This window comes from Podarcis tiliguerta (genome assembly GCF_965153285.1).
Source record: "Podarcis tiliguerta genome assembly, chromosome: 16".
In the NCBI taxonomy this organism is placed as follows: Eukaryota; Metazoa; Chordata; class Lepidosauria; order Squamata; family Lacertidae; genus Podarcis; species Podarcis tiliguerta.
In genome coordinates, this window is record NC_139549.1 from 7,637,750 (window position 1) to 7,771,784 (window position 134,035).

General features: G+C 45.7%; 6 protein-coding genes and 1 long non-coding RNA gene across 11 annotated transcripts; all 7 read right to left on the reverse strand.

The window, feature by feature from the left end:
* Window positions 1–9,647: 9,647 nt before the first annotated feature.
* LOC310665933 lies at window positions 9,648–12,401 on the reverse strand. Its single transcript, XR_014505724.1, has 2 exons — window positions 11,912–12,401; window positions 9,648–10,538 (listed from the first exon to the last, which is right to left on the reverse strand). It is a non-coding gene; the product is annotated as an uncharacterized lncRNA (long non-coding RNA).
* A 35,424-nt stretch (window positions 12,402–47,825) lies between these two features.
* On the reverse strand, window positions 47,826–72,154 carry LOC310666180 (peptidoglycan recognition protein 3-like). The gene is made up of 5 exons (XM_083416853.1): window positions 72,077–72,154; window positions 56,409–56,475; window positions 55,210–55,420; window positions 52,984–53,102; window positions 47,826–48,528 (listed from the first exon to the last, which is right to left on the reverse strand). Exons 2-5 carry the CDS (start codon window positions 56,458–56,460, stop codon window positions 48,347–48,349), a joined length of 564 nt encoding a protein of 187 aa, XP_083272979.1. The 5' UTR covers window positions 56,461–56,475; window positions 72,077–72,154; the 3' UTR covers window positions 47,826–48,346.
* A 4,303-nt stretch (window positions 72,155–76,457) lies between these two features.
* On the reverse strand, window positions 76,458–80,665 carry LOC310665914 (protein S100-A12-like). 2 transcript variants are annotated; one of them, XM_083416310.1, is made up of 3 exons: window positions 80,425–80,665; window positions 78,253–78,416; window positions 76,458–76,796 (listed from the first exon to the last, which is right to left on the reverse strand). In XM_083416310.1, exons 2-3 carry the CDS (start codon window positions 78,391–78,393, stop codon window positions 76,614–76,616), a joined length of 324 nt encoding a protein of 107 aa, XP_083272436.1. In that variant the 5' UTR covers window positions 78,394–78,416; window positions 80,425–80,665; the 3' UTR covers window positions 76,458–76,613. The 2 variants fall into 2 exon arrangements, with proteins under 2 accessions (XP_083272436.1, XP_083272435.1); XM_083416309.1 differs by lacking the exon at window positions 80,425–80,665 and adding an exon at window positions 80,263–80,405.
* An 8,005-nt stretch (window positions 80,666–88,670) lies between these two features.
* On the reverse strand, window positions 88,671–114,938 carry LOC310666221 (protein S100-A8-like). 3 transcript variants are annotated; one of them, XM_083416919.1, is made up of 3 exons: window positions 114,786–114,904; window positions 89,478–89,641; window positions 88,671–88,980 (listed from the first exon to the last, which is right to left on the reverse strand). In XM_083416919.1, the coding sequence occupies exons 2-3, from the start codon at window positions 89,616–89,618 to the stop codon at window positions 88,843–88,845; spliced, it is 279 nt and encodes a 92-aa protein (XP_083273045.1). In that variant the 5' UTR covers window positions 89,619–89,641; window positions 114,786–114,904; the 3' UTR covers window positions 88,671–88,842. The 3 variants fall into 3 exon arrangements, with proteins under 3 accessions (XP_083273045.1, XP_083273046.1, XP_083273044.1); XM_083416920.1 differs by lacking the exons at window positions 88,671–88,980; window positions 89,478–89,641 and adding exons at window positions 105,668–105,977; window positions 106,484–106,647 and having other exon boundaries at window positions 114,786–114,912; XM_083416918.1 differs by lacking the exons at window positions 88,671–88,980; window positions 89,478–89,641 and adding exons at window positions 111,283–111,597; window positions 112,363–112,526 and having other exon boundaries at window positions 114,786–114,938.
* LOC310666222 (protein MRP-126-like) lies at window positions 92,639–93,625 on the reverse strand. The gene is made up of 2 exons (XM_083416921.1): window positions 93,463–93,625; window positions 92,639–92,948 (listed from the first exon to the last, which is right to left on the reverse strand). Exons 1-2 carry the CDS (start codon window positions 93,601–93,603, stop codon window positions 92,811–92,813), a joined length of 279 nt encoding a protein of 92 aa, XP_083273047.1. The 5' UTR covers window positions 93,604–93,625; the 3' UTR covers window positions 92,639–92,810.
* On the reverse strand, window positions 98,948–100,003 carry LOC310666208 (protein S100-A7-like). Its single transcript, XM_083416895.1, has 2 exons — window positions 99,783–100,003; window positions 98,948–99,257 (listed from the first exon to the last, which is right to left on the reverse strand). Exons 1-2 carry the CDS (start codon window positions 99,966–99,968, stop codon window positions 99,120–99,122), a joined length of 324 nt encoding a protein of 107 aa, XP_083273021.1. The 5' UTR covers window positions 99,969–100,003; the 3' UTR covers window positions 98,948–99,119.
* A 1,481-nt stretch (window positions 114,939–116,419) lies between the features above and the next one.
* LOC310666213 (protein S100-A12-like) lies at window positions 116,420–120,848 on the reverse strand. Of its 2 annotated transcripts, none has more exons than XM_083416903.1 (3): window positions 120,716–120,848; window positions 117,894–118,057; window positions 116,420–116,724 (listed from the first exon to the last, which is right to left on the reverse strand). In XM_083416903.1, exons 2-3 carry the CDS (start codon window positions 118,032–118,034, stop codon window positions 116,563–116,565), a joined length of 303 nt encoding a protein of 100 aa, XP_083273029.1. In that variant the 5' UTR covers window positions 118,035–118,057; window positions 120,716–120,848; the 3' UTR covers window positions 116,420–116,562. The 2 variants fall into 2 exon arrangements, with proteins under 2 accessions (XP_083273029.1, XP_083273028.1); XM_083416902.1 differs by lacking the exon at window positions 120,716–120,848 and adding an exon at window positions 119,238–119,388.
* Window positions 120,849–134,035: the final 13,187 nt, after the last annotated feature.

A 134,035-nucleotide genomic window follows, 5' to 3' on the forward strand; every position in this document is an offset into this window, starting at 1 on the left:
ATGCCATACCATATTAATTATGCTATATTAATTATAATTGATATGATTATATTATCTATTTATCTATCTATATAAAATAATAATTTAACAATTTAATATTAATATATTATACTATATATGAAGTATATTTAAATATATGGAATATTTGTTAAATTTTACATACACACACACAGATAGATATAGATATACAGTGGTACCTCGGATTACAGATGCTTCAGGTTACAGACTCCGATAACCCAGAAATAGTACCTCAGGTTAAGAACTTTGCTTCAGGATGAGAACAGAAATCGCGTGGCAGCAGCGGGAGGCCCCATTAACTAAAGTGGTACCTCAGGTTAAGAACAGTTTCAGGTTAAGAACGGACCTCCAGAACGAATTACCTTGGTTGTCGAAGTTAATCCATTCCAGGAGTCCAATTGGAATGGTTCCGGGAGTCCGGAACGGTTCGAAAACCAAGGCGTTGCTTCAGATTGGCTGCCGGAACTTCCTGCATTAATCGGAAGCCACGGAAGCCATGTCGGACGTTCGGCTTCCAAAAAACATTAGCAAACTCGAACATTCGCTTCCAGATTTACAGTGTTTGGGAGCCAAAACGTCTGAGTACCAAGGCTTTCGACAACCAAGGTACGACTGTATAGCCTACCACCTCAAACATGCGGTCACCAGGGCTGATACGTGGTCTTTGTCAGGCTGATGGTAAGGGCAAACTCCCTGCAGAGTTGGGCAAACAGTTGCTGAGACTTTGCAGAGCTTCCTCTGAGTGTAGACCCGTGGAATCAACAGACATGGCTTAGACCTGTTCATTCCAATAGGTCTAGGATCTAGTTAGATACAACCCTTAGGATGCACAGAGTTGAACACACACTGAGTCAGAACATTTGGGTCCATCTAACTCCATCTTGACCTACTGCCGTAGGGATATGGGGGGCAGAGGGGTGCCCCACCCCGGGTGTCATGCCAAAGGAGGGTGACAAGTTCGCCCACCGGGCGGATCGCCGAAGCACCAATTGGCATGGCAGATCTGCTTGGGGGGGCAATCTTGTCACCCCCCTGAGGATCGCAGATCCGTTCGGGGGGCACGCGAGGCTAACGTTGGCATTGACGGCTGCCCCCACAAAAGGATCACAGTGGTGGCCCCCTGGGCAAGGCACTCCACCCCCGCCACACTGGGTACCAGAGGAGCTAGCTACGCCTGTCTTGACCACACAGACTGGCAGGAGCTGTCCAGGGTTTCAGGCAGGAGCTTTATCCAGTGCTACCTGGAGTTGCCGGGGATCGAACCTCTGCGACTTCTGCATGTTACAGGTACCGCTATAATACCACAGTAGTAGTAGTAGTAGTAGTAGTAGTAGTAATAATAATAATAATAATAATAATTTATTATATATACCCCACCCATATGGCTGGGATTTCCCAGTCACTCTGGGCAGCTTCCAACAGAACACTAAAATACAATAACCTATTAAACATTAAAAGCTTCCCTAAACAGGGCTGCCTTCAGATGTCTTCTAAAAGTCTGGTAGTTGTTTTTCTCTTTGACATCTGGTGGGAGGGCATTCCACAGGGCAGGTGCCACTACCGAGAAGGCCCTTTGCCTGTTTCCCTGTAACTTCCCTTCTCCCAAAGAATCATGGGAACCGTATATTGCTAAGGGTGCCAAGAGCTGTTAGGAGACCCCTTCTCCTAAGGGAGAATTGTAGCCGATCTACAATTCTCAGAGGTTTTTATCAATGAATTCCTTTTCTCGGGGAACTCTGGGAATTGTAGCTCGGGGGAGGGGTGGGCTGCCAGCAACTCTCATCACAAGGAATTCCTGGATGCCACGACTGTTAAAGTGGCATGATAGTGTTTTGATTTTATAACGCAGATGGAGCCTTTGTTATTCTTTCTACACCTGGCACCTGACAAGCTAGGGAAGGGTGCATTTGAATCTGCTCAGGCTGAGTTCATTTAGTTCTGCATTTGGAAGCAGTTCTTCGGTGTGGAGGATATGCATCAGTTTCTCAAGCAGTTTAGCTGGAGGGAAAACATTAATTTGTAATTACCTTGAAATTGGCACACACACACACACTTCCAGCAGTCTGCTCAAGCCTTTCATGTCTGGGGTAGACAACCAGAGGTTACTTCATCCAGTGAAACGTTACACCATATCCCCTTGCCTAGACTGAAGCAATCTCATTCTTTCCTGAAACCTTCTCACTCACTGGTGAGCAATTCCTGGGGACATTTTCTTTTTCCAAGACAGCAGGTGGCTTTGTGGTCATCAGCAAAGCATTCCTCCTTAGCCATGGTTTAGTGCGGTCCTGTCAATTTCCAGGCCTAATTACAGAGCCTAGGACTTGCCGATCAGAAGGTCGGCGGTTCGAATCCCCGCGACGGGGTGAGCTCCCATTGCTCGGTCCCTGCTCCTGCCAACCTAGCAGTTCGAAAGCACGTCAAAGTGCAAGTAGATAAATAGGTATCGCTCCAGCAGGAAGGTAAACGGCGTTTCTGTGCGCTGCTCTGGTTCACCAGAAGCGGCTTAGTCATGCTGGCCACATGACCCGGAAGCTGTATGCCGGCTCCCTCGGCCATTAAAGCGAGATGAACGCTGCAACCCCAGAGTCGGCCACGACTGGACCTAATGGTCAGGGGTCCCTTTACCTTTGCCTTTTTATTCCATCAGCAGCAGTAGAGGCTGGTCTATTAGGGGGAACAAAGCGCTGCCCCACCAATCTCAGTCTCCCCCTATTTAAAAGCTTATATACAAGCTTATTCTTATTTACAAGCTTTCCAGCAGGTGGCCCTGACTCTCAACTTTTATCTATCCAAAGCCAAATCCACACCAAACATTTTTAAAGAAATAATTTTCGGTAAATATTTTCTTGGATTTCCCCTTACTTTTTAGGAGGGAAAAAGTGAGTCTTATAGAGCAAAAAATATGGTAACTGTCAGGGGTCCCTTTACCTTTATCAACTCTCAGCACCCGTAACAAACTACAGCTCCCAGAGTGCTTATCCAGACAGATGGTGGGGTGATTTTGGATGAATAACTTCTGAAAAGATGTGGAGATGGATATAGTTAAAATTTCTATTGGGAATTGTGCATCTTAAGGAAGTACATCTTAAGGAAGTTTCTACAAACCTTTGTTGGGACCTAACCCCCCCGAACGATCAAGTCACTCCCCAAAAAATTATGGAGCACATGAAAAATGCTGGAGAAGTGGAGACATAGGAGCAGATCCACTGCATACATTTGAAGGGGATATAGACTTATTAAGATGTTTGTTTTATTGTTAAATTTACACCCCAGCTTTCCTCCACGGAGCTCAAGGTGGTGTAGATCTCTCCCTCTCAATTTCATCCTCAAAACAACCCTGTGAGGTAGATTAGGCTGAGAGATGGATCATGCCCAGGTCATGCCCAGGGAGATTCATGGCTGAGTGGAGATTTCAACAACATTTGTCATTGGAGTTGCAAAATTGCTTCCATGTTCTCATCCTGGGCACTGGTTCTGGGCCAGAGGAGCTAGGGCAGCAGTTGCCAGCCTCAGAATACACCAAGGTTGTTGCGAAAGGTACAGTGCACAGAATGATTCCTGCCAACCCAGGAGAAAAAGACAGGAGGAGATGGATTTGGAGGAGTCTTTTTTCCATTTGCTTGAGGATTGGCAAGAAGCTGGTTCGTGTATTTAGAGTGCCTAAAGCAGTCTATGAGCCTTGATTTCTTCCTCTAATACCCAGTGCCAATTAGCTCACCAGGAAACAAGAGCAATACTGGCAGGCTTCCCTTGGAAGGCTCAGACATATATGAGGCGTTGTTTTTTAAAAATATAATAGTAATAGCTGCCTACCTGCCAAGTGTCAGGTGCAATAACATCCTACGGGCAACTTTGTCATCAGGCAACTAACGAGGACCCCATTTCCTTATACATGACGCGAGGGAATTTATTTCCCAATTGCTCTAACCATGAAACTCGACAGAAATATTATAGCACCGTGTAGAGAGTGGATCTTATTTTTTGACCTGAGATTTCGGCTTCTGATTTGATCATCGTACAAAAGGGAGCAACCGGGCGCATCCCGCTTTAGAACTCTATAAGACCAGGGTGTCGCCAAAGCTACTATATGGAGTACCACTGTGGGCTATGGCCAATTTAGATTCATTGGAATGAACACAAAATACTTTTGCGCATTCTTTTCTCAGTCTCTATTTCCACAAAAAAATAGCAATACTGAGTGCAGAATTGGGGGTAATGCCCATTAAAATGGAAGCTCTTAGACTAGCCCTGCTTTTCCGGTTAAAAACTTTTTTTAAGCAGGCATCAGATTTTCTCCAGACCATGAGTTTGGGATTCTCTACCTCTTTTGACGCAAGGTTTCGAGAGAGCTAAAGAATTAATACTTCAAAGGCTTAGGGACGTGGAGTCAGAATGGCTTCAGGATTGCTCTCCAATACTATTTCAGACACGTAGTTTATATACCGTATTTTTTGCTCTATAAGACTCACTTTTTCCCTCCTAAAGAGTAAGGGGAAATGTGTGTGCGTCTTATGGAGCGAATGCAGGTTGCACAGCTATCCCAGAAGCCAGAACAGCGAGAGGGATTGCTGCTTTCGCTGCGCAGCGATCCCTCTTGCTGTTCTGGCTTCTGAGATTCAGAATATTTTTTTTCTTGTTTTCCTCCTCCAAAAACTAGGTGCGTCTTGTGGTCTGGTGCGTCTTATAGAGTGAAAAATACGGTACTTATGTATGTGTTTGCCTTGTAAATTTATGAACATATGATTTATATATATGAGACGTTAGAATTCCTATAACAAAGAATAGAATAAAATTGGGGTTAAGGGTTTTCTCAGGATGGTCTCATTGGTGTCGTGGTGTTGGAAATGCTCTGGGGGGGGGTGGAGAAGAAAACTCGGGGGGCAGAGAAGGGTCAGTTGGGTGGGAGTGAGAAATGTCTCTATTTTCATCTGAGGAATGTTGGGTGGTATGCCAAGATCACTCAGGAGGTTAATAGCTGAGTGGGGATTTGAACCCTAGTCTTTCCCAGGTCCACCTAGTCCAGGCATAGGCAAACTCAGCCCTCCAGAAGTTTTGGGACTACAGCTCCCATCGTCCCTAGCTAACAGGACCAGGGTTGATGGGAGTTGTAGTCCCAAAACATCTGGATGGCTGACCTAGTCCAATACTCTGGCCCCCTTCTTTAATGTTGCAGTTTGCTTAGCTGTACTAACTGCTACGGGACGTGGGTGGCGCTGTGGGTAAAAGCCTCAGCGCCTAGGGCTTGCCGATCGAAAGGTCGGCGGTTCGAATCCCTGCGGCGGAGTGCGCTCCCGTTGCTCGGTCCCAGCGCCTGCCAACCTAGCAGTTCGAAAGCACCCCCGGGTGCAAGTAGATAAATAGGGACCGCTTACTCGCGGGAAGGTAAACGGCGTTTCCGTGTGCGGCTCTGGCTCGCCAGAGCAGCGATGTCACGCTGGCCACGTGACCCGGAAGTGTCTCCGGACAGCGCTGGCCCCCGGCCTCTTGAGTGAGATGGGCGCACAACCCTAGAGTCTGTCAAGACTGGCCCGTACGGGCAGGGGTACCTTTACCTTTACTAACTGCTACATAAAGGCAAGGAGCATGTTTGCCTTATCTTCCATTTTGCAGACTCAGAAGGTTTTATCTGTATGAGCCGCAAAGCCGCAGGTTGCTGGCTGGAAGCCCACAACTGCACAATGTATTTTGGGTCTTTGTTATGAAACCAAAGAATGGGTGAGACTCCTAAAAGACATTAGATGAGCTCATAAAGGATGCCACTAAACTGGGAGGCAGAGCTGGCAACTGAGTGTGAATGAAAACATTGGGGCAAATTTATGTGTGGAGGAGAAGACATTCAATGTCACAATGTCCCAGTTGGATGGGTTATGATTAAGCTGCCGGTAAACTCTGAGCGTTCCTGCACCTGATATTTAGCACGCAGGTAATAATTTCCCACATGCCAAAGAATTCCTCCTACGTGTCTGAGCGTTTCCAGGGAAGGTGGACAACACCGCGGGTGTTTTCCTGGTGAGCTCATCACTGGAAGCAGGCGGGAGAGAATGATAAGTATTTATTTCACTTTCATCCTGAAGCGCTCGAGGTGATGTAGGCGGAGACGACTTGCCCAAGAGCTTCGCAGCCCTGCGGAAGATTTTAACCCAGGCCTCCCAGGTTCTGCTCTCTCACTTAAAATAAGGTTACCAGATTATTATTTTCCAAAGAATCTGGGGGCACTTTTTTTTTTAAGAGAAAAAAAGTTATTAAAAAAAGTTATTTAAAAAAGAAGTAGTATCTGGTCTTCTGTGGTCTCCTCTGTCATGTGGCCTTCCTCTGGGCCCCAGCCTGCTCTCTTGGAGTGCTAGCCGCTGTGGAGTAGGCTGGGATCGGGACTGGGCTCGGCCATGTGTCCTTGCCCTCCCGGTGTTCTCCTACCTCTCCTCCTTAGCAGCAGCGGCGGCAACAGTCGGGGTTCCCCTCTTTTTTCTCCTTCCTCTTTCTCTCTCCTCCTTCTCTCTGCTCCAGGGTTTTCCAGGGTTGATGCGCCGGGCGTCCCGATTCCCCCTTGGCAGCGGCAGCGGCAGTCTCAGCAGCCCGGAGCCAGCCTGGTAGCATAGTTGATGTCCCCGGAAAATCGGGAGACTTGGAAGGCATGCATCAAACAGAAAATCCCCCAAACTGGAGAGTCCCCAAAAAAGCCCATGTTCAGGGGAGGAAACCAGAAAATTTAGAGCAGGGTGGGAAGTCCAGTGTGGTGTGACAGTTAGAGCAGAGCTTTCCCAGCTTTTCATGATGGTGACATGCTTTTTAGACATGCATCGTTTTGCAACACAGCAATTCAGTTTTACTAGCAAACCAGAGGTTGAATTCGCTCCTTTCCAAACCCGGGAGGAGCATTCACACGACACACCTACACACTGCAGCCGACACACTAACATGTCGTGACACACAGTTTGGAAAGCTCTGAGTCTGAGTGTCAGACTAGGACCTGGGGGTAAAGGCAAAGGGTAAAGGGACCCCTGACCATTAGGTCCAGTCGTGGCCAACTCTGGGGTTGCAGCACTGATCTCGCTTTATTGGCCGAGGGAACCAGTGTACAGCTTCCGGGTCATGTGGCCAGCATGCCTAAGCCGCTTCTGGCGAACCAGAACAGTACATGGAAACACCATTTACCTTCCCGCCGGAGCGGTACCTATTTATCTACTTGCACTTTGACGTGCTTTCGAACTGCTAGGTTGGCAGGAGCTGGGACCGGGGGCTCACCCCGTCGCAGCAATTCAAACCACCGATCTTCTGATCGGCAAGCCCTAGGCTCTGTGGTTTAACCCACCGGCATCCCTACTAGGACCTGGGGGGCTGGGGTTCAAATCCCCACATAGCCATGAAACTCATTGGCTGAACTTGGGCCAGTAGCTCACTCTCAACCTCAGTTACCTCACGGGATTGTTGTGAGGAGTAAATGAAGAGTGGGGGGGTTAGAATCATGCACACCACTCCTTGCAGAAAAAGGTGGGATATAAATGCCGTAAATAAAATACATACGTCTTAACAACTGCACTCTATGCTGCAACATTTTGTTGCCGGGGGGGGGGTCCCAGCTGTGCGTTCTGCTTCCAGTTTAATTCTCTGAGTGGTGTTTATTATTCGGTTAATTTTCCCTTTACCCTTTAAGCGTTTCTCTCCCCCACCCCACCCACCCACACACCAGTCCTTACTAAACAATGAAAAAACCAAACGAAGGAAGAAGTGGTATTTATTATTCGGTTAATTACGCATCCCTCTGCTTAAGGTCCAAGGGCGGCTTCTGACAACTTAAACTGCTTTATTAAAAACGGTTTAAAACAAATTACAGCTGCAGGGATAGGGCGGGTCTTAAAAACATGCATCTCGGGCATTCAAGGGTCAAGGTGGAGAAGTTCACCTTTGGCACAGGGTGAAAACTGCCAGGATAAATTGCCAGATGCATAGCTGGAGGGGGGGGGCAAAGTTCAACAGTTCAAAGGCTGCCACAAATGATGCCTTTCCCTGAATCATTGCTGCCAGCACCTGAATTTCTGAGGGCAACAGAACTACCAAGATCTTGCTGTTCTTAATGCCTGAAAGCATGGGTAGGCAAACTAAGGCCCCGGGGGCCAGATCCGGCCCAATCGCCTTTTAAATCCGGCCCACGGACAGTCCAGGAATCCGCGTGTTTTTACATGAGTAAAATGTGTCCTTTTATTTAAAATGCATCTCTGGGTTATTTGTGGGGCATGGGAATTCATTCATTTTTATTTTTATTTTAAAAATATAGGCCGGCCCCCACAAGGTCTGAGGGACAGTGGACTGGCCCCCTGCTGCAAAAGTTTCCTGACCCCTGCCTGAGAGGGTAATAATAATAATAATAATATTGCTTCATCTAGACAGGAGCAACACCTAAGTCTCCGTGTGTTCTCTGTTCTGCTTCCTTAATAAAGAAACTAACTGTAAGTTAGCCGGCGTTTCACTGTCTTTCTCTGATCTGCAAACAACCTTTTCTTCTTGTCAGCTCCCTGACATTATCTTTCCACCAGTAGGCTAAGACTTTCCTTTTCAGACAGGCTTTGGGGAACCATGGTTCAGATGATCACTGGGCTATCGTCAGGGCCAATTGCTGGTTCTGAATGTGTTTTGGCTATTGTTTTTAACTAGTTTGCTTTTATTCTTTTGCATTTTGTAATAATGCTTAGGGTAAAGGTGGGATATAAAATACAGTGGTACCTCAGGTTAAGAACTTAATTCATTCTGGAGGTCCATTCTTAACCTGAAACTGTTCTTAACCTGAGGTACCACTTTAGCTAATGGGGCCTGCTGCTGCCGCTGCGCCACTGCTGCACGATTTCTCTTCTCATCCTGAAGCAAAGTTCTTAACCCGAGGTACTGGGTTAGCGGAGTCTGTAACCTGAAGCGTATGTAACCTGAAGTGCATGTAACCCGAGGTACCACTGTATATATATATATATATATTAGGTGAACCACCATAACTCAAGAGAGAGAGCACCAGTCTTGCATGAAGAAGGACCCAAGTTCAGTCCTTGGAATGTCCAGGTTGGAATGGGAATGGACCCCACGGAAATCCTTGAGAGCCATACCAGTGATTATAGACAATACAGTGGTACCTCGTGTTAAGTACTTAATTCGTTCCGGAGGTCCGTACTTAACCTGAAACTGTTCTTAACCTGAAGCACCACTTTAGCTAATGGGGCCTCCTGCTGCCACCGGAGCACAATTTCTGTTCTCATCCTGAAGCAAAGTTCTTAACCTGAAGACCTATTTCTGGGTTAGCAGAGTCTGTAACCTGAAGCATATGTAACCTGAAGCGTATGTAACCCGAGGTACCACTGTACTGAGCTTGATGAACCGATGAGGCAATGTACTCTGCCCCTATTTGAATGAACCCTTTGTTCAGAACCATGAGGACTACAGTAGATTCTTATTCTATGTTTAAGGGAAGGGCCACAGGTCACTGGCAGAACATCTGCTTTGCATGCAAAAGGTCCCAGGTTCTGGGAAGCTGCTGCCATTTATCATGGAAAATATTGAGCTGGATGGAGCAATGGTTAAAGGCAGCTTCCTGTGTTCCTGCTATGCAAACAAATGACCAAGTGATAAATAAAGCACTGAAAGGCTGATTCATTACAACGTGCACCTTTTAATAATACATTCAGGTACAGAACTGGGAGCCAGAGCAGTACACCAGGGGAGCAAGAAGGCTATTGGAGGAACAGCGATTGCAAATAGCATGGAATACAGGACACATCCTATATTTCAGCTGTGTGGCTGTCTACCAGCCAGACTATCAAAGACAATGTGCATACAGATGTTCAACAACTATACTGCTGAAGAGTTAAGCCATCCAGTGATGGATTGAGAAGGATGGGCGAACCATCGGATGATGTCCACAGAACTGGATTGGCTGATAACAAAGTAGATCCTGTCCACCATTTCCCCTCCAGGTTGTGTATATCTGTTTTAAGAGCAGATATGAAGGGTCATATGCAGCTAAGTCACACTCAGAGCAAACCCACTGGATTGTAGCCAACTACTCAGAGGAGACCCATTGCAAGTAATGGACTCTAAGTTAGCCGTGTCCAGCAGGCCTTTTCGGAGTGGGGTAAACATTGGCCACTGAAATTAATGGGCTTAGGTTAGGGTAGAAATAACATGATGTTACAACGGAGTTCACAGCAAGATGGAAGTCAATGAAGCTGACACCTGGGTGTTACTTCCTGCATCCATCTCCAGCCCTCCTTCTCTCGTGGGTTTTTGCTTTGGCTGTTTATTTCAGGGGTTTCTTAGCAGCACTTTGGATCCTGGGTCTGTTGAGGAGGACACTTTTGCTGTGGAGGTACGCAATCCTGCTGAGGAGGACACTTTTGCTGTGGAGGGAGACAGTCCTTCTGAGGAGGACACTTTTGTTGTGGAGGGAGACAGTCCTGCTGAGGAGGACAACACTGAGGAGGAACCTGGCAAGGCTGCTTGCACTGTTGCTGCTGCTGTGACATCTTGGATTGCTGGAGAAACTTGGAGGAGGAAGAAAAAGAACACGATTTGCCATTACTGATCGCACTGATGCTTCAGAAGATTAGCAAAATAGAAGGGAGAAATAAACAATTAATGGAATAAGTGGGCATGTCTTGATAGGTGTCAACTTTAAATCAGGGGTGGAGAACCTGCTGGAGAGTCATGTCTTCTCCCAAAGAATCCTGGGAACTGTAGCTTGTGAAGGGTGCTGAGAGTTGTAAGGAGAACACTATTCCCCTTTCAGAGCTACAAATCCCAGAGCAATTTAACCAACAATCCCAGGGAACTCTGGGGACTGTAGCTCTGTGCTGGGGTCCCCTAACAATTTCAGATGCCTAGAACAGATGGGGGCAGTATTTTTAAAAAAGAAAATACAGATTGAAAACAAGAATTCAGTAATGGCAGCATCCAATCCTTTGGTGCAGAGCAAAAAGAGATGGCCTTATAAGCATCTGAAGCAACTGTTGGGTGAAGCTTCATCAGAGACAAGGGCATTCCACAATGATTGTGGATTGGGTTGCTCAACCAACTTTCCATCCACCTTACAGTAGCATCACCCAGCCCATGCATTCCCTACTTGTCAACAAGCATATCATTGACAAATCCTTCAGTGAAGTCAAGATACACTATGTGAATGGTTTTCCCATGATCTGCCTCCTCGGTGGAGAACATTAGTAAATAATAATTATAATTATGAACAATGGCATTAGGCATGTCTGAGGCTGCTAACCTAGGTACATTAGCTAGGTAATATCCCACTGAGTTTGGTGGGGCTTAATTCTGAGTAAACTTTCCAGTCACCTCTGCTTTCTCCTGAAGATACATCCTAGACCACCCCAACTTGCTGCCACCTAGACAAACCCCATCATCCCTGGCCATTGCCCATGCTGGTTGTGGCTGATGGGAGCTGTAGCCCAACAACACCTCCTTTACACCTCCACAAGTGTATTTTACATGGGATCCCTGATTGGCTGGGCCAAGTGTCTAAGACAGGGCTGGGGAACCTGTCCCTCAAGATGTTGCTGGGCCCCATCTCTCATCAACCCTGGCCATTGGCCATTGGGAATGATGGGAATTGGGGTGCAGCCACATCAGGAGGATCACAGCTTCCCTCTCCCTGAAATAAACTGATGCTTTTCCTCCACCTAAGTTACCTCCATCGCAACACTTTATTCTTCTAATGCAACGGCAGGACTCCAACTCCCATTTCCCTTCACCATGCTGGCTGCTGGGGATGCTGGGAGCTGGAGTCAAACAACATCTTGAAGTCACCAAACTGGAGAAGACTGCTATGTTCTGAAATCTAGCTTCGTCGGGAACATGCAACTTCCCAACCCCCCCCCCCAAAAAAAAGCTAACTAATTCTACTTACCTGATGTGACGTTCAGTCAAGGCTCAATCAAGCAGGAGAAGCAAAGTTTAGTGGAGAGTCCTAGGAAGTGAGGGACTTTTTATACACTCACTTCATACGTTGGTTTGATTGAGTAAGGAAAAGTGGGGGGGGGGGAGAAGTTTCACCTGGCTGAGTAAAGGATGCTTTTGCAATCTCGACATGTCTATGCAGCAGCAGCATCAGAACAGTCATGTTCCAAGGTATCATTATCTTTTGGGGAAGAAGAGTTCATTTCTGGGTCCATGCATTGTGTCAACGAGAACCCCACCTAGATATTCATTGGAAAGGAAGAAGCATTGTCACCATCTGTCTTCTGCCTCATGTTGCTTGCTCAACGCAGGAAATCACCTAACCAGTTGACAAAACGCCCCCCCCCCAAAAAAAAAAAAATAGCTGCATAACTGGCAATGGAGAAGAAATGCAGTTTGCATTTTAATCAAATGTTTATTTCGACTTCATTAATAAGGCAACCAAAAGCAGGCTGCAGCCAAGCAGAATAGTAAGAACGTAAAATTTACTTAAGAATTATACATAAAAATATATAAGAACTTGGCTACAGTAAATAGAACATGCATAAAAAACAGAATCTCAAATATCAAGGGAGGCTTCATGATCTGGTCAAAGCTGAGCAGCCTCCACATCAAATTTATCTGCATGATGCTCTACAGACCTGTCCGAACCAAACAACAGATATTTAATCTTTCCCATATTGCCATGGGTAGCAACCACTGCTAAAACTTTCCCTGAATATTTTTGCCTCAGGCAACTGTCATGCTATACATTTAAAGCACTATGATACCACTTTAAGCAGATAAAGAATTCTGAGAGCTGTAGTTTGTTAAGGGTGGTGAGAATTGTTATGAAGTTCATAGTCCCCTTACAAGAGCTACAATTCCCAGAGGCCATCGAGTCCAAGCAGGAAACACCATCAGAGCACTCCTGACATATGGTTGTCAAGCCTCTGCTTAAAGACCTCCAAAGAAGGAGACTCCACCACACTCCTTGGCAGCAAATTCCACTGTCGAACAGCTCTTACTGTCAGGAAGTTCTTCCTAATGTTTAGGTGGAATCTTCTTTCTTGTAGTTTGGATCCATTGCTCCGTGTCCGCTTCTCTGGAGCAGCAGAAAACAACTATCTTCACTCTTGAGAAACTATAGTTCCCAGGATTCTTTGTGGGGAAGCCATGGTTATCTAAAGTGGTGTCATAATGAACATGAAGTGAATGTGGCTTAACTTAGGTTCATTCATTTCAGTGGGTTTACTCTGAGTAGAAATTAGTTGGCTACGACCCATAGGGGTTGGGAATATCCTGATCACGATTCCTAGATGATGCAGTGCACTTAGTACTATTATTATTGGGTTGGATCCAATGGTACCCCTAACTCAGAGTAGACCCACTGAAGGTAACTAAACATGACTGATTCGGATCCATTAATGTAAATGGGTTTACTTTGTGTCTGACTTAGATACCAGCCATTGTACATAAAAGAGCATATTTTAGTGAAAACAACAAGCAAAAATGCAGTAAATTAGGGTAAATGGCTTTTAGAAATTGTGCAGGATTAATTTTCATGAGGATTTAGAGCAGGCTTCCTCAACCTCGGCCCTCCAGATGTTTTGAGACTACAATTCCCAGCATCCCTGACCACTGGTCCTGCTAGCTAGGGATCATGGGAGTTGTAGGCCAAAAAACACCTGGAGGGCCGAGGTTGAGAATGCCTGATTTAGAGGGGGGAAATCATCACAAGATAATGTGAAAAATGGGGAGAACTAAACTTAATACAGTGGTACTTCGGGTTACATACGCTTCAGGTTACAGACTCCGCTAACCCAGAAATAGTGCTTCAGGTTAAGAACTTTGCTTCAGGATGAGAACAGAAATCGTGCTCCGGCAGTGCAGCGGCAGCAGGAGGCGCCATTAGCTAAAGCGGTACTTCAAGTTAAGAACAGTTTCAGGTTAAGTACGGACCTCTGGAACGAATTAAGTACTCAACCAGAGGTACCACTGTATTGGTAAAACAAGAAACTGAGAGAAAAAGAAATTGAGAGATTTTTCTATGGCAGCAAAACAACCTGAGTCATCACAATCCCTATGAGATATAATTGCCTATAAAAATACACATTCCTACAAAAATAAGCATTCCCTAAACTAACGATGAGTTTTTGTGAGGACTTTATAAACAAACACCACATATAGCGAAGTGTATTTCCTGTGAGTGAATATTTCGCCTGTCAGGCCACACTGCATCATGGGCTTTGGAGTGGTCATGAAGGAAGATGCATTCAAGAACTGTCTGGGACTTGGTTTACAAACGGTGACATCACCGTGCCAAGTGGGGTGGTGATTACTATGAACCAGCAACACTTGTCACAAGTGTTGCAGTATTGTTGCAGTATTTCGTCTTCCTCTTCAGGATGCCAGCCAGCCATGCCCACAGACATCCCACTCCATTCCATCTCTCCCCCTCCAGCAGATGCCATGTCTGGGTTGCCATATTTCAAAAACTGAAAATCCGGACACAAAAATTGAGCTTTTTTCTTCTTCTTTTTCAAAATCAACACTTCCAATGTGGGCTGCCATATTCCTGTGTTTTCCCAGACATTTTATCCACTTCTTGAAAACTTCACCCGGAAGCCATTTTTTGAAGGACGGATCAAGGCTGGTGAGGACGTGAAAGAAACTGTGAGAATCACGAGGAAGGGAGCGTTGCCAAAGGTGATGAAACTTTCATGTGCTTCACCCCATTTCCTGCAATCTCCCACAGTCAGAGCTTTATGTCCTTAATTAAGTAATTAATATCCTGTCGGAGCCAAATGTCCTTAATTAATTCCTATTATATATTTCTGTAAAAAAAAGTAATAAATTACTGACTGTTCCCAATGTGATCCCGTAATGCAGAAAGGAACTTCGCCAACATACCAGGAAGACAACTCAAAACAACAGCCACATGGCTAAACAGGTTATATCTATTAAAATAGAACAAATTGAAGAGTTTCAAAAGCAGCGTCAGTAAGCCAAGTTTAACAAGGTAACCAAGCCAAATATGTTTGGAAAGGTGGCCGGAAATCGATGGTTGGGCGGAAGTCTCATACCCTCCAACAATTCTCCGGTGAAAATAGGGACGGATGTCCTATTCCATTATTAGTATTATCATTGTTTTGCCCCAGCCATTCCAACATATATAAAAACATGATAAAACGTTAAACATTTTTTTAAAAAAAACTTCCCTATACAGAGCTGCATTTGGATTGCTCAAGGGCTGGATAACTCCATAAAGGTAAAGGTACCCCTGCCCGTACGGGCCAGTCGTGTCCGACTCTGGGGTTGCGCGCCCATCTCGCTTAAGAGGCCGGGGGCCAGCGCTGTCCGAAGACACTTCCGGGTCACGTGGCCAGCGTGACAAGCTGCATCTGGCGAGCCAGCACAGCACACGGAAATGCCGTTTACCTTCCCGCTAGTAAGCGGTCCCTATTTATCTACTTGCACCCGGGGGTGCTTTCGAACTGCTAGGTTGGCAGGCGCTGGGACCGAACAACGGGAGCGCACCCCGCCGTGGGGATTCGAACCGCCAACCTGACGATCGGCAAGTCCTAGGCGCTGAGGTTTTACCCACAGCGCCACCCTTTTAATGAGGGTGAAAGAGGAGAGCACAAAATATGGTCTGAAGCTCAACATAAAAAAACTGAAGATCATGGCCACTGATCCCATCACCTCCTGGCAAATAGAAGGGGAAGAAATGGAGGCAGTGAGAGATTTTACTTTCTTGGGCTCCATGATCACTGCAGATGGTGACAGCAGCCACGAAATTAAAAGACGCCTGCTTCTTGGGAGAAAAGCAATGACAAACCTAGACAGCATCTTAAAAAGCAGAGACATCACCTTGCCAACAAAGGTCCGTACTTGGTTTTCCTACTTGGTTTTCCAAGTAGTGATGTATGGAAGTGAGAGCTGGACCATAAAGAAGGCTGATCGCCAAAGAATTGATGCTTTTGTATTATGGTGCTGGAGGAGACTCTTGAGAGTCCCATGGACTGCCAGAAGATCAAACCGATCCATTCTGAAGGAAATCAGCCCTGAGTGCTCACTGGAAGGACAGATCCTGAAGCTGAGGCTCCAAGACTTTGGCCACCTCATGAGAAGAGAAGACTCATTGGAAAAGACCCTGATGTTGGGAAAGATGGAGGGCACAAGGAGAAGGGAACGACAGAGGATGAGATGGTGGGACAGTGTTCTTGAAGCTACTGACATGAGTTTGACCAAACTGCGGGAGGCAGTGGAAGACAGGAGTGCCTGGCATGCTCTGGTCCAGGGGGTCACGAAGAGTCAGACACGACTAAATGACTAAACAACAACAACAAATACCGCTTTAAATGCACAGTGCAGATGAGGGCTGAGGACAGGAAAGGTTTAGTACAATCCGCGCTTTTTTTTTTTTTTAATCTACAGCCCCCCCCCCCCAATTAAATAAAGTTATGGGATCTCTGGGCGTTGGGGCTGGAGGAAGAGGACTAAAGTTCAGCGGAAATTACGCAGCGAGTTCCCGTAAACAGCGAGACAATTGATGTTTCTAACATGAAAGCTCACCCATCATTTATGATGCATAATGGATTGAGGAAATGCTTTCCTCTTTCTCAGAAAGCAGTGCTCAGAGGATGATGCAGCCAATAGTGGCCAAAGGTATTATCATCATCCAATTAACAATTAGGTGGAGTTTCTGCTGGGGAAGAAAATAAATAAATAAACTGACTCTCCTTCCCAAATGATCATGCAATCTTCCTCCGTGACTACCCTGCTGATGCACACAAACAAATTAAGATCACAAATTAAGATCTACCCAACAACTGGAGAGGGTGTTCCCCTTTTGATTTTTGATTTATTTATTTATTTTGGACAGGTGAGTGAAATTCTTCCGAGGCAAACAGGAACTTAATGTTGGCATATATATAAGACATCTCCTCTGCAGGCTCCTCATTCTACTTTGCTACCTGACCACTTGAGTGTTGACCGTTTCTGAGCTTGGGTAAGCAGCACTGGTTGTTATGTTTTGGGGGTGTGTTTTTTTTTTTTCCAAAGGCTGCTTTTGTTGTCAAGACTGGTTTTAAGATGGTGGTTTTGGGAGGGAAAACTTTGGGTGGTGTAGGTGGCAACTCCCTGGGGCCCTGGGTGCCCAAGCACCCACAAAATTCCCGGTGACGGGGATGGGTAACCACAAATTTCAGTGCCAGGGCCATGAAAGCTTCATGGCTCAACACTGGATCTGGCCTGGTGGAACGCTCTGTCTCATGAGACCAGGGCCCTGCAGGATCTGATTTCATTCCGCAGAGCCTGTATGACAGAGTGGTTCCGCCTGGCCTTTGGCTTGGAGCCAATTTGATTCCCTCCCCATCTTTCCTTTTCCTTCTGTGATGGAACCCCTATTTGGGAACTTCCCTGGCTTTTTTCTGGCTCACTTAGGACCAGTCTGGATAGTTGGCCTTGGTGAAAATTTGATGTTTTTGATCCGGGTTTCCACTGAAATGAGGCTGCATTTTAAGTTGTATCTTAATCCTGTTTCTAAGTTGTATTTTAATCCATTGTTTTTATACTTGATGTTAGCCACCCTGAGTCCGGTCTTGGTACTCCTGTTGGATGGAACATGGGAAGTTGCCTTATATACTGGCTTGGCCCATTGGTCTATCTAGCCTGGTATTGTTAACACTGATTCACAGTGACTCTCTAGGGTTTCCGATGGGGAGATTTTCCATGCCCTACTTGGAAATGCTGGGGACTGAGTCCAGTACTTTCTTCTGCAAGTCAGGTGATCTACCACTGTGGTTTCATATTTCCCAAAGATGATCCAAATGGGACATTGATTGTCGACATGAAGAGAGCCGAGAGGCCAGCTGGCTAGCCCCAGCTAGGCCGTCTCCTTCCAGCCATCCCGCTGCGTAGACCATCACCTCTGCTCTAACGTAAATCAGCGACCCGGCTTCAAAGCCAGGGCACACTATCAGCAGATCGAACTGCACACACAGAATAGGTGTGAGGCTTGTGGAAGCATACTACAACTACAGATTTATTAACCATAAATCAGGACAAAGAAACATGTCGTCTCTCTCTCTCGTCGTCTCAGAGAGAACAGCTAAAAGCAAAAGCTATACATACAACGGAAGTTCTCAGCTTACTGTGCTAGAATGTAAACAGACATGTGACACATAACAATCCCTTGTCTGTTCCTTAAGGTGGAATGGAAATGTCAACATTGATATCTGACAAGGCGAAGTTAAATGATGACTTGCAAAGCTGTGGTTTTCCCTGAAGCAGGGATGGGGGACATGTGGAAATTCAGATGTTGCTGGAGTTCATCTCCCATCATCCCTGAGTCAAGGACATTGGACTACAACTTCCATCATCCCTAACCATTGACCAATGCTGGCCAATGGGTTGTTGAGAGTTGGGTCCCAACTGGCGGGTTGTTGAGAGTTGGGTCCCAACAACGTATGGGGGGTCCTGGGCTCCTCATTCCTGCTTTACTCCTTTGTAGGTGCATTTAATATGTGATCCCTGATTGTTTGGGACATGATTGGTCAAAGGTAGGTCTACGCCATGACTGTTCAAAGTGGTAGCAATAGTGGTTTTCATTCACAGTGAATGTGACCTAGGGCAGGAGTGGAAAGTAATGGATTCCCTCCCAAAGAATGCTGGGAAACGTAGTTGTTATGATGCTGAGAGGAGACTCCCTATTCCCCTCAGAGAGCTACAATTCCCAGAGTGGTTTATCAACCCCTCCCTCTTTCCAGAGACCTCTGGAAATTGTGAGAGCACTTGACAAACTATAGTTCCTACCATTCTTTGGTGGAAGCCATGACTTTCCTCAAATGATGTGATACTTCTTCAAATGTACAGTGCAAATGAGGCCTAAATAAATGAGGTGGTTCTGGTCCCTGGTTCTTTGAATTTCACACCGCTGAAAATTCATGCATGGGGTACTATTTTTGTTATATATATATGGGTAACTGTGCCCCTGAAGGCACCAGGTGCACAGCCTGGGAGTCATTTTGGACTCACAGCTGTCCATGGCGGCACAGGTCAATTCTGTGTCCAGGGCAGCTGTCTACAAGCTCCATGTGGTACCCTTCCTGCCCATGGACTGTCTCGCCAGAGTGGTGCATGCTCTGGTTATCTCTCTCTTGGACTACTGCAATGCACTCTACGTGGGGCTACCTTTGAAGGTGACCCGGAAACTGCAACTAATCCAGAATGCGGCAGCTAGACTGGTGACTGGGAGCGGCCGCCGAGACCACACAACACCAGTCTTCAAAGACACCGGTCTTGGCTCCCAGCACAATTCAAAGTGTTGGTGCTGACCTTTCCAGCCCTAAACGGCCTCGGTCCAGTATACCTGAAGGAGCGTCTCCACCCCCATCGTTCTGCCCGGACACCTAGATGCAGCACCAAGGGCCTTCTGGCAGTTCCCTCACTGCAAGAAGTCAAGTTACAGGGAACCAGGCAGAGGGTCTTCTTGGTGGTGGCACCCACGCTGTGGAACGCCCTCCCATCAGATGTTCAAAGAGAAGAACAACTTCCAGACTTTAGAAGACATCTGAAGGCGGCCCTCTTTAGGGAAGCTTTTAATGTTTAATGCATTACGGTATTTTGATGTTTTGTTGGAGGCCGCCCAGTGTCTGGGAAGGCGCAGCCAGATGGGCAGGGTATAAATATTAAATTGTTGCTGTTGTTATATATTAAAGATCTCTCTCTTTGTCTTCTAGGCTTCTCTAAATCAGCAGAAGATGTCTTACCAAAGTCAGCAATGCAAGCAAACCTGCCCACCCCCTCCTCAATGCAAGAAGGCACCTCAGAAATGCTGCCCCCCACCTCAGCAGTGCTGCCCTCCTCCCCAGAAGTGCTGCCCTCCACCTCAGCAGTGCTCCCCACCACCTCAGCAGTGCTGCCCCCCTCCTCAGCAGTACTGCCCCCCTCCTCAGCAATGCTGCCCCCCTAAGCAGTGCTGCCCTCCCAAACAGGACCCCTCATGCTGTTAAGGGATGTCTGCCACAGCCTACCCAGAGAAGTCCCCGCAAGGAGAAGGGTAGGAAGGAAGGAATGGAAGCATGGTCTGATATTTATGATCCCATTCGTTTTCCACCCACCTTTGCTGTCGGCTCCATTCTAGCAAACACTTTCCTACCTCTTTCAAAAAGGCAAGCTGAGAAGAACAGAAAATCTGGGAATCGATGTTTCCAGGGCACACAGGACCCCAGCCCATCTAGTCCCATCAACATCAATGGACACTCATCTAGTCATCAGCTCAGAACATCAATAGCCAATGGATATCTGTGTGTCTCACCCTGACAGACCTTGTGAGCGCTCACCTGAAGAGTCCTGTCTGGAAAAAAACCTTCTTTGCAACCTAATTTCCCCCATATTTATTTTATGATGTATCCAAAATAGCACATTGAATCATCTGGTTCACCCTTTCCCCCTTACAATATATCTTTTCTTCCAATGTATTGCTCTGGGCTCTGACGGCAAGATATTATTAAAATTTATGCACAAGCATCAGTCTGCCTTCTCAAAGTCGTTCTTCCGTGTGTGTCTTGCTGCAGGATTTGTGCTGCAATGGTTGCTCTGGTCTGACCAATGGGAGCTGCTCCCTGGCAGGGAAACCTGAGAAGTGTGGGTCCAGTGTAGTGTAGTGGTTAGAGCATCAGGCTGGGAACTGGAAGACCAGGGTTCTAGTCCCCACTCATCCATGAAGCTCTCTGGGTGTCTTTGGGCCAGCTGCTACCTCTCAGACTAACCTACCTCACAGGGTTCATGTGGGGATTAAATGAGGATGGGGAGAACCATGTATATAGGAGACTATGGTCCTTCAGATCACCTGGGCTTAACTGTACAGGGATGATGAAGAAGAAGAAGAAGAAGAGGAGGAGGAGGAGGAGGAGGAGGAGGAGGAGGAGGAGGAGGAGGAGTTTGGATTTGATATCCCACTTTATCACTACCCAAACTAGTCTCAAAGCGGCTAACATTCTCCTTTCCCTTCCTCCCCCACAACAAACACTTTGTGAGGTGAGTGGAGCTGAGAGACTTCAAAGAAGTGTGACTAGCCCAAGGTCACCCAGCAGCTGCATCTGGAGGAGCAGAGATGCGAACCCGGTTCACCAGATTACGAGACTACCGCTCTTAACCACTACACCACACTGGCAGAGCTTTCCAAACTGTGTGACTTGACAAGTTAGTGGGTCAGCTGCAGTGTGTAGGTGTGTCAGACGAATGGTCCCCACGCTCCACCCGGGACTGGAAAGGGGTTAGTTTAACCTCCAGTTTGTTAGTAAAACTGAATTACCATGTCACAAAATGATGTACGTCTAAAAAGTGTGTCACTAACATGAAAATTTGGGAAAGCTCTGGTATAAAGGTAAAAGGTGAAGGACCCCTGGATGGTTAAGTCCAGTCAAAGGCGATTATGGGGTTGCAGTGCTCATCTCGCTTTCAGGCTGAGGGAGCCGGCGTTTGTCCACAGACAGCTTTCCAAGTCATGTGGCCAGCATGACTAAACCACTTCTGGCACAACGGAACACCAAGACAGAAAGCAGAGCGCACAGAAATACCATTTACCTTTCCGCCACAGCAGTATCTATTTATCTACTTGCACAGGCGTGCTTTCAAACTGCTAGGTTGGCAGGAGCTGGGACAGAGCAATGGGAACTCATCCCCTTGTGGGGATTCAAACTGCCAACCTTCTGAATAGCAAGCCCAAGAGGCTCAGTGGTTTAGCCAGCCATGGCCAAACTTGGCCCTCCAGCTGTTTTGGGACTAAACTCCCATCATCCCTAGCTAACAGGACCAGTGGTCAGGGATGATGGGAATTGTAGCTGCTTAAGAACCCTCCCAGTACAGTTTTACCTTGGGTTAAGTACTTAATTCGTTCCGGAGGTCCGTACTTAACCTGAAACTGTTCTTAACCTGAAGCACCACTTTAGCTAATGGGGCCTCCTGCTGCTGCCGCGCCGCTGGAGCACAATTTCTGTTCTCATCCTGAAGCTAAGTTCTTAACCTGAAGCACTATTTCTGGGTTAGCGGAGTCTGTAACCTGAAGCGCATGTAACCCGAGGTACCACTGTAGAATCACATTACTATACCATATTGCAGACATCAATATATTTAGAGAAGAGCTGAAGAATCTGGTGCCGGCTGGAGGATAGGTGAAGATGGCACTGCCCCTCCAAATTCAGCCTGTGGTGTATGCCTTCTTATCTCACAAACAGTCCAGAGTGTTAACACCGCCTGTCAACTTCTGCTCCTTAGTCTCAGGGTTGTTCATTGTAAAACTCAGCTGGGAGGAAGACGGCGACAAAACTAGAACCAGTTGTCTCTGCTTCTCGTTGGCTCTGTCTCCACAAAATGTTGGGCTCTTTGCCTTCCATGCCGGAGGGCATCAGCCACCAATGATTTCTCATGGGCAACCCAGGAGCTAAAATCAAGATCGGGTGGGAAAGACTGCTTAGCCAGAATAGCAAAACTCACAGTGTTTCCCAGGCTCAATGTGCTTATTGCCAGATCCGTTTCACAATCATAAGGACTAGTAACTCATGCGTTTCCAGACAAATCCCTGCATGTGGAGAAATGCAGACATGAGACTCAGCTCTCCTCTCTCACTCCTTGGTCAACATCCAACAGGAAAAAAAAGGAGTCTGCCAATTTCAGCGGCTTGTGAAATAACAGTTCATAACGACCGCTCCCCACATTAAATAAGGGGGCGCCCTTTGCATGGTTGCACGCAGCTCCCTGGACCCCATGCGGCACCATTAGCACAGGCTTGGCTTCGCCTTCCCCAGGTGGGATACCTGGAGGTCTCCACCTACCTCAGCCAGTTGCCCAATCCTGCCTGGGGAGGCGTTGCCAAGGTGACCAGGCCAGGTAGGGGGAGGGACTACCTGCCCACACAATAAGGGGAGGATCTTACCTGGGAATCGTCAGTTGACTCCAGAGCTTCTCCCACCCTACCCACCCTCAGTTAAGGCTTCTTTTGCAGGTTAACCTTTTCTCCACAGGTACGTGGGCGCTGCTACATCAAGGTAGCTGTTGAAGGGCCAGAAAGGAATTCTCCTGCATTGGCAGGTGTGCCTTTCCCATAGCAAAACGTCACAACTTTGGTGGTATCGGGCCTTGGGTGGAATCCTTTAGTCTATCTTCCCTGAATTGGGGGGGGGGCATGCAGCGGTGACCCACGCCCCCCTCCTCTTTGTGGCGGCGATACCAGGGTTCCCCGTTAAAGGGGTTGTTTGAGGAGAGGCTTTGGCCGTACGCCTAGAGGTCGTCATTGCTCCCCCCTGCGATGGCGGGGTAACGGGGGCAGGCTCTCTCTGCTTGAACACATGTTCTCCAGAGCCAGCCCCCACACACTGGATAACCCTTATGTTCCCCAGATCCCTGACTGGGGACTGGGAGGGATAAACGCCCAATGCCTGAGCCAAGGTCTACCCACATCTGAAACATAATAAAGTTGTGGCCAATTTTAATCCCATAGCACGTTGTCTTGAGTCGTTATTCCACATGGGGGCCGCCCAGGGTTTTGGGGGACTCTGCCTGTCCACACAATCACTTGTTCCAAGTACAGTGGTACCTCGGGTTAAGTACTTAATTTGTTCTGGAGGTCCATTCTTAACCTGAAACTGTTCTTAACCTGAAGCACCACTTTAGCTAATGGAGCCTCCTGCTGTTGTCGTGCCACTGGAGCACAATTTCTGTTCTCATCCTGAAGCAAAGTTCTTAACCTGAGGTAATATTTCTGGGTTAGCGGAGTCTGTAACCTGAAGCGTATGTAACCTGAAGCGTATGTAACCCGAGGTACCACTGTATTGCTGTTCTGCCCTGCAGATCACCCAGAAGACAGCATGTCATGCGTGTGGAGGGTGGTCAGGTGGCCTCTTCACAGGGTACAGTCCTCTATTTTGATGGTGTCAGCTGTTTGAAACTTTCCCCCTTAGCCTCATTCTCCATGAATTTATTTTTAAATGCCGCCCAAGTTGCTTGTTATCACTGCCACCTGTGGGAGTGAGTTCCACAGTTTAACACTGCACTGTGTGAATAAGTCCTTCTGTTATCTGTCATGAATCTTCCAACATTCAGCTCCGTTAGATGTCTATGAGTTCTAGTGTCATGGGGGAGAAAGAGAGAAACATTTCTCCATCCCCTTTCTCCATGCCATGTATAATGTTATAAACGTCTGTCTTGTCACCTCTTACTTTTTCTCTAAAACTAGAAAACCCCAGATGATCCAGCCAAGTAATGTGTACATTAAAAAATGCCTCTACTGGCATAAAAATGCATTTAAGAATGTTCAAAAACTGCTTTATTTGGGGGGAAACAGCTGCATAAAAATGTGTGCATTTGGCAAAAATGTTTTTAACAAGTGCAATTTGCACCACCACGCAAATTTCCACGGAACCAAAATTGACCGATTCTCCCATCCATACCTCTTCAGACAGCTGGGCACCCATGACTTCAGGAAAATGCCGGAAAATGCCTTAGAAAACACCTGCCGGACACCTAAATATGGGAGCAGCTGGATATGGTATTAAGAAAGGGTTAGGGTGCCCCCTAGTGTCCAACCATAGGGCTTCCGTACATCCAGAATTTCCCAGACAAAGCCGGAATAAAGTGGTACCTTGGTTTACAAACTTAATCCTCTCCAGAAGTCTGTTCCTAAACCAAAACCATTCTTAAACCGAGGCGTGCTTTCCTTGTTGAGACCTCCCGCTGCCGCTGCCCTTGCACCATTCAGATTCCATTCTTAGACCAAGGTAAAGTTCTCAAACCAAGACACTATTTCCAGTTTTACAGAGTTTGTAAACCAAATCGTTCTTAAACCAGACTGTTCTTAAACCGAGGTACCACTGTATTGATCTTGGAAGATTTTCTTTAAATTAGCTTAAACTTTGCCAAAAAAAAGCTCAATAACTTCTGTGTCTGGATTTTCACTTTTCGAAATACTGTATTTTCCCATATATAAAACACCCCCATGTATAAGACGACCCGTATTTTGGGGGACTAAAATTTAAGAAAACAGGGGGGGGGTGTATCCGTGTATTAGATGCCCCCTAATTTTTGACACTATTTTTTAGGGGGAAAACCTAGTCTTATACACGGGAAAATACGGTTTCTCATCCCCAAACACTGACAAAGGAATATAGGGAGTGACCTCATACTAATTTGAACTGCTGGTCCACCTGGCAGCCTCTCAGTGGTGCTTGATGCCCTAGCTAGGGTTGCCATATGTCCTCTTTTTCCAGAACATGCCCTCTTTTTTGCTCTTCAAAATATGGCAGCCGTACAGCCCAGAGTTTTCCAAACTATGTGTCATGACATGGTAGTGTGTCGTCTGCAGTGCGTAGGTGTGTTGGCACAAGCGCTCCTCCCGGGGCTGGAAAGGGGTTTGTTTAACCTCCGGTTCACAAGTAAAACTGAATTACTGTGTCACGAAATGATGCATGTCTAAAAGGTTTGCCACCAACATGAAAAGTTTAGAAAGCTCCGCCGGCCTAGCCGATGGTAGATGGAGTGTCTCACTTTGCAGTACCAGCTCATCCCCAATTCCAGTGAGTGATCTTAGAGCTCCTGAATGGGGTAACTGTGCCCCTGAAGGACCATGTGCGCAGCCTGGGAGTTATTCTGGACTCACAGCTGCCCATGGAGGCACAGGTCAATTCTGTGTCCAGGGCAGCTGTTTACCAGCTCCATCTGGTACGCAGGCTGAGACCCTCCCTGCCTGCGGACTGTCTTGCCAGAGTGGTGCATGCTCTGTTTACCGTATTTTTCGCTCCATAAGACTCACCTTTTTCCTCCTAAAAAATAAGGGGAAATGTGAGTGTGTCTTATGGAGCGAATGGCGCTGCGCAGAGAGGGAGAGCTGCACAGCGCCCCTTCAGCGAAGTGCCTCTCCGGCGAAGGTCGGGTGTGTCTTATAGAGCGAAAAATACAGCATCTCCTGCTTGGATTACTGCAATGCGCTCTATGTGGGGCTACCTTTGAAGGTGACTTGGAAACTGCAATTAATCCAGAATGCAGCAGCTAGACTGTTGACTGGGGGCAGCCGCTGAGACCACATAACATTGGTCTTGAAAGACCTACATTGGCTCCCAGTACATTTCCGAGCACAATTCAAAGTGTTGGTGCAGACCTTTAAAGCGGTAAATGGCCTAGGTCCTGTATACCTGAAGAAGCGTCTCCACCTCCATCGTTCTGCCCAGACGCTGAGGTCCAACGCCGAGGGCCTTCTAGCAGTTCCCTCACTGCAAGAAGCCAAGGTACAGGGAACCAGGCAGGGGGCCTTCTCAGTAGTGGCACCTGCCCTGTGGAACGTGCTCTCACCAGATGTCAAAGAGAAGAACAACTACCAGACTTTTAGAAGACATCGGAAGGCAGCCCTGTTCAGGGAAGCTTTTAATGTTTGATGCATTACTGTATTTTAATATTTTGTTGGAAACCGCCCAGAGTGGCTGGGGAAGCCCAGCCAGATGGGTGGGGTATAAATAAAAGATTATTATTATTATTATTATTATTATTTGCACACACAATATGTTTAACCTCGTTATGCACGTTGGAGTACTACCGTAGTGCAGTGCCAGCTTGGAATACAACTTTTTAGTTGAGATCTGGCTGTGAAACTGACAGCATAGGTCCATGACGCTGGGCAGGAATGTTTCCAAGATAATGCACGAACAGACAAGATGGAAGAGTGACAGGAACAGGCATGAAACTTCGGGCATGATTCCAGCTTAACAACAGACCCTCATTAAGAATTTCATGGTTCAGTTAACTGACAGTACAATGGTATATATGTCTACTCAGAAGTAAGCGCTCTTACTTTTTCTCTAAAACTAGAAAGTCCCAGATGCTGCAGGCTTCCAGCCAAGTAATGTGTACATTAAAAATGCTTCTACTGGGGCTGAAATGTGCATAAAAATGTGAAAAGAACATTCAAAAACTGCTTTATTTGGGGGAAAACAGCTGCATAAAAATGTGCATGTTAGACAAAAATGTGCAATTTGTATGACCACACAAATTTGTAAGAAATTGACTGATTCTCCCATCCTTATCTCTTCAAACAGCTGGGCACTCATGAGTCCAGGCAAATGCCTTAGAAAACATCTGCAGGACATCTAAATATGGTAGCAGCTATGGTACAGTGGTAAAAGGTAAAAGGTACCCCTGCCCGTACGGGCCAGTCGTGTCCGACTCTAGGGTTGTGCACCCATCTCCCTTAAGAGGCTGGGGGCCAGCGCTGTCCGGAGACACTTCCGGGTCACGTGGCCAGTGTGACGAAGCTGCTCTGGCGAGCCAGCACCAGAGCAGCACACGGAAATGCAGTTTACCTTCCCGCTATAAAGCGGTACCTATTTATCTACTTGCACCCGGGGGTGCTTTCGAACTGCTAGGTGGGCAGGAGCTGGGACCGAACGACGGGAGCTCACCCCGCCACGGGGATTCGAACCGCCGACCATACGATCGGCAAGTCCTAGGCACTGAGGTTTTACCCACAGCGCCACCCGCGTCCCGCCGGTGGTACCTCAGGTTAAGTACTTAATTCATTCCAGAGGTCCGCACTTAACCTGAAACTGTTCTTAACCTGAAGCACCACTTTAGCTAATGGGGCCTCCTGCTGCTGCTGCGCCGCCGGAGCACAATTTCTGTTCTCATCCTGAAGCAAAGTTATTAACCTGAAGCACTATTTCTGGGTTAGTGGAGTCTGTAACCTGAAGCGTATGTAACCTGAGGTACCACTGTATTAGGAAAGGGTTAGGGTGCCCCCTGGTGTCCTACCAAAGCACTGACAATGGAATATAGGAAATGACCTCATATTAATTCAAACTGTTGGTCCACCTGGCAGCCTCCCAGTGGCGTTTGATGCCCTAGCTAGGGTTGCCATATGTCCTCTTTTTCCAGGACACATCCTCTTTTTCATGGGTGTGCAAAATGAGAGTCGTCAGCGATCCATAGTTAAAAGTAGAAGTCATGTCCTCTTTTTTGCTCTTCAAAATAGGGCAACCCTACAGCCCAGAGCTTTCCAAACTGCATTTAAAAGGGTAGGTTGGGCCAATGGGTGGAAGATGAGATCGGCAGTGGCTATTAGCTACCATGGCTGTTTCCTGCTTCTAGGTTCGGAGGCAGGATGTCCCTGATAGACCAGTTGCTGGAAAGGGGGGAGTGCAGGGGAGGGTTGTCCTCTTCACACTAATTTCTCAGTGGCATCTAGATGGTCACTGTAGGACACATGGCATTGGCAGTAGAGGGACCACATGGCTCTTCTTATGTTCTTTAGTATATATTAGTCCTCATAAGGGCAGAAGCAAGGTGACTTGTTATACCTTGTCCTGTTTTTCTGCTAGAAGCAGTTCCTTCAGAATCAGCAATGTGCCCAGCCTTGGTTTATCCATCAAAGGTGCAAGTCCCTACAAGCCTATGGTTTCAGAGAGAGAGCGAGAGAGATGGTGGGATATCTTGGAGGTCCAAACTGTGGTTGAGGAACCCATGGCCTCCAATGTTGGACTCTAAATCTCATCAGCCCCAACAGTCAATCAACATTGCACAGTTATCACCTGGGTGTTCGGGAGGGGGTGGAATACAGTGGATTCCTCTATTTCCTCTGTGTGTTTGGGGATCCAGATAATGGTTTTATTCCACCGTGTGTGTGTGTGTGTGTGTGTGTGTGTGTGTGTGTTTCTATTCCTCCCTCCAATTTAGTTGCCATTCCCCCTTTTCAGCAACTCAGCACACCACGCCATTGCGTTTGTATGGGGCTGTTATGTGAACTCATCGATTTCGATGTGTCGATCTCACTTCTGTCCCCGGGAAGCATCCAGATGTTAACCAGTAAATTACAGATCCAGTAAATAGATTTCAGACATTATTAATTTTTTTAAGGAAAGATAACATATAAAATAAATAAACGACAAGAGAAAAGCTGTGGTAGAAAGTAAATACTTTGGTTGGCTTTTTAAAGAATTCCAAAAAAATGTAAATAAATTACTTTTTGCAAATGAAACAAATGGAATGGAAATGGCCAAATTTACAAACCAGAAAGTTTACACCCTATCTATTGTACTCATTTCTTGGTGGTAATTTAAGCTTTCCATTCCCCTCCTCCGCTATTTCTCTGATTCATCAACCTTCCAGTCTGGCAGATAGAAAATTCCAAAAGGACCAGTGGAAGGGACAAACGTAGAAACAATTTCAATCTCCCTCTCCTCAATATGGACTAGCATCTTGCGCAAAGGTGTGTTTCCATCATGCATGGTGTGGCTTGGTAATGTAAGAGTCTTGACTGGTCAGGTGCGGAGGGAGGGATGATGGCCAGGTATTGGGGAAGAAGGGCGGCAAAGGAGTGGGAATTTGGTGGGGTTGGCAAACACACACACACAAACACAAGCACATATTTATAAATGTGTGCACATGCGTTTTTGCACACACACACACTGGCTTTTCCTGTGTGTACCCTACTGTTACATTGTGATGCCAAAGGTATTTGTGTGGCTCCCAAGCACACACACCTCAGCTCAAAAACTTTATTTTATTTAAAAAATCACTTTTGCCGGCCGCTCCTTTGGGTCCCCTTGGAAAAGAAGCTTGAGAAGTACAGTTCTCACCAAAGCCACTTTGTCACGTTGGCTACACTTTGGCAGTTCCCCACCCCTTGAAGGGTTGGCTCATGTGGCCTTTGGCTCAAAAAGGTTAGCTGCTTTTTGAGGTTTCGTTTCTCCTCCTTCAAGTCTGCTGCCTCCTCACCCTCTGAGTCTCACCCCTGGACTTGTGCCCCAAAGGTATTCCATGAACCCACCACTGAAGGGAATGCCGCTGGCTGTTGGTTGCCCCCCCCCCCATTGTAAATGGATTATTGCTTCTCACCCTCCCGCTGCTCAATTATTAATTTTTGTGCATCGTAAGCATTGGCACCCAAAGCAAACAGGATCGCTGATTGTTTGGTACAAGACGTGTCTACACAGGACTGCTGTCTCTCTCACTCACACACACACACACACACACACGAAGGAGGAGGCACAACTGTTCTTTCCTATACAAATGCCCCCCACTTCCACAAAAGAAACAGATTCTTGACCCCATCACATCTCGTTGATTGTTCGGGTGACTTCATCCAGAACTTCTTCCAAGGAGCTCTGGGTCCTGCAAGAGAGAAAGGTGAGGAATCATTCCAAATGAGCGTGGACAGCGTGGCTCAAAATCGGCGCTGCATCAACAGCTCTGTACAAAACTGGCATTTTCAATCAGTGAAAAAACAACAGCAACAACAACCTTCCATGAGAAAACCACCCACTTCTCAACATATTGGAATCACTTATTTATTTGCTGTTGCATCCCACTTCAAGGGGGGTTGAAGAGGGCATACATAGTTCAATCCTCTCCCTGTTTTTCTCCTCAAAACAACCCTGTGAGGTAGGCTAGGCTGAGACACAGTGAATGGCCTGAGGCCACATCCAGTTGACTCCATGACCCAGCACGAATTTCAACCCTGATCTCCTGGGTCCTAGCGCAGCACTCTAACCACGACCCAACTGTACCTAATGCTAGTCCTACTCAGAGTAAGGTAAAGGTAAAGGGACCCCTGAGCATTAGGTCCAGTCGTAGCCGACTCTGGGGTTGCGGCGCTCATCCTGCTTTATTGGCTGAGGGAGCTGGCATACAGCTTCCGGGTCATGTGGCCAGCATGACTAAGCCGCTTCTGGCGAACCAGAGCAGCGCACGGAAACGTCGTTTACCTTCCTGCCAAAGCGGTACCTATTTATCTACTTGCACTTTGATGTGCTTTCGAACTGCTAAGTTGACAGGAGCGGGAACCGAGCAACGGGAGCTCACCCCGTCGTGGGGATTCGAACCGCCGACCTTCTGATCGGCAAGTCCTAGGCTCTGTGGTTTAACCCACAGCGCCACCCGTGTCCCTCCTACTCAGAGTAGACCCACTTAAATTACTGGTCAATTTAGGCCCATTAATTTCAGTGGATCTACGCTGGGTAACACTAACAACGGACTCAACCCAATGGAAATAACTGATTTGACACCTTGCCTAGCTGGATCTGCTGTTGTCAACATAGCCTTTTGTTCTCAGGGCAGCTTATACCAAGAGAACAAATGAAACACAATGAAAGAAGTAGGTCAGCAATTTAGCACTTAAAAGTGTATTTTGTCAAAAGAGTTCAGTAACAAATCTTACAAAACCACACCCTGTGGAGGTTTGAACCTGGGAGAGAAACATTTTTGAAGCTGACAGTAAGGAAAATGGGAATCTCCGAGTTGTTGGGCTGGTTTGTTTTGGTTTTTTTCTAGCTGATTGGTCTGAAGGTGATGAGGAAGAACTGTAGTTCAGTGGTGAGCATCAGATTTCCATGCAGAACATCCCAGGTCCAATCACTGGAATCTCCAGGTAGGCCTGGGAAATGCTCCCTGTCTGCAACCCTGAAGAACGGCTGCCAGTCTGAATAGGCAACACTGAGATAGACAGACAGTCTGACTCAAAATAAGGTAGATTCCGAAGTTCCTATGTTCAACAGTAATTAGTTGGGTAGGAAAGATGGGGGGGGGGTCACACCTGGCAACCAATGAGCCCCTTTCTGCAAGATCTCTCCTATGGATTTAAAACTGTACGAAGATAGAGAGTTGCTTTTCCCAAGAGCAATATTGTCTGGTTCCAGAATTAACACTAAATACATTATTTCTGTTAAATGAGCCACTATAGCCTCTAGAGGGCCATGAAAATTTATGTCCCAGGCTTTTTAGACTCATCTACCCACGTACTAAAAGGGTCGTGGGTGGTGCTGTGGTCTAAACCACAGAGCCTAGGGCTTGCGGATCAGAAGGTCGGCAGTTCGAATCCCCGCGACGGGGTGAGCTCCCGCTGTTCGGTCCCAGCTCCTGCCAACCTAGCAGTTCGAAAGCACATCAAAGTGCAAGTAGATAAATAGGTAGCGCTGGGGCGGGAAAGTAAATGGCATTTCCATGTGCTGCTTTGGTTTCACCAGAAGCAGCTTAGTCATGCTGGCCACATGACCCGGAAAAACTGTCTGTGGACAAACGCCGGCTCCCTTGGCCAGTAAAGCAAGATGAGTGCTGCAACCCCAGAGTCGTCCGTGACGGGACTTAAAAGTCAGGGGTCCCTTTACCTTTACCCATGTACTATCTGAAACCAAAGGGTTTCCCAATATGAATACTAGCACTATTTTCCACTTTCCTACCCCACTATAATTGGAAACACCCTCAGAAAACAGCCTCAGCCTTAGTGTCTCTCCCTTGCAGTAACTTCCTTCGTAATAATAATAATAAAAATAAAATTTTATTTATATCCCGCCCTCCCCAGCCGAAGCCGGGCTCAGAGTAGCTAACAACAATAAAAGTAACACAGCATTCTAAAATCAATTCATTCGAAAATCAATTCAAAATCAAATTAATGGCAACCATTGGGCTTGAGTTCTGTGAGGATTACCAAAGGATAATCAGGCTGTGCCTTGGCCAAAGACCTGGCGGAACAGCTCTGTCTTGCAGGCCCTGCAGAAAGATGTCAAGTCCCGCAGGGCCCTAGTCTCTTGTGCCAGAGCGTTCCACCAGATCGGGGCCACAGCCGAAAAAGCCCTGGCTCCGATTGAGGCCAGCCTAACCTCCCTGTGGCCCGTAACCATTTGGGAGGGGAATATCCACCATCTAAATATATCCTTTGAGGTGACTCTTTGGGGAAGGACCACAGTTCAGTGGTATAGCATCTGCTTTTCATTTAAAAGTATCCGGGTTCAATTCCTGGCATCTTCAACTAAAACAGGAGCAAGGTTGCACTCCCCCTGTTCCTCTCTCTGCATAGGTCATCCATCAGGGCAACCAAACCCATATTGTCATTGACTCAAGTTCTACCCATCGTCGGCTCTGGCTCCCCCTACTGTTGGGCTCCCAGCCTTTCACCCTACCAATCCCAACAGGTGCCGGCCACCACTGTTGCTCATTTGGAAATATTAGAGCCATACCAATGAGCTCCAGTACTCTCTCCTTTACGGAGGGTGGCTTTGCAATGGCTTCCAAGGGGAAAGGGATGCCAAAGGTTCATGAATGACTTTCCTACCCCCAATAGATAATGCAGCTGCAATAGAATACCTCATATGGAACAGTACCTTCTTTGAAGTCCACGCCAGGGACACAATCACCTGGGGCACACTTCAGTAAACACAGGGCACAACCTCCTTGTCATTCATCAGTTCAATGTCAGAGTCGGGGAGATTCTTCATATGCTTGTACTTATTACTGGATGTCCTCTGGAGCCACAAAGAAGGGAAGAGGATGGAGAAGGAGATAAAAGATGTGAGGGATCACAGCTTCGGAGAATGAATCATATCTTACCCCCACCTGTACCCTTTACTTCTCCAGGTTTCAATGGAATTCCTTTTCATATAGCAGAAGTCCCAACAGATTAGCCATGGGAGCTGCCCATCCCCTCTGTAGACCCACCTGAATTATTGGTCATTGGTTTCAAGGCCAGATAAGGATGGCAGCCTTTTCCCCCTTAGTGTGAGAGGTGTTGGTTAAGATAGATAAGATAAAACTTTATTGGCATTAGCCAATAGCCATAGCAACAGTAAAACATTACAGTATACGCAGAAAAGGGAATTTGATATAAGAGCACAATTTAAAGTCCTGAATCAGCCGTCAGTTAGTGGCCCTTATTCTGATTGCCCCTGCTATGAACCTAGCAACCTCTGCTGTTATCTGCTCATTTTGATCTGATAGAAGAAAGGACATTGTGGCAGTGGTTGAGCGCCCTGGGATGGTTAGTACGAGTAGGGTGATTATCTCGTTCCTCAGGTCTTTGTAGAGAGTACAAGACAGGAGGACGTGGGCCGCTGTTTCGGTGCTACCATCTCCACAGGGGCAAAGACGTTTCTCAGGCGGGATCTTTTAGAATCGACCCTCAAGTACCGCAGATGGCAAAACATCCAGTCTTGCAAGTGTAAAAGCACGTCTGTATTTTGGGATAACAAGAGGTGTTGGTTGCTTGAAATGCAAATTGGCCTGAGAGGAATATGGTGATTGGAGAAAGGTCAGAAAGCCACCAACGATGCCTCCATAGATACAGGCCATGTTTGTATCCTACATTTAAAGCAGTATTATACCACTCTAAGAGTCATAGCTTCTCCCCACGAATTCTGGAAAGTGTAGCTTGTTAAGAATGCTCAGCACTTTTAGAATAACCCCTTATCCCCTCACCCAAAGCTACAATTCCCTGGGAAGAGGGATTGATTGATAAGCTACTTGTCTGGATGCTATTTCTCCATCTGCCAGCTATTCTGGATCCATCTGTGTTGCTAGACCCCTGTCCCCTCAAACAAGGATTACCTTGACCGGTGAGAGTTCCTGGTGAATTAGCTTCTTAAACTCACTCTTCTGGAACTTCTCCGTCTCGGCCACCTTCTTGTGGTTTGCCTTGGAGTTGCGCTCAATCATGTTTGTGAAGGCTTTGTACAGGCTTGACATCTTGCGATGCTCAGATTTTTTTCCTGCAAGTAGGAATGAAGGCTGATCACAACAACATAATAAAAGCCTGCTGGATCAGGCCAAAGGCCCACCTGCTTCAGCATCCTGGCTCAACTGGTATTCAACAAAAAGGGTTTATTGTATGAGCCAAAAGCCGTAACAATTTAACTGGTAGTCAAAGACATATCGTGGAAGGGCTAGGAGTCCCTTCTTAGTGCAGCAGACTGAATAGGTCACTGTAGGTCTTCTTTTTATGGACCACCTTAAAATACCTGATGACCCTGGAGGACCCATTCATGATTTTCATTCCATTTTGGAAGCAACTGCAATGTGCTTCGCTAGATGCTGAATTATTTGTAGCTGTGCTCTTGTTGCTTCTTTTATTTCTTATGTTGCATCTTACTGTATTGGAATCTGCACTCACAGAATTCAGATTGTAATAAAATGCAATAAAAGATGCAATCGAAATGCAATGAAAATTCAACATGAAATTTTAATGCAGACGTGCCCTGGACCACCTGAATGAAGCTCATGGATCCACAGATTGCAGTTTGGGTACCACTGTTGCAGGGGTGCCACTGTGGGTACCCACTGCGGCAACGTGGGTATGCAACATCACATGCACTACATGCAGGCGTGTGTGTGTGTGTGACGTCACACATCTGCGTTGCAGCGGCAGTGGGGACTCCTCTTCTTCCTCCTATCCACAGACAGCAAAACACCCTTTTCCATGGGGAGGGGCTTGGACTCGGAAACAGAGAGACCCACCCGCCAGAAAAGGGTGCCTCGCTGGCTGGCAGAGAAGGGCAGAGCTGAACTGCTTCTCTCTCGGAGGCAGTGTTGCTGCCGCCTGCCAGCGTTTTTCATTGACTTTGTGGGCACCCAGCCCCAAAAATTATATTATTATTTTCCTATTTTATTGAATTTTACAAGAAAAGAAAGAGAAAGAGAAAGACAAACAAAGAACAATACATAACATTGTAAACACATTTATATACTGTATTTTTCGCCCTATAGGATGCCCTTTTTCCCCTCCAAAAATGAAAGGGAAATGTGTGTGTGTCCTATGGGGGCAAATGCAGGCTTTCGCTGAAGCCTGGAGAGCGAGAGGGGTGCCCACCGACCCCTCTCGGTCTCCAGGCTTCGCGCAGCTCTCCGCAAGCCGTGGGAGCCCAGCGCTGGAGAGTTGCCTGCATGCCGAAGGCTGGGCGCGCTGAGCTCAGCACGACCAGGCTTCAAACTTCGTGCAGCTCTCTGCAAGCCGTGGGAGCCCGGCGCTGGGCTCCCACGGCTTGCGGAGAGCTGCCTGTTCTGGGGGCTGGGGTCGAGGGAAGCTCGGGCTTCCCCCACCCCAGCCCTGCACCTGGGGGGAAAATATTTTTTTTCCCTTTATCCCCCCCCCCCCAAAAAAAACTAGGTGAGCCTTATGGGCCGGTGCGTCCTATGGGGCGAAAAATACGGTACATGTTTTCCAAAATGCAAACTAAAAAAAAAGACAAAAGAAAAGGAAAATAATACTTTTCATAACCAATAATATTACCAAATTCATGCTTCAAACATTACAATATACAAATCCTAGTCAAAATACTATAAAAGACTTCCACCGCATTCTCCGCACGTCTTAATTATCTTGCTTGCCTTTACATCTGTTCTTCAATCATTTCCCTTCCTTAGGTTCTTTCATAATCAGTCCAATCTTTATGTTCTCTGTATTCTTCACAAGGTTAGTCTAAGCACAACCAAACTTTCATATTTGAGCCCTGCTTGTATAAATATTCATTTAAGCATTCTCATTGTTTCGGAATTATAGTTTTGGATTTATGCCTTATTAAATCCGTCAGGTACTTACATAGTTTACTTAACCATTCCCCTTTTGTTGGGATAGAATTTCCTTCCCAGTGTTATATTATTATATAATTCCAATGTTAGATATTATATAATTTCCTTTCCAAAATTATATTATTGTGGGCGCCCAAGCACCCATGGCCTGCTGTTGTAGCCATTTGATTTTCATGACCCATTTTTCTCCTGGCAAGCAAGCAAGTATCACCCAGGGAGCTACACCCCACAATTGAACAAAATAGGAGGCAGAGGAGTGAGAGGACGATTTGGCCATGACTCACACCCAAAACCGCCCATATGTTCTCCCACACAAATCATGGGTGTCTGCTGGAACACTTGGGATTAACCTGGAGAAATGACACCTGTTGACACAACAGGTGCAATCCTAAGAATGTCTACTCTGATGTAAGACCCATCAAGTCTAATGGGTCTTGCTACCAATTAAGTGAAGACAGGAGTGCCTGGCGTGCTCTGGTCCATGGGGTCACAAAGAGTCGGACACGACTGAATGACTAAACAACAAACCAATTAAGCAGGTGTCAATTTGCAGCCTCTCAGCTGTCAACCCGGAAGATACTTTTTTGTTTTTCCAATCAATCTTTATTACGGTCCAGAGACCCAACAAAGCAATGCACAATTCAGACAGCCTACCTCCAGGTTAAACAAGCATTTTGTTCAGACTTAAAGATAGGGATCATTGGTTCTTGCAACCACAGATAAAAACTTCGCCACTGCTAATGTTCTAGCGTTTGTCTGGTCTTCCAGTAGGAACCTGACATAGTGAGCCTCTGATTTTCCCGGGAAAGGTACCAGCAAGGGTTTTTTAAATTAATTATTTGGTTTTTGAGGTTAAAATTTTACAGTCACATATACAATATAAAAACAAGATTCCAAGGAATCTCTTGGACTTCCCTCCTCCCCCTTGTGGGTCCTATTGTCAATCATTTCCTCCTGCACAGGCTTTTTCAAACTTGGCCCTCCAGATGTTTTTGGCCTACAACTCCCATGATCCCTAGCTAGCAGGACCAGTGGTCAGGGATGATGGGAATTGTAGTCTCAAAACAGCTGGAGGGCCAAGTTTGAGGAAGGCTGCATCCTGCATCTTTTATGATAACCCAAATATTTTACCTCTCTATTGTGTCCAAAATTCACCAATGAACCACAAGTGGTCCAATCTTACTAACGATTATAACTGTTTACAATGGTCTTTAAGATACGTTATAAAATATTTCCCCATTCCTTATTAAAAGTTTGGCCTTCCTTATTTCTGATTCTGCTGGTCATTTTAGCCATTTCTGCATAGTTCACTAACTTCATCTGCTATTCTTCTCTGGTTGGGACGTTATCTTCTTTCCATCTCTGGGCCAATAAAATCCGTGCAGCTGTGGTCGCATACATAAATAGTCTTTTCTGCTTCCTAGGAATTTCGGCATCAACCGGGAAGATTAAGGACAGTCCAAAGGAAGGACTTTCTCACCCAATGCGTAGCTGAATTATGGAATTTGCTCTTCACAGGAGGCAGCGATGGGCACCAGCTTGGATAATAATAACATAATACAGTGGTACCTCGGGTTACATACGCTTCAGGTTACAGACTCCGCTAACCCAGAAATAGTGCTTCAGGTTAAGAACTTTGCTTCAGGATGAGAACAGAAATTGTGCGGCGAGGCAGCAGCAGGAGGCCCCATTAGCTAAAGTGGTCTTCAGGTTAAGAACAGTTTCAGGTTAAGAAAGGACCTCCGGAACGAATTAAGTACTTAACCCAAGGTACCACTGTAATAATTTATTATTTATACCCCTCCCATCTGGCTGAGTTTCCCCAGCCACTCTGGGTGGCTCCCAATCAAGTGTTAAAAACAATACAGCATAAATATTAAAAACCTCCCTAAACAGGGCTGCCTTCAGATGTCTTTTAAAGATAAGATAGCTGCTTATTTCCTTGGCATCTGATGGGAGGGCATTCCACAGGGTTGGCGCCACTACCGAGAAAGCCCTCTGTTTGGTTCCCTGTAACCTCACTTCTCGCCAGAAGGCCCTCTGAGGCTGGACCTCAGTGTCTGGGCTGAACGATGCGGGTGGAGATGCTCCTTCTGGTATACAGGACCAATGCCGTTTAGGGCTTTAAAGGTCAGCACCAACACTTTGATTTTGAAAGGGGATTAGACAACGTCATGGAGCAGAAGGTTGTCATGAGAGTTTTGTTCCATCTCCACAGTCCAAGGCAGGATGCCTCTGAATACCAATCACTGGGCCTCAGGTTCTGCTTTCAGGCTTCCCAGATTCAAAGCAGACAAAAGGAAGGGCTATAGGTTATAGGTGCCTAGCACATGCACCGTGATGTCATGATGTCACATTGCGACGTGATGTCATGACATCACGCACCCTGCAGCCTCAGAACCTGGCTTCTGGTGCCACCAGAAGTCAGGTTCCAAGATCCTGCAAGGCCTCAGAGAGCACAAGAAGTTGCATGGGGGGGGGCTACAGTATGGGTGCTGAGCTCAGGCCCCCGGGGCCCCCTATAGTGAAATCACTTCAAGATGCTTCATAAAAACTGATTCATATGTGAAAAAACAATGGGTTGCATTTAATGTTGAGGTAGACCATTGAAATTGATAGGCATGACAAACTTAGATCAATTAATTTCAAAGGGGGGGACTTGAAGTTGTCTGCAAAAGAATAATCATATACTGGTAATAATTCTGGTGCTGGAGGAGACTCTTGAGAGTCCCATGGACTGCAAGAAGATCAAACCTCTCCTTTCTTAGGGAAATCAGCCCTGAGTGCTCACTGGAAGGACAGATCGTGAAGCTCAGGCTCCAATACTTTGGCCACCTCGTGAGAAGAGAAGACTCCCTGGAAAAGACCCTGATGTTGGGAAAGATGGAGGGCACAAGGAGAAGGGGATGACAGAGGATGAGATGGTTGGACAGTGTTCTCAAAGCTACCAGCATGAGTTTGACCAAACTGCAGGAGGCAGTGGAAGACAGGATTGCCTGGTGTGCTCTGGTCCATGGGGTCATGAAGAGTCGGACACGACTAAATGACCGAACAACAATAAATCAATACACATTTGCAGAGCGAAATCATCGTACTCATCATCTAACACAACAAAATAATATGCCTCTGAACAGTAAGTTACTAGAATGCAATAGTGGGGCAAGGCTATTTGCTTCCCGCCCTGATTTTAGCTTCCCAGAGCATTTGGCTGTCTGCTATGGGATAGGGCTATAGTTCAGCAGTAGACATAGGTGCCAACTCCCTGGGAGCCTGGGTACCCGAGCACCCACAAAATTCCACATGAAGGAGCTGAGCACCCACAAATTTCAGTGCCAGGGCTATGCACGCTGTATGGCACCCATGGCCCTGAGCACCCACAGTCATGGAGCCATTCCTGGATTTCGCAATACAGTAAAAACCATGTACAGAACAATTGCATATATAAGAGTAGTCAAACACACACACAAACATATTCAGATACCAACTGGACTCACCATCAGCCTCTCATCATCAATGCATTTCGTAACATACCATTTTTCTATAAAGCACCAGTACTTCCACTGACAATGTGCTACAGTCTGAATTTTCCCCAAGTTGGTTTCAGGGGCTGGGGGCGCTGCTAAACCAACGGAGCTTCTTGGGCTTGCCGATTAGAAGATCGGCGGTTCGAATCCCCGCAACAAGGTGAGCTCCTGTTGCTCTGTCCCAGCTCCTGCCAACCTAGCAGTTCGAAAGCACACCAGTGCAAGTAGATAAATAGGTACCATTGTGGCGGGAAGGTAAGTGGCGTTTCTGTGTGCTCTGGCACTTGTCACGGTCCTCTGTGCTCCAGAAGTGGTTTGGTCATGCTGACCACATGACCCGGAAAGCTGTCTGTGGACAAACGCCGGCTCCCTCGGCCTGAAGCGAAATGAGCTCCGCAACAGTCACCTTTGACTAGACTTAACCGTCCAGGGATCCCTTACCTTTACCTTACCTTTCATGCATGGTGAATCCTTACATCACAGAAGTGAATTGGGCTAAATGGGTTTTTGATACATGCCTCATTCCCAACTCTGTGGTCCCAGGACTGCACCCACACAATGTAACTAAACCATTTTAATTTTTTTTTTAAGCACATTATTTTCTCCGAAGAATGCTGGGCACTGCAGCTAACTCCTCACAGAGCTACAAATTCCCAGCACTCTGAAGAAAGTGTGCCCCCCCCCCCCGGATTCTTCAGGTGAGTTTGCTTTAAATATGTATGCAGGTTAAACCTAAGACAGAATAAAACCCCAAGACTTACCCAGGTCAGCGCTGAGAAATTGGCCCGGGCAAATGCAGCATTTGCAAAAGCAAGGCACCCCACGCCAGCTTCCCTTATGCTGAGCGGTGAGAGAAAGTGGGAGGCGGATGGTGAGATTCCTTCTGGCCAAACCTGCTCTGCTGTTGTTGTTGCTCCATTTCCCCAGCGTTCCTGTTGGAACCCTCCCAGATGATCATATGTCAGGAAGGTGTTTATCCACGTGCGTGAGAGACAGGTTGAGAGAGATGGGGTGCAGGTTAGCTCTCTGCAGGAGATTGGGGTCAAGGGAATAAGAAGAATGAAAAAGAACGTTTCCTTTTAAAAAAATATATCTTTATTAATTTAAGATAAATACATCTATGAGAAAACAGACCTGCATACAAGTAAACAAACTTACAATCAAACAAGCAAATAACAGAAAAGTCAAATAAACCACCACACTATAAGATAATTAATTAATATAATTATAATATAATTAATATAATTATCATTATATATACTCCTGATACTAAACACAATTATAAAACTTAGAGAAGAAATTTAAAACTGACTTCCAATTAATCTCACTGTACTTTATCTATCCATTGCTTTATACTGCACAGTTACATATTTCTTATATAATTTTTTTTTGCCTCCCAACGAACGTATATTTATACAAGTCAGGGATCAGTCTAATTCTGCCAAGATGTTTCCTTTTATTCCATAGTTTTCTAAATATTCTTTAAAGATTCCCCAATCCTTAGAGACTTTTTGTTTGGGTTGGCCTCTTCCTCTTCCTGTTGCTTTCGCTAGCTGCAGATATTCTACCATTTTATTTTTTATGTTTTATTTAGAATATCTGCGAAAAAGAACGTTTCCTATGCTCTGGAAGAAATTATAGCTGTTCTCTGCCTCCACAGCCAGAGGCAGCAATGATTCTGAATACAGTGGTACCTCGGGTTACATACGCTTCAGGTTACATATGCTTCAGGTTACAGACTAACCCAGAAATCATGCTTCAGGTTAAGAACTTTGCTTCAGAATGAGAACAGAAATCATGCAGCCTTGGCGCAGCAGCAGCAGCAGGAGGCCCCATTAGCTAAAGTGGTGCTTCAGGTTAAGAACAGTTTCAGGTTAAGTACGGACCTCCGGAACGAATTAAGTACTTAACCCAAGCTGCCGCTGTCCCACTGCCGCACAATTTCTGTTCTTATCCTGAAATAAAGTTCTTAACCCGAGGTACTACCTGCGGGTTAGCGGAGTCTGTAACCTGAAGCTTTTGTAACCTGAGGTACCACTGTACCTGCTAAAACAGCCTAATGTGGGTCACCTGTGCTCTTGGAATGTTGATTGACTGTTGGGATGAGAAGGGGAAATTGGAATGGCATTTGTGTAGGATGGTTTGGCTGGCTGCAACTATGAGAGAACTGACATTCATCCGAAAGAATAATATAATCACAGTGTTGGAGGAGATCCTGTGTGCCGTGTAATTCAACCTTCCCCAACCAGATGTTCTACAAATGAAGTTGAACCATGACTCCCAACCATGACCTTAACGTTGGTCATACTGGCAGGAGCTGAAGGGTGTTGGTGTCCAAGAATATCTGGAGGATGCCACATTGGAGAAGACCAATCTAGCAGGGCACTGCTTCATTTCTTGAAGGAGCAAATCCAGCATATGAGTGTTGGAAGATTCTGTTCCACCTTAAGGAACAGGCATGATTCTTGAGTGTCACATGCCTGTCTACACAGCTTGCTGGGAACTTCCGTTTGTGTATAGCCTCAGAGAGCTGCAAGCAAAGATCCGAATACTTGCAGATAAAGTTACATCGTGCAAGAAAGTGTATCCAGAAAGGACTCATTCAGGTGTCCTACATGCCAGGAAACAAAATTCCTGCAGATCTGTTGTCTAAGGTTGTTCACAGAGAACAACTTAAGGTTTATGTACAGTGGTTGCGGTTAGGCTGAAATACTGCTACACAGGTTACACAAGTTACACGGAAAGGGGGAGGATGTTGGGATATTCCGTTCCACCTTAAGGAACAGGCGTGATTGTTATGTGTCACATGCCTGTTTACACTCCAGCACAGCTTGCTGGGAACTTCTGTTTGTGTATAGCTTTTGCTTTTGCTGTCTTGCTTTGGACACGAAAGGGATCAGACATGTTTCCTTTTGTCCTTCTGTATGCTGAATAAACTGCTTGTAAATATGCTCACAAGCAGCATATATGCTCACGGGACGCGGGTGGCGCTGTGGGTTAAACCACAGAGCCTAGGACTTGCCAATCAGAAGGTCGGCGGTTCGAATCCCCGTGATGGGGTGAGCTCCCGTTGCTCGATCTCTGCTCCTGCCAACCTAGCAGTTCGAAAGCACGTCAAAGTGCAAGTAGATAAATAGGTACTGCTCCGGCGGGAAGATAAACGGCGTTTCCGTGTGCTGCTCTGGTTCGCCAGAAGCGGCTTAGTCATGCTGGCCACATGACCCGGAAGCTCTACGCCGGCTCCCTCGGCCAATAAAGTGAGATGAGCGCCGCAACCCCAGAGTCGGCCACGACTGGACCTAATGGTCAGGGGTCCCTTTACCTTTTTAAATATGCTCACACAACTTCTCCTGCCACTTCTGTTGCGTAGTGTTTAGTCTGCTGAGTAGCGTGTCACAGCTTCTGAAGCTTCTGAAGCTTCTGAAGCTCAGGTCGCTGATGCTGCACCAAGGACTGGAGATCGCCCGGCCAATTTGTTGTTAGCCACCCTGAGCCCGGTTTTCTGAACCAGGAAGGGCAGGGTATAAATAAAAAAATATTATTATTATTATTATTATTATTATTATTATTATTATTATTATACTGTCTTCCTCTTCTCTGGGAGGTTCAGGTTGGGGAGGCGATCTCCACCATTCTTCCCCTGTCCAGTGCCTGAGAGTCGGCCACTGTGAGAACAGGATTCTGGACTAGATGACAGCTTTGGCTTAATCCAGCAGGGTTCTATCTAGACCAGCCTTTCTCAACCTGTGGGTCCCCAGATGTTGTTGAACTACAACTCCCATCACCCCTAGCTAGCAAGGCCAGAGCTCAGGGATGATGGGAGTTGTAGTCCAACAACATCTGGGGACCCACAGGTTGAGAAACACTGATCTAGACCAATTCATGGAGGATGAAGCTACCAGTGGCTACTACTGGTATGAAGGCTATGTCAGAGTCAGCCTCTGAATAGCACCACTTGCTGGGGGTTGCATCCAGGGCAGATCCTGTGTACTCGGATGCCACTGAGTTCAGTGGGGAGCTTACTCCCTGTTAATTGCATATCAGATTGCAATCTCTGAGCTGTCAACCGGGAAAATGCAGGAGAGGCAAAAGGAAGAACTTCTTCACGCAACACATACTTAAAGTGTGCAATTCACTCCCACAAGATTGAGTGATAATGGCCATCAACTTGGACAGATTTGAAAGAAGGATTGGGCAGATTCACAGCTGTCAGTGACTTCATGTTACCTCCAGTCAGGGCCTTGCAGAGCCAGGCAGAGGCCCGGGCCAGGTAGATAATGTGCCCCCCCTTTTTTCCCAGCCATGTTAGACCCATTGCCGTATGCTTGACCCACACAGCCTTGAAAGTTCAAATTGAGCCTCTCTAAGATGTCTAATATTTCAGTGGCCATTTCTTCTCCAGTCTTTATGGAACATTCATGAAAACCAAGAAAGCGCTCTTCAATTACAAAACTTTTACCTTCCCTCCTCACATATCTGATGATGAATGATAACTGCTCTTGGTGAGAGGAATATTTAATAGTTCAATAATGTATTTAAAAATCTATTTTTTAAGTAGACAAATTTGACTATTAATTATAATTAAAACCTCTCCGTCTTCCTTTTCTACTCTTAAAAAAGATGTATGCTTGTGAGAAAGCCACTATTGCTCATAAGCCACTATTTCTTTAAAAAACATGGTTCCCACCAAATTTTATCCTCATTGAGCTATATGTACTCCTCGGGTGTAAGTAATATTCCTGGCCTAGTCAACAAAATTTTAAACAAATGGCCACATCTTCATGAATTTTTCATCATTAAAAAAAAAAAAATAGCGATAAGAAAGCCAACACACTTATTTTTAAGGTATGTGTGGTTTTAATTTTTGGCAAACAAGATTTCAGACAAAAACTCACCAACTTTTAGCAGCATGAAAAACATGGTCCACCATCACGTTTGCGGCGCGCTGGCTGCTGGAGCCTTGGCCGCCTCCACCCAGCTGGCGCCCATTCCGTGCTCCTCTGCGGAGATGATCGCAGGCCCCGCCCCAGACGCCAGGGAAGCTTTTCTCTCTCGCTGCCAGCCATGGCCCCAGGGAATCCGCCCACCGCCACTGCCGCCTTTGTGCCTCCGCGTTCGCCCCAGTGGATCCCCTGCGATTGTGAACATGCTGACGAAGGCCCCCTTTGGAATCAGAGGCCTGGGCCAAGTGGTCCATATGGGCCCCCCCCCCCCGCTCTGTCTGCGCCTGCCTCCAGTCAGATGGTGCATGCTTCTGAATACCAGTTGCTCAGACCTGCAAATGGAGATAATTGCTGTTGGACCCAGGTCCTGCTTGCCAGTTTTCCCTGGGCATCTGGTTGACACTTTGAGAACATGATGCCGGAATAGATGGGCCTTTGGCCTGATTCAGGATGGCTACCAACCCTTTAGGTAAGGCATGTTCAAAGTCTGTTTCAGGTGCCTAATCCAGCCCCCGTGGCAGTATATGTCCTGGAGTAAAATCCTAAAAAAAAGCTCAACTTTGGTCGGTCCTCACGCACGTCCACTTCATCAAACCTGGCCCTCTTTGAAAAAAGTTTGGGCACCCCTGCTTTAGGTAATTGCTTCCATTATCCAGCTGCTCTCACCATCTCCTGGCATCCATGTGGAATTAACTCTTCTCCAACATAAGCTCATTAAGTCTCTGTACTGGAGGCACCAGCTTGCAAAGGTGATTAGGGGGCCAATGTTGCTCGTGTGATGTCCCGACGTCACACGTGTGACGTTAGTACATTGGGAAGAGCCACGAGTGGGGACAGATGTGGTGGCCCTGCAGCTTCAGTGGTGTGATGGCCTGGGACTTGGGCTCGGAGCTGGAGGAGTCTCAATCTGCACCAGATCCTCTGCTTCAGGCAGCATCTGAACTGAGTCTGGGGCCTGATTCTGAAGAGCCCCAGTCTGCACAGGTTTCCCTGCAACAAGCACCTCCTGGGCCGAAGCAGGGGCCTGAGCCTGCACTGCCTCCAGATGTGTGGAGTGCCTTGTTGCCTTCAGCTGGGCAATCACTTACAGCTGCTCCGCTACCAGTTGGGTCAGGAGAGACTGAGGTGGCCTCTGGGTCTAGTAACCCACCGACATCTCCTGAGCTGGAGAGACTAAGGTCTGAGAGAAGGAGAGACCTGAGTACTCGCAGGAGGAGTGCTCACCTTCGGGCGAGACAGGGAGGTGAGTCACCAAGGGATCAGGACCGGCCGTTACTCCCATCAGAGATAAAAGGCTGCTGGACCCTGCCCCAGGTTGCGGGAGCAACATTGCTGCTTGCTGGAACCTGCCTGAGGCCTTGTGCTTGACCTTGCCTGGTTTCCTGCCTTGGCCCTGTCGGACTGACTCCTTGTGAAATCCTTGGATTTGGGACTGGACCTGGACCATGTGGCTCTGGTTAACCCCTGGGCCCAGCACAAGTGGCCAGTGGCTCCTCCTTTGCCTCCTTCTGGTACTGCCACTGGCAGGAGGCTGCTTTGACACTCCTTTCCCTCCGTGGCAGGAAGAGGAGGAGTCAGCCGTTGGAGCCCACACTGCAGTCGGCTCTACACTTCACCTCTGCACTTTTGGAACATGGGGGGGGGGGTTTCCTGGCTTCAACCCCCAAAATATGTGGGGTGCCAAATGGACCCAGCCCCCTGGAGCTGGCCCACTGCTTTGCATTCTTCTATGTGATAACCCTTCACGGCTCCTGAATACCAGCAGGACACGACTGGGAGAGGGCTATTGTTGACGACAGCATGAAATCATGAATCATACTGGGCTAGATTGTCCTGACTTCACAGGGCTGTTATGATGATAAAGCAGAGGGAATGGCTTTGTTTACTACCCTTAACCCCTAGAGAAAGGGTCATCTTAGGAACATAGGAAAATGCTTTCTGCTGTGTCAAGCCATTGGGTCATCTCTTCCAGGTTTCAGGCAATTCCTGCCCCACCTGGCAGTTGTTGGGGATTGAACCTAAGACTTTATGCATGCAGAGCAGGCACTGTTCCACTGAGCTGCAGCTTTTCCTGAGTGTCAGGAATGAGCCAGCTCTAAGCGAAGGGTTACAGCCAACTGCAGAAAGCAGCCAGGAACAGGGAGGCTTTGATGTTAGGCAGGCAAAGGAGAGCTGGCAGCTGCAGAAATCAGCTCTTCCTGACCTTGACTGGCAAGCTGATAACAGAGTAGCTGAGAGCAGGCTAGAACACTGCCAAAGCATGCTAGAAGCTCAAATAGGCACGGAAAAGACAAGGGGACAGTTTGTTGGAAAAGGAAGAGTTGGGCACTAATCTAATCTCTCCAAGGAGTCAACGAATGGGAGGGCTTCTAGATAGGAAGCAAAACAAACGGTGCAAGGGGTGTCGTTTCAATATATTCTGCAAATCCCGGAAGGAATCTTCAGAAGGTTCATCATGAGTAATGATGCAGGAGGCTTTGTTAGAGCTGTCCAGAGCTTTCTGTTTGTTTTTGCAATAAATCCTCCTTTTTAATTATCTACGCTCACTGTATTATCAAGCTGCGAACCTGGACTCCTGATGCTTAGCTGCAAGATGTCAATTACCAAGTGCTATTTTCTGGGGGGCGAGGGGAGAGAGGAGGCCAGAACTCACCATGAATGCCTCTCATGTTCTCTTATAATGGCAATGATGCCTGCCTGAGAGGTTCAGGAACTGAGTTCCAGTGCGTTTTGGCTGAAATAAAGCCCTGCATGTCCCACCACCACTCCAGGCTGTTTCCTCTCTCAGAATTAAGCAGAGCCACAGATTCCAAAACACAAAGGACTGTAGATCTCTTTATTTACACCACAACAATGTTGATTCTAAGCTCCCCCTTGTGGAATTCGTGTGTAAATATATTAACATGTTAAGCAACCGCCATGATGCAACCCAACCATCTAGAGCAGGCACGTCCAACTCCCAAGAGACTTGTGATCTACTCACAGTATTAAAAAACTGGCAGTGATCTACCAATTGTCATTGGAGAATGAACCAGATTTGCTGAGCTTTTTTTAGGAGCCAAAGTTTTTTTTTTTGGGGGGGGGGGGTTACAAATCACCAGGGGACAAAAGATAAACCAAGAACACCCCACGATCAACCAGTAAGTCGCGATCAACCTGTTGGACATGTCTGATATCTGGAACGCCCAAATCATATATGCTCAAAGCAAACTCAGTCTTGTTACGTTGCCAAAACCGCACTGCACACATGCAAGAGGGAGAGATCAGCAGGTTAAGGGGGATGCCAAAATTAGCAGAAGTGCAAGAGATCATTAATGAGAGAACCGCTAAGGAGAGTTTTATTTAAAAACCTAAAAACAGCACAGTACGTACCTGCTGAGCATGCTTAGCAGCCACTGAACAATGAGTGCCTTTTGGAGAGAGGAAATGGAAAACAGCGGAATGGTGAAATGAAATATCCTGGGGAAAGGCATGTCTGAACGGATGGAAACCTCAACAGTTGCAGTCCAGGCTGTGGCATTTTGTTGTAAGGTCTCACTTGGAGCCACCCTCATTCCTCTCTAACACTTCCAGCTCTGCAGCGGATGAGTGAAGAAGTCTTCAGTTGTGCCTGTAATTGGGCCACTTGGAAATTTCCGAACGAATCGGCTCTCCGGGAGAAACAAGATTACTGACGTCGCTGTGGGCTACTACGAGGTAATCTGGAGAGAGGTACCCGACCTTGACAGAGAAGTCAAGCAGGCACTTCAAAGCTTTCCATGCTGCTTCATTGGGAGACCTCTCTAGAAGAGAAAAGGATGGTGGCATGAGACTCCAGAGTTTTTACAAACACACCCGTTAGCTATGCAATTTTTTTTAAGAGCATAAGAAGAGCCCGCAGGATTAGGCCACATGCCCATCTGGACCAGCATTCTGTTCTCACAGTGGCCAACCAGATTTCCCTGAGAAACCACTGGTCTGATCCAGCCAGGTTCTAAGTCCATTTTCCAGCATCCTATTTCACAGTAGCTAGCCAGACGTCTCTGGTTAGCCCACAAGCTGAAAATGAGTGCTCTCCAACTCTTGTTTCCCATTGACCGGAGGTAGACCAAAGACATAGCTGTTGATAGCTTTATTCTCCATGAATCTGCTTAATCTCCTTTTCAACAAAGGGACTCAATAGATCTATGTGAATGGACTCATCACTCTAGAACATTCTAGAATGTCTTCGGCCATGCGCCATGTTTTCAGAGCACACACCTGGAGGGCAGGTGGGGGAAAGCAGGGGTGTTGCATCAAAGCATACAGTGGTACCTCGGGTTACATACGCTTCAGGTTACATACACTTCAGGTTACATATGCTTCAGGTTACAGACTCCGCTAACCCAGAAATATTACCTTGGGTTAAGAACTTTGCTTCAGGATAAGAACAGAAATCGTGCTCCGGCAGCGGGAGGCCCCATTAGCTAAAGTGGTGCTTCAGGTTAAGAACAGTTTCAGGTTAATAACTGACCTCCGGAACAAATTAAGTTCTTAATCCGAGGTACCGCTGTACTTCAGTTTCTTCCGTGAAACAAAAACTGGAGAACATTCACTTCTGAAAGATTGCTCTGTAGCAAGCTGACTCTTTCACACACATCCAGGCCTAATTTAGGAATGTATCACAGAGCAACCTTTGACTTCAGAGGACCAACACCCTCCCCTTCAGGACAATGCAAACTGTGTTCCCTTGAGAACCTCCCAAGAGTGGAATTCATCCAGAGATTCCTCTGCACCATCCCATACAAAGCATGCAGTCCAAAGGTTGAGATCATTAGCGAACATAAGCCTGGCTAGTGGATCAACCCAATGGCCCCATCTAGTCCAGCATCCTGTTCCCACAGTGGCCAACCAGATGCTTCCATGGGAAGCCTGCAAGCAGGACAACAACAACTCATAGAATCATAGAGTTGGAAGAGACCACAAGGGCCATCGAGTCCAAGCAGGAAACACCATCAGAGCACTCCTGACATATGGTTGTCAAGACTCTGCTTAAAGACCTCCAAAGAAGGAGACTCCACCACACTCCTTGGCAGCAAATTCCACTGTCAAACAGCTCTTACTGTCAGGAAGTTCTTCCTAATGTTTAGGTGGAATCTTCTTTCTTGTAGTTTGGATCCATTGCTCCGTGTCCGCTTCTCTGGAGCAGCAGAAAACAACCTTTCTCCCTCCTCTATGTGACATCCTTTTATATATTTGAACATGGCTAACATATCACCCCTTAACCTCCTCTTCTCCAGGCTAAACATGCCCAGCTCCCTTAGCCGTTCCTCATAAGGCATCGTTTCCAGACCTTTGACCATTTTGGTTGCCCTCCTCTGGACTCGTTCCAGTTTGTCAGTGTCCTTCTTGAACTGTGGTGCCCAGAACTGGACACAGTACTCCAGGTGAGGTCTGACCAGAGCAGAATACAGTGGCACTATTACTTCCCTTGATCTAGATGCTATACTCCTGTTGATGCAGCCCAGAATTGCATTGGCTTTTTTAGCTGCCACGTCACACTCCCCCGATTCCCAGCATCTGGTTTTGAGAAGCTTACAGCCTCCAACAGGGGTAAAACATAGAATAGAATAGAATTTTATTATTACAGTCACAGACCAGTTCCAGGTCACTTACAATATCAGGAAACTCATAAAACACAACAGGAATACATTAAATTACAATTGGGTATAACAGAGACAATTCAGATATAGTGGCAGTTTAAAAAATATGTTAAATCTTGATCACTAAAATATAACCTAAACTTATTATTCAAAACCTTAATCATTTTGGTAGTACAGCTTGTTCCCTAAGTTTTATGGCAGCCGCACCGAAGTTGGTCACCCTTAGCGTGATCTCTAGATCCTTGTCCTCTACCAGCAGTTTTAGACATTGAAATTCGGACCCATTTGGAGATTTTTGTGTAACAGGAGTGATAAATACCGAGCGTATATCCCCGTGGAAATGGCAGCGTAACAAGACCCGAGAGACAGTTTCTACCTCCATCAAGCCACAGGGGCAGACTCGTTCTGCATATGGTTTACCCTCGAATCTGCCCTGCATTAAGGCAGATGGCAGCACGTTGAATCTAGCGAGGGTAAATGACCGTCTGTATTTGGGTATTTGTAATTTTGACAAGTACAGGACGCAGGTGGCACTGTGGGTAAAAGCCTCAGCGCCTAGGGCTTGCCGATCGAAAGGTCGGCGGTTCGAATCCCCGCGGCGGGGTGCGCTCCCGTTGCTCGGTCCCAGCGCCTGCCAACCTAGCAGTTCGAAAGCACCCCCGGGTGCAAGTAGATAAATAGGGACCGCTTACTAGCGGGAAGGTAAACAGCGTTTCTGTGTGCTGCGCTGGCTCACCAGGTGCGGCTTTGTCACGCTGGCCACGTGACCCAGAAGTGTCTCCGGACAGCGCTGGCCCCTGGCCTCTTGAGTGAGATGGGCGCACAACCCTAGAGTCTGTCAAGACTGGCCCGTACAGGCATGGGTACCTTTACCTTTACTTTAATTTTGACAAGTAATTTGCTGGGGTAAATCCTCTCCCATTATCTTTTATTCATCTCGCTCACGTGGCATTGGAGTTCCACATCCCAAATTCGTTGGCGGATTATTGCTCTAGCTTTCTCATAACCTACAGCCTGTGGGGGAAACCTCTTAGCCTCTTAGCTTTTCATGCAGTGTAGCTTTCCATTTAGGTTGGTAGGAATCCAGTAGGGTTAAGGGTGCCAACCCAACAGGGGTAAAAACAGGGGTAAAACACAGTCCCTGTGGCTTGTAGCCATGGAGAGCCTTCTCCTCCATGATCCTGCTGGAGAGGTTTGTCATTCTGAGGCTCAACAGTGGTGACTCTTGGGTCATTTGTGGGAGCATCAGCTTGAGGAGGAGACCAGGAAACCTCCAGAGTTTGCTGATCTACAACTCCCTGGCCACTGGGCAGGGCTATGTGTGGCTGATGAGAACAATCTTATTGGGAGACTCACTGGGAATCTATAGGCCCTTTTTATGATGGTAGATAGCCAGTGCCATTAGGAAGGATGAAGGCAGACCAGCAACCCCGTGGCTCATATTGAAATACTGCCCCTCACTGAGGCCAGACTTAGATTCACAAAAAGTTTAGAGGTATGCGTACTCCTGAGTCCCCCCAGAAAAAAATCACTGGTTTAATAATAATAATAATAATAATAATAATAATAATAATAATTTATTTATTTATACCCCGCCCATATGGCTCGGTTTCTCCAGCCACTCTGGGAGGCTTTCAACAGAATATTAAAATACAATAATCTATTAAACATTAAAAGCTTCCCTAAACAGGGCTGCCTTCAGATGTCTTCTAAAAGTCTGGTAGTTGTTTTTCTCTTTGACATCTGATGGGAGGGCGTTCCACAGGGTGGGAGCCACTACCAATAAGGCCCTCTGCCTGGTTCCCTGTAACCTCACTTCTTGCAGCGAGGGAACCGCCAGAAGGCCCTCGGCACTGGACCCCAGTGTCCGGGCAAAACGATGGAAGTGGAGATAGATAGATAGATGAGATGAGATGATAGATAGATAGATAGATAGATAGATAGATAGATAGATGATAGATAGATAGATATAGATAGATAGATAGATGATAGATAGATGATAGATAGATAGATAGATAGATAGATAGATAGATAGATGATAGATAGATAGATAGATAGATGATAGATAGATGGATAGATAGATAGATAGATAGATGATATAGATAGATAGATAGATATATATAGATAGATAGATAGATGATAGATTAGATAGATAGATAGATAGATAGATGATAGATGATAGATAAATAGATGATAGATAGATGATATAGATAGATAGATAGATAGATAGATAGATAGATAGATAGATAGAGATATAGATAGATAGATAGATAGATAGATAGATAGATAGATAGATAGATGATAGATAGATGATAGATAGATAGATAGATGATAGATAGATAGATAGATAGATGATATAGATTCCTCTGTTCCTCTTAAAGTTACCCCTTGATCCATCACCATGGGGACTGGAATCTTCGTTTCTAGGCATGAGGCCATAGCTCAGTGGTAGAGCACCTGCTTTGCTTGCAGAAGGTTCCAGGTTCAATCCCCAGCATCTCCAGGTAGGGCTGGGGAAAGACCGTTCTCTGAAACCAGTCGGTGCGGGAAATACTGAGTTAGATGAGCCAATGATATGACTCGGTTAAAGGTCTCCTAAGGCCTGGATCTACTCACCTACAAAGGTGCCAATGAAAGCGATGCCGAGGGACAAATCGTTGTAGCCGTAGGTGTGAGATCCAACATTGCGCCAGCCGCGCCCTTCATACACAAGCCCATCCTCACCAATCAGGAAGCTGGAAGGAAGGAAGGAAGGAAGGAAGGAAGGAAGGAGAGAGAGAGAGAGAGAGAGAGAGAGAGAGAGAGAGAGAGAGAAAGAAAGAAAGAAAGAAAGAAAGAAAGAAAGAAAGAAAGAAAGAGAGAGAAAATATATTCTTGTGAGCTGCTGTGACTTCTGTACTCCAAAACTCCAAAGACTAAGGATGGGGAGAAATCTGCATCTCCTCAAAGAATTCACCGTAATCGAATCCTACAAAATCTACTTTCTCCCCTGAATTTTACAATCCAGATCTCCAACAATCCAGTTCTCCAATACATATATATATATATATATATGGAAAATGAAAACAACATACAAGAATGCATTATATTAAACTGTCTGCAAAGAAACGAAGACAATAGGCAAAATATTGAAATTTAATGTCAATATTTTAATTAAATTTACATTTAATTAAAATAATGTTTTAATTAAAATACAAATTGTAACAAATGTTCATGGTGGCTTTTTAAAAATAGCAGCAAAGCAAATTGAAGAAGTAGCAAACTGAACTTACGTTATGGAAGAGACACAGAGAGAAATTGAACAGATATGGCTTCTTACATTGAAGGGTGTGAAAGGAAGTGAGTGAGAGATCGAGTGTGCCCTTCTTTTCTCACTTTTCCCCTTTACACCTCTTGTTTTGTTTGCTAGATAGATGCAAATACCTCATCCAAATGAGGCCTCAAAGTGACTAATCTTTTAAAGCCATACAAGACGGTGACCTTCACGCCCCTTGTGGGAGTTAGTGCGATCATTTAACGATTTGTTGTTGTTAAAATTTATTAGTTGCTCTTTTTTTTTTTTCCAAAAGCAACTGAAATAGACTTACAGCAGAAAAAGTAAACAACACATGCATATATCATTGCTACACATGTGTTATAAAACAAGCAAAATGGACCGTGCTTAAAGTCGTCTAGGTCCTTCAATACATGCAAAATTCTAGTCTAAAAGCAAAAATACAGCAGCAATTTCCTATATGGAAAAACAAACAACACGGATTCACAGCAATATGAATTCAGTGTGATTGTAGTAAGACTTGAAGCTCTTTTTAACAGTTATTGACTTGGTGCATTATTCTGGAATCCAACACCTTTCTCAGTCACTTTTTAAATAAAAAACAGAGTTAGTTGTTTACAATGATGCGCTGTGTGAAGATGTCCTTTCTTTTGTTTGTCGTGTATCTTGCAACATTTAATTCCACTGGAATATCCCCAAGTTCCAGTGTAATGAGGGCTCATCGCAAACTCGGTTGAATTACTAATTGGCAGGTTGGGGCTCACAATACCTGAATCTATTTTATTGCCTCAGTTCCTCTGTTGTTTGCAAAAGGGGTTCAGATTATTCTGAGCCTATCCGACCCAGCTCTGAAGCAGTAAGCGCTATGGGACAAAGAGCTGCCTCTTTGCTTTATGTTTGAGCTTCAGTGCTACCTCGGGTTACATACGCTTCAGGTTGCATACGCTTCAGGTTACAGACTCCACTAACCCAGAAATAGTACTTCGGGTTCAGAACTTTGCTTCAGGATGAGAACAGAAATCGTGCTCCGGCGGCGTGGCAGCAGCAGGAGGCCCCATTAGCTAAAGTGGTGCTTCAGGTGAAGAACAGTTTCAGGTTAAGAACGGACCTCCGGAACGAATTAAGTACTTAACCTGAGGTACCACTGTATAGGGAAACCCATTCAGGCAGTATATATATATGTATATATACAGTCGTACCTTGGTTCCTGAACAGTTTAGTTGCACAACAATATGGCTCCCAAACACCCCAAACCCAGAAGTAAGTGTTCCAGTTTGCAAACGTTTTTCGGAAGCCGGACATCCGACGCGGCTTTTGTTTGAGTGCAGGAAGCTCCTGCAGCCAATCGGAAGCCACGCTTTGGTTTTTGAATGGTTTCGGAAGTTGAACAGACTCCCAAAATGGATTAAGTTCAAGAACCAAGGTACCACTGTAGGCTACTTTATTGTTAAGCTGATATTTGAAGCGGCTTACGCAAAGTCAAACAGCGATCTCGGCTAACAGAAATGCAGCAAGGAAAAGAGACAATTAAGATATTTTAGTACAAGAATAAAGAACAACGCTCTTACTTATAGGCCACATCGCACCACCCTTTGAGGCCCAGGTGATAATCCTGAGCATTCCTGACTTCTCTGGAGCATTCGGCTCGCGTTTTGCACGGATTCTGAGCCGTGTGGATGATGATGACGTACTCAGGCGGGAGGGCCTTCAACGGTTCAGAGCAGTTGGCCGGCTTTGCACCCCACTTGGAGGGGGTGATGAGTTTGAAGCACCCCGAAGCTGGGAACACACAAAAGGAAAACTGCGAAGTGATACGGGTGTGTGAAACCAGGGCTCACAGCGTTCCTTCCAAGCTCCACCACTCCTCTTGATTCCAATGCAAGCCAACCGATGGCTAAAATCCTAACTGAGGTCTGCTCAATGAATTATGGCAGTGCCGGATTTATGTATAAGCTAAACAAACTATAGCTTAGGGCCCCACTCCCTGGGGGGGGGGGGGGCCAAAAAATTAAAGGAATAAAACTGGATGTCCATTTCCAAAATATAAGATAAAAAACAAATAAAATCAAACCTACATACAGCAGGTTGGCTCCTATTTGTGATGTGCAAATGGCTTTAGATACCTGTTAGGTCCATAAATTTCTATATATGGGACGTGGGTGGCGCTGTGGGTTACACCACAGAGCCTAGGGCTTGCCGATCAGAAGGTTGGCGGTTCGAATCCCTGCGATGGGGTGAGCTCCCGTTGCTCAGTCCCAGCTCCTGCCAACCTAGCAGTTCAAAATCACGTCAAAGTGCAAGTAGATAAATAGGTACCGCTCCGGCGGGCAGGTAAACGGTGTTTCCGTGCGCTGCTCTGGTTTGCCAGAAGTGGCTTAGTCATGCTGGCCACATGACCCAGAAGCTGTACGCCTGCTCCCTCAGCCAATAAAGCGAGATGAGCGCCGCAACCCCAGAGTCAGTCACGACTGGACCTAATGGTCAGGGGTCCCTTTACCTTTATTATGTGCAAATGGCTTTAGATACCTATTACGTCCATAAATTACCGTATAGCATATATTCAACACAAAAAACAGTGACAATTTGTCGTTGACAAAGGACAGGTAGACAGTAAAGGACCTCATTACCTTCAGTAGCTTAGGGCCTCATCAAACCTAAATCCGACCCTGAATTATGGTAACTCTATCCCCATGCATTATCAGGTGGTACAGTCATGCTGATGATCATACCACATCCTCCTGTTGTTTCAATTGGCTTTCAAGTTTACCTTGTGACAGAGCACACAGAATAAGCAGAATAATCTCTTGGCTGGCCATCATCTTGCTATTAAAGACCTGTGGTAAATAAAATATTGATGGGTTAAAGCTGGTCTAGACAACATTATATATAATCCAAGTTTGTGAGGAGAGATATTGCAGTAGACAACATTCTATGAAACAAAGAGATGGAAGGCTTACATTTAATCACAAGACTATTCATAATATATTTGCAGAATATTATTCTGATTTATATCAAATAACTGAACCTTTGGAGAATAAGACTGAGTTATATTTGGGAAATGTAAGACTGCAATTTGAAAGCTGAAACATTATTTTTTTCATTATTATAATTGTATCCCACCCTTTATCCATAGATCTCTGGGCAGTTCACAGCATACCTGATGTGACTAATTTTGTATAATGAGGTATGGCAGGGAAGAGGCACCCAAAAGACATTGAATGCTTCTCAGATTATTGTCTCACTCAAACCTAGACAAGATAGGCAGGAAGTGGGATCATACAGACCTTTCACCCTGCTTAATCAGGATTAAAGAAAATGATTATATCAGTTTTGGCATCTCATGTGTGCAGGTTGATTGCAACAATTATGAATTTAGATCAGACAGGGTTCATACCCAATACACATATGGCAGATCCAGTATGCTATTTATTAAATGTAACATTTGATTATAGAAGGAGGAAAACTCCATTGGGTACAGATACCTATAAAGCATTTGATTCCCTGGAATGGTGTTGCTTGTTGGGTGTTTTGAACAAATACCAGTTGGAGGATAAATCTACAGCAGCAACTGCTTAGTTGTTATAAAGTGAATTATGCCACAGTGTGTACCCATGAGGAGGAATTAAAGAACCTTTTAATGAGGGTGAAAGAAGAGAGTGCAAAATATGGTCTGAAGCTCAACATCATAGCCACTGGTCCCATTACCTCCTGGCAAATAGAAGGGGAAGAAATGGAGGCAGTGAGAGATTTTACTGTCTTGGGCTCCATGATCAGTGCAGATGGCGACAGCAGCCACAAAGTTAAAAGACACCTGCTTCTTGGGAGAAAAGCAATGACAAACCTAGACAGCATCTTAAAAAGCAGAGACATCACCTTGCCAACAAAGGTCCATATAGTTAAAGCTATGGTTTTCCCAGTAGTGATGTATGGAAGTGAGAGCTGGACCATAAAGAAGGCTGATCACCAAAGAATTGATGCTTTTGAATTACAGTGCTGGAGGAGACTCTTGAGAGTCCCATGGACTGCAAGAAGATCAAACCTATCCTTTCTTAAGGAAATCAGCCCTGAGTGCTCACTGGAAGGACAGATCGTGAAGCTGAGGCTCCAAGACTTTGGCCACCTCATGAGAAGAGAAGACTCCCTGGAAAAGACCCTGATGTTGGGAAAGATGGAGGGCACAAGGAGAAGGGGACGACAGAGGACAAGATGGTTGGACAGTGTTCTCGAAGCTACCAGCATGAGTTTGACCAAACTGCGGGAGGCAGTGGAAGGCAGGAGTGCCTGGTGTGCTCTGGTCCATGGGTTCACAAAGAGCTGGACACGACTAAACAACAACAACAGTACCCAGGATCAGGATTCCTCACCGACTTTTATTTGAAGGGGTCCTAAACAGAGATGTCCCTGGTCCCCATTGCTCTTCACTCTTTTTGCATCTGGCTGAATTTACGAGGGGACAGTGCAGAGAACACTTGTTGAGTCTTTATGCTGATGATACGGCGTGTATGTTGAGAGATCCTAACAGGGCTTTACTGGCAGCATCACCAGAATAAATTACATTTTGATGAAGCAGTAGTTCTGCATACAGATTTGGATGAATCTATTATTTCCTCACAGATTGTCCTTTGCCTCAGGCAGAGAGGGCAGGGGAGACAAGCACAGTAGGGCTGGATTTCCACATTTGGAAGGAAGTGAAGCCAGACACATGTACCATCCAAAGAGAGCCTCCCCATAAGACCATTTGCAACAATATACGGTGCCACAGAAAAGGGGAGGGGTCATACTTTCAGTCCTGGGGTCCTCCAGGTGTGATTGGCTTCCAACTCCCATCAGCGCCAGCCAGCACGGCCAATGCTCAGCAATGATGGGAGATGGAGTCCAGCAACTTCTGAAGGGCTACATGTTCCCCATTCCAGCATTATAAAGAGTCAGACTTTGGTCCATCTGGTTCAGCACTGTCTGCATTGAGAAGCAGCAGCTCTCCAGGATTCAAACAGGGGTCTTCCCCAGTCCTACCCAGAGAGACCTCCTGCGTGTCCACTTTGCCATGGAGGTATAATCATCCTCACCTTCAAAAAAAGAAGATGGGCAGATGCTGTTGGGTTCTACCTGCCAACTGCTCCAGCCAGCATGGTCAACAGCCAGGGTTGATGGAAGATGTAATGGTCCCACAAATGTTGCTGGACCTATCATCCCCTGTGAGCACAGCCAATGGCCAGAGTTGGCAGGTCTTGTAGTCCAAAAGAGGGCCACAGATTTCCCCAGCCCAGCTGTAGCATCATTAGACCTAGGATAGCTCAGTCAATAGAACTTGACCCTCGCGATCCCTTCCAATTCTGGAGTTCTATGAGTCTATGAAGGGACGCGGGTGGTGCTGTGGGTTAAACCACAGAGCCTAGGACTTGCCAATCAAAAGGTCGGCGGTTCGAATCCCCACGACAGGGTGAGCTCCCATTGCTCAGTCCCAGCTCCTGCCAACCTAGCAGTTCGAAAGCACATCAAAGTGCAAGTAGATAAATAGGTACCACCCCGGCGGGAAGGTAAACGGCGTTTCCGTGCACTGTTCTGGTTCGCCAGAAGCGGCTTAGTCATGCTGGCCACATGACCCGGAAGCTGTACACCAGCTCCCTTGGCCAATAAAGCGAGATGAGCGCTGCAACCCCAGAGTCGGCCACGACTGGACCTAATGCTCAGGGGTCCCTTTACCTATGAGTCTATGAATCTAAAGCCCAGCAATAAGAACGGATAATCCCAAGAACAAAATTATCTATCCACACTGCTGCCTCCCATCAGCCAACAGTCAGAGATAATGGGAGCTGGAGTCCAACAACATCAGAGTGGGGAAGTAATGAGCTCCCCGTCCCTGGCCTAGCCCATTTCTTGAAAGCACAGAAACAATTGAGGACCTACCTGTGCCCGGTTTAAGCTTAGCCTTCCTTCTAAAAGCTGCCGGTTTTACCTCTCTCCCTTTTTAAAGGGAGGCGGAGGATTGTGGGGAAAGTCAGAATGTCGAAACCAGCCAGGAGCCCTGGGCGAGGTGTCGCCAGGCTGTGGATCCTGGCAGCAGCGAGGGTGTGAACAGAGGAATAATAAGCAAGGGTTATGAAACCCCCTAGTATTGGTGCCGATCCATCAAGTCACAGAGACAAAACCAGAGGAAGCAAAGGCTTTATCTCTTGGAGGATTATGTAAGCGAAACGCTTTTGCAGAAGGCATCTATGCTGGGACAAGGGAAACCCAGCTGTTATGTTGTGTTAATTATAATATGAGTTATGATGTGTCACGCCACCTGCCTTAGAGATGCTTAATATCCCAGGGAAGGCTTCAGTGACTCAAGGAGATTTCTGTTGAGACAAACTGTAAAAAAACAACAACACCAAGGTGAAATTAAGCAGGAAAGCACAAGCATTGCTTGCAAGCCAGTCATAGCTTTCATCCTGGCATCTCCATGTATTATTATTATTATTAATTATTATTATTATTATTAAATAAACAAATACATTTGTATATCACTTTACAGTGGTACCTCGGGTTACAGACGCTTCAGGATACAGATGCTTCAGGTTACAGACTCCGCTAACCCAGAAATAATACCTCGGGTTAAGAACTTTGCTTCAGGATGAGAACAGAAATCGCACCACCGCAGCGGGAGGCCCCATTACCTAAAGTGGTACCTCAGGTTAAGTACAGTTTCAGGTTAAGAACGGACCTCCAGAACAAATTAATTTCTTAACCCGAGTACCACTGTATACCTGCAAGTCTCAGGGGTGGTTCACAAGATAAAATCACAATACAGTGGAACCTGGGTTGTCAAACATACAGTATTTTTCTGTGTATAAGACGATCCCTATTTTGGGTGACTCAAATTCAAGAAAATGGGGGGAGATGGCCCAAAGTTGTTTAACTTGGGGGGGCGGGCATTGCCCAAGGTTGTTGAGCTTTTTTTTAGGGGGGGTGTGCAGAAAATCACTAACCCGACTTACAAACGCTGACAATCATTCGCATCACTGATGCCAAAATCGTCTACCTGCTCACTAACAGCAGCCGGCAATCGCACACTCAATTGCCGCAGCAGCAACCAATCCACAGCAGCCCTTGCCACAGCCACCAACCACCCCCGAAGCTTGCGACTGCAACCAATCACCCATCACCCCAATGCACTATCCGTGTATAAGACGACCCCCTTTTTTTAACATTATTTTAGAGTTAAAAAAACCTTGTCTTATACACAGAAAAGTATGGTAAATAATCGTTTTTAATACAATCTCATTGTCACGTGGGTTCCTTTAACCTTGGACTCAGCTACTCAGCTGCAAATAAAATGTTTTAAGTGTGTTTTAAGTGCCATATACAATGGAACACTAGATGGCGATGGTGAGCCATATGGAAAATTCAATGTATTTTTTAAAACGCTTTTTAAAAAAGCATTTTCAGAACAGGGGGGGTGTATGTGTGTAATTTTTATTCAATTTTCTGTTTTACAATTACAAATATTCATTTTAAACAATCTTAACATATCAGTGACTTCCCTTCTTCTCTTTCCATGGTTTATTTTCCATACCATAAATCCCTGCTTATTTTACAGTATTTCCATTCAGTATTTCCATTATTACATCCATCAAAACTCGTTTACCCTGTTAATGCTGCCAACATTTTCAAGTGTACACAATCCCCCCCCCCCCAATATATTCAACAAACGTTTTCCAATCTTTTCTAAACATATGTTCTTCTTGTTCTCTTATTCTATATGATAGGTCCACAAGCTGCGCATATTCCACCAGTTTAAGTTGCCATTCTTCTTTAGTCAGGACCTCATTCGCTTTCCACTTTGGGGGCTAACAAAACACCAGCTGTAGAACGTTCTTTTTTTTATGTGTGTAGACTCCAACCTTGTCTTGCCTCTTCATTTGCAAGGCAGCCTGCCGAGTCCTATTGTGCCACAAGGTGGCAGCATGCGGCATCAAGAACTTTGCCAAAAGGCAATGCCACCCTCAGTTTTGGTTCCTGCATATCTGTTCTATATAGCTTTATTTGGGTCCAAGTTAACTTCTATCAATGGTATTGTCACGGTCCGGTTCATGGGCGATCGAAGTCCTGGCAGGGGACATCAGGACCGGGGGCAAGATGGTGGGGTGGGATCAGGGACGGGGGTCCAGAAGCCAGGAGTCAGGAAGCCAAGAGTCCAAGGGTCAGGAAGCCAGGAGTCACGAAGGCGAGGTTCAAGGATCAGGAAACAAGAAGCCAAACACAGCAAGGCAGGGAGCGTGTTGCTGTGGCAAAGAGCCGAAGGGAAATGCTGACCTTATATCCCTTCCCAGCTCTTGCCACCAGGTGCTGTGAGTTACCAATTGGCCTCACCTGTGCGGACGCGCCTTACCTCTTCAGAACAAACTTAGGAAAGCCCCAGTCCTGCAAAGTCCTACTGCTCACAGGGCCTGGCTCCTGCATGCACACCTGACAGGTATGGTCTATATACAGTGGTACCTCAGGTTACATACGCTTCAGGTTACAGACTCCGCTAACCCAGAAATAGTACCTTGGGTTAAGAACTTTGCTTCAGGATGAGAACAGAAATCGTGCTCTGGTGGCACAGCAGCAGCAGGAGGCCCCATTAGCTAAAGTGGTGCTTCAGGTTAAGAACAGTTTAAGGTTAAGAACAGACCTCTAGAACAAATTAAGTAGTTAACCCGCGGTACCACTGTACACATAAAGGAATCTGATCTGATGGGGAGAAAGCAAAGCCACTTCCACCTTAAGGAGGAGGTGGGGTTGTGGGCTTCGTGGCCCCTCCACGTGCGTAGGGGGTGGGAGGCCAGCCCCGTGCAATTGGTGGATTCCCGGCTGCATCACCTCCTAGCCAGCCAATCAGGTTGCTCCCGGGGCATGGCCTGCCCTATTTAAGGCAGGACGCAGCCGTGGATCTCCCTCTTTGTCCACCCTCCAGCTATTCCTGCTTTTCCCACCCTCCCGCCCTATAAGGTTTTCGTTCCTTGACCTTGCTTGGTCGCCATCGAGGGGCCTGGTAGGAATTGTTCCACTTGGCAAAATTGGCACCAGCCACTTGGTTTTCGCCTGCCTCGTAGCAAATTGTCACAACTTTCTGGGTATTGGTGGTTAGGCACTGATAGTATTCTGTAGATGGAAGAGGGGAGGTAGTGCCATCACCTGCCCCGCATATTGAAGGGTAGTCCGATAAAGGATTCTGGGGGGTGTAGCCCTGTCCGAAGCCTAGGGAGGTGAGGGCCCAAGGCACGCCCCCTATCGGTGATCCTGGGGGAGTTTCTAGTTGATGTGCATCAGCAGGACTCCCCCTACTGGGGGTTAATCCTTCCTAGACTTCCAGCAGACAGGCTAGAGACAGATATAGTCATTTAGGTCCAATGCCTAAGCCAATACTGCTCATCACCTGTAACCAATAAAGTTGTGGCCTGTTTTAGCCCATTAACCTTAATAATTGTGTCATGAGCTCATAGAGACCGCAAGTAGCTAAGCAGAACTTTGGAACCTTCTATGATTTATTTCTACATTTGTATTATATTGATTTAAGATTTGTTTATTTTAATAAAGCTGATATTGTGGGCAGGGCCGGATTTAGGTTTGATGAGGCCCTCGGCTACTGAAGGTAATGGGGCCCTTTATATGTCCAGCTGTCCTTTGTCAACAACAAATTGTCGCTGTTTTTTGTGTTGAATATATCTATATGGTAATTTATGGACCTAATAGGTATCTAAAGCTATTTGCGCATGTTACCATGCAACCAGTCCATGCAGAATGTAGGCACTGTATATACAGAAATGAGCAAACCAGTGATATTTGAGGAAGCAGGTTAGCAGGCAGGGCCCATGACTTACATCATGGGAGCCTACTCAACACAAAACACTTCTTCTGTATGTAGGTTTTATTTTATTTGTTTTTTATCTTATATTTTGGAAATGTACATCCAGGTTTTTTTCCCCTTTATATTTTTTAGGATCCCCCGAGAGAGTGGGGCCCTAAGCTATAGCTTGTTTAGCTTATACGTAAATCCGGCACTGATTGTGGGCAAAGCCTGGGTGCTCCCTGATCTGCAAAAAAAAGGGTATCTCCACTTGCAGAAAAACCTTGCATTCTTCTATTGTGCCACCAGGTGGCAACAAATATTTCCCCAAATGCACAGCAAATTCCCTTTTCCTACAGGAAATAAAAAGAAAGAGCCTACAGTTTCTCCTCACCTCCAGCCACAATATCAGCCCCTCCAAATGTCCGTATTTTCCAGGGACAGTCCCAGATTTTCAGAAGCCATCCTAGTTTCTGATTTGATCCCAGAACATCCCAGTTTTCCTTAGGACGTCCCTATTTTCATCAGAGAAATGTTGGAGGGTATGTAGTTATGTGACCCTGAGCCAAGGAGATAAATAACTATGCAACCTGTAAAAGACATCTGAAGGTAGCCCTGTATAGGAAGGTTTTAAATGCTTAATGTTTTATCATGTTTTTATATACATTGAGTGCCACCCAGAGTGGCTGGGGCAACCCAGTGTTATAAGAATTTTAAGGTCTCAGATAGAGAATAAATATTCATAAATGCACACATATCAAAATACATGAACCCTGTGTCTGAAATAGGACAGGAGAGCAATCCTGAAGCCATTTTTACTCTCCAAATTACCTCAAATATTCCACTGCAATAAGGGAGGCAAATGGGGAAAGCCTTCCCACTGTATTTTTGCTTGCAAATCCTGTCTTAAAGGCGTATTTCTGTACAAACAGGGTGAGCCTGTGACCTGAATTCAGGAACTAAAGAATTAACCATCACAAAAGAATGGCCAGGCTGCCCAGGTAATGCAATCAGTGACCATTATGAGGTATCCTGGCAGACAGGATTTCTGCTGTAGACCGCCTCCTTCTGTGATGGATGTTTGATGTTTTTCGGGGGGGGGGTCTTGGGCTACAGGGTGGGCAATTTCAAAAGTCTATATAAGAGCTTGCGCACCACTGTTTGGGGTTCTCCCACATGTGGTGAGTGGGGACCCTGTTGCAACTGTTCTTTGAATAAAGATCAGGCTTACTAGCCGCTTTGCTTCTCAGTATACTCTGGTGTATACTACACAGCATCTTAAAAAGTGGAGACCTCACCTTGCCGACAAAGGTCCATATAGTTAAAGCTATTGTTTTCCCAGCAGTGATGTATGGAAGTGAGAGCTGGACCATAAAGAAGGCTGGTCGCCGAAGAATGGATGCTTTTGAATTACGGTGCTGGAGGAGACTCTTGAGAATCCCATGGACTGCAAGAAGATCAAACCTCTCCATTCTGAAGGAAATCAGCCCTGAGTGCTCACTGGAAGGACAGATCTGAAGCTGAGGCTCCAGTACTTTGGCCACCTCATGAGAAGGGAAGACTCCCTGGAAAAGACCCTGATGTTGGAAAGATGGAGGCCAGAAGGAGAAGGGGACGACAGAGGATGAGATGGTGGGACAGTATTCTCGAAGCTACCAGCATGAGTTTGACCAAACTGTGGGAGGCAGTAGAAGACAGGAGTGGCTGGCGTGCTCTGGTCCATGGGGTCACGAAGAGCTGGACACGACTAAACAACAACAGTACCCATGATCAGGATTCAGTACCCATGATCAGCACGAAGAGTCGGACACGAGTAAATGACTAAACAACAACAACAACACTCTGGCTGGCCTCTGTTATTTTCTCCTACTGATATAGAGCCCACTTAAAGACTCAATATGGGCTCCAGAACACCCCATAAGGGAAAGGGATCAGTTTTTCTTATAATACCAGTTTATTTATATTATTGTGTATTTTTTATGCTATTCAACGCCCTGCTTCTCAGACTGTGTGAGAGGAGTTAGCACCTAAGCCTACATGTCAAACATACATTTACCAATACATTGGATAGGGGTGTCTTGTGCTGAGCTGATTCACCTTCCAAAGCCTGCTCTGTCCCTTTGCTCTCAAATCTGCCTCACTCAGGAATGTTGCCCTAACCAACTGATTCTTTTTATTATGAGAAAAACCTGTTAAAACTGGTGGCTTTTTGTTTTAAAACCAGCTTGCACTCTCAAGGGAAAACCCAGCTTGAGGAAATTGTGCAAGAATGCAACACTATCCTGAGCAATTTGCAGTCTGTTTCCTCTTAAACCAGATTGCTGTGAGTGCACATCAGAGGAGGCTAAGAGGCCAAATTCTGGCCCCTTTTCATTACCCCAGCAAAACTCCCAGAGTAACCTTGTTACCATTGAATTGATGGGGAACTACCAGCCCACAGGCCTCGTTCAGCCCAGATTTGGCCCATGAGGGCGACCCATTCACACAAACGACACCCATCTACCACCAATACTTTTGATATCAGGTGTGAGATAAGTATGGACAAGGCTACAAATGAAAAACAGGAGCTTAAAGTTGGGTGACCAGTAGTTTAGACCCTCCAAGTGTCCCTGTTTTCCAGGGACAGTCCCGGATTTGCAGAAGCTGTCCTGGTTTCAGATTTGATCCCAGAATGTCCCATTTTTCCTCAGGACGTCCCTATTTTCATCGGAAAAATGTTGGAGGGGATGGAGTTATGCGACCCCTGAACCAAGGAGAAGGGAAGGCATTTAATGTTTAATGTTTCATTATGTTTTTATATATGTTGGAAGTTTGCCCAGAGTGGCTGGAGCAACCTAGTCAAATGGGCAGGGTATTATAATTGTTGTTGTTGTTATTTATTAATGTCCCTAATTTCATCTGAGAAATATTGGAGGGTATGGTAGTTCATTACCAAGCAGGGTTTGCTTTCAGTGTTGGTGCTGACCTTTAAAGCCCTAAACGGCCTCGGCCCAGTATACCTGAAGGAGAGTCTCCACCCCCATCGTTCTGCCTGAACCCTGAGGTCCAGCGCTGAGGGCCTTCTGGCGGTTCCCTCACTGCGAGAAGCCAAGTTACAGGGAACCAGGCAGAGGGCCTTCTCGGTAGTGGCGCCCTTCCATCATATGTCAAGGAAATAAACAACTACAGTGGTATCTCTGGTTACGTACTTAATTAGTTCCAGAGGTCCATTCTTAACCTGAAACTGTTCTTAACCTGAAGCATCACTTTAGCTAATGGGGCCTCCTGTTGCTGCCGCACCGCCGGAGCACAATTTCTGTTCTCATCCTGAAGCAAAGTTCTTAACCCGAGGTACTATTTCTGGGTTAGCGGAGTCTGTAACCTGAAGCGTATGTAACCTGAAGCGTATGTAACCCGAGGTACCACTGTATCTGACTTTTAGAAGACATCTGAAGGCAGCCCTGTTTAGGGAAGTCTTTAACGTTTGAAAATAAGATGCTGGACTAGATGGGCCTGATCCCGCAGCCTATTCTTATGTCCTCGCCTTCTTCATGCACACCTGGGCTTCAGGTTAAGACGGCGACAGGCCAGGTAGCCAGCTCCAGAGCTCTGCGTGCAACCCTGTTCTGCGAAGTTTTTTGTGTATGATGCTGTATTGTGTTTTTTACTATTTTTTTATCATGAGCCGCCATGAGTGGCTGGGGCAACCCAGTCAGATGGACAGCATATAAATATTATTATTGAAGAAGTAGTGATATGCAGTTGAAAATAGGATTAATAGGGCGCATGGAAGGGATGGGGAGGAAGTCAGGAGATTCAAAGTGATCTCGACATTTGGATTCGGAATTGTTTTTGTGGTATGTTTATATTTTCGAAAACCAAATAAAAAATTATTTCAAAAAAATAATTAAAAAATAAATATTGGTATTGGTATTCTTACTATTATCACCACCACCACCATCATTTTGTTCTGCTGTGGCACGATGTCCCCTTTCACTTGCTTTGCAGGTTCAATGGAAATATTCCTACAGCGGCCCTACAATTTCAGAGGGGTTCCAGAATGAACATCAACTCCCCACACAATTCCACTGAGTGCATATTGAAGAAGAAAAATCAGGCTACAACTGTCAAGTTTTCAGAAAGAGAGAGGTGCATCTGGTTCTCCAAACTCACTAGGGCGTACAGACATTTTACCACTCCAGGATGAATCAGGGCTCAGCTGAACTGGAGCCATGGGGTGGTGGCTGCACCAGGTACACCGACATTTCAAAGATCAAAGAAAGGCATTGTTGTAACCTCCCCCAGTTTTCGCTCTGAGGTGGAATGAGCCACACCCATCGCCCATAATAGGGATCGGCAGCAAAAATGCTGCCATTGGACATGTTGCTGTTTAGCATGCCAGCCGGCAAACATGCCCTCTTTCAGAGTACAGTCATACCTCGGGTTACAGACGCTTCAGGCTGCGCGTTTTCGGGTTATGCACCGCACCGAACCTGGAAGTACCGGAACGGGTACCGTTGCTCGGTCCCTGCTCCTGCCAACCCAGCAGTTCGAAAGCACATCAAAGTGCAAGTAGATAAATAGGTACCACTCTGGTGGGAAGGTAAACGGTGTTTCCGTGCGCTGCTCTGGTTCGCCAGAAGCAGCTCAGTCCTGCTGGCCACATGACCCGGAAGCTGTACGCCGGCTCCCTCAGCCAATAAAGCAAGATGAGCGCCGCAACCCCAGAGTAGTCCACGACTGGACCTAATGGTCAGGGGTCCCTTTACCTTTACCCCTCTTCCTGGAGGACTCTGGGAACTGTAGTTTTCTGAGGGAGACAAGGGGTCTCCTGACGACTCTCAGCACCCTTAACAAAATGCAGTTCCTAGAATTCTTTAGAGGAAGCCATGCCTCTTTAAAACGGCATACGACTGCTTAAAATGTATGGTGCGAATTGGGCTTCATTCACTCAGTAGGGATGGATCTGCTAGTTTCATGTCTCTCATCTTTCCCCCACTTTAAAATCAGTTCTTTACGTTTCTGCAGAAATGTGCTTTTGGGTTTTGCAATCCTCGTAAAAATTCACCAGCGTTTTAGTGTGAATTTTTCCTAATAAATACATTTTTCTGTGTGGTTCTTAATACGGTGCATCTTTTTGCAAGCAATTCTCCCAGATAGAATGCATTTTGCATGTTGTTTTTGCTCATATATTCATCCCTATGGACACTTTCCCTTAATAGATTCTGTTTGTTTAAGCACGGTTTGGATGGAGAACAGCATTGCAAAATCCGAAGAACTGCAAAAGGGTGTCTGTGTTTTGGTGGTTATTCTGTTTTGGAAAGGGCCATAATGTCGCTGGTCTCCAAATCCCATCATCCTCAACCATAGAATCATATACCAATTGCAGAGTTGTAAGGGACCACCTTGTTTTGTGTTTAAGATCATTGAGCTCCTATTCAAAAATGAATTCAAATAAATGAATACAGACAGACAGCAAGAATGGTATAAAGATGAGGACTTATTTCTTTATGGCTACACTATGGACAAATATGGAAAATGAATAACAAGATATCAAATGGAAGAAAATAATGTGATAAAATTATATGTGATATAAACAACCAGAAGAAGGAAGGAAGGAGGAAAGTCAGCTCTGAAGAACAAGTATAAATGTAAAATGTAATACAATATGTGTATGTGGAGTATCTAATTGAAAAACTCATAAAGATTATTTGGAGAGAGAGAAATGTCTTCCTTAACCAATTTTGGCCTTTCAAACTATGTCAGAAATACTTGCTATGCTCTAATGTTTATCAAGAAGAGCCAAGGGTGAGAGCTCACACAGGGCACCTGCAATGTCATAAAATTTGCAATATCCACCAAACAGAGATCCCAAGAGAATCAGCCCCCTGGCTGTAGGAAAGAAAAATACTCACCTAGAAGGTAGCTTGCTCCAAAAGGTAGTCAGTCGGTCAGGTGGCTGAATCTAAATCAGAATCAAATCAAGCAAGGGATTCAAGGATGATTATGGGTGTGCAATGCACTAGTCCTGTTGAAGGTCACCGAATAGAATCGTGCGGTGCTAATGAGCAAGGATCAAAAATGGTGGCATTCATAAATTCTCCATGTTTGCTTGTATCTAAGTGTGTCTGATTTCCCCCCTACATAACTGGCTGTTGTAAGTCACCTGCACTGATTTTTCCCCAAGTTTGGATTGGTTTGTTCTGGTGAGGGTGGGGGTGGGATTCAACTGGTTATGTAGCATGTTGATGATGCAATGTTTTGCTGCCGGGGGTCCACATGTAATTGTAAGCTTCTGTAAAGGTCACACAGTAACATGATGAGGGCTCTAGCAAGCTCTTCTGCAGCTAATTTAGATGTTCAAGTCTGGAGAACTTCCATACATTATCAGCTAGCGCTGAGGACAATCGTGGCAGTGGACATAAGAAGATATCTGCTGGATCACAAGAAGAAGAGGAAGAGGAAGAGGAAGAGGAAGAAGAAGAAGAAGAAGAAGAAGAAGAAGAAGAAGAAGAATTTTATACCCTGCCCATCTGGCTGGGCTTCCCCAGCCACTCTGGGCAGCTTCCAACAAAATATTAAAATACAGTAATGCATCAAACATTAAAAGCTTCCCTAAACAGGGCTGCCTTCAGATGTCTTCTAAAAGTCTGGTAGTTGGTCTTCTCTTTGACAGCTGATGGGAGGGCGTTCCATAGGGTGGGTGCCACTACCGAGAAGGCCCTCCACCTGGTTCCCTGTAACTTGGCTTCCTGCAGTGAGGGAACCGCCAGAAGGCCCTCAGAGGTGGACCTCAGTGTCCGGGCAGAACGATGGGGGTGGAGATGCTCCTTCAGGTATACAGGACCGAGGCCGTTTAGGGCTTTAAAGGTCAGCACCAACACTTTGAATTGTGCTCGGAAACGTACTGGGAGCCAATGCAGATCTCTCAGAACCGGTGTTATGTGGTCCCGGCGGCCACTCCCAGTCACCAGTCTAGCTGCCGCATTCTGGATTAATTGCAGTTTCCGGGTCATCTTCAAAGGTAGCCCCACGTAGAGTGCATTGCAGTAGTCCAAGCGGGAGATAACTAGAGCATGCACCACTCTGGCAAGACAGTCTGCGGGCAGGTAGGGTCTTAGCCTGCGTACCAGGTGGAGCTGGTAGACAGCTGCCCTGGACACAGAATTAACCTGTGCCTCCATGGACAGCTGTGAGTCCAAAATGACTCCCAGGCTGTGCACCTGGTCCTTCAGGGGCACAGTTACCCCATTCAGGTCCTCCACACCCGCCCGTCTCCTGTCCCCCAAGTCAGGATTCAACCTCAAACACACACACAACTCTACAAAGGCTGGGGATCCAGTCATGGTTGACCAGATTCCTCCAAGGAACTCGCATGCAGGGCCTGAAGGCAGCAGCTCCCTTGCCCATATTGTCTTCCTCCCAGAATTGAGTGTTCAGCGATATAATAATTGAACATGGGCGTTCTATTGTGTTCACTTATATTCGTACCACCACCACCAGACAGAACCCACAGAAAGCCCTTTGTTGAAGACCTGGACCATGGCTTCCAAAGAACAACACCAACAGCTGTAGTATTACAAAGCCCATCATGCAGCGTGACTGTGAATCAAGACCAGATGCACAATGACAGACCCTGATTTGTATTAAATACAGATGGGATTGTGCTGTGAAGGAAGAATCTGGAAAACCAGCAAAAGGGAGGGGAGAACCAAGAAGTCACCCCCTCACACTGCGGCCACTTAAGGCAGGAGCAGAAGATTAGTGTCAGGGGTGCGTGCAGGAGCCAGGCCCTGTGACCAATAGGACTTTGCAGGACTGGGGCCTTCCTAAGTTTGTTCTGAAGAGGCAAGGCGTGGCCACACAGGTGAGGCCGATTGGTAACTCACAGCACCTGGTGGCAAGAGCCTGGAAGGGATATAAGGTCAGCATTTCCCTTCAGCTCTTTACCACAGCAACACGTTCCCTGCCTTGCTGCGTTTGGCTCCTGGACTCCTTACTTCTTGATCCTCGGACCCCTGACTCCTTGCTTCCTGACCCTCGGACCCTTGGCTTCCTGACTCCTGGCTTCTGGACTCCCGTTCCTGCTCCCACCCCACCATCTTGCCCCTGGTCCCGACGTCCCCAGCTGGACGTCACCCATGACAGTTAGTGGTCTGGGGTCACGGCAGGATGAAGACCTGTTGCAGAAATAGCCCCTTTCTCCTGCATCCAGTCAGCATGAAAGGGGAACTTTGGGGCCACAGGAGGCAAAACAAAAAAGTGCCAACCCCTGATTTAAGGTATGGCAGCAGATGCCTATGTAAATCAGTTCTTCATTCAGAATTACGAAGGCTGGGATCTGTATTTTGTGGCTCACCGGTAGAGCACCTGCCAAAAGCCCAGCTTCAATTCCTGGGCTCTCCAGGCAGGGCTGGAAAACACAAACACCCCACCTGAATCCCTAGAGAGCGGCCGCCAGTCCATGCTGAAACAATACCAAGCTGGAAGGACCAAGGGCATGACTCAACGTGAGTCAGCTTCCCAGTCTCTTTCCCCTATTCCTGGAGCCAACCCCTAACAGTCTTGGGACAATAAGCACAAAGTGGTGCTTTTCTAAAAACTCTGCACAGTCCCGTTCGGACAAAGTTTCATGGCCTCACCTCTTTCTTCCCAGGGAGACGGGCTGTTCTCTGCCAGCCCTTGTGTGTCCAAACCCAAAGGCAAGATATCTTGAGGAACCCGTTTTGCAAGAGGCAAGGAGGCAATCGATGGGGGGGGCAGGAGGGATGTTACTGCTGGAAGTGTCTCAAGTTTCGACCAGTTTCTTAACAGGAAAGTTTAGAAAGAGCAGCCCAGCACAGAGTCGAGAGAAAAAGGCCAGGCTAGAACCAAGTGTCATTTTTCCCACTATTTGACTATTGATCCAAAACCCTGAACTGTATTTTATATAATTGACTTTTTATTTGTATATTGTATTGTTGCTTTCTTGCTAAGGCCAGTGGCTGATGCAAATAAAGATTCATTCATTCAAAACCAAGTGTTGTTGTTGTTATTATTATTATTATTATTATTATTATTATTATTATTATTAGCAGGCCAATGCTGTCTGCAAACATGACATGAAGGCTTGCATCCGGCTGGTTGGGAATCCCTTGCATATAACCGCAGTGCCTGGAGACAGGCAGTCAAGTCATGTATCGATAGCAGTGACCAGAGGAGAAATGACTGCTGGGAGAAGCTCAGAGTGACAATGCCATCATTCATCTGCGATAGCACAACCAGATGCCTTCATCTGCCCCAGCTTCAGCGAAACATGTCTCTCCCGCATCGGTCTCTACAGCCACAGCAGGAACTGCAACCTTCCAACAGCTTGACCTCACCCCCAAAGGCAGCCTCCTCCGTTGTCTCCTGAGATGACGGATGCCAGCCATCATTCTTAACATTTGTTGGCCTCTCTATGCAAAAGACAAGAAATGGTTCAGTAAGACAAAATAAGGATGAGATTAATTAAAAGCGAAAGACACTTAGACAAATGCTAAATGGGTCTCCATTTGCACTGTGCATTAAAAGCAGTATCATACCCCTTTATGGACTCACGGCCTCCCCCCCAAAAAGAATCCTGGGAACTGTAGTTTGTCAAGGGTGCTGAGAGTTGTTAGGACGACCCCACCCAGAGTGCAATTCCCAGAGTTCCATGGGAAGATGCGTTGACTGTTAACCAGTCTGGGAATTGTAGCTCTGTAAGGGGATACAGGTTCTCCCAACAACCTTCTGCCTGCTTGGCAAACTACGGTTCCCTAGGTTCTTTGAGGAAAGCCCTGACTGCTTAACATGGTGTTTCCAGGCAAGCAGTCATCCATTCCCCCAAACTGATTTTGTCCCTCTTGTTTTTGCCCAGGTTGTTTTTCTTTGTCCTCTTGGGTTCGGCAAGAGAAGCTGGGCGGGTTTGTTTGTCGAACTGATTTTCATTATTGCACAAGGTGGCAGTTTTTAGACTAAGCGGTCGGCAGCTGGAAGCCCGTTCCTTGGCCCAAATATCAGCCCAAACTGGAAGCAAATGCAAAGGGAGAGACAGCAGTAAAACAGGCTTTTCCCTCAAGTGAAAACACACATCCCAGGAAAGGGAGATGAGAGACTTCAGTGACTGTCAGCTCAACTAAGAGACCAGCAATTTCTGACCCCTCCTGTCCTCTAACTATTTCCGCTCAAGCTGGACACTAAAAGGTAAAGGTAAAGAGTCCTAGGCTCTGTGGTTTAACGTGCCACCCACGTCCCTTGTCACTAAAAGGAGTATATAACAAAAGAACAAGTACCCGAGCGTGCCTTTCCACTTGCCTTTCCACCTTCGAACGCTGCGTTTACACAGCTATAAAATACGCTCTGAAAAAAACTGCAGCTCTGAAAAAAGCTCTTTAAAAGCTCTGCAGCGCCATCTGGTGTTATAATCTGGTGTTATAATGCAGTTGTCGCATTGGGTTTCGTTACCGATACCGATACCGATACCGATACCGATACCGATACCGATACCGTTATCGTTATCGTTATCATTGATATTGATATCGATATTGTTACCGTTGTTATCGATATCGTTATGATATTGATATCGTTACCGTTACTGTTATGATATCAATATCGTTACCGTTATCGTTATCATTACGGTTATCGTTATCGTTATCATTGATATCGATATTGATAACGATATCATTATCGTTGTTATCGATATCGTTGTGATATCGATATTGATATTGTTATCGTTATCGTTATGGTTATCGATATCGATATCATTATCGTTGATACCGATATTTATATCGATATCGTTATCGTTACCGTTATGATATCGCTATCGCTATCGTTACCGTTATTGTTACTGTTACCGTTATCGTTATTTGGCGATCACTCGCAGCCAAGTAAGATTGTCTTCCATAAACACAGTTTTAACAATGAGTCCATAAGTGATTGTGGAGGCCAATTCTGGATCCACGTGTCCTTCCTCAGTGGGGACATTAGTTTCCGGGCGGGAGCTGATCAGGGTGTGGATTTGACCAGCGTGGCTTCCTCTTAGCACGTTTCTCCCTTGCACCCTGAGTTCGAGTGTCTTCAAAGCCGACCCCACTTGTCAGTGTTTATACTACATTTTTAAAGATTTGCCTTGAGACAGTCTTTAAACCTCTTTTGTTGACCACCAGCATTACGCTTTCCATTTTTAAGTTTGGAATAGAGTATAATAATAATAATAATTATCAGATCCTGCCTCACGGACCAAATTTGACAGGTGGGTGGCCGCACACACCTGCCAATCAGCAGATGTTGCAAATGACCTTAGGTGATTTGGTGCTTGGAAGCCCCAAAGCGGGGACTTCATAGCATAGCCAACCGAGCAGGCTCCAAAGCAGACCCTCCTTTATTCAGAGCTCAGGGGAAAAGGAGAAGTGCTTGGGAAGAGTGCCACAGCTACCGCCATCTCCACTACCCCATAATGCCTCTGGGCCCTGACCCAGAGGCATTCTGGGAAAATAACAACCACAGACCCCCAGTCATGTTCCTGCCCTGTAAGATTACCCTTCTAAGATCCCAAGATCCCAACTGCGCGCTGAAGAAAAAATGAGAAGTTAATCCAAAACTCCTATATCCAGGGATAGATTCTGGGAGTCTTCACGGCTTTCAAAAAACAATCTCCTCTGTGGCATCTGCCGCCTTCCTCTCCATCTTCATCCCACTACTCGGCCATTTCCCAGCCTGACCCGAAACAGGATGCACAAAGAAACCCCTCCAATCTGTGGCCTCCTGTCCTCATCATCTGCCACTTCATCCAGCTGAATCAGTGCATGTTTCCTGCTGATGTTTGCAAACCCAGACGCTGCTCTCTTGCGTTCTCCTGCCCCCAGAGTCGGTCATGACTGGACCTAATGATCTGAAACACATTGGTTGTCAGGTGTGATTCCCCTCCCCCAAACTTTCCTACCCCACTAGTGTTGCCTCTTGAATAACTCAGTAGGGAAGAGGAGGGTGGAGACAAAACTAGACAAGGCTCATCCAAACTTATCTTCTACCACTCTCTTTCTGGGCCTGCACTTTAAATCTCTGTGTTTGGGTGCTTCTCACACCCACCCTGAAGCTTTCGCCAGGAAAACCCGCTCTTTAACGCTCAATTGGAACAAACAGCCATTCGGGTTTTCCTTGTATTGTCGTTTGCTCGGATTCACTGGAGCAAAAAGCAAACAAAGAAACAGAAATGTTCGGGCACCGAGTCTAGATGTTTGGATGAGCCCTTCGTTGGTCTCCCTATTAATACATGTGTGTCCCGTTTTCCCTTCCAAGCAGCTCAAAGCGGCCACACGTGGTTCTCCCCCTCCCTGTTATATCCTGAGAAACACACACACACACTGCAGGTTAGGCTGAGAGAATGTGAGTTCACATCCAGAAGGCATCAGGAAGACTGGGGAGTTTAAACTTTGGGGATTTAAGCTAGAATTATTTGGTTTAGCCTGCACTTGCTGCTAGCCCCATTGGCTGCAATGGGCACCAGCCCTACGGAACTCAGCAGAGAGGAGAAGTATGGGGAAGTCTTAGAATTAGTTGGTCCCACCTGCCTTTGGCTCTTAAGCTCAGGATGACCATGCATGGTTCTTCCCCTCCTAGTTATATCCTGACAATAAGCTGGTCTCCAACCGTAATAAAATTATCTACCATCCTGACAACCACCCATGCATTCTGGGTTCGGCTGAGAGACAGTGAAATAGTCCAATGTCACACCCAGAAAGATATATGGCTAGGTGGACATCTGAACTCTGGTCTCCCAGGTCCTAAGATGCAACCACCGCAGCAGGGAATGCTTCTGGGTATAGGGACCCTTCCCCAGGAAACTCTGTGATTCTATGAGTCATAGAGTCCCTTCCACAGCAAACTATATGATTCTATGAATGAACTTATAAGGTAGGTGAAAATGCAACTCTCTCATCCTCTCCTACAGAAGAGCTTGAATACCGTACAGAAAAGCCCATTTGACAACAGCTTGCCGAAGTTGGGAAGAAATGACACGTCTGAGGATTTTGAAGTGAAATATTTATTTCTTATTTTATTGTCAAAAGTTTCCGTTCCTAGCTAGAGAATGTAGGAAGGAGGGGGTGGGTGTTAAGAAGGTTGTCATCCCACAGGCCCCTGAGCACCATCTCCCGAAGGTTTTGCTGGGTTTCCTTCTCACTGTTGTTGTGGCTGCTGCTGCTGCTGCTGCTGTCCGCCATGCTGCTGGTGGAACTTTTCGTGGGAGCAATGGAGGAATCTTCCAACCAGGCGGGTCCATTCCTCAAAATTCACTACGTTGTCCTTGTTTGTATCCAGCTCATTAAAGAGTTGCTCCTTCGCTTGTTTCTTACGTGGACACTGTAGGGATTGAGAGTAGAAGTTTATTGCTATCAGACCATCAGAAAACAAAACTGTGGCCCTCCTGACACTATTAGACTAGAATTGTAGAGTTGGAAGGGATGCCAGAGGTCATCTAGTCCACCCCCTTCTGCAATGCAGGAATCTCAGCTAAAGCATCCAGGTGGGCCTCCGACATCTGCTTCAAAACCTTCAAGGAAGGAAGTCTACAACCTCCTAAGGCAACCGTTCCACTGTCAAACAGCTCTCACTGTCAAAAAGTTCTTCCTTCTGTTTAGTTGGAATCTCCTTTCTTATAACTCGAAGCCATTGGTTCACGTCCTACTCTCTAGGGCAGGAGAAAACAAACTACACCCCATCCTCCCTGGCCTTTAACCAACCTTACTGAGATGGATGGAAGTTGTAGTTCAGATTAGCAGAATGAAATTAACACAGAGTAACATCGGTGGGCGTTTAACTCAGAACCAGACTCACGTCCTGCTTTTAGGCTTCCTTCCCATAGGCGTATTTGAGAAAAGGATTCTAGACTAGACAGGCCTTTGGCATGATCCGGAAACCAGACTCTTCTCAGAAGCATTGTTTTGAGGTGGTTGAGAGGTCCTGAACCCCGCTACCTCCTGCAACTTCCCCATATGTATCTTCCTATATAAAGCAAAACGTAGAATGTTGACATGCTCCGCATTTGGAGCAGCCACTGATAGGGGGCCACACGAACTGCAGGGTGAGGAATGGCAGGCCAGCCCAGGTGAGCTGCTTAATGGAGTGGGGAGGGGCTTACCTTGTAGGTTTAGTAAGCCTGAACTCCCCTATCTTTTGCACCTTCCCTGTTGGGGGTGGAAGGACCTGTGAGGGTTTGGCAAGATGAGTGAGCAGAGATGGAGCCGTGTGTGTACAAGTGTGTGCGCACACACACACACACACACACACACTTAGAGGAGGGGGAGAAATTTGATCCAATTCACATTTTAAGGCAAATCTACCAAACCAGCACTTTCCCAAGCCCAACTCAGAACCCAGGCATCACTTGAAATCCTCAGTTCTCCGGATTTTGCAATGCGTTTCTCCAGCCAAGTAATAGGTACAAGTATATAAACGTATATGCATTAAACTACAGTAATGTGGGGGGGAAATGCATTCTAACAGGGAAGGTTGCTTTGCAAAAAAAAAAATGTGTGTATTCCGCAAAAATGCATTTTAAAATGTGTTTAGATAGCAGGAGAATACTTTTTTAAAGCTGCATTTCAGATTGGGAAAGGAGGACATGAGAGGGACTGAAATGGACATATCCACTCATCCCTAAGTAAACTTTGCTTTCATCTGAACATGCTTCAAAACACTGTCTTGGGGAGACACTGGTCCCTCGCCATCTTAACATACCCTGCACCTTAATGCCAATGTGCCAACTTGGGCTTTAAGTGCCCGGCAGTTGCCCATGCCCTTCTTCTCTCCACCTCACCTCAACGCAGTCGGGAAACTGTTCAAGGATCATCTTCTTGAACTCCTGCTTGTCGAGGGTGTCAGATTGCCCTGCATACTTGTGGAAGACGTCGATCAGCTGATCAGCCAGGACTTGCATCTGAGTCTTGGACTTGGACATTTTGAAGGTTTTCGGTTGGCAACCTAGATAGAGAAGATGAACATAAGAAGAGCCCTATCAGATTCCACCAGGAAGCCCACAGTCAGGCCATGAAGATGAGAGACCTCCTTCACTCTTAAAAACGCAAGAGGCGCCCTACTGGGTCAGGAATAGAGCCCTACATAATTTGAATCTTATTACCTATTCATTTAAGTTACTTAAAAGCTGCTTAATTCTGTAATGCAGACATGCAGTTTATATTTTGGGCTTGTCTTAAAATAATGAAATTTTGGGGTGTCGTAGTAAGTGAAATGGAAATAAAAACACGGGTGTTGAGCTGTCTCTCCCAACATTTGGAGAACACCCCAGTTTTGCCACCCCTGGTGGACGCACCCTTATTTCTGAATTCACACCAAAGCTAAGTCCAGCCATTTTGTTGCCAACACACCAACACACACACACACCCTCTCAAATTGAAAGTGTCAAGTTTCCAATATCAGCAAATCAGGTGTAGGGAATCCTTCTCCCTCCAGATGTTTTTGGAGTCATGCATGGCTGATGGGCAGGGATAATGGGAGTTCTAGTTCAGCAACCTTTGGAGAGCAGCAGGTGGCCCACACCCGAGCTAAGGTATTTGGGGTCATGAGGCAAAGCATCTCACACTCCTCTCTTCCCCCTCTGCTGCCACCAGCATTAGCTTCTACTATATCCTACACTTGCAAAGAATCTGCTCAAGGCAAGAGAATACAGAGAATGCTAGCTTAGTAATGAAACATAATCAGGAGAACATAATCTCTTCACACCGGCTGCTAGGTGTCCATCTGAATCCTTTAGGACAGCCTTTCTGCCCTCCTTTGAGAGCCAGTGTGGTGTAGTGGTTAAGAGTGGTAGTCTCGTAATCTGGGGAACTGGGTTCGCATTCCTCCACATGCAGCTGCTGGGTGACTTTGGGCCAGTCACACTTCTTTGAAGTCTCTCAGCCCCACTCACCTCACAGAGTGTTTGTTGTGGGGGAGGAAGGGAAAGGAGAATGTTAGCCGCTTTGAGACTCCTGAAGGGGAGTGAAAGGCGGGATATCAAATCCAAACTCGTCTTCTTCTTCTTCCTCCAGATGTTTTGGAATCCAGCTCCCTTCCATCAGCTCTGGCCCAAGGGTCATGATGTCAGGGCAGATGGGAGTTGTAGTCCAAAACAGTTAGATGGCGCCAGGTTAGAGAAAGGCTGCCACAGAGCAAGCAGAGTCAATTTGGTGAACCTCCAGATGCTGTTAAGACTCCCATTTCCAATGGTCAATGGTCAATGTTGATGAGTGTTGGAGTTCAGCAACATCTGGAGAGCACCAAAATGACTGCTGCCTCTGCTCTAAGACAGCCTAACCCAACCAGGTGTCCTCCTGTTGCTTTGGACTTCAGCTCCCATCATCCCTGGCCATTGGCCACAGTGTTAGGTCTGATGGGAGTTGCAATGCCAAACAGCTGGCGAGAAATAGTTTGGGGAAACCAGCCTTAGAGCCAGGGTAGGTAGTATGAGGCCCTCCAGATGGGCTCACCTCCCATCAGTGCCAGCCAGCATAGCCAATGGCCAGGAATGATGGAAGATAGAGCCCATCAACGTCACCACGTCCGCCTAGGAGAAATACTCCTCTCTAACATGCTCTCTTCTCTGCAGGGAGGACTATCTAGAGATGGGAAGGCCTGGGAGTTGGTGTCCAACAGCATCTGGTATCCCCACACAGAGACAGACAGACAGACAGACAGACAGACAGACAGACACATGTTTTGCATCCCTGCCCAACCTGCTACCCTCAAAAAGATTTAGCACCCCACGTCCAATGCAAAAGCTAAAACCTGAAAGCAGCACAAGAAGGCCTCCTGTTCTTCTCCAGCTTACCTCAGTCGGTGATCAACAAGAGAGCTAGGATGAGCCAAGGTGTGGTAGTGAGCCCTGTGACAGCCCCTCTTCTTATAGTCCCTGTCCAGATCCCTGCTCCCACCCACCCTAGTTGCAAAACCTTTGATCCTTCTCAAGCCATCTCCCTCTTGCACCACTCACCTCTTGCTTAAGATATCTGTGTTCTTCCTTCAGCTGCACACCGCTGTAGGGTTTTTCCCCCCTGCTACGGCCAGTCAGGCTCTGTCATTTTCCAGTACCTTGTTTGCACAGCCTGTGAGGCAATCCTTTTGAAAGCTTTGTAAAACTCCGACAAATCCGGCTGGTTTTTTCCGCACAAAAAGTAGCCAGTAGACAACTCTTCCTTTCTGGAAAAAGAAATAACAATATCTGATAATGAAGTAGAGGAGGGTGGAATCTTGTGAAGGTCCTTTGTAGGTTCTTAAGATTCTTTTAAAAATATCAAAGGGGAACAAGAAATGGAGTCAGATCAATGGAGCAAACGCTGGGTTTGAATTCTGTTTCAGTGAGGAACCAGGAATGGGTTTTGAAATTAATAAATCTGTGGAGTTTGGCCCTCTAGAAAGTTCGCCGTGATTCACCCAGGATCCTCACCAAACTGTTAGCGAGGACGCCACTCCTGTTACTTATTTCCATGCATGGTGGGATTGCCTAAAGGTGAAAGCATTTGGGTTATCTGTTTTCACCGATATGAATAAAACAACAAAGCGACAGATTGAACCACAGTTGTTTTCATTGCGTTTTTCTACAGAAGGCAATGTAGACTTACGCAGCAAGGAGAATGCTGGACATCTGTTACAAGCTGCAAGAAGCGTTATAGGACTTAATGTATTTTTAATCTTTGTTGGAAGCCACCCAGAGTGGCTGGGGAAACCCAGCCAGATGGGCGGGGTACAAATAATAAATTTTTATTATTAATACCCACACTTAGTTTGCCTCCGCTCTTCCAGGACATGGTCCACACTTAAAAGCTCCATGTCCAAGCCCCCTTTATTTTTTGCTCCCAGGGCTTTCCCCACGAAAACACACTCTTCAAAGCTCAATCGGAGCAAACGGAAAACCCAAATTGAAGTTTGCTCCGATGGAACGCTAAAGAGCAGCTTTTCGGCAGAAGCTGAGGGGCAAAAACAAAATGCTCTGATGTGGAGCTTCTAAGCACAGATCTGGGCAAACAGGCAGTGTGGAATAAGCCCATAGTTAGGCATTGAAAATATCTCTCAGGTGCTATACTGTCAAATTGGTACCGAGCGGTATGGGACTGCGCAATGTGCTTTTAGGAAAATTAACAAACAAGCTGAGGGTTTGAATAAAAATACTGAACAAAATAAAATATTGGGGTGGGCCCCAGGTAAACCCCGTCCCACATAATCAATTGCATGATGTGGTGCGTGCACACCATTTGAATGGCAATGCCCATCAACCTAGGAGTTGGCTCCAACGCAGGGCCATCTTTACCCGGGGGTGCAAGGGGTGCACGGCCCTCGGGCGCCGAATTCTGGTGGGTGCCAAATGTATACCTACTGTATACCTCTTGATCGGTGGCAGTGAAAGCAATGGAGCAAAAGTTCCCACCCACCCCCATCACTCCGTTACTACGTAGCGTCAAATATTTCCCAATGAGTCAGGAAACAAAAGTAAGTAGTTTCTTCCACTGCTTCCCCCTCCCAAAAAAAGCTCAATAATAGTCAATTTGGGGGCACTGGGCGGATCTTTGCGCCATGGTGGCACACATGCTAAAGATGGCCCTGCTCCTATGGTACAGGGTCAGATTGAGAAAGATATGTTTAATGTGGTGTGGTCTGAGTTTATAGCATTTACTAATATTGAAGAGCAATATCAGCATAGCTCAGCTGGTTAGAGCGTAGTGATGGTAACACCAAGGTTCCAGGTTCAATCCCCGTATGGGACAGCTGCAATGTATTCCTGCATTGCAGGGGGGTTGGGCTAGAATGGGTTCCCAGATGTTGTTGGACTGAAACTCCCATCATGCCTAGCCAGCATGACCAGTAGTCAGGGATGATGGGAGTTGTAGTCCAACAACACCTGGGGACCCACAGGTTGAGAACCGCTGGGCTAGATGATTCTCAGGGTTCCTTCCAATTCTACGATTCTATGAACCCCTGTTACCGCTATACAATAAGTTTTGTTTGATGTACACCTTTCCTTTTCACGTGATATATATCTAAAACAGTAAAATACATTTGAATTTTTATGTATAAATTTTGTAATTTGTTTTTATCTCATCCATCCTGGGAGAATGAATAACATGCTTACCTGCCTGGTGGATATGTTTTGGATATACGATACACTACACAGGTAGGTGTGTGTGTGTGTGTGTGTGTGTTTGATATATATATAAAGGTAAAGGGATCCCTGACTATTAGGTCCAGCCGTGGCCAACTCTGGGGTTGCGGCGCTCATCTCGCTTTACTGGCCAAGGGAGCCGGCGTACAGCTTCCAGGTCATGTGGCCAGCAGGACTAAGCCGCTTCTGGCAAACCAGAGCAGCGCACAGAAATGCCGTTTACCTTCCCACCGGAGCGGTACCTATTTATCTACTTGCACTTTGACGTGCTTTCAAACTGCTAGGTTGGCAGGAGCAGGGACCGAGTAACGGGAGCTCACCCCGTCACGGGGATTCGAACCGCCGACCTTCTGATCGGCAAGTCCTAGCTCTGTGGTTTAACCCACAGCACCACCCGCGTCCTTTTGATATATATATATATATATATCCTACTTTGTATGGTGATTTTCTTCAGTTTTTTATCAGCTGCCCATCTTACATTGTGTCAGTCCATTTCTTTCAAGTGTATAACATACTTTCGACAGCCGCAATATTTTTTCTTTCTATGCTTCCTAGAATGTAATGAAGGTAAATTAATTAAAACAGTTTGCAGCTGAGAGCATGGGTGGGCCTGCTGCTTCTTGGAAGCAACACCAACCGTTGTGCAACCTTTCATGCTGGGTAAAAAAATTTGCAGCTGTGATGAAATGAGCTCAGTGGGTTATGTGCAACCAACTTACACTCTGTGGAAACCTACTGAAGTGAATAGACCTGAGTCATTCATGTCTATTCATGCCAATAGGCTTTCTCTGAGGCAAGAACAACTATTGGCTGCAATGAGGGATGGGCTTATCTACCAATTCCAGTTCCTCATTTCTCCAGTCTTGCGTTCTGTATACCGTATTTCCACATCAGCGGGTGATTTATTTGTTTGCTGAAGCCCCCATGAAAGCCCATCTCCATTTCTCCTAATACACCCATTGCTGAGTGCAGTTTGACCTAACGCACATATTATGGCCGAGCATCTTTCCCAATAGGAATTGTAGAGCTGGAAGGGATGTCAAGGGTCACAGAGGTCAATCCCATGCAATGCAGGAATCACAACTGAAGTATCCCTGCCAGGTGACCATCCAACCTCTGCTTGCTCCATCTTCCATGAGATAGGACTTCAAATATGTGAAGATGGCTATCATTATCCCCTATCAGTCTTCTCTTCTCCAGGCTAAAACATACCAAACTCCCTCAACCGCTCCTCATAAAACTTGGTTTCCAAGCTCTTTGTAATCTTCATCACCCTCCTCTGCGCACAGCTTAGCTCGTCAACGATGCATTTTGGGGTGTTGTTTTCACTTGAGAGACTCATGCGCCAGCACGACTCAGGGTTGGGTAGACATTCCTGCCTGCAAGTCCTGGCCAGACATGGCCTGCCATTTACCAGCACCACATCTACGTGCCCTGTGAGGAATGCGAGCAGTGCCAGGTTTACGTATAAACTAAACAAGCTATAGCTTAAGGCCCCACTCTCTTGGGGGCCCCCAAAAAATTAAAGGGGGGAAAACTGGATGTACATTTCCAAAATATAAGATAAAAACAAAAATAATAAAACCTACATACAGCAACCGTGTTTTGTGTTGTGTAGGCTCCTATTATCAGGTGTGCGTACAGGAGCCAGGCCCTGTGACCAATAGGACTTTGCAGGGCTAGGGCCTTCCTAAGTTTGTACTGAAGAGGCAAGGCACGGCCTCACAGGCGAGGCCGATTGGTAACTCACAGCACCTGGTGGCAAGAGCCAGGAAGGGATATAAGGTCAGCCCTGCTGCGTTTGGCTCCTTGACCCTTGGCTTCTTGACTCCTGGCTTCCCGACCCTCAGACCATTGGCTTCTTGACTCCTGACTCTCTGACCCTCGGACTCCTGACTCCTGGCTTCTGGACTCCCATTCTTGCTCCCACCTTGCCATCTTGCCCCCGGTCCTGACATCCCCAGCCCAGGACTTTGCTCACCCGTGAACCAGACCGTGACACCTATAATGTAAGTGATGAGCCCCGCCTGCTAGCCTGCTCCCTCAAATATCACTGGTTTGCTCATTTCTATATATAGGGTGCCTACATTCTGCATGGACAACATGTGCAAATGGCTTTAGATATCTATTGGGTCCATAAGTTAGCATATAGCATACATTCAACACAAAAAACTGTGACAATTTGTTGTTGGCAAAGGACAGCTGGACATATAAAGGGCCCCATTACCTTCAGTAGCCTAGGGCTTCATCAAACCTAAATCCGGCCCTGGGAAGAAGGAACCAACTCCTAGGGGCTGAGGCCCCTTTGCCTCCCCAATAAAATATGTGAGGGGGCCAGCATGCCCCCCAAGTCGATGGGCATTTCCATTCAAATGGTCAGCATGTGCTGTGTCATGTGATCAATTGTTCAGGGTGGGGCTTACCTGGGCCCAACATTTTTAAAATTCATAGAATCATAGAGTTGGAAGAGACCACAAGGGCCATCGAGTCCAACCCCCTGCCAAGCAGGAAACACCATCAGAGCACTCCTGACATATGGTTGTCAAGCCTCTGCTTAAAGACCTCCAAAGGAGGAGACTCCACCACACTCCTTGGCAGCAAATTCCACTGTCGAGCAGCTCTTACTGTCAGGAAGTTCTTCCTAATGTTTAGGTGGAATCTTCTTTCTTGTAGTTTGGATCCATTGCTCCGTGTCCGTTTCTCTGGAGCAGCAGAAAACAACCTTTCTCCCTCCTCTATGTGACATCCTTTTATATATATGAACATGGCTATCATATCACCCCTTAACCTCCTCTTCTCCAGGCTAAACATGCCCAGCTCCCTTAGCCGTTCCTCATAAGGCATCGTTTCCAGGCCTTTGACCATTTTGGTTGCCCTCCAATTCAAATTGGCACTGTGAGGCACTCCTTATAGGTCTGCTTTCTGTGAGGTCTAGAACCAGTGCTTTTTTCCTTAAAAAAATATTTAGGGATACTCTCATTTTCCTACCCATATTGAAATACTGCCCCTCAATGAGGCCAAACTTAGATTCACAAAATGTTTAGAGATATGCGTCCCCCCAGGAAAAAGCACTATCTAGAACTGTGGCGAATATCCTCAGTTCTGCACCCATTTCGGCTGGTTCCTTACCCCTAGGCACCATTACATTTATTAAAATGGGAATAAAAGATACATTTCTATTTTTGTCCTGGCCTTCAGAGGGAAGCCACACTGGAACATCGCTACTCCCTGTTCCCTATCTTGAACTGATACCCTTACAGTGGTACCCCGCAAGACGAATGCCTCGGAAGACGAAAAACTCGCTAGACGAAAGGATTTTTTGTTTTCTGAGGTGCTTCGTAAGAGAGATTTTCCTAAGGGCTTGCTTCGCTAGACGAAACAGCCCTGCCTCTCCTGTCATGGCGACGGTCACTGCACACACGCACACTCGCTTCCCCGCTCCTCCGGCTCCCTCCCACCTTCTGGCTGACCTTCCGACCTTCCGGATGCCTCGCGCCGCTGCCCACCGCCCTCGCGCGCTCCTCTGAGAGAGCCGTTGCAGCCAGAGTCGCGCTCCTGAGCCCCGCCGCCCTCCAGCAGCAGCGTCACGCGGTGGCCACAAGGTGCGGGTGAGTCCGAGGTACTGGCTGCGGCAGCTGCCCTGCTTCTCCCCACCCCTCCCCGCCATTGTTAGTGTTTAACTGCAGTGGTGCTTCGCAAGACGAAAAAACTCGCTCAACGAAAAAACTCACGGAACGAATTAATTTCGTCTTGCGAGGCACCACTGTATATCTCTTGTTATAAAAAGAAAATCTTGACTTGGCCCGACTTACTCTATCTCCTGCTCATAGCTGAAACGAATGTTATTTTTCACCTGAATACTTTTAGCATACTCAAATGTGAGCCAAACACAGTCTTGTACAACTTGGGTTACGATAATATGTCTGCACAACTGATACGCTTTATTAAAAGTAGCAAATGTTTGCATCTCATGCAGTTTTCTAAAGATGTTTCTAACATTATTTTACTTTGGTGATAGTAGGCTTTGTTTAATCAAAGTTGTTGCAGAAGTTGCAAGGTACGTATTTGGGGCATATGTTTTATCAAATCCTCACATTAAGCTGGATCTTTTGTGGCATGTGGTCTTGTTTTCTTTGATAACTGAGAAAGGTTAGAAAAAATTATATCCTTCAAAGGAAAAAAAATGAGTGTTAATATTGCTTCCTTTGAGCATAGCACCTTTTGCTTGCTGTTCAGTTCTAGTCTTGATGATTCAGGTAATTATGATTTAATTAGGCTTTCTTGGTTAATCTAATATTTTGCCATTGTAATGCCAATATTTTATGAAGATGGATCTTATTTCATGGTTCTTACTTTTTCTTTTTTGTAATAATTTTTATTAGGTTTCAAATCCAATATAAGCCTTATTATATCAATACCAAATTATAATATGAATTCAAATACCAATCAATTTCGTAATTTCGCCAAACAGCCAATTTCGTAATTTCGGTGGCTCCCCATCTGCTAAATTTCAAGGTTTAATCATTCCCTTTAATTCTGCTTCCAAACTATTATTCAATCCAATTACAGTCCAATCTTAATAGTAATCCCTTATGCAACAGCTACAATATTTTTAACTTCAATTCATGTTGACGCATTTATTCATTTGTGATCTGCAAGTTCTCCTTTCTTCCTGTGTGCGGCATTGATTTTAACCATAATGTTATGTCTAACTCGGTTATTATGAGCAAAGGAAATGTATTTCCTGTGTGCCTGAAGAGTCATTGAACAACGTGTTTTCTGTGCGCTGATAGGAAGGGGGACTCAAGATATTGAAGGTCACACGCAGAGAGCTTCACAGCAGACCGGGAGCTTGAAACCTGGTCTGCCAGGTCCCAGTCTGCTCTCAGCAGGCATCTACTTGTATTCTTACTATCAACCAGCCCTGGGCTTTGTCCTGCCTGTCAACTGCCTCTTCTCTAGGTGTCAGTGTTGCCCTTGGGGATGTCAGTAAGGAGAACCAGGATGGAGACAAAACTAGAATTCGTTGGTTCTGCTAGTTCTTGGAACTGGTTCCAGCTGCTCAGAAATGGAGGGAGGGAGCAGTTACCAACAAAGGAAGAACGGGCCATGCAGAGTGGGAGAGTGGGAGGGAGGGAGGGAGGGAGGGAGACAGCTGCCTAACAGCGTCCGCATCAACCAAGAGACTGAAGCCGTAGAGATAAGGAAAGAAGAATCATTCCATTGTCTGGAAAGGGACCTTCTTGATTTCCATGGAGAAGCTGTTTTCAGTGGAGCCCAGGAATGGAAGCTCACAGCTGTATTGCGGCAACACTGGGTGTTGAAATTTTGTGCCCCCTAACAATTTTGCTCCTGGGGCGACTGCCCCATGCTGGACCTCTGCTCTTGGTTCCAACAATCACACCAAGGGTTGCTTATAGGTATGTTAGGATTTCCATGTTTCAAAAAGGGGGTAGGGGGGAGTTTTTAAGCTTTATTTGGTTGTTCAAGACCTAAAAAAAAAAAACACCCTGAAGTTTTTGGGCTATTTTAAATTAAATTCACCCAAATCGACATGGGTTGCCATACAATCTGCCATACAAAACCACCTTGGGGTCTTATTTTCAAGTAGGTCTTTATATCTAGTCCATACATTAAACAATGCTTTCCTGACAATGTGAATCTTAAACATTCTGTGCACTTTAACTTTATCATACCATAAGTATGCATGCCAACCAAACACATTGTTAAATCCTTCTATATCCAATATATCTGTATTTTCAAGAAGTAGCCATTCCTTCAGCCAGCAGAAAGCTGCTGCTTCATAATAAAGTTTTAGGTCTGGCAGGGCAAAGCCTCCTCTTTCCTTTACATCCGTTAGTATTTTAAATTTTATCCTTGGCTTTTTGCCCTGCCAGACAAATCTAGATATATCTTTCTGCCACTTCTTGAAGCAATCAATTTTATCAATGATCTGCAATGTCTGGAATAAAAACAGCATTCTTGGCAATACATTCATCTTTATCACAGCAATACGACCCAATAGTGAGAGTTTCAAATTAGACCATATTTCTAGATCTAGGTTGAAATAAGACACCAAATGATTTCCAAGTAAAATGTTTATTTCTTATTCTTTTGCCAAAGCATTGCATTCCAAGCTGGTGTATGCAGATAGGAGTTTGTGAATATTTGGAAGGTTATTATCCAACACTCCCCTGAAGTCTCCTGAGGGATTTGCTGGACCTATTTTTTCCAGTGGCCAAGGGGACTCCCTGCTTACTTGTGGAGCTTGTCATGAGTTTCAGCGATGAATTTTGAAATCAGGTGTCCCACTTCAGCAAAACTCAGTTTGCCGTCCTTGTTTATGTCCGCCTCCTGGAAGAGCTGGTCTCTCTTTTGTTGCTTCAAGGGAGACTGCAGTGTTGGGGGTGGGAAAATGGAGGAGAGAAGAGGAGAGAAGACTTCAGATATGTTTGTTGCATTTCCCCAGCCAAGTAATACGTATAAAAAATCATATGTTGCAGCAAAGTGTGCATATATATACATATATGCAATAATAACATACAAAAATGCAGCATATTAGGAAAAGGTACTTTGTGAATATTAGGCAAAAATACAAACAAAAATGTTTGATAGGAAAGAATTACAATAAACATTTTTTTTTAAATGCAGTGCAAATGGAGAGAACGGAATCTAAGACTGAAAAGAGACTGAAACAGACATATCTGCCCATTCCTAGATATGCTTTGTTTTCAGAGTAGCTGAGCATCCTTCAAAGCAGAGACCTGGTGAGATTTCAGCCCCTTCCCCTTTTAAGCTGGCCAAAGAAAACTTGCACATTGGTCCCAATGGGTGTCCCAGGCCCTTGAGTGGCCAGAATTTACCCCTGCCTCCTCTTATCTCCCCCTCACCTCGTCAATGTCAGGAAACTGCTCGTCCAGCATCTTCTTAAATGCCTGCTTGTCAAGGCTGTCAGAATTCCCAGAGTACGTGTGGTAGAGTTCTATGTATTGTTCAGCAAGTTGTTGCAACTGAGTCTTGGGCTTGGACATTCTGAAGGGCTTCTGGTGGCAACCTGGGAATTCATAGGAACACATGAGCAGCTCTGCCTGAGTAGTTCTGTTGGTTAGAGCGTGTTGCTGATAACACCAAGGTTGCAGGTTTGATCCCCATCTTGGGACCAGATGATCCTCAGGGTCCCTTCCAACTCTGATTCTTCAGGATCAAGAATAAGGTGTCCATGTGGCCTGCCTAACACAGGACAGCTCTCCATTTGAATTTTATTTTTTATTTAGCTCGTTTAAGTGTTTTTCAGATGGCTTACATGTACAACTACTTACGTATTGATCAATTGCATTATCTACTTACCAAAGTTTCTACTGCAAACATGCAACATGTATTGCAAACCACCTTAAAAGAATGTATTTTTGCCGTGATGCAATAAGGGAAATGGAAATAACCAGTGCTTTTTTCTTTAAAAAAATGTTTACTGGTATTCTCAGTTTCCTACTCATATTTAAATACTGCTCCTCAATGAGGCCAAACCTGGATTCAAAAATGTTTAGGGGTATGTGTACCCCTGTGTACCCCCAGAAAAAAAGCACTGGAAATAATCCCAGGATGGGCACTCCCAACAGACCTGTGTGTTATTTTTGTTGGTTAAAGATCTGGCCATAAATTGCAATACACGGGGGGTTTGGGGGGTTGAGCCGGAACTCACCAAAAGTCAGGTGGGCACCATTGTCATTATAAGAGAACAAGTGAGGCATTCATGGTGAGTTCCGGCACTTCCTTCCCTTCAAAAATAGCAAGGGTGGTACATGCTTTCTGCCTAGCTATCTGTCAAAACTCGAGAAACTTACCTTTCTTGTTTTCCTAGGCTCTCCACCCCCCCAAAAAAATCTGCTCCAGAGGGTTGGGGAAAACTTTCAGAACAGGGGGTCTGTATGGAAAGAGACAGCCCTCGAGATAGATAGGAAGTGAGACATCCAGGGCTTTAAACACCAATGTGAGCACCTTGAGTTCGGCTAGAGCAGCTGCAAAGATGGGGAACTTACAATCTTCCAAAGGTTCCTGGACTTTGTCATCCTTGTCCATTGACCATGCTGGCTGGGCCTGGTGGGAGTTGGAATCCCAAGCATCTGGAAAAACTACAAGTTTTTCATCCCTGCCCTAGCTGATAATCTCAAGAAGATTTAGCACCCTATGTCCAATGTACAAGAACCCAAGAACCTATGTCCAACAAGAACCCAAGAAAGCTTCCCATAGTCTTCAGCTTACCTCGGTGGTGGTGAACAAGAGAGTTTGAATGCGCCAAAGTCGGATGAAGAGCCCTAAATTGCTCCCACCTCTTATACCCCATCTAGATTTCTGCTCCGACCCCCCACTTATGAAATCTTTGCTCCTTCTCAACTGTCACTCCCCAGTTGCACCCATTCACCCTGACCCACCCTGTGTTCAAGATATCTGATTAAGATCTTCCTCTGGGGGCTGGGGTTCCCTCCCTGAAACTTGTGTCGAATCACCGTCCATCATTTAGTAGCATCAAGTTCACACCAACTGTACAACATTGCTTTCTTAGAATGCATGGATCATATTGTGGTTGAACTGTTTTGTGGATATAGGTGGGGCCTGAAGTTTCTCAAATCAGCATGGCTTCTTGTGCAATATGCTTGCTGGGTGCATTTTCTGCTGCAATGGTTAGAAAGATTTTGATGGGTCCTATGAAGCCAACTTATACCCAGAGCAGCCCCTGCTAAAACACAATGACCTAGAGTTAGCCACCTCTATTACAATGGGTTTACTCTGAGTAGGATTCCCATTGGCAACAAGTAGTGATTGATGGATCTATCAATTTAAGTTCCTCATTCCTTCTTCACACACCTCTTCAGACACACCCTATAAGTGACCCGATTTTGATGGGACAGTCACAAGAAAATGTTAAGACACCATGGCTTTGAGACCTTGTCCTGAATGTCTCGAATCCCAAAGTGGTTAGAAAAAGAGGTGCCGGAACTCACCACAGACACTTGCCTTGTTCTCTTATATTGGCAATGGCAAGCACCAGACGGGTGCCAGAACTGAGAGCCAGTGTGGTGAGAACTGAGAGCCAGTGTGGTGTAGTGGTTAAGAGCGGTAGACTCGTAATCTGGTGAACCGGGTTCGTGTCTCCGCTCCTCCGCATGCAGCTGCTGGGTGACCTTGGGCTAGTCATACTTCTCTGAAGTCTCTCAGCCCCACTCACCTCACAGAGTGTTTGTTGTGGGGGAGGAAGGGAAAGGACAATGTTAGCCACTTTGAGACTCCTTCGGGTAGTGATAAAGCGGGATATCAAATCCAAACTCCTCTTCTTCTGCTGCTGCTGTGGCAATAAAGCACCCCAGATGGAATACGCATACGCATTCAGCGGCCTAACAGTGTCCACGTCAACCAAGAGACTGCAGCCATAGAGATAAGGAAAGAAGAGTCGTTCCATTGTCTGGAAAGCTCTTTTCCTGGTTTCCATGGAGAAGCCGTTTTCAATGGAGCCCAGGAATGGAAGTGCACAGCTGTATTGAGGCAGCAATGGGTGTTGAAATTTTATGCCCCCTAACAATTTTGCTCCTGGGGCGACTGGCCCTGTGCTCCCCACCCCCAAATACTGCACCACTGCTCTTGGCTCCAACACTCCAACAATCACACCGAGCATTGCTTCTAGGGTTGCCATATTCCAATAAAAGTTTGTGGGGTTTTTGGAGGGAGGGGGATTTGTTAAGCTTTATTTAGTTTTGCAAGATCTCAGAAATAAAAGGAAGTTTCTGAGCTATTTTAAATTAAATTCGCCCAAATCGACATGGGTTGCCATACAATCTGACATGTCAGTGGTTTCCTCCCAGACACTGTTTCTGACATCCGAATCCCGGCTATGTCTGGGAAATTCAAATACTTGACCTAGATGGGAATGAACTTCTAAGATGGATGGAGGTGTGTGAAGAAGCTAATCTTCCATAGTCTCCCAGGAAAGAGATTGAATATAGAAAAGCCAGTAAGACTGCAGTTTGTCAGACTGAGGTTGAAATAAAACACCAAATGATTTCCAAGTAAAATGTTTATTTCTTATTCTGTTGCCAAAGCATTGCATTCCAAGATAGTGAATGCGGATAGGGGTTTGTGAGTATTTGGGAGGTTATTATCCAACACTCCCCTGACATCTCCTGAAGGATTTGCTGGACCTATTTTTTCCAGTGGCCAAGGGGACGCCCTTCTTACTTGCGGAGTTTCTCATGAGTTTCACCAACGAATATTGCAAGCAGGCGTCCCACTTCAGCAAAACTCAGTTTGCCGTCCTTGTTTATGTCTGCCTCCTGGAAGAGCTGGTCTCTCTTTTGTTGCTTCAAGGGAGACTGCAGTGTTGGGGGTGGGAAAATGGGGGAGAGAAGACTTCAGATGTGTTTGTTGCATTTCCCCAGCCAAGTAATACGTATAAAAATTCATATGCTACAGTAAAGTGTGCTACACACGCACACACACACACAACCTATATATCTACACAATAATAACATACAAAAATGCAGCATATCAGGGAAAGATGCTTTTCAAAAATGTGTATATTGGTCAAAAATGCATACAGAAATGTTTAATAGGAAAGAATTACAATAAACATTTTTTAAAAAAATGCAGCGCAATTGGGGAGAACGGAATTTAAGACTGAAGAGACTGAAACAGACATAGCTGCCCATCCCTAGATATGCTTTGTTTTCAGAGTAGCTGAGCATCCTTCAAAGCAGGGACCTGGTGAGATTTCAGCCCCTCCCCAACTTAACTTGGCCGAAGGAACCCTGAACATTGGTGCCAATGGGTGTCCCAGGCCCTTGAGTGGCCAGAATTTGCCCCTGCCTCTTCTTATCTCCCCCTCACCTCATCAATGTCAGGAAACTGCTCGTCCAGCAGCTTCTTAAATGCCTGCTTGTCAAGGCTGTCAGAATTCCCAGAGTACCGGTGGTAGAGGTCTATGTATTGTTCAGCAAGTTCTTGCAACTGAGTCTTGGGCTTGCACATTCTGAAGGGCTTCTGGTGGCAACCTGGGAATTCATAGGAACACATGAGCGGCTCTGCCTAAGTAGTTCTGTTGGTTAGAGTGTGTTGCTGATGACACCAAGGTTGCAGGTTTGATCCCCATCTTTGGGACCAGATGATCCTCAGGGTCCCTTCCAACTCTGATTCTTCGGGATCAAGAATAAGGTGTCCATGTGACCTACCTAACACAGGACAGCTCTCCATTTGAATTCTGTTTTTCATTTAGCTCGTTTAAGTGTTGTTCATATGGCTTACATGTACAACGACTTACATATTGATTAGTTACATTACTTAAATGCTGAAGTTTCTAACGCAAAGAGGCAACATGTATGGGGGACTATCTTAAAAGAATGTAATTTTGCCATGATGCAATAAGAGAAATAATCCCAGGATGTGCACTCCCAACAGACCTGTTTGTTATTTTTGTTTTTTAGTTGGTTAAAGATCCGGCCTTAAATTGCAATACACAGGAGGGGGGGTTGAGCCAGAACTCACCAAAATTCAGGTGGGCACCATTACTATTATAAGAGAACAAGTGAGGCATTCATGGTGAGTTCCAGCACTTCTTTTCCTAGAAAAATACCATGGGTGATACATGCTTTCTGCCTAACTACCGTATTTTTCACTCTAAGATGCACCAGACCATAAGACGCGCCTAGTTTTTGGAGGAGGAAAACAAGGAAAAAAATATTCTGAATCTCAGAAGCCAGAACAACAAGAAGGATCTCTGTGCAGCGAAAGCAGCGATCCCTCTTGCTGTTCTGGCTTCTGGGATAGCTGCGCAGCCTGCATTCGCTCCCTAAGACGTGCACACATTTCCTCTTACTTTTTAGGAGGGAAAAAGTGAGTCTTATGGAGCAAAAAATGGGGTATCTGTCAAAACTCGAAAAACTCAAAAATATAAATATCTCAAGTGGATATGCAAAATCTGGAGACCTAGTAAACATGGTGAACTTGACTAATACAGCCGGGGGCAGAGAGAGTGGACAGCCTTGGAACTGTTTTCTTCAGAAATGGAGAGTTTTCATAATGTGTTGGTGCAACAGAGTGCAAGGAAATGGTTGCCATTAAATGTAAATCCATAGGTGCTGCCATGGATACTCTTAAATATCTTGGTCTGGACACCTCCAAGTTATTCTGTTAGGACAAGAATCTCCACTTGCATAACAGAACTTCACCTAGGCTCTCTTTCCACCCCCCTGCCCCCACCCTCCAAAAAAAATCTGCTCCAGAGGGTTGGGGAAACTCTTAAAACATATTTGGTGGGGTGACAGGGAGGGGAGAGGGAAGGCCATCAACCAAGCTCCAGAGAGCGATGGAGCTGCAAAGAGGGTCCCCTTGGCCAACCATGTCACTTGAGAGGGTCTGTAGGAAAGGAGGCAGCCCTTGAGATAAATAGGGAGTGAGACATTCAGGGCTTCAAACACCAACGTGAGCACCTTGAATTGGGCTGGAGCAGCTGCAACGATGGGGAACTTACAATCCGCCAAAGGTTCCTGGACTTTGTCATTCTTGTCCATTGACCATGCTGGCTGGGGCTGGTTGGAGTTGAAATCCTGAACATCTGGATCCTTGCCTACAGATTTTTCATCCCTGCCCTAGCTGATAATCTCAAGAAGATTTATCACCCTATGTCCTATGTATTACCCAACAAGAACCCAAGAAAGCTTCCCATAGCCTTCAGCTTACCTTGGTGGTGGTGAACAAGAGAGTTCGAATGAGCCAAAGTCGGATGAAGAGCCCTACATCGCTCCCACCTCTTATACCCCATGTATACCCCACCCCCCTCCTCTTGCGAAATGTTTGCTCCTTCTCAAATGACACTCCCCGGTTGCACACATTAACCACAAGCACCCTGTGCTCAAGGTATCTGAGGAAGATCTTCTTTCAGCTAGACACCTTTGGGGGCTGGGGTTCCCTCCTTGCAGCTTGTGGCCAATCACTGTCCGTCATTTAGGAGCCCCAAGTTTGCACCCTCTGGTCAACATTGCTTTCTTAGAATTCATAAAACATATTGCAGTTCAACTGCTTTGTGGATATAGGGGGAGCCCAAAGTTTCTGAAAACAACATGCATTCTCTGTGGGGTATGCCCCACAGAGAAACCTACGGTCTGCAAATAAAAACATCCTGAAGGTCCCAGGCCTCAGAGAGGTTAGGCTGGCCTCAACTAGAGCCAGGGCTTTCTCGGCTGTGGCTCCAATCTGGTGGAACGCTCTGTCACAAGAGACTAGGGCCCTGCGGGACCTGACATCTTTCCGCAGTGCCTGCAAAACAGAGTTGTTCCACCAGGCCTTTGGTCAGGGCCCAGCCTGACTCCCTCCTCTGGCAACCTGCACAGAATTTTGCTTAACGGTTGCCATTAATTTGATTTTAATTAATTTTATAATGGAATGTTTTTAGAATGTTTGATTATTTGATTGTTTGATTATTTAATTGTTGTTAGCCGCCCTGAGCCCGGCTTCGGCTGGGGAGGGCGGGATATAAATAAAATTTTTTATTATTATTATTATTATTATTATTATTATTATTATTATTATTTATTTTATTATGTTTTATCCTCATATGGGTGATCCTCAGGGTCCCTTCCAACTCGGCAATTCTATGATTTTTCAGGATCAACAGTAGTGTCCGTGTGTCCTACCTAACACAGGACAGCTCTGTATTTGAATTCTGTTTTTTATTTAGCTCATTTAAGTGTTGCTCATATGGCTTACATAAAATGACTTACATATTAATTATAGTATTTTTCTGTGTATAACAGGCACCCGTGTAAAAGAAGCTCCTTATTTTTTGAGAATCAAAATTAAGAATATGCACTATGCACTATCAGTGTATAAGATGACCCCATATTTTAAACATATATATATATATATGTATATATATATATATATATATATATATATATATATATATATATAGTCTTCTACACGGAAAAATACGGTTATTTCATTACTTAGATGCTGAAGTTTCTAATAGTCAATGGACAAGGATGACAAAGTCTGGCAACCTTTGGAGGATTGTAAGTTCCCCATCGTTGCAGCTGCTCCAGCCCAATTCAAGGTGCTCGCATTGGTGTTTAAAGCCCTGAATGTCTCACTCCCTATTTATCTCAAGGGCTGCCTCCTTCCCTACGGACCCTCTCAAGTGACATGGTTGGCCAAGGGGACCCTCTTTGCAGCTCCATTGCTCTCTGGAGATTGGTTGGTGACAGTGGCCTGGGGGAGGGCCTTCTCTCTCCCCTCCCTGACACCTCCACCAAATCTGTTCTGGGAGTTTCCCCAACCCTCTGGAGCAGATGTAGGGTGGGGAACCTAGGGAGATAAGAAAGGTAAGGTTCTGTTATGTAAGTTGAGATTCTTGTCCTAACAGAATAACTCGGAGGTGTCCAGACCAAGATATTTAAGATTATCCCTGGCAGCACCTATGGATTTACATTTAACAGCAACCATCTCCTTGCACTCTGTTGCACCAACGCATTATGAAAACTCTCCATTTCTGAAGAAAACAGTTCCAAGGCTGTCCACTCTCTCTGCCCCCGGCTGTATTAGTCAAGTTTACCATGTTTACTAGGTCTCCAGAACTGCATATCCACTTGAGATGTTTATCGTTCTGTTTTTGAGTTTTTCGAGTTTTGACAGATAGTTAGGCAGAAAACATGTATTACCCTTTTCTAGGAACACACCATGAATGCCTCACTTGTTCTCTTATAATGACAATGGCGCCCACCTGACTTTTGCTGAGTTTCGGCTCAAAAAAACCGCCCGTGTATCACAATTTAAGCCCAGATCTTTAACTAACTAAAAAATAAAAATAACAGACAGGTTTGTCAGATGTGCACATCCTGACGTCATTTCCATTTCTCTTACTGCATCATGGCAAAATTACATTCTTTTAAGATAGTCCCCAATACATGTTGCATGTTTGCAGTAGAAACTTGGGTAAGTAGATAATGCAAATAATCAATATGTATGTGCAGTGGTGCCTTGCAAGACGAAATTAATTCGTTCTGCGAGTTTTTTCGTCTTGCGAAGCACCACTGTGTATTGACGGTTTCCCATAGGAATGCATTGGTGGTTTTAAAAAAAAGGCGCAAGACGTTTCGTCTTGCGAAGCAAGCCCATAGGGAAATCTGTCTTGCGAAGCAACTCAGAAAACGAAAAACTCTTTCGTCTTGCGAGTTTTTCGACTTGCGAGGCATTCGTCTTGCGAGGTACCACTGTAGTTATATATGTAAGTCATGGGTAGACAAACTAAGGCCAGGGGGCTAGATGCGGCCCAATCACCTTCTAAATCCTGCCCACGGATGGTCCAGGAATCAGCATGTTTTTTCATCAATAGAATATGTCCTTTTATTTACAATGCATCTCTGGGCTATTTGTGGGGCCTGCTTGGTGTTTTTACATGAGTAGAATGTGCACTTTTATTTAAAATGCATCTCTGGGTTATTTGTGGGGCATAGGAATTTGTTCATTTCCCCCCCCAAAAAATAGTCCAACCCCCCCCCCACAAGGTCTGAGGGACAGTGGACCAGCCCCCTGCTGAAAGTTTTCTGAACCCTGATGTAAGTCATACGACTTACTTTGATATCACTTTGACGTGCTTTCGAACTGCTTGGTTGGCAGGAGGAGGGACCGAGCAACGGGAGCTCACCCCGTCGCGGGGATTCAAACCGCCGACCTTCTGATCGGCAAGTCCTAGGCTCTGTGGTTTAACCCACAGTGCCACCCGTGTCCCTCAAGTCATATGAACAACACTTAAATGAGCTAAATAAAAAATAGAGTTCAAATGGGGAGCTGCTCTGTGCTGAATAGGACACATGGACACCTTTAATCTTGATCCAGAAGAATCACGAAATTGTAGAGTTGAACTGAGACAGTGTGGTGTAGTGATTAGAGGGTTAGACTAGGCTCTGGAAGACCAGGGTCCAAGTCCCCACTCAGCCATGAACTTCACTGGGTGAGCTGAGGCCAGTCTCTCACTCCCAGCCTAACCTAATGCGTAAGGGTTGCTGTGGAGATAAAATGAGGAGGAGAATTATGTACAGAACCTTGAGCTCCTTGGAGGAAAGAGGAGAGTTAAAGTCAAGAAATAAATCAAACAAAGCCTCATCTCCTAGCCACCACAGCAGAGGAGGTTTCTGTTGACGGATCCCTGAACAAGGAGCCCAGGACTAGATGCCCACATGTATCGTGAATCAACCTGCAAGGTAGGCAGAGGTGTGTGAAGAAGCAAATCTTCCATAGTCTCCCACGAAAGAGATTGAATATAGAAAAGCCAGTAAGACTGCAGTTTGTGAGACTGAGGTTGAAATAAGACACCAAATGATTTCCAAGTTAAATGTTTATTTCTTATTCTGTTGCCAAAGCATTGCATTCCAAGATAGTGAATGCGGATAGGGGTTTGTGACTTTTTGGGAGGTTATTATCCAACACTCCCCTGACATCTCCTGAAGGATTTGCTGGACCTATTTTTTCCAGTGGCCAAGGGGACGCCCTTCTTACTTGCGGAGTTTCTCATGAGTTTCACCAACGAATTTTGCAAGCAGGCGTCCCACTTCAGCAAAACTCAGCTTGCCGTCCTTGTTTATGTCTGCCTCCTGGAAGAGCTGGTCTCTCTTTTGTTGCTTCAAGGGAGACTGCAGTGTTGGGGGTGGGAAAATGGAGGAGAGAAGACTTCAGATGTGTTTGTTGCATTTCCCCAGCCAAGGAATACGTATAAAAATTCATATGCTACAGTAAAGTGTGCTACACACACACACACACACACACACACACACACACCTATATATCTACACAATAATAACATACAAAAATGCAACATATCAGGGAAAGATGCTTTTCAAAAATGTGTACAATGGGCAAAAATGCATACAAAAATGTTTAATAGGAAAGAATTACAGTAAACATTTTTTTAAAAAATGCAGCGCAAATGGGGAGAACGGAATTTAAGACTGATGAGACTGAAACAGACATAGCTGTGCATCCCTAGATATGCTTTGCTTTCAGAGTAGCTGAGCATCCTTCAAAGCAGCGACCTGGTGAGATTTCAGCCCCTCCCCAACTTAACTTGGCCGAAGGAACCCTGAACATTGGTCCCAATGGGTGTCCCAGGCCCTTGAGTGGCCAGAATTTGCCCCTGCCTCTTCTTATCTCCCCCTCACCTCATCAATGTCAGGAAACTGCTCGCCCAGCATCTTCTTAAATGCCTGCTTGTCAAGGCTGTCAGAATTCCCAGAGTACGTGAGGTAGAGGTCTATGTATTGTTCAGCAAGTTGTTGCAACTGAGTCTTGGGCTTGGACATTCTGAAGGGCTTCTGGTGGCAACCTGGGAATTCATAGGAACACATGAGCGGCTCTGCCTGGGTAGTTCAGTTGGTTAGAGCGTGTTGCTGATAACACCAAGGTTACAGGTTTGATCCCCATATGGGACAGCTTCTTATTCCTGCAATGCAGGGATCTGGGACCAGATTATCCTCAGGGTCCCTTCCAACTTTGCAATTCTATGATTCTTCAGGATCAAGAATAAGGTGTCCGTGTGACCTACCTAAGACAGGACAGCTCTCTATTTGAATTCTGTTTTTCATTTAGCTCGTTGAAGTGTTGTTCATATGGCTTACATGTACAACGACTTACACATTGATTAGTTACATTACTTAAATGCTGAAGTTTCTAACGCAAACAGGCAACATGTATGGGGGACTATCTTAAAAGAATGTAATTTTGCCATGATGCAATAAGAGAAATAACTCCAGGATGTGCACTCCCAACAGACCTGTTTGTTATTTTTGTTTTTTAGTTGGTTAAAGATCCGGCCTTAAATTGCAATACACGGGGGGGTTTGAGCCAGAACTCACCAAAAGTCAGGTGGGCACCATTACTATTATAAGAGAACAAGTGAGGCACTCATGGTGAGTTCCGGCACTTCTTTCCCTAGAAAAATACCATGGGTGATACATGCTTTCTGCCTAACTACCGTATTTTTCACTCTAAGACGCACCAGACCATAAGACACACCTAGTTTTTGGAGGAGGAAAACAAGAAAAAAAATATTCTGAATCTCAGAAGCCAGAACAACAAGAAGGATCTCTGTGCAGTGAAAGCAGCGATCCCTCTTGCTGTTCTGGCTTCTGGGATAGCTGCGCAGCCTGCATTCGCTCCCTAAGACGTGCACACATTTCCCCTTACTTTTTAGGAGGGAAAAAGTGAGTATTATGGAGCAAAAAATGGGGTATCTGTCAAAACTCGAAAAACTCAAAAATACAAACATCTCAAGTGGATATGCAAAATCTGGAGACCTAGTAAACATGGTGAAATTGACTAATACAGCCGGGGGCAGAGAGAGTGGACAGCCTTGCAACTATTTTCTTCAGAAATGGAGAGTTTTCATAATGTGTTGGTGCAACAGAGTGCAAGGAAATGGTTGCCGTTAAATGTAAATCCCTAGGTGCTGCCAGGGATACTCTTAAATATCTTGGTCTGGACACCTCCAAGTTATTCTGTTAGGACAAGAATCTCCACTTGCATAACAGAACTTCACCTAGGCTCTCTTTCCACCCCCCTGCCCCCACCCTCCAAAAAAAAATCTGCTCCAGAGGGTTGGGGAAACTCTTAAAACAGATTTGGTGGGGTGACAGGGAGGGGAGAGGGAAGGCCATCAACCAAGCTCCAGAGAGCGATGGAGCTGCAAAGAGGGTCCCCTTGGCCAACCATGTCACTTGAGAGGGTCCGTAGGGAAGGAGGCAGCCCTTGAGATAAATGGGGAGTGAGACATTCAGGGCTTTAAACACCAATGCGAGCCCCTTGAATTGGGCTGGAGCAGCTGCAACAATGGGGATCTTACAATCCTCCAAAGGTTCATGGACTTTGTCATTCTTGTCCATTGACCATGCTGGCTGTTGCTGGTTGGAGTTGGAATCCTGAACATCTGGATCCTTGCCTACAGATTTTTTGTCCCTGCCCTAGCTGATAATCTCAAGAAGATTTATCACCCTATGTCCTATGTACTACCCAACAAGAACCCAAGAAAGCTTCCCATAGCCTTCAGCTTACCTTGGTGGTGGTGAACAAGAGAGTTCGAATGAGCCAAAGTCGGATGAAGAGCCCTACATCGCTCCCACCTCTTATACCCCATCTAGAATCCTGCTCCCACCCCCCTCCTCTTGTGAAATGTTTTCTCCTTCTCAAATGACACTCCCCGGTTGCACACATTAACCACAAGCACCCTGTGCTCAAGGTATCTGTGGAAGATCTTCTTTCAGCTAGACACCATTGGGGGCTTGGGTTCCCTCCTTGCAGCTTGTGGCCAATCACTGTCCGTCATTTAGGAGCCCCAAGTTTGCACCCTCTGGTCAACATTGCTTTCTTAGAATTCATAAAACATATTGCAGTTCAACTGCTTTGTGGATATAGGGGGGCCCCCAAAGTTTCTGAAAACAGCACGCATTCTTGTGCATGTTTTATCCTCATATGGGACAGCTTCTTATTTCTGCAATTCCAGGAGTTGGGACTGGGTGATCCTCAGGGTCCCTTCCAACTCGGCAATTCTATGATTTTTTCAGGATCAACCATAGTGTCCGTGTGTCCTACCTAACACAGGACAGCTCTCTATTTGAATTCTGTTTTTTATTTAGCTCATTTAAGTGTTGCTCATATGGCTCATATGGCTCATAGGGACGCGGGTGGCGCTGTGGGTTAAAGCCTCAGCGCCTAGGGCTTGCCGATCGAAAGGTCGGCAGTTCGAATCCCCGCGGCGGGGTGCGCTCCCGTTGTTCGGTCCCAGCGCCTGCCAACCTAGCAGTTCGAAAGCACTCTCGGGTGCAAGTAGATAAATAGGGACCGCTTACTAGCGGGAAGGTAAACGGCGTTTCCGTGTGCGGCTCTGGCTCGCCAGAGCAGCGATGTCACGCTGGCCACGTGACCCGGAAGTGTCTTCGGACAGCGCTGGCCCCCGGCCTCTTTGAGTGAGATGGGCGCACAACCCTAGAGTCTGTCAAGACTGGCCCATACGGGTAGGGGTACCTTTACCTTTACCTTTACCATATGGCTTACATAAAATGACTTACATATTAATTATAGTATTTTTCTGTGTATAACATGCACCCGTGTAAAAGAAGCCCCTTATTTTTTGAGAATCAAAATTAAGAATATGCACTATGCACTATCAGTGTATAAGATGACCCCATATTTTAAAATTCAAGAGAGAGAGAGAGAGAGAGAGAGAGAGAGAGAGTCTTCTACACGAAAAAATACGGTTATTTCATTACTTAGATGCTGAAGTTTCTAATAGTCAATGGACAAGGATGACAAAGTCCAGCAACCTTTGGAGGATTGTAAGTTCCCCATCGTTGCAGCTGCTCCAGCCCAATTCAAGGGGCTCACATTGGTGTTTAAAGCCCTGAATGTCTCACTCCCTATTTATCTCAAGGGCTGCCTCCTTCCCTACGGACCCTCTCAAGTGACATGGTTGGCCAAGGGGACCCTCCTTGCAGCTCCATTGCTCTCTGGAGATTGGTTGGCGGCAGTGGCCTGGGGGAGGGCCTTCTCTCTCCCCTCCCTGACACCTCCACCAAATCTGTTCTGGGAGTTTCCCCAACCCTCTGGAGCAGATGTAGGGTGGGGAGCCTAGGGAGATAAGAAAGGTAAGGTTCTGTTATGTAAGTTGAGATTCTTGTGCTAACAGAATAACTTGGTGGTGTCCAGACCAAGATATTTAAGATTATCCCTGGCAGCACCTATGGATTTACATTTAACAGCAACCATCTCCTTGCACTCTGTTGCACCAACGCATTATGAAAACTCTCCATTTCTGAAGAAAACAGTTCCAAGGCTGTCCACTCTCTCTGCCCCCAGCTGTATTAGTCAAGTTCACCATGTTTACTAGGTCTCCAGAACTGCATGTCCACTTGAGATGTTTATCGTTCTGTTTTTGAGTTTTTCGAGTTTTGACAGATAGTTAGGCAGAAAACATGTATTACCCTTTTCTAGGAAGACACCATGAATGCCTCAATTGTTCTCTTATAATGACAATGGTGCCCACCTGACGTTTCCTGAGTTTCAGCTCAAAAAAACCTCCCGTGTATCACAATTTAAGCCCAGATCTTTAACTAACTAAAAAACGAACATAACAGACAGGTTTGTCAGGTGTGCACATCCTGACGTCATTTCCATTTCTCTTACTGCATCATGGCAAAATTACATTCTTTTAAGATAGTCCCCAATACATGTTGCGTGTTTGCAGTAGAAACTTGGGTAAGTAGATAATGCAAATAATCAATATGTATGTGCAGTGGTGCCTCGCAAGATGAAATTAATTCGTTCTGTGAGTTTTTTCGTCTTGTGAATTTTTTTGTCTTGCGAAGCACCACTGTGTATTGACGGTTTCCCATAGGAATGCATTGGCGGTTTTTTAAAAAAAGGCGCAAGACGTTTTCGTCTTGCGAAGCAAGCCCATAGGGAAATCCGTCTTGCGAAGCAACTCAGAAAACGAAAAGCTCTTTCATCTTGCGAGTTTCTCGTCTTGCAAGGCATTCGTCTTGCAAGGTACCACTGTAGTTATATATGTAAGTCATGGGTAGACAAACTAAGGCCAGGGGGCTAAATGCGGCCCAATCACCTTCTAAATCCTGCCCACAGACGGTCCAGGAATCAGCATGTTTTTTCATCAGTAGAATATGTCCTTTTATTTAAAATGCACCTCTGGGTTATTTGTGGGGCCTGCCTGGTGTTTTTACATGAGTAGAATGTGCACTTTTATTTAAAATGCATCTCTGGGTTATTTGTGGGGCATAGGAATTTGTTCATTTCCCCCCCAAAAATATAGTCCATCCCCCCCACAAGGTCTGAGGGACAGTGGACCAGCCCCCTGCTGAAAGTTTTCTGACCCCTGGTGTAAGTCATATGACTTACTTTGATATCACTTTGACGTGCTTTCGAACTGCTTGGTTGGGAGGAGCAGGGACCGAGCAACGGGAGCTCACCCCGTCGCAGGGATTCAAACCGCCGACCTTCTGATCGGCAAGTCCTAGGCTCTGTGGTTTAAACCACAGTGCCACCCGTGTCCCTCAAGTCATATGAACAACACTTAAATGAGCTAAATAAAAAATAGAGTTCAAATGGGGAGCTGCTCTGTGCTGAATAGGACACATAGACACCTTTAATCTTGATCCAGAAGAATCACGAAATTGTAGAGTTGAACTGAGAGAGACAGTGTGGTGTAGTGATTAGAGGGTTAGACTAGGCTCTGGAAGACCAGGGTCCAAGTCCCCACTCTGTTGAATTGTTTCTCTAAATGTAAACGTTCATCATTGTTTCACCCAATGTGTATACCTTTAAGGGGCCAGAGCAAGGGCCAGAGCAAACTAACGAGATCCAGCTTTACAGCTGTGAAGCATAGCAGGTGCTGCTGCTGAGTTGCATTGATTAAGCTGTGTCAGGAATTGGCTGCAGTATATAAGGGGGGCAGCACCTAGCTCTGCCATTTACCCTGGGGATGGGTTGGTGGTTGGGTCATGTTTGTGTGTAGATGTATTTGGTGTATAAGGAGTTTTTGTTTTTCTTATTAAAACCTTGTGTAAGTTATTTTTGAGTCCCTTTTTTTAATGCATGGTCTCCCCAGCAAGCTCTCCGCAGCATTACTACACTGCGAAAAGCCAACACATTCAGCCATGAACTTCACTGGGTGAGCTGAGGCCAGTCTCTCACTCCCAGCCTAACCTAATGCGTAAGGGTTGCTGTGGAGATAAAATGAGGAGGAGAATTATGTACAGAACCTTGAGCTCCTTGGAGGAAAGAGGAGAGTTAAATTCAAGAAATAAATCAAACAAAGCCTCGTCTCCTAGCCACCACAGCAGAGGAGGTTTCTATTGACGGATCCCTGAACAAGGAGCGCAGGACTAGATGCCCACATGTATCGTGAATCAACCTGCAAGGTAGGCAGAGGTGTGTGAAGAAGCTAATCTTCCATAGTCTCCCAGGCAAGAGATTGAATATAGAAAAGCCAGTAAGACTGCAGTTTGTCAGACTGAGGTTGAAATAAGACACCAAATGATTTCCAAGTTAAATGTTTATTTCTTATTCTGTTGCCAAAGCATTGCATTCCAAGATAGTGAATGCGGATAGGGGTTTGTGACTTTTTGGGAGGTTATTATCCAACACTCCCCTGACATCTCCTGAAGGATTTGCTGGACCTATTTTTTCCAGTGGCCAAGGGGACGCCCTTCTTACTTGCGGAGTTTCTCATGAGTTTCACCAACGAATTTTGCAACCAGGCGTCCCACTTCAGCAAAACTCAGCTTGCCGTCCTTGTTTATTTCTGCCTCCTGGAAGAGCTGGTCTCTCTTTTGTTGCTTCAAGGGAGACTGCAGTGTTGGGGGTGGGAAAATGGGGGAGAGAAGACTTCACATGTGTTTGTTGCATTTCCCCAGCCAAGGAATACGTATAAAAATTCATATGCTACAGTAAAGTGTGCTACACACACACACACCTATATATCTACACAATAATAACATACAAAAATGCAGCATATCAGGGAAAGATGCTTTTCCAAAATGTGTATATTGGGCAAAAATGTATACAAAAATGTTTAATAGGAAAGAATTACAATAAACATTTTTTAAAAAAAATGCAGCGCAAATGGGGAGAACGGAATTTAAGACTGAAGAGACTGAAAAAGACATATCTGCCCATCCCTAGATATGCTTTGTTTTCAGAGTAGCTGAGCATCCTTCAAAGCAGAGACCTGGTGAGATTTCAGCCCCTCCCCAACTTAACTTGGCCGAAGGAACCCTGAACATTGGTCCCAATGGGTGTCCCAGGCCCTTGAGTGGCCAGAATTTGCCCCTGCCTCTTCTTATCTCCCCCTCACCTCATCAATGTCAGGAAACTGCTCATCCAGCATCTTCTTAAATGCCCGCTTGTCAAGGCTGTCAGAATTCCCAGAGTACGTGAGGTAGAGGTCTATGTATTGTTCAGCAAGTTGTTGCAACTGAGTCTTGGGCTTGGACATTCTGAAGGGCTTCTGGTGGCAACCTGGGAATTCATAGGAACACATGAGCGGCTCTGCCTGGGTAGTTCAGTTGGTTAGAGCGTGTTGCTGATAACACCAAGGTTACAGGTTTGATCCCCATATGGGACAGCTTCTTATTCCTGCAATGCCGGGAGTTGGGACCAGATTATCCTCAGGGTCCCTTCCAACTTTGCAATTCTATGATTCTTCAGGACCAAGAATAAGGTGTCCATGTGACCTACCTAACACAGGACAGCTCTCTATTTGAATTCTGTTTTTCATTTACTCGTTTAAGTGTTGTTCATATGGCTTACATGTACAACGACTTACATATTGATTAGTTACATTACTTAAATGCTGACGTTTCTAACGCAAACAGGCAAAAATATTCTGAATCTCAGAAACCAGAACAACAAGAAGGATCTCTGTGCAGTGAAAGCAGCGATCCCTCTTGCTGTTCTGGCTTCTGGGATAGCTGCGCAGCCTGCATTCGCTCCCTAAGACACACACACATTTCCCCTTACTTTTTAGGAGGGAAAAAGTGAGTATTATGGAGCAAAAAATGGGGTATCTGTCAAAACTCGAAAAACTCAAAAATACAAACATCTCAAGTGGATATGCAAAATCTGGAGACCTGGTAAACATGGTGAAATTGACTAATACAGCCGGGGGCAGAGAGAGTGGACAGCCTTGCAACTGTTTTCTTCAGAAATGGAGAGTTTTCATAATGTGTTGGTGCAACAGAGTGCAAGGAAATGGTTGCCGTTAAATGTAAATCCCTAGGTGCTGCCAGGGATACTCTTAAATATCTTGGTCTGGACACCTCCAAGTTATTCTGTTAGGACAAGAATCTCCACTTGCATAACAGAACTTCACCTAGGCTCTCTTTCCACCCCCCTGCCCCCACCCTCCAAAAAAAATCTGCTCCAGAGGGTTGGGGAAACTCTTAAAACATATTTGGTGGGGTGACAGGGAGGGGAGAGGGAAGGCCATCAACCAAGCTCCAGAGAGCGATGGAGCTGCAAAGAGGGTCCCCTTGGCCAACCATGTCACTTGAGAGGGTCCGTAGAGAAGGAGGCAGCCCTTGAGATAAATAGGGAGTGAGACATTCAGGGCTTTAAACACCAATGTGAGCCCCTTGAATTGGGCTGGAGCAGCTGCAACGATGGGGAACTTACAGTCCTCCAAAGGTTCCTGGACTTTGTCATTCTTGTCCATTGACCATGCTGCCTGGGGCTGGTTGGAGTTGGAATCCTGAGCATCTGGATCCTTGCCTACAGATTTTTTGTCCCTGCCCTAGCTGATAATCTCAAGAAGATTTATCACCCTATGTCCTATGTATTACCCAACAAGAACCCAAGAAAGCTTCCTATAGCCTTCAGCTTACCTTGGTGGTGGTGAACAAGAGAGTTCGAAGGAGCCAAAGTCGGATGAAGAGGCCTACATCGCTCCCACCTCTTATACCCCATCTAGAATCCTGCTCCCACCCCCCTCCACTTGCGAAATGTTTGCTCCTTCTCAAATGACACTCCCCGGTTGCACACATTAACCACAAGCACCCTGTGCTCAAGGTATCTGAGGAAGATCTTCTTTCAGCTAGACACCATTGGGGGCTTGGGTTCCCTCCTTGCAGCTTGTGGCCAATCACTATCCGTCATTTAGGAGCCCCAAGTTTGCAGTCTCTGATCAACATTGCTTTCTTAGAATTCATAAAACATATTGCAGTTCAACTGCTTTGTGGATATAGGGGGGCCCCCAAAGTTTCTGAAAACAGCATGCATTCTTGTGCATGTTTTATCCTCATATGGGACAGCTTCTTATTTCTGCAATTCCAGGAGTTGGGACTGGGTGATCCTCAGGGTCCCTTCCAACTCGGCAATTCTATGATTTTTTCAGGATCAACAATAGTGTCCGTGTGTCCTACCTAACACAGGACAGCTCTCTATTTGAATTCTGTTTTTTATTTACGTAGCTCATTTAAGTGTTGCTCATATGGCTTACATAAAATGACTTACATATTATAGTATTTTTCTGTGTATAACATGCACCCGTGTAAAAGAAGCCCCTTATTTTTTGAGAATCAAAATTAAGAATATGCACTATGCACTATCAGTGTATAGGTAAAGGTACCCCTGCCCATACGGGCCAGTCTTGACAGACTCTAGGGTTGTGCGCCCATCTCACTCAAAGAGGCCAAGGGCCAGCGCTGTCCGAAGACACTTCCGGGTCACGTGGCCAGCGTGACATCGCTGCTCTGGCGATCCGGAGCTGCACACGGAAACGCCGTTTACCTTCCCACTATAAAGCGGTCCCTATTTATCTACTTGCACCCGGGGGTGCTTTCGAACTGCTAGGTTGGCAGGCGCTGGGACCGAACAACGGGAGCGACCTCTTGATCGGCATGCCCTAGGCGCTGAAGCTTTAACCCACAGCGCCACCCGCGTCCCTCATCAGTGTATAAGATCTTATCAGTGTATAAGATGACCCCATATTTTAAACTTATATATAGTCTTCTACACGAAAAAATGCGGTTATTTCATTACTAAGATGCTGAAGTTTCTAATAGTCAATGGACAAGGATGACAAAGTCCAGGAACCTTTGGAGGATTGTAAGTTCCCCATCTTTGCAGCTGCTCCAGCTGAACTCAAGGTGCTCACATTGGTGTTTAAAGCCCTGAATGTCTCACTCCCTATTTATCTCAAGGGCTGCCTCCTTCCCTACGGACCCTCTCAAGTGACATGGTTGGCCAAGGGGACCCTCTTTGCAGCTCCATTGCTCTCTGGAGATTGGTTGGTGACAGTGGCCTGGGGGAGGGCCTTCTCTCTCCCCTTCCTGTCACCTCCACGAAATCTGTTCTGGGAGTTTCCCCAACCCTCTGGAGCAGATGTAGGGTGGGGAGCCTAGGGAGATAAGAAAGGTAAGGTTCTGTTATGTAAGTTGAGATTCTTGTGCTAACAGAATAACTTGGAGGTGCCCAGACCAAGATATTTAAGAGTATCCCTGGCAGCATCTATGGATTTACATTTAACAACAACCATTTCCTTGCACTCTGTTGCACCAACACATTATGAAAACTCTCCATTTCTGAAGAAAACAGTTCCAAGGCTGTCCACTCTCTCTGCCCCCGGCTGTATTAGTCAATTTCACCATGTTTACTAGGTCTCCAGAATTGCATATCCACTTGAGATGTTTATCGTTCTGTTTTTGAGTTTTTTGAGTTTTGACAGATAGTTAGGCAGAAAACATGTATTACCCTTTTCTAGGAGAAGAAGTGCCAGAACTGACCATGAATGCCTCACTTGTTCGCTTATAATTACAATGGTGCCCACCTGCTTTTGCTGAGTTTCGGCTCAAAAAAACCACCCGTGTATCACAATTTAAGCCCAGATCTTTAACTAACTAAAAAATGAAAATTTGTCAGGTGTGCACATCCTGACGTCATTTCCATTTCTCTTACTGCATCATGGCAAAATTACATTCTTTTAAGATAGTCCCCAATACATGTTGCGTGTTTGCAGTAGAAACTTGGGTAAGTAGATAATGCAAATAATCAATATGTATGTAGTTATATATGTAAGTCATGGGTAGACAAACTAAGGCCAGGGGGCTAGATGCGGCCCAATCACCTTCTAAATCCTGCCCATGGACGGTCCAGGAATCAGCATGTTTTTTCATCAATAGAATATGTCCTTTTATTTAAAATGCATCTCTGGGTTATTTGTGGGGCCTGCCTGGTGTTTTTACATGAGTAGAATGTGCACTTTTATTTAAAATGCATCTCTGGGTTATTTGTGGGGCATAGGAATTTGTTCATTTCCCCCCAAAAAATATAGTTCATCCCCCCCACAAGGTCTGAGGGACATTGGACCAGCCCCCTGCTGAAAGTTTTCTGACCCCTGATGTAAGTCATATGACTTACTTTGCTATCACTTTGACATGCTTTTGAACTGCTTGGTTGGCAGGAGCAGGGACCGAGCAACGGGAGCTCACCCCGTCGCGGGGATTCAAACCGCCGACCTTCTGATCGGCAAGTCCTAGGCTCTGTGGTTTAACCCACAGTGCCACCCGTGTCCCTCAAGTCATATGAACAACACTTAAATGAGCTAAATAAAAAATAGAGTTCAAGTGGGGAGCTGCTCTGTGCTGAATAGGACACATGGACACCTTTAATCTTGATCCAGAAGAATCACGAAATTGTAGAGTTGAACTGAGACAGTGTGGTGTAGTGATTAGAGGGTTAGACTAGGCTCTGGAAGACCAGGGTCCAAGTCCCCACTCAGCCATGAACTTCACTGGGTGAGCTGAGGCCAGTCTCTCACTCCCAGCCTAACCTAATGCGTAAGGGTTGCTGTGGAGATAAAATGAGGAGGAGAATTATGTACAGAACCTTGAGCTCCTTGGAGGAAAGAGGAGAGTTAAAGTCAAGAAATAAATCAAACAAAGCCTCATCTCCTAGCCACCACAGCAGAGGAGGTTTCTGTTGACGGATCCCTGAACAAGGAGCGCAGGACTAGATGCCCACATGTATCGTGAATCAACCTGCAAGGTAGGCAGAGGTGTGTGAAGAAGCAAATAGTCTCCCAGGCAAGAGATTGAATATAGAAAAGGCAGTAACATGGCAGTTGTCAGAATGAGGTTGAAATAAAACACCCAATGATTTTCAAGTAAAATGTTTATTTCTTATTCTATTGCCAAAGCATTAGATTCCAAGATAGTGAATGCGGAAAAGGGTTTGTGTATGTTTGGAAGGTTAGCATCCAACACGCTCTTGTGCACTGACGTCTCCTGGAGGATTAGCTGGGCCATTTTCCCAGTGGCCAAGGGGACGCCCTTCTTACTTGTGGAGCTTGTCATGAGTTTCAGCGATAAATTTTGCGATCAGGTGGCCCACTTCAGTAAAACTCAGTTTGCCGTCCTTGCTTATGTCCGCCTCCTTGAAGAGCTGGTCTCTCTTTTGTTTCTTCAAGGGAGACTGCAGTGTTGGGGGTGGGAAAATGAAGGAGAGAAGACTTCACATGTGTTTGTTGCCTTTCCCCAGCCAAGTAATATGTATAAAAATTCATATGCTACAGTAAGGTGTGCACAAATATATCTATCATCTATCATCTATCATCTATCATCTATCTATCATCATCTATCATCTATCATCTATCATCTATCATCTATCATCTATCATCTATCATCTATCATCTATCGTCTATCATCGTCTATCGTCTATCTATCTTTTTAATTAAATGTTCTGTTTTACAATTTAAAGTACTCATTTTTACATCCTTAAAATATCAATTACTTCCCTTTATCATCTTTCATCACTATCTATCATCTATATATCTATTTATAATCTATCTGTCTATATCGATCATCTATGCAATAATAACATACAAAAATGCAGCGTATTAGGGAAAGGTGCTTTGCAAAAATGTGTATATTGGGCAAAAATGCATACAAAAATACGTTTAATAGGAAAGAATTACAATAAACTTTTTTTTTTAATGGAACGTAAATGGGGAGAACAGAATTTAAGACGCAAAAGAGACTGAAACAGACATATCTGTCCATCCCTAGATATGCTTTGTTTTCAGAGTAGCTGAGCGTCCTTCAAAGCAGAGACCTGGTGAGATTTCAGCTCCTCCCCGTCTTAACGTGGCCAAAGGAACCCTGAACATTGGTGTCAATGGGTGTCCCAGGCCCTTGAGTGGCCAGAATTTGCCCCTGCCTCTTCTTATCTCCCCCTCACCTCATCAGTGTCAGGAAACTGCTCGTCCAGCATCTTCTTAAATGCCTGCTTGTCAAGGCTGTCAGAATTCCCAGAGTACTTGTGGTAGAGGTCTATGTATTGTTCAATAAGTTGTTGCAACTGAGTCTTGGGCTTGGACATTCTGAAGGGCTTCTGGTGGCAACCTGGGAATTCATAGGAACACATGAGCGGCTCTGCCTGGATTATTTGTTGGATAGCTCAATTGGTTAGAGCGTAGTGCTGATAACAGCAAGGCTGCTGGTTTTATACCCATATGTGGCAGCTGCATATTCCTACATTGCAGGGAGTTGAGACTAGATGATCCTCAGGGTCCCTTCCAAATCTTTGATTTTATAATTCTTCAGGATTAAGAATAGCGTGTCCATGTGTCCTACTTAGCACAGGACAGCTCTCCATTTGAATTCTGTTTTTTATTTACCGTATTTTTCGCTCTATAAGACGCACCAAACCACAAGACGCACCTAGTTTTTGGAGGAGGAAAACAAGAAAAAAAATATTCTGAATCTCAGAAGCCAGAACAGCAAGAGGGATTGCTGCACAGTGAAAGCAGCGATCCCTCTTGCTGTTCTGGCTTCTGGGATAGCTGCGCAGCCTGCATTCGCTCCATAAGACGCACACACATTCCCCCTTACTTTTTAGGAGGGAAAAAGTGAGTCTTATAGAGCAAAAAGTACGGTAGTTCATTTAAGTGTTGTTCAGATGGCTTACCTGTAGAACTACTTACATATTCATTGATTGCATTATTTACTTACCCAAGTTTCTACTGCAAACATGCAGCATGTATTGGGCACTATCTTAAAAGAATGTAATTTTGCCATCATGCAATAAGGGAAATGGAAATAACCCCGGGATCTGCACTCCTGACAAACCTGTCTGTTATTTTCGTTTTTACTTTGTTAAAGATCCAGCCTTAAATTGCGATACACAAGGGTTTTTTTGTGCCAGAACTCAGGAAAAGGCAGGTGGGCGCCACTGCCATAATAAGAGAACAGTGAGGCATTCATGGTGAGTTCCAGCACTTCTTTTCGTAGAAAAGGATAACACATGTTTTCTGCCTAACTATCTGTCAAAACTCGAAAAACTCAAAAATACAAAGATAAATATCTCAAGTAGATAAGCAAAATCTGGAGACCTAGTAAACATGGTGAAATTGACTAATACAGCCGGGGGCAGAGAGAGTGGACAGCCTTGGAATTGTTTTCTTCAGAAATGGAGAGTTTTCATAATGCGTTGGTGCAACAGAGTACAAGGAGATGGTTGTTGTTAAATGTAAATCTATAGATGCTGCCAAATGAAAATCTATAGATGCTGCCAGGGATACTCTTAAATATCTTGGTCTAGACACCTCCAAGTTATTCTGTTAGCAGAAGAATCTCAACTTACATAACAGAACTTTACCTTATCTCCCTAGGCTCCCCACCCTACATCTGCTCCAGAGGGTTGGGGGAACTCCCAGAACAGATCTGGTGGAGGGGAGAGGAAAGCTCCATGCGTGTGCCGACACGGCGCTGCAGGTTGCAGACATGCCTCCATCATGGATTATGTCCGCAATCCGAGGTTCCACTGTACTCACAAAGTACTGAGATTGTCATTATTCTCCACCTTTTCCCGTAAGCTCCCAAGACAGGTTTCAACCTTAAAGCACTATATTAAAACCCATTTAAAGCAACTTACAAGTGTCAAAAGCCAGCATAAAGTGGTGCATCTACACTGGAAGCTGTATAATGAAGGTGCTGGATGTGCCAATGGATTCAAGTTAAAGAAAGGAGATTCCGACTAAACAGGAATAACTTTCTGACAGTAAGAGCTGTTTGACAGTGGAATGGACTCCTTCAGGAAGTTGTAGACTTCCTTGGAGGTTTCTAAGCAGAGGTTGTATGGTCATCTACAATGGATGCTTTAGCTGTGATTCCCGCATTGCAAGGAATTAGACGAGATGAACCTTTGGGTCCCTTCCAACTCTAATATTCTACGATGAACCTCTTTGTGGAAGGAGATTCACAACTAAGGGGCTGCCACAGAGAAGGTCTTCTCCAGGCCACCATCACCAACCGAACTCCAGAGAGTGATGGACCTACAAAGACCATATCACTTGAGAGGTTCTGCAGGGAACGAGTGAGACATTTAGGGCTTTAAAAACCTATGTGAGCACCTTGAATTGTGTTAGAGCTACTGCAACGACGGGGAACCTACAGTCCACCAGATGTTGCCGGGCTTTGTCATCCTTGTCCATTGACAACGCTGACTGGGGCTGGTGGGAGTTGGAGTCCAGAACATCTGGATTCTTGCCTACAGGTTTTTCATCCCTGCCCTAGCTGATAATCTCAAGAAGATTTATCACCCTGTGTCCAATGTATAACCCAACAAGAACCCAAGAAAGCTTCCCATAGTCTTCAGCTTACCTTGGTTGGTGATAAACAAGAGAGTTTGAATGCTCCAAAGTTGGATGAAGAGCCCTAAATCGCTCCCACCTCTTATACCCCACCTAGATTTCTGCTCCCACCCCCCACTTATGAAATCTTTGCTCTTTCTCAAATGACACTCCTATGTTGAACCAATTAACCCTGAACACCTGGTGCTCAAGGTATCTGATGGCGATCTTCCTTCAGCAAGGCACCTCTGGGGGCTGGGGTTCCCTCCCTACAGCTTGTGGCCAATCACTGTTCATCATTTAGGAACAGCAGGTTTACACCCATGGTGCGGCATCACTTTTCATTGCTTTCTTAGAACTCATTAATCACATTGTGGTTAAACCGTTTTGTAGATATAGGTGGGGCCCGAAGTTTCTGAAAACGGCATGCATTCTTGCGCAATATGGAACGCTGGGTGCATTCTTTCCTGCAATGGTTGGAATGATTTCCATGGGTCATATGCAGCCAACTTATACCCAGAGGAGACCCTGCTAAAACACACAGACTGACGTGAACAATGTGTATTACAATGGGTTTACTCTGAGTAGGACTACCATTGGCTACAAGTAGCAATCGATGGATCTATGTAGAACACAGCATCCTCCTTCTCCTGCCTTCCTCTTCATCCTTCATTACTTTTATCCATCCTCTGGTTGCCTTCCCTGTCCCATCCTCCTTTCTCTTTCCCTCCCCTTCCCTTCTTTTCTCCCTCCCTTTCCTCAGCTCTTTCCCTTTATTCCATACACCTGCTTCTCCTTCCATCCATTACCATGATTGTCCCCTTACTCCACCCTTCCTTTTTATAGTTAACCTACTCCTTTTCTCCCTACATCCTTCTCCGCTTTCCACCCTTCTCCTTCATCTTTCACTTTCCTCCTTTCTTCCCTCCCTCTTCCCTTTTCCTCTCCTTTGTGTTCACGCTCTTCCTCTCCTCCTCCAACCCGTGACCGTGCAGTAGTGCTTTTTCCTCCCCCATATTTAAGTATATTGAGAGGATTTTAAATTTCTTCCCGAGAGGGAGACCCACGCACATACGTCCCTGTGTGTCTTTGTATGCTTCCCTTTGTTTTTGTCTTCCTCTTTTTATTCGGTGAGAGATTCTATTTTCTTCAAGCATCAGGTGGGGGCGGGGTTAATCTCATCCGCTGGCTGTTTTACAAAGAATCAACTTGCTTCTACATGTCTAAGTGAGCAACTGCAAGGAAGGGGAATGCGGCTGAAGCAAAGCCTTGCAAAGCTAGCTTTTCAGTGCCTTTCCCTTTGGCCTCATCCAGTTTCTGAGCATCACTAATATTTGATTTTAGGTATTTCCTGAAAGGCCTCTGATCCCATAAAAACATTGCATACCCTCCAACATTCCTCAAATGCTGATGTCCCTATTGTCATCTAAGAATGTTGCAGGGACTCAGCAGAGCATTCTACAAGGGCAACATACTTGGCAGAGTTGTGAGTCAAGTAGGAATGGAGTCGCACTGAGGGGTTGTTGTAAAAAGCAGAAGTCGCAGAGATGAATACAGCATGGAAGCCAGAACCAGAAAACTAACACAACCTTCCCCCGCTGCACTCAAAACCTGTTTCAAACTGCCTTGTCACCCCAAAAAGTAAGACATCCTAGACTTTCCAAGTTAAATGATTATTTCTTATTTTATTGCCAAAACATTACATTTCAAGCCAGGGGATGTGGGCAGGGGGGCTTTGTTTGTTTGGAAGGTTGGTATCCATCATGCCCCTGACCACAGTCCCCTGGAGGACCTGCTTGGGTCTCTTCTCAGTGGTGGTGGTGATGTCCCTCATGCTGGTGGAACTTAATGTGGGAGCAAGAGAGGAATGACCCAACCAGACGGGTCCATTCTTCAAAACTCAATTCGTTATCTTTGTTTGTATCCAGGTCTTTGAAGAGCTTGTCTTTCCCTTGCTGGTTTTGTGGGTACTGTAGGGAGGAGAAGGAATGGAGAAACAAAAGGTTTCAGGTTGAAATTTGTTGATATGCATCTAAGACATCAGACCATCGTGAAACAAAGGTTTGCCATAGATGGGGAGAACCTCCTGACATCATCAAGACTACACGTCCCATATCCTCATCCCTGGTCATTGGCCATACTTGCTGATGGGAGTTGTAGTTCAGCCACAACTGGAGAACTGAAAGTTTCCCCACTACCGGTTTAACAGAATGGTATTCATGCAAAGTAACATCAGCAGAAGCTGAACGCAGACCCAAATGAACAGCAACATAAAGGAGTTCAAAATGCAGAATATTTTAAAAGGAGAAGAAAACTTTCTCTTTTAATACACAGGTCATTTAAAGGGGGGCATATTCCTCTTTCAGTGCTCAGCTTCTGCTTGTAAGCTTCCCAGAGACATCTGGGTGGGCCCTGTGAGAGCCAGATGCTAGACTAATTGGGCTTTAGGTCTCATGGAGCATTGCTTTTCTCAGAGACTTTATCTGAGGATGACTGAGAAGCCTGAGCCCCAGTTCTCCTGAGATGTATATCTATATATCTATATCTATCTACAGGGGAGAAATCCAGTTCACATTTGAATCTCACCTTGCCAAATTCACATTTCTTCAGATTCTGGAATGTACTTATCCAGCTAAGTGTTAAGAAATGCATGTACTATATACATTGTATTCATTCAATTTGTTTTTATTATTGCTTGTTAGCCGCCCTGAGCACGGCCTTGGCTGGGGAGGGCGGGGTATAAATAAAAATTATAATTATAATTATTATTACTCTCTCTCTTTTTTACTACGGCAAAGTGTGTTTAAAATAGATTAGTGAAAATAGCATACAAAAAAAAATCATTATAAGGGGAAATTGCTTTGCCAAAAGAGGATTTTTTTTTAAATACATGTTCAAAATGTGGAGAACTGGATTTAAGAGAAAACGAGAAAATGATACCCACTGAAATGGACGTATCCACCCATCCCTAAATATACTTCGCTAACAGGGTAGCCTAGCTCACTTCCAAGTGCTGCCTTGCTGAGGTGCCAATCACTATCTTAACATGCCCAGAGGCATGCTGCACATTGATGCCAATGTGTCACCTCTGGCTTCAAGTGCCCAACAATTGCCCACGCCCATCTTATCTCCACCTCACCTCAACGCAGTCAGGAAACTGTTCATTGATCATCTTCTTGAACTCCTTCTTGTCGATGGTGTCAGATTTCCCAGAATACTTATGGAAGAGGTCAATCAGCCCATCGGCCAGAACTTGCATCTGAGTCTTGGACTTGGACATTTTGAAGGTTTTCTGTTGGTAACCTAAATAGACATAAGAAGAGCCCTGATGGATCAGGTGAAGGGCCAACCCAGTCCTGTATCCTGTTGTCACAGTGGTCAATCAGATTCCTCCAGGAAGTCCACAGTCAGGACAGGAAGGCAATAAGAACATCGGAGGATCAAGCCAAATGGCCATTTAGACCAGCATTCTATTCTCACAGTATATCACAGGATGTGTATTTCTGATGGACCCATTAGCTATTTTATTTGGGTGGGTTAAAGAGCTGGCCTTAATAGATTATAGAGAATGGTGTCAAATTCAATAAATGCAAAAAAAAAAAAAAATCCATTAAATGTCTCCTTTAATGTCGATTTAATAGTTAATAACTATCTGCCATGACTGGGAAAATAGAATGACTCCAACCACTGAAGACTGGATAAACAAAGTCTGGAGACAGGGAAGGAAGGAAGGAAGGAAGGAAGGAAGGAAGGAAGGAAGGAAGGAAAAATTGACTAATGCAGTCGGACACAGAGTGGAGAGACAGCCTTGAGAAATGAAGTTTTCATGGTGCCACAAGATTCAAGAGAATGTAAAACCATAGGCACTGCTAAGTCTAGTCTGAAATAGTGCAAGGATTTCCACTTGAATGATAGAACTTAATTTCCCTGTGCTCTTCCTGTGCTCTCCTTGGACCTCCTCTGTAGGCCTGGTAGAACATCCACAACAGGTTTGGTGGGGGTGACAAGTAGAGGAGAGGAGCTCCATTACACTAGTGGAAATCCTTGCACTAATTGAACAACTTCATTAGAGACAATCCCAGATAGATGGGCTCTCTAGTCTGGTGCAGAAAGTACTCGGCTAGATGGACCTGTGGCTTGGCACTCCAACTTGTATCAGCCCAAGCCACCACGGTTGATGGTCAGGGGCAGAGCTGTAGCTACAGGGGAACTAGCAGGGTTTTTTGCCCTGGATGAAGCCTCCAGAGGGGTGCCGCTGAGGGTTCCAGTCTCTGTGTCTGTGCGCGCACGCCAAACTGAGTCTCTGACCCAGGTGAAATAAAGATGAGTTTCCCCCCTGGTCAAAGATGATGAATGGAAGACCATGCAGGTGTTCCTGTAGCATCAGCAAATACCCTGGAAAAAAAGTAGCATCCTATCTCCAACACAAAGGCTGAAACCTACAAAATCAGACAAGTAAACCTCCCCGTTGTCTTCAACTTACCTCAGACGGTGATTAATGAGATTAACGAGAGAGCTAAGATGAGCCAAGGTGTGGTGAAGAGTCCCATGAAGAACCCACCTTTTATTCCAGTATTTTGCTACCACCCCTAGTTGTGAAATCTTTGTTTCTTCACACATTGATCCCTCAAACCAGTCACCTCTTGCTCAAGATATATGGTGAAGTTCTTCCTTCAGCAACACACCTGGGGGGGCCTTCCCTCCCCCTCCCCAACAAACTTGTGACCATTCAACACCAAGTTTGCACATAATATGAAGAAATCCTTTGTATTCTTTACTTAGAGCCTCATAAAAATAATATGGAGCCTGTTTTTGAGAATATGGGAAGGGCATGGAGTTTCCTGGAAGTGATCTAGATTATGGTGAGATATTGATGCCGGGGGCATTTTTTTGCAGCAATAGTGGAACGAGGCCAGCGGGTTACATGCAACTAATTTAGAGCAACATCTAGAGAGCCGCAGGTTCACCACCCTTCTGGGATCCTACCTAACAAAATGACTTCATCAAAGGCAATCCTGGATAGATACATAGATGATAGATGATAGATGATAGATAGATAGATAGATAGATAGATAGATTCTCATTTTAGACAAAAGAAAGAAACAGTTCAAGTCTAGTTTAAATATTTGGTTTAAACACACACAAGTGAGTGCCTTCAAGTGGTTCGTCCAGACTTAGGACCTGGACAGGTCATTTGAGGAGATATGCAGGTCACCTGGTGAGAGTCTTTCCCCTCTACAGTAAGACACATTGTATGTTAAGATCCCAAATTCCTACACCCTTGTTTAGTTATTAAGCCACTTTTTCTAAGCCACTTAATATTCTAACCCACCTCTAATCCTAGACATTCTTGCCCAACTGAGTGTCCTCCAGATGTCTGGGTCTACAATTCCCATCAGCCCTGGCTATCAGCCACAATGTTGGGGCTGATGTGAGCTACAGTGCAAAACAACTGGAGAGCACAAGCTTGCAATACACTGTCTTAGAGCAGGGAGAGCCAACATCATGGCCCTCTGGGTGCTGTTAAGACTCCCTCACCTCCAGGTAGCATGGTCAATAATTAGGGATGATGGGAGCTGCAGACCAGCAACATCTGGCTCCCCGTCTGTGTCCTAGGCACATGCCCCAACCAAGCAGGGATCACATATTAAATGCACTTACAGAAATTTAAAGGCTGAGGTCCTCCAGATGTTGCTGAACTCCGTCTCCCATCAACCCCAGCCAGCCTGGCCAGTGGTCAAGGTGATGGGCATTGAGAGTCCAACAACATCAAGAAAGCACCACATTGGCCACCTCTCGGATGAGATCTCTCCCCTGGTTTTTATTGTTGCAGGGGAGACCATGCAGGTGTTCCTGTAGCATCAACAGATACCCTGAAAAACAAGTAGCATCCTATCTCTAACACAAAGGCTGAAACCTACAAAATCAGACAAGTAAACCTCCCCGTTGTCTTCAACTTACCTCAGACGGTGATTGATGAGAGAGCTAAGATGAGCCAAGGTGTGGTGAAGAGTCCTATGAAGCACCCACCTTTTATACTCTATCCAGTATTTTGCTACCACCCCTAGTTGTGAAATCTTTGTTGCTTTATACATTAATCCCTCAAACCAGTCACCTCTTGCTCAAGATATATGGTGAAGTTCTTCCTTCAGCAACACACTTGGGGGGCCTTCCCTCCCCTTCCTCAACAAACTTGTGACCAGTCACAGTCCATCATTTGCCAACACCAAGTTTGCACATGAGGAAATATGAGGAAATCCTTTGTATTATTTACTTAGAGCCTCATAAAAATAATATGGAACCTGTTTTTGAGAATATGGGAAGGGCATGGAGTTTCCTGGAAGTGAACTAGATTATGGTGAAATATTGATGCTGGTGGTATTTTTATGCAGCAATAGTGGAACAAGTCCAGTGGGTTACATGCAACTAACGTAGAGCAGAACAACTGACATTAATGGACCTGAGGTTAGCCATGTCTATTCCTCTCATGACTATACCCTGAGAAGGACTAGAATTGCCTACAACTTGGGACAGGCAGATCTCTGCATTTCATTTTCTCTCCATTTTTCATTTTTTCCACTCCTACGGTTTTTCACATTTCCACATCAGTTTGTGATTTCTTTCTCCTGGGCCGTGTCCAGAAAGTGGGGTTGGGGGATGAATGTTCAGACCCCTAGACTCTCACTTGTGGGGGCCTTGGGTTTCTGCCCTCTCCCCCATGCTTTTTAACATCTACATGAAGCCTCTGGGAGAGATCACCAGGGGGTTTGGGCTGGGTGTTCATCAGTATGCGGATGATACCCAGCTCTACCTCTCTTTCAAATCAGAACCAGTGAAGGCGGTGAAGGTCCTGTGTGAGTGCCTGGAGGCAGTTGGAGTATGGATGGTGGCTAACAGATTGAGATTGAATCCTGACAAGACAGAAGTAATTTTGGGGGGACCAGGGGGCAGGCGAGTGTGGGAGACTCCCTGGTCCTGAATGGGGTAACTGTGCCCCTGAAGGTTCAAGTGCACAGTCTGGGAGTCATTCTGGACTCACAGCTGTCCATGGAGGCGCAGGTCAATTCTGTGTCCAGGGCACCTGTCTACCAGTCCCATCTGGTACGCAGGTTGAGACCCCACCTGCCCGCGGACTGCCTCGCCAGAGTGGTGCACGCTCTAGTTATCTCCCACTTGGATTCCTGCCATGCGCTGTACGTGGGGCTGCCTTTGAAGGTGACCTGGAAACTATAACTAATCCAGAATGCGGCAGCTAGACTGATAACTGGGAGCGGCCACCGAGACCATATAACACCAGTCCTGAAATACCTATATTGGCTCCCAGTACGTTGCCAAGCACAATTCAAAGTGTTGGTGTTGACTATTAAAGACTTAAACGGCCTTGACCCTGTATACCTGAAGGAGTGTCTCCACCCTCATCATTCTGCCTGGACACTGAGGTCCTGCTCCGAGGACCTTCTGGTGGTTCCCTTCCTGCGATAAGTGAGGTTACAGGGAACCAGGCAGAGGGCCTTCTCTGTAGTCATGCCTGCCCTGTGGAAAGCCCTCCCATCAGATGTCAAGGAAATAAACAACTACCTGACTTTTAGAAAACATCTGAAGGCAGTCCTGTTTAGGGAAGTTTTTAATGTTTGATGTCTTATCATATTTCAGATGTTCTATTGTGAGCTGCCCAGAGTGGCTGGGATACAATTGTTGTTGTTCTTGTTGTACTGTCCTCCTGAAAACCCATCAGCATTTTAGTGCAAATTTTTGCTAATGTACACATTTTTGTATTCAAAATGTTGTCTAAGATACACAATTTTTCCAAGCAATTTTCCCTAATACAGAGCATTCAATATGCTATATTTCCTAATATAGTTATGTTCACTAATTGCCCTAACAGGTGCAGTTTTTAAAACTTTACTAGGCTGGAGAACTGAATTGAAAAATTCACAGAATTGAGGGACGGCCGAGTTCTGGTTTATTTTTTCCAGAAGATTTGAATTAATTAGCTCTACCTTTAAATGTAACCTGAACAGCTTTTCTCCCCACAGTCCTTGTCCCCACCACACACACCAAACAGCTGCTACTCACTCTAATGTCCAAGTGTCTCAAGTCTCCATATCAAGCACCCCCAAACTCGGCCCTCCAGATGTTTTGGGACTACAACTTCCATCATCCCTGACCACTGGTCCTGTTAGCTAGGGATGATGGGAGTTGTAGTCCCAAAACATCTGGAGGGCTAAGTTTGGGGGTGCCTGCTCCATATGATTACCAGCATTGAGCACTACAATGAATGGTGAATGGTATGTGTGGGGGTCAAAAAGCTGGAGTTGTAGGCTAACCTTCTGTCCTACTTAAGAGAGGAAACTCCTCCCAGTGCAAGGATGCCTGATCTAAGTCTGGCTTAAGAACATCAGAAAAGCCTTCTGGATCAGGCCAATGCAGTGCCGGATTTACGTATAAGCTAAACAAGCTATAGCTTAGGGCCCCACTCTCTTGGGGGCCCCAAAAAAATTAAAGGAGGGAAAAAATCCCTGGATGTCCATTTCCAAAATATAAGATAAAAAGCAAATAAAATAAAACCTACATACAGCAACAGTGTGTTGTGTTGTGTTGCGTTGTGTTGCGTTGTGTTGTGTTGTGTTGTTGTGTTGTTGTGTTGTGTTGTTGTGTAGGCTCCTATGATGTAAGTCGTGGGCCCTGCCTGCTAGCCTGCTCCCTGAAATATCACAGGTTTGCTCCTTTCTATATATAGGTTGTCTACATTCTGCATGTACAACATATGCAAATGGCTTTAGATTGGGTCCATAAATCATCATGTAGCATATATTCAACACAAAAAACAATGACAATTTGTGGTTGACAAAGGACAGCTGGACATATAAAGGGCCCCATTACCTTCAGTAGCCTAGAGCCTCATCAAACCTAAATCCGGCCCTGGGCCAATGGGTCATTTGTTCCAACTTCCTGTTCTCACGTGGAACAAGCAGGTGCCCTCATGGGAAACTTTCCTTAAAGGGCATAAGAATTTGAGAAAAGCTTTGCTGGGAAGGCGATGGATGGGAGGTGAAAGACCCTGTGTGAGAGGGAGGGGAGGGATGAACTCCCAGGGTGGGAGGCTGGGAAAAAGAAGGAAAACTCCTAGATGAGAGTTGGAAGGGTCCACACCCTTTAATGTGACACAGCAGTTAAGTTCTACCTCTAATAGAGGAGAGAGAGAGCGTGTGTGTGTGTGTGTGTGTGTGTGTGTGTTTCTCTCGTTCTTTCTCTCTCTTTTTTGTGATTTTTTAAAAAAATATTTTGATTAATCTGTTTTTGTTGTATCGTATGCTGAAAAGTTTCAACAAAAATAGACTGAAAAGTAAAAGAAACTGGACTCCTTGTCAAGTTTTGAATAAACAAACACAAATTTATTGTTACTAATATAATAGATAGATAAGTTGAGGATCTTTCTATTTTTATAGCATGCAGAGAATAATATGTGTTTAAAAAACAGGGAGAGGAGCTGAAGGAAGTGGTAGGGAAGAGGGAGGGGAGGGGGAGGGGAAAATGGGGGGAAACATAATGAAGATGTTTTGTTGGAATAATTTGTTATATGAAAATATTAAAAAAAAAAGAAAGAAAAGAAAAAGGGAGGCCCCGCTGGTTGGGGCCAATAGGCCATCTAATTCAGCATTTCAGCCGCCAATCATGTGCCCATGGGAAGCCCCCAAGGCAGGACATGAGTTCAAGAACAACTCTCCCCTCCTGTGGCTTCCAGAAACTGGTACAGTAGACTCTCCGGATACAAACTTAATTCGTTCCAGGGGTCCATCCGCACCCCAAAAATTTCCTAAATAGAGGCGCAGTTTGGCACACACATGCGGTGCAATTGAGCGCATCTGTGCATGCGCAAGGCACACAGAGCACTTCTGCGCATGCACGCCGGGCAAAACCTGGAAGTATACACTTCCAGGTTTGCTGAGGCCGTAACCCGAAGATTCCGTATCTAGAGGGATACGTAAGTAGAGGTACAACTGTATTCAGAAACTTGGCTGCCTCTGACCAATTTGGCCATGACAGCTAGAAGCTTTTAGAGCCTTGCCCTCCATGAATTTGTCCAATTCTTTTTTTTAAAGCCATCCAAGTTGGCAGCCATTCCTGCCTCTTGTGGGAGGGAGTTCCATAGTTTAATGCTGCACTGCATGAAGAAGTAAGTGAAGAAGCCTAAAGAGAAAGAACCTTAAGGACGCTGTATTAGTTAGCCCTAGTGGTGGCTGGTGCCCACTGGAATTAATAGAGTGGAAGGCAGGGAACCCTAATAATGTACGGAAATGCAATCAGTTAGGACAGATTTCTTGTATGCACACAAAATGTGTGCATTAGTACAAACTGCAAACAAACAGAAAGTGTTTTTAGGAGAAATTTGTACTTAAATGCTGGCAAATTTTTGGGAGGATTTCTTAAAAGAAAACAAAGCTACAGAAATGTGGAGATCTGAATTTACGACTGGAAAAATGAAAGACGGGGGTGGTATGATAGCTCAGGCTTCCTCAGCCTTGACTCTCCAGATGTTTTTGGCCTAAAACTCCCATGATCCCTAGCTAGCAGGACCAGTGGTCAGGGATGCTGGGAATTGTAGTCTCAAAACATCTGGAGGGCTGAGGTTGAGGAAGCCTGTGATAGCTGCATCCATCCATACCCCTCACCTAACTTTCTGGGGTGCTTTATGTTCCCTCCGCCTGTGGTTCTGAAATGGAATACTTGTCGGATTGTGTCTGTGTGTGTTGTGGATCCTCTTTGTCTATAATTTTGGATGGGTGACAAGGGATCAAATCAAAAGACTGGTCACACCCAACCCCTTTGTATCGCTTAAGGAACTAGCGAATTTGAGACATGCCAAATCGCCCACCTGTCATTGGGTTGTTTTCCTCCTGACTTTGACCAGATGTTGCAACAGGTAGAAGACAGAAGACTCTTCCAGTTCATCAATGTCAGTAAATGGATCAGTTTTTCATTATTTTTTATAAAAATGTTCTCGTTTTAGTGGGAGGGGTAGGACGTTGGAAACACAAAACTGCATTGCTTTGACAATGACACATGGTCTCTGCCAAATGATTGCTTTTGCCCTAGGGCATGGGAGTGTCTGTTTTTACGTGCAAATGTTGGGGGGGGCGGGTGCACACGTGTCTTTGTGTGCAGAGTTTAATTGCTTCCTTAACAGCCCTGATGGAGGGTGTCCACCAGGTTGAAGGCCATGGAAAAAAGTATTCATGCAGCTTTCCCAATGGGGTGCGGCAGAAGAAGAAGAACAGTTTGGATTTGATATCCCGCTTTATCTACCCGAAGGAGTCTCAACGCGGCTAACATTCTCCTTTCCCTTCCTGCCCCACAACAAACACCCTGTGAGGTAAGTGGGGCTGAGAGACTTCAGGGAAATGTGACTAACCCAGCAGCTGCACGTGAAGGAGCAGGGAATCGAACCCGGTTCACCAGATTACGAGTCCACTGCTCTTAACCACTACGCCACACTGGCTCACACTGGCAATTGACACCTTGTGTGCGCCGACAGAATACAAATGCCCTAGGCGTTGTGTGTGACACATGCACAAAGTTAACTGCTTGTTTGACAGCATTGGTGTCTGGTGGCTACTAGACTGTTGTCATCGCACCTGTGTTGAGGGGGAAGCACAGGAAATGAATTTGTGTGGTTTTCCCTTAGGGGGTGATCCAGTTGTGTTACCCCCATTGATCTAATCCACTGGTTTCTGGTGTATGTTCCACTTCTTTCCTGAATGAGCCTGAGACATTCAGCAAGGGCAGACGTCCGAGTTCTGTATCGCTAGACTCTATGAACCCAAGCATCGGCCTGACCACCTTCCAACCCCAACCATGCCCTTGTTGAAGTAAGGATAGCGAAAATGCAGCTAAGAAGCTCAAATCATATACAGTGGTACCTCAGGTTAAGTACTTAATTTGTTCCGGAGGTCCATTCTTAACCTGAAACTGTTCTTAACCTGAGGTACCACTTTAGCTAATTGGGCCTCCTGCTGCTGCCACGCCGCCAGAGCATGATTTTTGTTCTCATCCTGAAGCAAAGTTCTTAATCCGAGGTACTATTTCTGGGTTAGCGGAGTCTGTAACCTGAAGCGTCTGTAACCCGAGGTACCACTGTACATGACTGACACCCTTCTTTGGAAATGAAACCAATATCCAGACTTTAACATTCAAAACTTTACTTGCAGAAACTTACAGATGAATTAAAACATAATATTTACAGTCACATGCTTAGCCAAGCATGGGCTTAGTCTCTCCCTCCCATAAAACAAGCTTCTCCCTGCACACTTCCAAGACATTTGCCCTACATAGTTGCCCTACATCTCCCAGCTCTTCAGCATGCCTCCTTCCCTTCCCTTTGTGGTGCCCAGCTCTCTGTCCATGTTCAGTTCTCCCTGCTGATCTCTGAACAAGAAGCTGGAGAGTGGGGTTATTAAAAACCCAGCAATGCTTCTCTTGTACTTTCAGACTCCCCTGGCTTTTGAGCAGTTAGGGATCCTTTCACCCTCAAGAAGAAAGGTACGTGTACGTGTTGAAGTAAGGGTAGCAAAAACGCAGCTTAGAAGCTCAAATCGTATATACGACTGGCACCCTTCTTTGGAAATTAAACCAGACTTAACATTCAAAAACTTGACTTGCAGAAACTTATAGGTGAATCAAAACATAGTATTTACGGTCACATGCTTGTCCAAGTCTGGGCTTAGAGTCACTTCCTCTAACATCCAAACTGTATTTTCCTCTTCCCAGAGCTCACCCCTCAGCCTTCTGCATCTCAGTTAGGCCATGCCTTGTAGCCCCCATGAGAGATTTCCATTATTCCTTCTCCTGCAGCTTTGCTTTCTTTCTCTCAAGCTGGGAAGAAGCACCCCAATGCTCCATTCAATGTAGCACTGTTCCCAGTGGATCCTGAAACACAGTCATCTGGCTTCACGCAAAAATGGAGTCTCTCCTTTCCCATGTGGCCAGCGTTAGGCCATCGCTTGAGAACTACTAGAGAACTCTCTAGAATTCAGTTACCAACCAATCAGATGTACATAGCAATGCATCCTGGCATTTACAATTCCAGTGAATTAAATTACTCTACTCAACAGTCCACTTGGTCCACCACATGGAAGGGCACCACCATGTTGACCTTTGATGCCAGCCATGACTCCTCCACAACCCAGTGACCTTTTGACCAACTTTGAGTACTTCCACCTATCCAGGCAAAGCGCAACCTGCACTTATTTCATCACCATTGCTGGGCATGTTTGCACACACTCGTTCTCAGATTAAGACTGAACAGACAAACGCCTTGAGAAACCCCAATGGAAGTGTTTCCTTCCTCTTCTAGCCATTGCAAAGGAGAAGCACAGACCTGTATTTGGGCGGGGAAAATTGCGACATCACTCGGAACAATTCCTCATTTCTGTAACACGGTCTAAAACCATCTGCTTTGTATGCAAAGGTCACAGGTTCAATCTCCTTCATCTCCAGGTAGGTCTGGGAATTACCTTTTTTAAAAGCGGGGGTGGAAACATATTATATGACTATACACAAAAATACCCTAACCCATACATCCTTTTATAAATTTGAAATTATTATCCTAATACTAATGTAAATATCAGAGACGTGGGTGACGCTGTGGCCTAAACTACTGAACTTGCTGATCAGAAGGTTGGCAGTTCGATTCCCCACAACAGGGTGAGCTCCCGTCGCTCTATCCCAGCTCCTGCCAACCTAGCAGTTCGAAAGCACGTCAATGTGCAAGTAGATAAATAGGTACCACTCCGGTGGGAAGGTATACAGCATTTCCATACGCTCTGACACTCGTCCGTGCTCCAGTAGCGGTTTAGTCAAGCTGGCCACATGACCTGGAAAGCTGTCTGTGGACAAACGCTGGCTCCCACGGCCTGAAAGCGAGATGAGCGCCACAACCCCATAGTCGCCTTTTACTGGACTTAATCGTCCAGGGGTCTTTTACCTTACCTTTACCGAATGTAAATATTAATAGCCTACTGCATTTTGTATACATTCGTTCCAAATATTGCCCTGTTTATCCACGCAGAGTCTACATCTGTAAGCAGTCCATTTGTTGGCTGCGGGTGTTATCATATTATTGTGTGTGTGTGTGTGATTTTCCAGATTAAAATTGACATTCACATAACAGCATTTGTTTGACCACTGTGAGAACATAATTCTGGACTAGATGGGTCACAGGCCTGGATCCAGCAGGGCTTTTCTTATATTCTTACTTTTTGCATGCTCTGCCATTGCATGATGCCCCACCTACCACTGGATTTTGGGGGATTCAGAAGGAATATTCCAACACCTGCCCCCAAATTTCAGAGGAGTTCGAAAGCTGGCATTGAAATTTCCTGCGCCGCCCACTGCCACGCTGGGTGCCCTGCAAACCACTGTGAGAACTTTGAATGAAGGGCGGTATACCAATTTAATAAATAAACAAAAATGTAATATAAACTCCACAACCCCGAGTTCCCCGCAAAAAGGGGTTGACTGTGAAACCACGCTGGGAATCATAGCTCAGAGATGGGAATGGTGGAGGAGACTTTGTAACAGCTCTCAGCAGCTTTAAAAAAAACTACAGCTCCCAGAATCCTTTGGAGGATGTCGTGACTGTTTGAACCGGTATCATAGAGCTTAAGGTGAATGGTGCAAATGTGGCGATTGTTATCTCCACTGCCATTGGTCAGTTGTGTCCTGTACTTAAAGTTGCATCAGTAAGGACACATTCACACCCTACATCTAAAGCACTGTGATACCGGTTTAAACAGTTATCCGCTTCCCCCAAAGAATTGCAGGAGATGTAGTTTGTGAAGGGTGCTGAGAGTTGTAAAGGTACAGGGACCCCTGACCGTTAAGTCCAGTCGCAGACGACTCTGGGGTTGTGGCTCTCATCTCACTTTAGTAGCCAAGGAAGCCGGAGTTTGTCCGCAGACAGCTTCCGGGTCATGTGGCCAGCATGACTAAGCCGCTTCTGGCGAACCAGAGCAGCACACGGAAACGCTGTTTACCTTCCCACCAGAGTGGTACCTATTTATCTACTTGCACTCTGACGTGCTTTCGAACTGCTAGGTGGGCTGGAGCAGGGACCGAGCAACGGGAGCTCACCCCGTCACAGGGATTCGAACCACCGACCTTCTGATCAGCAAGCCCTAGGCTCTGTGGTTTAGACCACAGCGCCACCCGTGTCGTTAGGAGACCCATATTCCTCTCTCAGGTCTACAATTCCCAGAGTGCTTTAACAATCAATTCCTCTTCACAGGGTCTCCTAGCGAAACCAAGCACTCTTAAAAAACTAGTTTCCAGGATTCTTTTTGTGTGAAGCCATGGCTTTTTAAAGTGGCGTCATAGTATTTTAAACATACAATGTAAATGCGGTCCTTTTTTGGCTAGAGAATGGCTTCACAAAATTCAAAGAAGCGAGAATTTCAAAGGATGCCAGTGTTGTGCTTTGCATATCGTTCTGAAAGCACAAGTTTGATAGGGTAGCCTTTAAATGCTGACCGAATTGAATTTATCCTCCATTCTTAGTTGGGAACAGACTGCCAACAGCACACAGGCAGTTTTCCACATCCGATTAAAGTGTAATGACTCGCCCAGGTTACCAAATCTTTGCTCTGCAAAAGTTTGCGTTGTGCTCTGAAGACACTCTCTGAAGAAATTTTGGCGTGAGGTGGCATAGAAGTCCGTGTAGCAAGGGAATGTGTGAGCAACAGGCCAGACCTCAAACCCCACAGCCTCCATGCGCAATGCAACCTTGTGAAATTCGCTCATGTTCGAAACAGGACACACACACACACCTCTCTCTTGTTTTTCTTGTTTTTCTTGTCTTTCTACATTCTCCTGTGTGTACATTGTAAAGGTATGTTGTGGACCTTCCCTTAATTGCATGGTGGGAGCAGAACAGATACAAGGGAAAATACTGGTTGTGGCAGTTTAGCAACAATGGCTTGGGCGCTTTCTTCCTTAAGGCTCACACCAGAAGCAAGCACTCCTTTCTCTAATAATAGATGCATGGGGTGGACAAAGCAAATAGGGAGGCACTGCCCCACGCCGCCCCACACCCTGTCCAAGAGGATACCATGTTCAGTGGCATCAAAAGCCAATGAGACATTGAAATATTCAGACCAAATCCACATCATCATCATCATCATTTATAATTTATACCTCCCCATCTGGCTGGGTTTCCTGAGCCACTCTGGGCAGCTTCCAACAGAATATTAAAATACAGTAGTCCAAACATTAAAAGCTTCCCTAAATAGGACTATCTTCAGATGTCTTCTAAAAGTCTGGTGGCGGTTGTTCTCTTTGACATCTGGTGGGAGGGCGTTCCACAGGACAGGTGCCACTACCAAGAAGGCCCTCTGCCTGGCTCCCTGTAGCTTAGCTTCTCACAGTGAGGGAACTGGCAGAAGGCCCTCAGCGCTGGACCTCAGTGTCCGGGTAGAACAATGGGGGTGGAGATGCTCCTTCAGGTATACCGGACTGAGGCCGTTTAGGGCTTTAAAGCTCTATAATACCCCATTAAACAATCATAAAAAGGTAAAGGTACCCCTGACCATTAGGTCCAGTCACGGATGGCTCTGGGTTTGCACACTCATCTTTCTCTGTAGGCTGAGGGAGCTGGTATTTGTCCGCAGACAGCTTCCGGGTCATGTGGCCAGCATGACTAAGCCGCTTCTAGCACACCAGAGCAGCACACCGAAACGCCGTTTACCTTCCCGCCAGAGTGGTACCCATTTATTTACTTTCACTTGATGTGCTTTCGAACTGCTAGGTGGGCAAGAGCTGGGGCCGAAAAACAGGAGCTCACCCGTCGTGGGGATTCGAACTGCCAACCTTCCGATCAGCAAGCCCTAGGCTCTGTGGTTTAACCCACAGCACCACCTGTATCCCCTTAAACAATCATAGCTTCTCCCAAAGAATTCTGGGAGCTGTAAAAGGTGCTGAGAGTTGTTGAGATACCTCCTGACACGATTCCTCTCAAAGAGCTATAATTTCTAGGAAGAGGGATTGATGGTTGAATTATTCTGAGAACCGTAGCTCTGGGAGGGGAATAAGGGTGCCTCCTAATGACTCTCAGCACCCTCAACGAACTACAGCTCCCAGAATTCTTTGGGGGAAGCCATAGTTTTTAAAGTGGTACCATAGTGCTTTCCATGTGTGGACGCGTAAGGAGTTTTAGTTTGGGGAGGGGCAATTGTAAACATTTCAGCCTCCCATGAAAATGAGCACTAAGTGGGCATCCTTGAGCAAAGGATGTAGATTTGCAGATTTTATTTTATTTGTAGATTTTTATTCAAGTTGGCACTTGTAGATTTGACTCAGGAGAAAGGATTTGTGTTAATTGGCTGGTGAATGCCAGCTACTGACTGTTTTATCATCTACAACAGTTAATTATGTGATCATTACCATTTGTACTTTTCATTTTTAACCTCACCACTTACAACACACACACCTGTGACTCAGAATAACACTTCCTGCAGCCATAGAAGTTTGTACCCTAGTAAATGTGTCATGCCACACAGCTCTTCCCTGTTTGGATTAAATATACAGCCTGTCAGTCCTTGATTTTGTCCGGCTTTTGGGGGGCTTCCTGGACTTCAGTGAAAGAGATCAGGGCATCACATAATTTATTAGACCTGTTCAGGTTTCAAGGAATGCAAAGAACAGGGAGGGTGAATCAGTTTTGCCTATTTTACAAATGTAACATTTTCATTAATTGCTCTGTCTATTTTTACATTGTGTCCCGCCTATTGCTGGCATGCAGCCCCCCCAGAATATGGGCCATAAAATAATGCAGCTCTCAGGATGAGATGACAATGATTTCCACCCTTGGAACAGAGCCACCCAGGTCTGGAACTCCCTTACCCCCAGAGGGCCAAATTCAACATGTCAGCAACACAGGCCACCTGTCAATCACCTGATATCGCAGTGGTGTTGGGTGATGTCATAGGAGCCAACTCTGAGGGGCCAAGAGGTCTTTAGCCTGTCCCCTCAAAAATCTTTGAGGGGACCACCACCCAAGTAGATAGGCATTGCCATTCAAATGCACAGTGCACAGTGTTGTGTGATTGATTATATGGGGTGGAGCTTACCCGCCCCCCGCCCCAATATTTTATTCAAGTTGGCACTCCTGGGTGATGCTGTGATTCGAAACCCTGGCTATTGGGATTGTGTTGCATAACTGGGAGTTACTTGAAAGCCCTTTTGCAAACAGCTCCATGCACAATGCCCTTTTGCAAACAGCTCCATGCACAATGTATCGCTTTGAGGTCCTCTCCCCTAGCATGGAAGACGAAGAGCAGACTCCATTTGAGGATCTCTCCCTCATTACAGTCGATCACGTATATGAAGATGAGCGGCAAAGTCAGTCCTCAGGGAATGTGCAGGCGACCTTGGAACGGACCGCTCACGGAAGAACCCTGACCAAACCTAAGAGAAGGCGTGTAGTGGTGATAGGGGATTCCTTACTGAGGGGAACAGAAGCAGTGATCTGTGGGCCTGACAAGATGTCTCGGGAAGTGTGCTGTCTCCCCGGGGCTAAGATCCAAGATGTAACTGAACGACTGCAAGGAATCATAAAACCCACTGACAAATACCCCTTCCTCTTGGTTCATGTGGGAACCAATGACACTGCAAGCAATAGCCTCCAGAAGATCAAAAGAGACTACGAGGCTCTGGGCAGGAAATTGAAGCAATTAAATGCACAAATCGTCATCTCATCAGTCCTCCCAGTTGAACGACGTGGCCCAGGGAGAGAGAGGAAAATAGTGGAAGTAAACAGCTGGCTTCGCAAATGGTGTAAACAGGAACGGTTTGGATTCTTAGATCACGGACTGCAGTTTCTTGAGGATGGACTTCTGGCAAGCGATGGGCTGCACCTCACAACGGTTGGGAGGAATGTTTTTGCCAAAAAACTCAGAAACCTCATCAGGAGGGCTTTAAACTGACTTATGTGGGGGAGGGAGACAGTGCTCCTGAAGGTAGGAGTCTATCAATTGATGAAGATGATCATCCAAATGTCATAGACCAAATGGAGCAAACAGCAAGCAGACCTAGTGGTGGGAGGAAAAAATCCTTAAATAAGAGACACGGGGGAATGACTAATGGACTTCAATGTCTGTACACTAATGCACAAAGCATGGGAAATAAACAAGATGAGCTTGAGCTCTTGGTACAGCAAACTAAATATGACATAATAGGCATCACTGAAACCTGGTGGGATAAGTCCCACGATTGGAATGTAAAAATGGA

What these genes read in the sequence shown, in the direction of transcription:
- LOC310666180 (XM_083416853.1), bottom strand. Translation starts at nt 56,460, where the DNA reads ATGATGGCCAGCCAAGAGATTATTCTGCTTATTCTGTGTGCTCTGTCA. An exon ending in TCTGTGTGCTCTGTCACAAG is followed by an intron (nt 55,421 to 56,408) that starts GTAAACTTGAAA and finishes GTGTGTTCCCAG; the next exon opens with CTTCGGGGTGCTTCAAACTC. An exon ending in TTTCATTGGCACCTTTGTAG is followed by an intron (nt 48,529 to 52,983) that starts GTGAGTAGATCC and finishes TTTCTCTTCTAG; the next exon opens with AGAGGTCTCCCAATGAAGCA.
- LOC310665914 (XM_083416310.1), bottom strand. Translation starts at nt 78,393, where the DNA reads ATGTCCAAGTCCAAGACTCAGATGCAAGTCCTGGCTGATCAGCTGATC. An exon ending in AGTTTCCCGACTGCGTTGAG is followed by an intron (nt 76,797 to 78,252) that starts GTGAGGTGGAGA and finishes CAATCCCTACAG; the next exon opens with TGTCCACGTAAGAAACAAGC.
- LOC310666221 (XM_083416919.1), bottom strand. Translation starts at nt 89,618, where the DNA reads ATGTCCAAGCCCAAGACTCAGTTGCAACAACTTGCTGAACAATACATA. An exon ending in AGTTTCCTGACATTGACGAG is followed by an intron (nt 88,981 to 89,477) that starts GTGAGGGGGAGA and finishes CCAACACTGCAG; the next exon opens with TCTCCCTTGAAGCAACAAAA.
- LOC310666222 (XM_083416921.1), bottom strand. Translation starts at nt 93,603, where the DNA reads ATGTGCAAGCCCAAGACTCAGTTGCAAGAACTTGCTGAACAATACATA. An exon ending in AGTTTCCTGACATTGATGAG is followed by an intron (nt 92,949 to 93,462) that starts GTGAGGGGGAGA and finishes CCAACACTGCAG; the next exon opens with TCTCCCTTGAAGCAACAAAA.
- LOC310666208 (XM_083416895.1), bottom strand. Translation starts at nt 99,968, where the DNA reads ATGTGTTCCTATGAATTCCCAGGTTGCCACCAGAAGCCCTTCAGAATG. An exon ending in AGTTTCCTGACATTGATGAG is followed by an intron (nt 99,258 to 99,782) that starts GTGAGGGGGAGA and finishes CCAACACTGCAG; the next exon opens with TCTCCCTTGAAGCAACAAAA.
- LOC310666213 (XM_083416903.1), bottom strand. Translation starts at nt 118,034, where the DNA reads ATGTCCAAGTCCAAGACTCAGATGCAAGTTCTGGCCGATGGGCTGATT. An exon ending in AGTTTCCTGACTGCGTTGAG is followed by an intron (nt 116,725 to 117,893) that starts GTGAGGTGGAGA and finishes TCCTCCCTACAG; the next exon opens with TACCCACAAAACCAGCAAGG.